This window comes from Vairimorpha necatrix, chromosome 9 (genome assembly GCF_036630325.1).
Source record: "Vairimorpha necatrix chromosome 9, complete sequence".
NCBI classification, from domain to species: Eukaryota; Fungi; Microsporidia; family Nosematidae; genus Vairimorpha; species Vairimorpha necatrix.
Genome location: NC_088824.1, coordinates 775,349 through 919,527, shown reverse-complemented (window position 1 = coordinate 919,527; position 144,179 = coordinate 775,349). Strand labels below are relative to the sequence as shown.

The following is a 144,179-nucleotide window of genomic DNA, read 5'->3' as shown; positions in this document are numbered from 1 at the left end:
AAATCTACTTTCATAATAAACCAACAATTAAAAAAAATTGAAAAAATAAGAAGGGTGAAAAAAGACACAATACTTAAAATGATTATTATAACTAAATCTAAAATTAATTTTTGTATAAAAGCATATATTTATTTAGTATTTTTAATATCATAAGTGCCTAGTAATTTTCGTCTCTTCTTTGCTCCTCCTTTTTTTACACTTCATTTTTGGGGTTCGGAAAAAAAAATCGTAGCGCCCCAAATGCGGGGGCTGTAAGTATCCCAGCTCCGAATCTTCTTTTTTTTTTAAGAAATCAATTTTTATCAATTATTTGGAATGGATTTGGGATATATATATATATATATATAGAAAATAAAACGAAGATAAAAACTTATTGTTATAATATTTCAAAAAAAAAACTCTTTTTTTAGATGTTTATCGTATATGATATTTATAAAATATGGTTGAATAAAATAATGTTCGTTTTATTTGTTCTTTTATTATGTTTTTTTGTTCGTATAATTATTTTTGTTTTAATGTTACTAAATATAAGAATATCATGTATAACGGCCAATTTCCACTTTGCCTCCCCTTGTATTATAATGCAAATTTTTTTAGCCTTGTTTTTGAAAGTCAAAGCATTTAGAGCGGAAAGGAACAGACAAAAATATACCATGTAAAAATGTCATTTTTAAGATTTAATTTGAGCCTTATTCCTCTACGGCATTAAAATAAATACTTTTGAATAATGTATCTGCATAAAGTGATTGTTTATATAACTTCAATTTGTAAAAATATGTCTTAAATTTCTTATTCTTTTGTCGTTACAATCATTTTCTTTTTCTTCTACATGTTTTCAAACGGATTTTGTTGTTATAAACAGATTTTAAGTTTGGCTATTATATTTTTTTGCATATATCAATTTGGTCTTATTTTACTATTTCATTGGTTTTTATAGTAAAGCTATGCCGTAAATTTTAAAATTTTTGGTCTTTAAATATCCTTTAATCATTAATAACATCAAATTTATAAGGATATAATATTTAATATACGAAAATAAAAAATCATATAATTATATAATTATGTTAGGACACGATTATATGAGAAGGCATAATGAAATTTAAAGTGCATTCACCTACTACTGTGTAAAAAATATAAAGTGCAGCCCAAGAAGAGATTAAGAAACCACTCAGTACAACAGATAGTTGCCAACAAAGATGTGGAAATAAGAATAGACACGACGGTAAAAACAGACATAAAGATCAAATATAAACCGGACATTGTCGTAGTAGATAAAAAGAACAAATTGATTAGAATGATCGAAATAGGAGTCACATCAAAAGAGAATCTACAGCAAGTAGAAAACGATAAATTAAGAAAGTATGATGTTCTTGCGAACGAACCGAGCTAAATATATGGTTTTAAAACATAAATAATTTTATACGTAATCACTTGGGACGGTATAGTTACTAAGTCATACAAATCTTATGCCACAAAACTTGAAATCACTAAGAAGGTAGAAGCGTTTTTTCCGATTATCACGCTAAGAAAACGCTAGAAAGCATTTCTCTAGACTACCTAAGGATAGGAGACGAAGCCGATGAGGATAAAGCTATGAGCAAAAGCTTATTACATGTAGGAGACGCCAAATCGAAACCTATCCTTTTTAAATTAGAAGTAAAACAACACTAAGCTTACCCAAATTACATTTATTCATATCTTATAAGATTCAGTTGTTAATGTTTATTGATAACATTTTTTCAAAATAATTGCGATGATATTTGTTTCATGCAACGTAATAATTTTTATAATTTCTAGACTTTTATTGCTATTTTTATAATTGCAGAAAGTTTTATTCTCTTAAATTGATTTCACTATAAATTTAATTTTTAAAGCAATGATTTCGCATTTGTAAAAGTATATAATATGTCTTTATTTATCATAATAGGGGTTAGAAATTATACAAATATATCACACACACACCCTCAAGACGGTTAGTCTCATCCAATTTTCACATCTATACCAAGCATACTTTTCAGATCATAATGTCTCTTTTTCACAAGCCTACTATTACTAAGTTTTACAATATAAGAATTTTTTTCACACTTTTCGACAATTTTCCCTGTATCCAAAAATCTCCTTTCTCATACTTATTAACTCCTGCGAAAAAAAACGTTTAGATATTCTTATCAATTGTTCTTTACTAAATTTTTCAATCTTTCCTTTTCTAAACGTATTGCAATATTTCCCTATAGGGCTATTTACAAGCATTACGTCTCCAGTTTTATCTTCGGTCGCATCTATTGGTGTACATTTTATTCCTGTATGATAGCTCTGATTATATTTGTCGCACTTTTTACCTTCAAAAGTTTCCGCATCCGACTTTATAATATTTTCTCTCTGAGTATCTATAACACGCTCTACTTTTTCGTTACTTATATGCGCTTCTATACTTACTTGTCGTGTATTATGTCCAGATCTCTGCATAATTTTCTAAATTCCAAGTTAATAAACTCTTTTTTGTTATTTGTAATGCTTTCTTCCGGGTTCTTCCCTTGCTCACATAATTTTTTTTAATATCCAACAACATTATTACTTGACTTGTTATTTATAACTACTCCCCATACTCTACGTGTAAAATAAATTATAGCAACTAAGGCATATTTCTTCTCATTTCTGAAGTCTATCAAATCTAATGCAACCTTCTCTAGGTATCTCGACGTATCTACAAATTCACGACCACCCATATTTTTTCTGTTATATATCTGGCATTTCTGACACTGTTTTTAACCTCGTTTATTTCTTTTTTTACTCCTGGCCAATAGTATTCTTCTCTCATTCCATAATAAACACTTGTCATGCATCTGTGGCCTACTTTTTCATGATATTCTTGGATTAATTGTCTCCTTATATTCTCAGGTGGTATTTCAACTTTACGTCCTGAGTCAAATTGCCAATATTGCTTTCCATTTACCTTCTATTTGCTTGATTGTTCGCTCTTTATTTTTCATTTGATTAATATCCTTTTCCATGTTTATTCGACTCAACGCATCTGCTGCCACCATATCATCATGTTTTTTATATTCAATACTAAAAACATATTCATGTATATTTTCGATTGTAAATTTATTCTGTTATTATTGAAGAACGGTTTGTTTCTTATCTCCACCAGTGTTTTGTGATCCGTTTCTATCTTGAATTTTCTACCTCTTAACTCGTATTTAAATTTATCAATGACCCAATATATCGCAAGCATTTCCTTTTCTGATATTCCATATCTTATTTCGGTAGGTGTTAGCTTTTTAGATACCTATTGTATAGCAACAATTCTCCACTCTCATTCTTCTGAAGTAACACCGCATCCAATCTCAAATTGCTAGCGTCTGTTCTTAGTATGAACTCCTTATTATAGTCCGACAATCTTAGTCTTCCCATATTTCTTAACACATTTTTGTATTCCAGTAAATTCCTTTTTCATCTCTTCCGTTAATTTCCATGAATTGCCATTTTTCTTCAAACTATCCGTCATTTTCAACGTCAACCCGTCATAATCTTTTATAATGGTATGAACCACCCAGTAAATCCTAGAAATCTTCTTAATTCCGTCAAAGTTTATGGATCTGGATACTCCAAGGCTCCATTTTTCTTTATTTCGTCGGCCTTCATGTCTGTTCCATTCGGCGTCACACCTAATAGTTTTACTTCCGCTTGTCTAACCCGTATTTTAATATTTTATTTCTCTGAATTCTTTCTAAAACCTCTCTTACTAGTTCATCGTGTATACGTAATTTGTTGGCATGTATAACTATATCGTCCATGTATACCTCAACGCCTTTTTCTGTGCAATCCTCAAAAATCGTTTTCATCGTTCGCTGTAGTATCTGTGGGGAATTTTTGTATCCCATCACCATACTATTCCATTCGTAAACTTTTTATTAAATTCAACGCCATATTATGTTTATCTTTTTCTTCGATTTCAAAATGGCAAAATGCTTCTTTGCAATCAGCCACAGTAAATATTATCGACTTTTGGGTAGCTCTTATTATTTTCCTGATATTCGTTAGCTCATACGAGTCTTTCTCGACTAAAGCATTTAACCCTATAAAGTTACTAACTACTCTTACTATACCGTGGGGTAAGTATCGCTCTTATTGAGTTTTGTAAATTAAGATGACAATCTTCTTATAATTTTTCTATTTTCTAAATCATTAATATATTCCTCAGTCTGTTTGATCAAAGCCTGTGGGATCGTCTGTCCCTTTCTGACTATCTTCTTACCCTCTGGAGTATCTATCTTACACTTCTCTAATGTACAATAACTTATAACCTCATCTCCTTGTTTAAAAACTTCTTCATATTCCGCTTTGAGATCTTCCAACGTAAATTCCCTCTTCAGTAATCTTCTTTTCGTCTCTTTATTGCTCGCATATATTCTTTCTTTATGTCTTCTATCACTATTATTATATTGCTTTAACTTAATTCGTTTTGTATTTGCACTTGGTTTATATTTTTTTCTATCATTACTGCTACTACGACTGCAACTTTCGTCTAACTTTAAGTACGGATTATACTTTTATTATTTTCCCGTTATTTTTCCTTCCTACATTGCAGATCTAGCCATATGGCCAAATTTGTTACAATTAAAACAATTCCTATTCCTTCATAAATCTTTACTGGATTCCTAAAACTAAATCTTTCTGTTGCATTTCTTTCTCACGCTTTCTATAACATTCTCACTTATAGCCTCCATAAGTTCTCTCCTATTTTCTTCTTCTTTCTTTTCTAAACATTTCCTCCTCCAATTTCTCGATTATTTTATAATATTCGTCCTCTTTACTAATTCTTTCTACCATAGAATTTTTTATTTCTTCACGTCCTTCGATAAATATTCTCTGCTTCCACATACTGAATTCTAATTCCTCCATCTCTAACCTATAGATAATTCTTCTAACTTCCTTTAATAGCTTTTTGGCCTCTAGACCACAGTCCACACTTTTAAACTTTCGATTCGGTATCGCCCTTATGTCTTTATTTGTCTTAATAGGGAATAGAAATTATACAAATATATCACATAATATTTCATTCGAAAGCTTTTATTTTCTGCTGACGACACGTATTATATTATAGATATATATATATATATCGTCTTCATTCTAGTCATTTTTTGGCTTAATAATTACATTAACTATAAATATAAGCATCTGAATATCTTGATTTCTTCTTCGTAGGTTTGTAATCCCAAAAGATATTTTTTTGTTATGTTTTTTATATTAATTTATCCGGATTTTTAGTGATTTTTTGATAAATATAAATGCATGAACGAAGATTTAACAGGATTCATAGTTTTGACTTATTAAAATACAGCTCCAAAAAATTATCAAGAATCGTATCATGTCAATTTCTCCTTCCATATTTTATAGCCCATTTATTTATCTAAAAGCGAAAAAAGTGACATTGTATATTTACAACTATCTTATTAAACGTTATAGTTGTTCTATAATCTTTTGTAATATTAATATATGAAACGCATATTTGATCGAAAAAATATAACTTTATATGTTAATTCTTCGTTTCAAAAAATTAAAAAAAAATGAAATAAAAACAAACAACATCTTCCTTTTTAGCGAGCAAAATAGTACAAGTAAAAAAAAAAGAATATTATTTTTTTTTGGAATTATATAACAGTCATTGCAAATTTACATCTGAAACGTAGATCTTAGTCGTATTTTCAAACTCAGACTTTTGAATGTACAATATTTTCCCAAATAATATAACACTAAAGTTATTTATGTAATATATGTTTTTGTGTGGCTAATGTCTTCAATTAAAAAAAAAAATTTATAAATTTTTTAGAGTTAAGTCTACATTCGGATTCTTTTTTCATTAACCTCATATATAGGTATACAAATAAAACGTTATTAAAAAAAATTAATTAAAGATTTCATTGTTACTAAAAATATTATCAAAAAATTCTCTTTCCTTGTGTTGTGTATAAGATAAGTATGCTTAGATCATTTATGTATGTAGGATCCAGCGTTGACACGCATAAAAATACGTAAAAAATAAGATATAAAGGAAGCACACACAATCTTCAAGTAGATTGTTTAATTAAAATGTTTTTTGATATAAGATATGAGAGATTTGTTTATCTCTTAAATTTTACATTTTACTTCGTTTTTAAAAAAATTTTAAAATTACTACTTATTTAAAGAAAATAGATGATATTTCGAGTTTTTTATAATAAAATTTTATTTAAAGTCTTAGCTACAATAGTAGGGGTTTCCGGGCCAAGAGATCACCTCAAAAGTCAAATTTACGGTTTTAAAGAAAAGAAATTTCTATACTAGTAGAAGATATCTACCCCATAGCCAAATGGTAAAAAATTCATTTTAAAAAAAATTGAAACCTAAAAAAAACCTTTAATTTTTACTAGTAATATGCAACTCAAGATCAGTCATACTTTTTTCTCATTGTTTTACGTAATTTTTCTTTTAGAGTGTAAAATTTTTTTTATATGGGTAAATTTTCAGTAAAATTTAAAAAAAATTTCATATATTTTTGTGAAATAAAAGATCCACGCATAAAAAATCCATGGTCTTTTCTATGGGTGGATCTCTTAACCCGAAAATCTGTACTTTCACTAATTTTAAAAGTATATTTGAAGGTATGCTTAATGGATGACAATCTATTATTGCGATGTGATAAGGAACAACATAATTAGTTACTTTTTTTCTAAGAACACAAATAGACCATTTCTCATATTATCTATCTCAAATTTGAATAATATTTCTCACATACTATCATTTGAAATCGAGTTTTTTTTCTATGTACAAGAAAATTAATATCTTGGTAATTATAATGTTACAAGTAACTAACCCTCATTGGTCGCATCATGTTTGAGTAATTTTTAGTGACAAACTAATTCGTCTGGAATTTTTCACTACTATATATTCAATCCTAAAATTTCTAACGAATATCAAACTTCTTCGAATGCATGTTTGGGGAATAGTCCTAGTTGATGTTTTGTTAAAACCTTTTTTCTGCTCATTCCAATATATGTATTATAAATACGATGTTTTTGAACAATTACAAAGTCTATGCAAAGCTGTTTATATTGTATCCTTCAATAACTGTTATTATCGCTTTAAGGCTCTTAGTGGTCAGTCAGACTATAAAATTAAAATTCCAAGTTTTTTCGAACGCTTTTTTCCTTTTTACTTTTAAATAAAAAGACCAGTCAAATTATAAATATTTTTTATTAGTTAAAATCCAACACCACCACAATAAAATTTTTATTTCGCTCAAATCAATTATGTCAATCATGGTTCGTTCCATCGAACTCGAGGCCTACATATAGGCTTAGCGCTTTTTATTATTTAACGAATGCAGTGGTCCAAATGTGATGCATACATAGACAACTTTACTTATATGTCCCTAGGAATTGTTGAAAAAACCTTTTTGAATGATGCTCTAAATCTGTTAAATCCCTAATGATGAAGCTTATAAAAAGTTTTACATGTTATTTTACAACTTAAAAAGCTTCAATATGGTTTCTCTTTGGCTGTATCCTTTAGACTCGTCCCTTAAATATAACATTATCTGCAAAGAGATTTTAATGCTTTTTAACAAACTTTTGTATGTTTCGTATATAAAACAACCTCATATTTTTGCCTTATAAAATTCACTAATAAATTATTGTAATGAACAACTTTTGGAGGAAAATTCAATTTATATTAGTTCTGGTTTTTTACAATTATCAAATGTCTATGACATTAATTGTTTTCAAACATTTTTTTTATAGTGGACAAAAGTTATGTGGTGTACTTAAAGTTCTCGGCGCGCTAGTCAGAATCCATATTTCGTCCAGAGCGATTTATTTATATTGTTTATGATCTTGACGGGTCTATGTAGGAAAACACAAGATCCAACGATGGTATGACAATGAATTAACTTTTGTTAATATTTTCATACAAAATAATACAAACTACGATTTTTTTGTTCATCAAAGAAAAAAGTTAAACAATATAACGCTCAAAATTACAATAAAATAATATTTAGAACATCTTTTTGCGATCAATAATATAGACAGAAAAATATAAAAAAACTTAAATATTATATGAATTGGTTATGATGTACTTTTAGTTTTAATTATATGTTCATTACTTTAAATCTTTAAGTTTAATTTGTAGATAATCACGTTTAATATATTTTTTTTGATAAAAGAATAAAAATGTTGGGTAATACTTATTAATTTTTTTTCCTTACAAGTACGATGTGTGGAACCTCTTAGATAGGGGCAGAGAATTTGGGGTGATCTTTTACATCTAGTTCTATAGCCTTCTTACTCACTTTAACTCCCACTATAATTTTCACTGGCGTAACAATCTCCGCCAAATCCATTGGACATTGGCACCAGGAGAATATTTTCTATATATACCACCAATCACGCCCAAAGTGACAGTGAGCCCAAAACAAATATACTTAAGTGGCATGAGTTAAATAACCCGAATATCAAATTATCGTACTGCCTCAAAGGTTTATCAATCGATGAAACTTGCACACGTTTTTATAAACATATCTTAAAGTGCATTATAGGCTTGGCCGATAATTAGTTTTAAACTAGTTTCGAGCAGAGTGCTAAATTATAGGCAAGGCTTAAACCAATTACCGCCCTTCTTTACATATTATAGTCCCTTGTATGTGCTACTAACGGCTTGATAACCAACAATATCTCTTATGACAATGCAATAAGTTCAATTCATAATTAATTCTAGTATTAAGATTCATTTTGCACCTAAGTTAATTCTTCGGTGTCTTTAATTTAACTACCTCGATGAATAACTTATCGACTACATATAATGCTTAGATATTTAAGGTGTTACAGAATATTTTTTTTAGTGCATGTCGTGAACGAATATAGTCCTGAATTTATCAATACAATGATTTGAACAGACAAACCACGAACACCCAAATAAAATTTCTATACCACAATCGTAACCGCTTCTTTAGGTATTTGCCAAATATGTGAAATAACATGCAGGTTGAAAACCAGAACAGATATAATTCTCAATGATGCTTCTTATTGAGCCCATATAAATAAAATGTTTAAATATATGTTCTTTATTACTATTTCGACAAGACTACGATGAGTGTAGTTAAGAGTTGCTTTGGAACTTCTCATGTAATATGTAATACCATTTCCTTATTTCTTGTTATGTATTCATAATTTTGGACTTAGGAGTTCTTGCTTACTTTGAGTTTCAGATCATTATCAATTGTATTATTAATCAGTTTTGATCTTATGATTAACAAGAAGACAATAGATATGCTTATAATACGGGGAGTATACACACAACGTTTTAGACAAGAAAACAAGAACACCTAAATAAAGTTTATACGTCTGGATATACAACCCAGGTTCTTTAAATTATATATTGCTTCATCTTTCAAGGCACGATGCCCAAAATAAAATTTGGATGTTTGGGATTTGAACTAAAGACCCTTTGTAAAAGACCGAAATCCTAACCACTTTACTTTAAACCTCGAATTTTATTTTTGCTACAACAAAGCCAAGAAAAATCAACAATGAAAATCATCATCTTGCTCTAGCTCGCGGCCTGAATAATATAAGCCTTAATAGGATCATAAAATAATTGTTTATATGTTGATTAAATATGTTTTATTTGTGCTAAAATATAATGCATTTACACACTTCGAAAATCTTTTATATATGATTAAAATAAATGCCAGATTGTAATTATAAGTTTAATATTACCAATATAAAAGTTTATAGTCGTATTACCTTATTGTTTGATTACCTTAAATATTTTGTTGCCCTTCTGTTGTACAAAAATACCTTGTTCATCATATTAAGAACATTAAAAAATAAACTTGTCCATATTGACATACATTTAATCTGACTTTGTTCGTTTTTTACAATAAAGTTAACCTTATTTTATTTTTAGCCAACAAACTCTTTTGTTTATGCAAAAAAACTATAAATTCGCTTAGTTTTTTTCATGCAATGTTAGAAACCGACTCTTCCCACATGCAGAAATCTGCAGACGAAGAACAAGGGAATTTAGATATTCTTGTCAATTCAGGAATATCTCTCCAAGACATAAACAAATTAAGGGCATCAGGTATTTGCACATTAAAAGGGATTCTCATGACACCAAGGAAATCTTTAGTAAAAATTAAAGGCCTTAGTGATATCAAAATTGAGAAGATGAAAGATGTGGTGAATAAACTTCTCAATGTTGATTTTATGACTGCGTCAGCTTACGCAGTAAAAAGAGCTCAATTGTACAGAATAAGTACAGGTAGTTCAGATTTCGATGCTTTATTAGGAGGAGGTATACAAACAATGAGTATTACTGAAGTATTTGGTGAGTTCCGTACCGGTAAGACGCAGTTGGCTACTACAATGTGTATTACAGTACAACTTTCTGAAGAATTAGGGGGTGCCAATGGTAAGGCTGCTTTTATAGACACTGAGGGCACATTTAGACCAGAAAGGTTAAGAGAAATAGCAGTTAGGTTTAATTTGGACCCAGATGAAGCCTTAGATAATGTTATTTATGCTAGGGCATACAATAGTGAGCACCAGAATGAGTTAGTCCAAAATCTTACAGTTAAATTTGCAGAAGATCCCAAGTATAAAATATTAGTAGTAGATTCAATAATTTCATTATTTAGAGTAGATTTTAGTGGAAGAGGTGAATTAGGAGAAAGACAACAAAAACTCAATCAATTCTTGTCTAAATTGATAAATATTTCTGAGGAGTTTAACATAGCAGTGTTTATAACGAATCAGATGATGGCCGATCCATCAGGGGCGATGACCTTTGTGGCTGACCCTAAGAAGCCCATAGGTGGGCATGTCTTGGCCCATGCGTCTACAACAAGGATTTCTTTAAGGAAAGGTCGAGGGGAGACAAGGGTGGCAAAGATTTATGATTCTCCAGATTATGCAGAATCAGAGGCGACATATGCGATCACAGAAGGAGGAATAAGCAATGCGACAGATTCATAAATAAATATTATTATATTATTATACTAGGCATATTTATATTATGCACAAGTACTATAAATAACATAAATTTGTAAGTTTTTATTTTCTTTACTTTTTTGCCCTTATTCTGAAATGAGTTCAAATAAACTATCAGCTGCAGCTTTAAAAAGACTCGTCAACGAAGAGAAACTTCTCAAAAAAGAGACTGATCATATTTTCATGGCATTCCCTAGGACCATAAATGGAAAAACAATTTACAAGACATGGGATGTCTATTTCCGTCTCTATGATGAAAATTCGCTCTACAAAGGCAAAATAATAGAAGCAGAGATCACTTTTCCTGAAGATTACCCCCATCACCCACCTAAGTTTGTTTTTAAGACTAAAATGTTCCACCCGAATATTTACGAGGATGGTAAAGTCTGTATTAGTATTTTAGAGGAGGACTCGCCCGGCCCACTGGGCTGCGGGGCGCCTGAAGACAGGTGGTCTCCTGTTCAGAATATTAGAGTCGTGTGTTTGTCTATGGTCATTTTACTTGATAATCCCAATCCCGATTCTCCTGCCAATGTTGATGCCGCAAAGATGTTTAGAGAAGTGCCTAATGACAATTATAAGAAACAAGTTAAAGAATTAATAGAGACAGAGGATAAAAAGAGTAGAAAGAAACAGAATGTATTCAAGATAATAAGTAAATTGTAAAATAAATGCGTTTACTACATTTTTAACTTATATTTATATAATATCTTAACATTTTATATTTAATTTTTATCAAATTTATAATTATAATATTCGTATTGAATTTATAATTTTCTAATTATATTTTTAATATAGAATTTGTAATTTAAGTAGCTATATTGAATTTATTTGCTTTATCTTTTTTTCATAATTGATTTATAAATAATAAATAGTAAATTAATACCGTTGTAATTAACCTACTACTAATATTTTTTATATTAGAATAATCACAGAATAAACTCACAACAAGACTCAGTATCTTAAAATCTAATATGTAAAGAAATAAGAAAAAGAAACATAAAAAATCTAACCTAAATACAGGAAAAAGCCTGAGAATTAATAATAATAAAGAGTATAAATCCTTATTAAGTAGAACAAGAGGTGTAAATAAATCTAAACTAAGCCTCTTATTAAATTGCTTATTTTTTAAATCTTTACTTTGATATTTTGGAGCTTCTACAATATTATAATCTTCATTAATAGAATGTTCTATCTCTTGACTTTTTTTATCTTTCTTTATCGCACTATTCTTAACTTCTTTACTTTTTTCATTTCTCTCATCAAAAACTGATAAAATTGTATACTCACTTAATACTGAGCGATATTCCTTCTTTCTTAATAAAATATCATCTGTCACATACTTAATTCTACTTATTATAACTTTATACTTTCTAGACTCATATGGTGGAGACATCTTAAAATAAATTAAAATGACGTCACAAAAAAACAACAAACAAATCACTGAATGATCTACACTAACCAGAAAAGACATAATAATACTACTTACCTCTACATAATAAACATATACAGACAAATCAGTAGACTTAATTAATAATGACATACTGTAATATGTATTAGTAAGTATATAAGAAAAAGATAAGAAATATAAGAAAGGATACCACAAATAAAGTAGAATTAGAAGACTGCCTAGTGCAAATCTGAATCTTGTAGATAAAAATAAAGTAGAAGTTTTGTGTAAAAGTAAACCAAAGAGAAGCATGTAGATATGTCTGGAAGAAGAATAGAAATGGAGAGAGATGATGAAGAGCTGAAGGTTATAAAAGAAGAATAAAGAAGGTCTAATCATTTATAAACAAAACAGAATGAAATTTATTATTATTTTGAAACATAAACAAACAAAAAATCTTTTAAGAAGAGTCTTGTTATTTACATGCGCTGTTGGTAAATAATGTATTAGATTTGAGTCTGGAATTTTTTTATGATTTGGTAAATATTTGTCAGTAAATTAGCTTATACTATTTAAAGAAAAAATGCAGACTAAATAATATTTGGTAGATGTGTTATAAGTTATAGTTTTAAGTCTCGGTGTATATTCACAAATTTAGCTCGCCACAAGTTTATTGTTTGCTAAGTTTATGTATAAGATGAAGGGGAACCACATGATTTGTATTAAAATGTAATATGAGATGCTCCTCATGTTATCCATCTTTCCACATATCACAAAAAGATTTTTATTTAATTTTTGCCCCTCTTTTTTTTTGTTTTTTTAAAATGGCTAATCTACTTATTTTATGCTTATCTACTCAAAGCGATGTAAAATATAGATTTAATACTGAAATTTGACTATTATACATGCGTATATCATTTGTAAAAACATGTTTATCTTGGTTTTTAATTTTAGTTACCAAATACCGTCAGAACGTTTTTTAAGTTTATTTAGCCCTCGCCTGTAAATAACAAAAAAAACAACCATCTAAAATTATAAAGTAGTGCTATAAATTGAGTTTTCAAATACCTATAACATTTAATCTTTACATTTGACTTTGAAACTATTTCTTTCTTAAAATGATTATTTTTTCCTATAAAATTCTTTATTTTCATAATGGAAACTCAAAAAGATTAAGATTAAACAAGGTACATACTCCAAAAGTCTTGTTCTCAAACGGGAAAACATACGCTAGTATTTAAAAATTCTCAAATAATATAGAAATTCTAATTTCCTAATATTTTATTACCCCAATGGATATTTTTACAGATCTAATGAAGAAATTACAAAAAAATGATAAAATAACTCTCAACGTCTTAGTTATGATCTCCGAAAGTCAATCTGACTACGAGTCTATTGGTAAATCTATTTTATTATACTACAAAACTTGTACCAATCCTGAAAGCATAAGATGGTTCTTAACTGTCTTATGTGAGAAAGATGAAAATTATTTAGAATATTTTTCAAGATATTCAAAACTCTTTGACTCAAAAAATGATAATTTGACCAACCTATTTTCAAAATATAAAAACACAAAAAAAATAAAACTCTCTCCGCCGCCCAAAGAGAATGTAAAAACAGATGATTTAATGTACAACATTTTATTTGAGAAAGTTCAGTGTAAATTATGCGGCTTACGGTATAAAGAAAATGATCCTTCGTATGATGTCCATATAGAAGACCATATGAGAAAAACGAGAGCACTAGATGAAAAGAGTACGCTTAGTAGGGAATATTTCTCAACATTTGACGGGTGGATAAAAAATATGGAGAAAATAACATTAAATCTTAAAATTGATAAAATTGAGAAAGTGATTTATAGTGGGGGAACATGTTTATGTAAAATATGTGGACATAAAATAGAGACAGTTTGGGATGAAGAAGAAGATGAATTTGTGCTTAGTACAGGAGTTAAATTAGATGAGGAAGAATATTGCCATAAGTCATGTGTCATATAAAAAAACAAATATACAAAATATCACTATTTCTGTTAGATAAATAAATTTATTTGTAAAAATATGATCAATCGGCAACTATATTTATTAGATTAATTAATTTAAAAAAATTTACTTTTTGATTTCTTCCTAGTTTTTTCTTAATAAAAAAAATTTTAAAAAACTTCGTCAAGGTTGTAATTAGATGTAAACGTGCATTAAAATTTGACATTTTTTTTTTTATTCCTTTTGTGCCACAATAAGTTTCCCCATAAAATATATTTAGCGAATTACAGAAAAGTCATCTTTTCTATGTGTATCAAATTGAAAGAATAATTTTCAAAATATTTGAAATTTATTTTAGAAGCTTTTTATTCAATTTTTTGCCCTTTTTTTGTTTTTTAGAGTCTGTATACACATATTTTAATCTTTTGTGTTAAAAAACAACAAATTTAGATTCTATGGTCTAATTTGATAATTACAAGTGCCACACTTAAAGTATTAACTTTTTATTATAATTTCTATTTTTGTAAAACTCATTATCAAAACATCGTCAGAATCGTTTTAAGAATTTATTTAAGGCTTCCTCAAAAAATTGTATAATTGTTAATTATTCAATAAATGTAAATATTGGGTGTCAAAATCATATTTAAAGACATTAGAAAGTCATTACATTGAATTATATATTTTTTATGAATTAAATTCTATATTAGGTTTTACTTAAAATACAATTTCTACTGTGCTGAAAAAATTATAATTTATACATTTTTAATTCCAACCTGAAAAAGTGGATTAAATAGATATGGAGGGTAAATAACTTTAGTTTTTAAAACGAAAAAGCGAATGCAGATATTTTGTAAAACTTTAATAAATTTTAGAGGGTAAAATTTCATATTGTTTTGAAAATTTATGATCTTTAATTTGTTTAGCAGCCTACACACTACTACGTACAAGACTCCTATTTTGTAGGGTTTCGTGAGAGTGCGTTAATTTTATAGCGCCGACATTATAAAATTGCGCTGGGGCTGAAAAGTCGTTTTATTGACTAGGTAAATAAAAACTTATGTTGACTCTAAAAATTAAGTTATTGAAAGTTGCAAAGGGGGCGTGGGAATAGATGCAAATCGGGTTAAACGTTAGCACAAATATAAACATAAAAATATTGTTAGATAATTCGCAATTAGCTAAAGCATATACATACACCAAAAAACTTATGCAAAGACTAAGTTTGATTAACACGTATTGAAATTGAATAAAACATATTAAAACGTGTTTACCGTGTTTACGAATTTTTTTTTGTTATATAAATAAAAATAATACTAATGTTTTACAAAGTACATTAAATAAACAATATTTAAAAAAATTTAATCGCGTGTATGTTCTCTTAGTTTCTTTTTAACCAAGTTTGACATCTTTTGACGTGTCTATTTTTTAAGTCTTAGCTATTCTTCACAAAATCCTCCCTCTGACAAATTTGTTCGTCTTACAAATTCAAAGATCGCACTCATTGTTATTTTATCGTGAAATTCTTTTGGTATTTTTTTCATTTCACTTTCATCCAATGATATCTTATCTGGGGGCATATCTTTAAGATATGGGCTAAACCTTTGTATTAGTTCTTTTTCAAGTTCACAAATCAATTCCCATTGTCTGTATACAGGGGTACCCGTAAATTCGCCTACAGGCGAATTTACGGTTTTTCGCCAAAAGTTCAAAATGGTTGTTTTTCGCCAAAAATTTTGCCCATAAAATTTTTCCTTTTTTTTCGCCGAAAATCTACCCTTAAAAAAATGAACGACAACTTTGAAATTTTTAAAGGTCAACGTGGAGGGCAAAATCTTATCTATGAAGATCAGATATACACTTTAGACTACAATAAGGACGGCACTATGCGATGGAGGTGCAGTAATAGGTCTTGTAGAGGTGCCATTATAATGAATGAACAAAACGAAATCGTTAAAAAAGTTATTCATTCACATGAACCAGTACCTGAGAAATGCATGTTTAAAAACAATCAAAAAAATAAAAGAACAAGTTGCTACAAGTAATGAAAACTCATTAGAAATAATAAAAAAACAACTCCCAGCATTGTCAACCAGCTTAGATATTACTAAAATGCCTTCCATAGAATATTTAAGAGATACAATCAAACGAACAAGAAATTCAAGACTCGGATTTATAACTGGTTGCATTATGGATATACCCGAAGTCCTGCAAGTAGATTCTAAAAAAATCGTTTTCTTAGATTTGATAGTGGTATGCAGGATAATGATAGATTTATAATATTTTTTTTCAGAATTCAAAAAAAGTATGATTGAAAAAATAGATACGTTCGTTGTCGATGGAACGTTTAAATCTTCTCCTCAAGGATTTTACCAAATTGTCGTCTTTCATGGACATATATTTGGCAAAAGTTTTCCATACATTTATATTTTACTCAAGGGAAAAAGTGAAAGGTCATATTCTAGAGCCTTCGATAAATGCAAGGAATTAGTTACATGAATGTTAAGAACTTTGTGACTGATTTTGAGAGAGGATTGGTCAATGCATTACGAATATCTTTCCCTGGAGCAAACTGTAATGGATGCTTGTTTCATCTTGGGCAGGCAGCCTATAAAAGAGTCGGGGCAATGGGGGACATAGAAAAGTTTAAAAACGATTCTAACTATAATCTAGTATTCAAAAAGATTCTTAGATTAGCTTTTGTGCCAATACGAGATGTTCTGGTTTTTTATGAAGATATTAAGAAATTTATAAAAGATAATTCAATTACAACCACAGCTAACTTTCAGTTATACTTTGAAAATAATTATTTAGTTTCCCATGTAACTAGAGAAGATAACGGCGGGAGAGCTGTCGCCAATATAAATTTTTGGAATGTACTTGATAGGGTAAAAAATGAAATTCCTCGGACTTCTAACAATGCAGAAAGCTGGAATAGAACCATAAACAAGAGGATGGAGACAAGAAATCCAAATATCGCTCTTTTTATTTCAAGAATACTCGATTGTGAAGAAATGGATATATATAATCTAAAACGTTATAAAAAAGGATTATTTGAAGCTAAAAAAAACCCAAAAAGCGGAGGAAAAAATTAGAATAATCGTTAAAAATTATAAACATTATTCTCGTGAAGAGTACATGAATGCTTTACTGCAACACGTGAATTTCAAATGCGAATAAGTTAATTCAATAAACCTATTTTTATTATAAATGCTTTTTTTATAACCAATAAATTTTAATTAAAATTATAATAAAGCTTTTCAAATCTTTTATTTTTTTCTTAATACCAATAAATTTTTTTTTATATTTTTTTGGCGAAAAACGAGCAAATTTTAATTTTTGGCGAAAAACCGTAAATTCGCCTACAGGCGAATTTACGGTTACCGTGTATACAGAGGTAAAATCCAATTCTTCTAGTGATAAAGAACGTCGTTTGATCTTTTTTTCCCGTTCTTCGGTCGAATCTTCTGTAATATCACTAAATTTTCGTTTGGAACCAGGCGGTCTTTCTTTTGTTAATTCAATTGTTGCAATCCAAAGACCAAGTGAGAACAAAACATTCATTAAAGGGTTGTCTCAAAAACATATTTATACTTTAAAAAATAAATAAAGGGGTGAATACTAATTAGCAGTTTGAGTATTGATTTTTTTCAAAAAAAAGAAACAAGCATGGTGCATAAATTTCGACCACTTTGAACGAAAAATTAGAAGAATAGCTAAAAAAAACTAACTATATCAAATTATGGTATTACTATAAGGCTTTAAACACTAAGTTCATGTTCCTTATAATTCTTGTTGTAGCCAATCAAATACTGACCAATCATCTGCTTACAGATGAACAGATTCGATTAGCTATAAAAAAAATTTTAAAACTTTTTAGTATAGAAATGAAAAATACAAATAAATTATTGAACAACATTATCTATCAAAAAATGTTATTTGTCTTAAAGGGGCCTTTTATGCATCTCCTTTTAGAAGTAGGTAAATTTGAAAAAAATTCTATGATTGTAGTACAATTTAACACAACCTTATGCTCTAGAATTGTTTATATTTATAACAATTAATTTGGTGTTATTATAAAAAAGTTTAGTATAAGTGCATGATAAAAATTTAAATTTTTGATGCAAAATTATATTTTTAATATGAGGAATGATCAGTAAGTATTATCCTTTTTTGCTCTAAATCTTTACTTTCGTTTTTTATGGTGCATCCCGAAATAATGAACGAGTCTTTAAATTAGAGAGCCTTTGACACCCTTCTTCATCTTTTCGCATATATTTAGTAAGAGTTTTTCTTCAACAAATAAAATACGATCATCTAAAAAATTAAACGGGATTCTTTTATTATGAATATATTGTAAATAAATTTTTCTAATAAACAAACTCTTATATCAATATCAAAAAAAAACTATAATATTATTATCGTTTGATCGTAAATTTTATCATGAAAAATAATTAAACTAAAATGTTTTGAACGTAATTAATTACATTTTTTTCGAAATGTGAAGCATCTTTACTTTTTTCAATTTTACTTTGGTAGTTATGAATTTAAAATGAAAAAAAAAATTTTAAAAGAAGAAAATCCTTTTTAAGTAACATAAAAAAGTGAAATTCATAAATAACAGATATCAAATCAATGATAATATTTTATATTTTTTCAGTTTCCTTTTATTTGTTTTAATGATACTTTATTCAGAAAATTGCATTTGCAATATAAAAAAGGAAGTTTCAGAAAACCCCTTAAAACAATTCTGAAGATATTTTGAACCTCTTATTAAAAATTAATAGCACATATATTTTTTATCGTATTTTTTACGCAATAATAATGTGCAAAGTGCTTTATTAAGTTTGTTTTGATGTTACATCAACACAATAATAAAAAAATAATTAGTTTATAAATTTAAAATCACAAAAAATATAAAAACGATTAATTATTTTCAAATGATAACATTTTAGAATATACCGAGAGTTATAATATATATATATATATATATATATATATGAAAAATGGGGGTTCATGATTGTTTTTGTGTGACGACGACGAAACTGTTTTTCTGCAAAGGATTTTATAATATGATTGAATTTTAATAATTAAACTATCAGTAAAGTTTTTTTCCGCGGTTGGATTGTTTTATTTATTTCGACGAAACAAATTCAAACTAATTCAGTAGATGCTATTTTTGAAAATAAAGTATTTATCGTTTACACATATTAGACTTGTTTTAATATTGAACAACGGATCTTACTTATAATTTAACAATCTTAACCAAAATTTCTGTAATTGCATAATATCCTAAATGTCGCAAATTATAATGGATGTATAATTCGAAAAATCAATGCCCATATCGTTTTTTCAAAGTAGTTTGCAAAAGAATCTTTTAATTTGTCCATATGCGTACTACAATCTTGTCTTCAAAAAAAAAGTGCGTAAATTTTATCCTTATGTGATATAGTATCTCAAAATAAGTAAAAATGTATTTTTAAAATATGATTAGACGAGCTTAAATTTTAATGAGAATGAATTTTTATACATATCTGCTTTTAATTATATAATACATCGTAATGATTTACATTTTTCAATTCAGTAAAGTTTTTCTAATGTATTAATGAGGTTTTTTTTAATTTATTAAATGGTGATTTTTATGAGGTTAATAAAGCCAAAAAACAATATCTTGTACAACTTTTTTATGAAAACGCGTGTAGTTATAATTTATTTCTACATTGTTTTGTTCATTAAAAAAGCTCGAATATCAATATATTAATTAAGTTTTGCAATTATATGAAAAGTAAATAATAGAACTTAACTATAATTCATTGAGATTTTCTAAAAGATTTGACGATTTTTTCTGCATTAAAATGAAATAAAAATCCTTTGAGCGGCAATTCAAATCCATATTGTTTATTAAATGACTCTCAATGACGATTGTCAAATATCTATGATTTAATTGGAGCATATAATCATACTTTTATGATTTATCATAAATCCATTGTCTTATATGTATCGTATTGTGATATAATAAACTTGTTTAACAATTTGATAGGTTCAAAAATCGTTTATAAATCTGAACCAATTTTTATTTATTTGGATTTTGCAAAATGAATTTTATTTAACATAGAGGAATTGTATTAAAAAACATTGTTTAAATACTTTATTCATCAGGTAACTCATAAATAGTTGCATAATTCGTTGTCATTTTCGTGTATAAAGAAGTAATAATACAGTCTCTTTCTAGTTCTATCATTTTTTTAGTAATAAAATAATCCTTCCACAACGGAGCAGTTTTCTTAATATAATCACCAAGTGCATCATTTCTAGTCTTTTCGTATAGTTTTTCTGGTATTTTTGCTATTTCACTTTTTTTTATATATGTCCTATTTATGACAACATCTTCTAGATATGGTTCCAAAAATTTAATTCTTTTTTCATTAAGTTCATCAAGAATCAAATGACGTCTTTTTTCAAAATCTCTTTTCAGTTCTTCTATTTTACTTTCAGCAAGTTTTTTCTCATTTTCAATTTCTAATTTAATTTCTTCCAGTTTGTGCATCTCTCTTTCCTGATTACTAGTAGAAATTATACTCGATGATATAAATGTTGTCACACAAATACCAAAAGAAAATAATAAATTCATTGTGGGGCTATTTTTTATTTTTTAACAAATATATTATTTTATAATTTAAAAAAAAAAGTCTAGGACGTACAATTAAATAATAATTTATGGTTTATTTTATTTAAATTGTTTTAAAATATTTATTTAATAATAAAAATCAATCAAGGATGATCGAATTAATGCATATAAAAATGCATTACAATGAGTTGTGAATATACCGTTCAATTTTTTTATTGTTTTAAATTTATGAGGCAATGTATAGAAAATGTTTAGATATATTTTTAACTTCATAACTTTTTTTTGTGGCGTACATAAAATAATAAAGTTTAGTGTGGACGATATTTTGACTGTTAATATTCATATACAAAGCAAAATAGATGCAGATTGTATATTATGGTCATTGATAATAAATTATAGCAAATAAAACGCAATAAAATACTTTATAAAAACAGTATATACCTAATATATGAGAGTAATTTGTATAGTCTTACACAACGATAAAAGATCATCAGTATTTATATGCTAATTTTATGATCTTGATCATTTGATTTAAAAAATCTATTATTTGTGAAATTGTGTACTTGTTGCGATTTTCTATTATGATCTAAGATATATTTAAAATTCATAACAACTTAATACATTATTTTAATATTTTGGAGTTTAAATAAATCAAATTAAAATTAAAATATCATATTTTTTGAATTAAACATTCTAATTTTTTTTTCTTTACAATAAGAGGTGGAAAGAAGCCTTACATAGGGACCAGATGGTTTGGGGTGCGATATTTATCCTACTGGTACTGTAATATTTTAATCACTAAAACTATCATTATATAACTTACCGGTGCAGCAAGCTAATCCTTTATCATTGGATTTTGGCACCAGGAAACCCTACCATTTATACTCAAATCGCGCTTAGAGGGACCTCACAGAGGATGTATTTTTTTGACGTGTGATTCTATGGCTCGAGATAACAAAATCGTACTATCTATAAGGACCCACGACCATTAGTATCGTACACACGGCTCAATACACCGCCACATCACCAGCCCGGCATTTTATTGGACTGCGTCGACCACTAGTCACCCAGAAGTTTCGGCCATTATATTACAGAATCTTGTAACATAGTGTCTACGTGACTTTGTATTGCCCCACATCGTCTAGTCTAAAAATTTGCTCTATGATCCCACTGTAGAGTGCTCCAGTTATGTGCTCCAACTAGGCCGTATTGATTGATATCTGTAGTCATCTTCAATTAATCACAGGAATGATGCAGTTTTATCATTTTGTTGCGTTTCTACACCAGATGCCAGACTCCTTGTGGCTGATTGCACACAAGTTATTGAATCAACTTAATAATTATTGTTGATATTTTTTATCATCTGAGTTGTTCCAACAATATCAGAGAAAGTAAAAACAAAATTGGTGCCCCCAGGGTTTGAGCCCAGGCATTGCTCAACTGAATCATCGGCTTCAACCAATGGGCGTCGTTGTACTATGAAAATCCTAAGAAAGCATACCGAAATTATTTTTAGAAAGATGAAAGCTTTTTTAGAAAAAAAATTATCCGACATATATTTGTGCCAAATGATACAAAAAAAATTGGAAATATTCTTAGAATATAATTAAACCGCATTAACACCGAAAAGTGATATTCAATTCTGAAATTTTACATAAAATAAGTGTTTTTTAATTGTCTGTATTGTAAAAATCCTCATCGAATTCTTCTAAATCATCATATAAATCTCCAATTTTTTCATCTCGTGTCTTTTCTAACGCCTTTCTTCTTTTTTCATATATTTTCCACAATGGGGACATTTTTTTTAATATAGTTTCCAAGTGTCTCACTATTGGCATTTTCATATTCAAATTTAGGAATTTTTGGTATTTCTTCTTTTTTTATAAATGTCCTATCTGGGGAGATTTGTCCAAGAAATGGTCGTAATTTGTTCACTCTCTTTTTGTTAAGTTTGGAAAGAATATTTTTTCGTTGTTTTTCAAAATCATTTTTTAATTTCGCGTTTTTAATTTCAGAATTTTTTTTTGTTTGTTCAATCTCCTGTTTTAATTCAGCTATCTTGGTTTTTATTTTTTCTTTATTGCTAGGAGTATTATTTTTTAAAAATTCAATTGTCGCCATACATAGACTGAAGAAAAATAAATAATTCATTATGGGGTTGCTTTATATTTTTTTTTTAAGAGTTACACTTTTTTATTAACCAATAATTATATTATTGTGGAAGTGTATTAGATGTCAAATCACGTTACCACAACAAAAAAAATTCGTCGCAAAAAAACATGTAATAAAAATTATACCTAAAAGAGCTTAAAGTAAAAATCGAAACATATTATGGCTAAAGTGCACTATAGGAATGTTTTTTGAACTAGGTTTTTTTATTTTTTTTTGCCCCTTTTTTTGAAAAATGGAGGAAGAAAGATAGAGAGGAAGAAGAAAATTAACAAGTAGAATAAAAGATTTAATAAAGCAGCAAAGACTAAAGTAGAAGAAATTCTATTGAGCACGTACCTAAACAGATATAGTTTTGCGCTATTGGCTGATCTGTTTCTATTAGGTATAAAATTTTTTAGAGAACGCCAATTATCTTCTATGGTATTGGTATGAACTCCCGTGATTGGGTCTCTAAAGTGTAATGTATGGATAACCATATGGTGTTGGCTAAATAAAGTACCTAAAGAATGATAGGATTTCCACATGTCGCTATGTATAATATTTTTTCTATTACAAATTTTAATAAAAGTTCTGTTAGAGTTTTTTTATCTCTTTTTTTGATTGTACTAGTATTGTTTTACGTTTCATTGTACGTTCGGTCATTCCAAAATCCTTTCACTATCTTGCCTCGTTAGTTTTTATTTTTTCCTATCTTTGTCTCATCAAATTCTACTATTGTGTCCTCTCCGCCTATAATGGCCATTGATGACAAATACTTATCGTAAATATTCTTTTCTTTTAGTTTTTTTAATACTGTAGATATAGTTTTTTCAAATAACGTAAAATTTGATAAAAAACTTACGGGGATACCCAAGAATCTACAGATAAAGTATTTGTAATTTTAGTAAATGACAAAGTTAGTAATTACTAAAGAAAGAATCATGCCAAAAAGAAATTGTCTTTCGACATCCCTTCCAAGTCCAGGTTAGTAAATACTCCTTCTTACTTACTTTACGTATTTTACCTCCACATTGATCACAAATATTAGATGTTTTTTCTCTTATCAGTTCATTATATGTAATTTCTAATTCTTCTTTTGTTTTGATTTCTTCCTCCATTTTTCAAAAACGGGCAAAAAAAATAAAAAAACCCTAGTTCAAAAAATATTCCCATAGTGCACTTTAGCCCATATTATAACAAAAAATTGCGCGTTTCCTTAAATTTTTTAGCATTAATAAAATTTTTAGATCAAAAGAGGTATAAATTTTTCATAAATCATTTGACATTGACAGCAACTCGAATATAATCATATGTTTGGATATATATAAGCTTTTTAATAGATAGAAACAAAACTTGAGAACTTAATTCCCATTATTTTATTCAGGGGACGTTCCCAATAGTATCAGAGAACTGACTTTTTAAGGAATGAGTTATATGATGAAGGGGTTCTTGAGAGGCTAGAAAATAATTGACTTTTGACAGGGCATATTTTAGCCTATTTATGTACTTGCCCACGTAAGACAATTATTTAACAATGCTTCTTAAGACAAATATCTATAAAGTCACTCATTATTACATAAAAAAGCCACTAATGAGGGGAGGAAACTGGGAAGATGAAAACTCGAAAGGAACAGAAAATAAAAAACTGTGTAAAGTAAGCAATAATTTTACTTCGACAGGATTAAAACCCACTATTCAGGCATATTCCAGTTCCATGTGAACAGCAAAAATAAAGCTTTTGGAGATGAAAATTAATTCGAGAAAGACGGAAAATGCCCTCTTTTTAAATAAGAAAATTTAATAATTTGTTGTACTTAAAGAGGACATTTGAGGTATTTTTTCTAAGTGTAACTATTATTTTAAATGCTCTCCAATCAAAATCCTTATTACTAACATTATTTTAATATATGAGTATATTGAAAACAAAAATGTTTATTAACGAAAGACAAACAGAAATGTTTTCATAACGACTTCGATTAGTCATGAATCTTGTGAACAATTGATTGGTATTAAAAACATAAAAAATTTGTGTTGTAATTTGAAACTTTGAATGAGATCGAAAAACACAGAAAATTGATTTGATTTAAAGATGACTTAATTTTTTTGATTTTATCAGCAAACAATATGATTTTTTTATATTAAAACACGTCTTTAATGATCATCGAGGTTGAGATAAATTAAAACTGATATTCTTAAAATGATCTATGGATGACAAAGTCAGGATCTATGAATTGTTGATAGTTGTTAAATTAATAAACAAGCAAAAATCTAGTGACTAGTCCGTATTTAGATCAGCCGTGTTAAACTTTCCTCGTAAAATATAACATGAGAATGTAATTTTTCTTCAATATAGCTTTGCTTCAGTGAATGTCAATAGAAAATACAAATTATATTATTATTATTATAAACAAAAGTTAAATTTCAAGAAATCATATTTTTATCAGGGATTATTGTGGCGTGTTTTTGAAAGATTTAATATAGAATTTTGAGGTTGTTTCGTTTTTTATATTAAAAACAACAAAAATTTAAAGATCAATCTTGACGGCTTACGTCAGAAAAATCACGTAAGGCGGGCATGAGGAAGAGCTAGATGTATTGAATATAAAGACAGAAATAATGTTGAAATCATTCATTAAAATATAATAAACACTCTTTCTAGTGTCTAACAGAATCCCGGGCCAATAGAATTTTGAGCATGAAGAATTTATTTGTTCATAAGCTAACTTTAGCAATAAACGGTAATACAATCTCATAGTTTTTTGTCAAAGCGTTTTATATTAAAATTATTATTATGTCGAAGGATAACGGCAATTCTTCAATGTTTTTAATAAGAATTTTAAAAATAATTGTAAAATTAATAAACGAGTTTTGCCATGCAGATATAATGAAATTCTAATTATAAAAGTAATTTCTGTTTTGTATAAAAAACAAAAATATTAAAAAAATTGATTTTTGGCCAAAAAAAGAAGTAGCTCAGCTCACACACGAACTGCTGAGAATAAAATAATAGTAAAAAACGAAGAAAATCAAAAAACAAACTATATAACAAGCAAAGATGTTTCATAATCTCGTATTTATTTTATAATCGTAATCTTTCAAGCTAATCTCTAAGAAACATTTAAATACAGATCTTATGTTGTAACGGGCATTTTCTTTTTCCAAAAATGCAAAGATATTTGAAATTAGTTTTTGTAAAGAAAATATCCCTATTGTAAAATATTGTTTAATGATGATTATAATTATAAAAATGAGACAGTTAATTATTTTTTTTCTTTGATTTTTTAAATCAAAAATTATACAATAAATCAAAATTTTACACTTATAAATTTTGCAAAATTGGTTGTGGTAAAGCACTTTTTATGAATTATTATATCAGATTAATTTAAGTTTTCTTTTGGTAATAAACTATCTTATATTTTTCCGCCTGTGTTTAGTAACTCAAGAAATTATCTCAAGAACAGTAACAAAGCATTTTTATAATTATAAACATTGCCAATAATAATATGCATAAGATTAATTTCAAAAATCATTAGTAGCGAGAAACGATTGACACTGTTATTTTTCATACAGTGTATAACAAATCAATACAATAGTTCAAAGCAAATTTGACATTCGTTTGAACATATCAGTCGTTGGATGAGATTAATGACACATAAGAAAATAAATGGCTACTGTTTAGTCTAGTTGCTTGGCTTATTTATAAAGTATTTATGTTCTTGAATGTAATTTCATCAATAGACTATATAATCAACATGTCGTTATTTAATAATAATTTCCGATCATATACTTTTATTACTGTTTATTGAACATAAAGTATAATTTATTTTTGAAAACAATATAATGTTGATAATTCGACTTCAAATCAAACTAATAAAGATTATTAACATAAACAAAGTTAAAATTGTAGTTATGTTTATTTTAATTCAAAGTTTGACGTTTAAAAAAGGAAATGTAAAATAAGGAATATCAATGATTACCCCATGTACATTTCAATTTATATTATATATGTATACACAATTTTTATAACTGAGTTAAATTTGAATAATGAAATATTAGTAAGTGATATAAATAGAAGCAAAGATATCATGAGACGTTTAGACAAATTAATAATAAAAATTAAAAATGAATACGAAGAATGTCAGAAATGTATTTTATTAAAGAAAACATATTACAGCGAAGAAATAAAAAATGAGAAAAAAAAAATATATAAAAAAATGAAAATCATAACAGACGAATATATTAAGTATAAAAATGAAGTTTGGTTACCTGTTATTAATGCAAGGGAAGCATTTTCAAAGATTAGATCCGAGAATGAATCAGAAATAAAAGAATTAAAGAAAATTATCGACACGGAGAAAAAAAATAGCAGTAAAAAGCAGTACGTTAAAGAAAAGGAATATGTGTTGGAATACAACAGAAAAAAAGAATCTTACGAACCAATAAAGCAAGCATTAATAAAAGCTAGAAATGAAGAAATTGAAATGATAAAACAAAATAGGAGAAAACGAATAATAGAACTAAAGAGAGAATTTTCAGAGTTTGTTGATACAATTCTAATAAAGGAATAAATATTTTATATCGGGTGAAGGATACTTTAGACCCCCCCCCCCTTTGAAGCGCTTCAATTTTTTTTTCGAACCCCAAAATTGAAGTGCAAAAAAAAAGAGGAGCAAGAAAGGGACAAAAATTTCTTATCACTTTAAACATTAAAAATACAAAATTTTATATGCTTTTATACAAAAATTAATTTTAGATTTAGTTATAATAATCATTTGAAGTATTGTGTCTTTTTTCGCCCTTCTTATTTTTTCAATTTTTTTTAATTGTTGGTTTATTATGAAAGTAGATTTTTGAAGAAAATCTACTTTAATAATAAACCAACAATTGAAATTATAAATATTATTTATAAAAGAAAATTTAAATAAATGTTCAACGATCTACACATATTGTTAAATCAAAAAATTTAATTTAAATATGTTAAGTTATAAAGAATTATATAGTTTTATGGTTATAATCTTTTTTTAAATTAAATTTCGTATACAAATATATATTTATTTGGTATTTTTACTGTTTGAAGATGCAAGTAATTTGAGTACTAATGATTGCTTCTCCTTTATTTTGCACTTCGTTTTTGGGTTCAAAATTATAAAGTGAACACTCTCAGAGGGGAGCGTTTTTGTCCCCAATTCTAAAAAATCAGAAGGGCAAAATTAGCTTATTGGTTTATATTATTGTAAAAACTTGTATTAAAATATAATTGTGTACATAAATATATATTTATTTTGTATTTTTAATGTTTAAAGTGATAAGAAATTTTTGTCCCTTTCTTGCTCCTCTTTTTTTTTGCACTTCAATTTTGGGGTTCGAAAAAAAAATTGAAGCGCTTCAAAGGGGGGGGGGTCTAAAGTACCCCACCTCCTTTTATATCTACGCTAGCTTGATTTGTGTTAAAAAGCTGCCATAGATTCGGGGTTGTGTAAAATATAAAGCATTAAAACCAACATCGTTTTTGAACAAATTATATCTAAAAACAGTAAAGAAAATTAACCTAAAAAATCATTTACATCTATGTTCGACATAAATATGTTGTTATAAAGCCCGGATATATTATTGTTCTAATGAGTTGCTTTTGACACTTATCAACTTTAAAAATGCTCTATCTCCAACTATTTTTTTTTGTTTTAGGTTCCAGACATTTTTTGGTAGTTTCTTGCATCTTTTGAAGTTATACAGTTCCTTGAATTTAATATTTCTTTTGTAATTTAAACTATGGCGATTGTTGCTAACTTATGTCAATTATATGCGTAAGTGCATCCCATTTTTGATCTGGACATTATATTTATACATTTGCGATATGAATATCAGATAAAATATAATGAGTAAGTTTATTTTATCATATATATTGCTATATTATTCTTGGTATCTTTAATAGGTTTACCTAACATTTTGTATCTAATGTGATGTATTTAAACAAGATACAATTTATATTCGCAGCTTATTTTAAGCAGTAGGCTTTCATCAGTTAACTGAGATCTTGACCAGCTCTCCCTCTCATAATTTCACCAGTTGTTTCCTCAAAACCTCTTACTACATAATATACTGACCTTTTACTTCAGTACGTGTGTTAATTTCTACTGATGTAATTACAATGTTATTAAATCTCAGTTTCTTCCCATGCACCGCATATATAAATATTCTTTTCCGTGATTCAATTATTAAACCTAGTTTATATGTACAAAGATTTATTTTCATTAAAAATTTTCTACAATGCTGAGTGAAACTTGTTAATATGTTCTCTTTACCTTTATAATTAATTTTTTCTTCTTATCAATAACAAGGTAATAGGGCTTAATGTATAATTTGTTACTTTCAATTCTTTCATATTACAATTTTTTTCAAACATTTTCCAAGATTTGTTGTGTTAAGTGTCAACGTATCTTTTTTGTATTTATAAAACACAAAAAAATGTGTCGGGTAACTAAAAAGTCAAACCACTTCGTCGTATCTTTCAATTTAAAATTACAATATTCAAACGCATTTGGATGCTAAAAAAGTAACACTCTTTCTACGTGCTCCTAATGGTAATATTTTTCCTCTTGCTCACAAAATATTTTTCTTTCTAACAGAAAACAATACAGTGCAACATATAAGTTAATTGTTTACTCTGATCAACGGCATAAAAAATTCCAATGAATACATATATATTTATCTTGTCTATATACAGCTGACCTTTGGTTGTTTGGTTTATATTTTAGGGTAGAGCGCTAGTTTTTTAATTATACAATTATCTCATGTAGTGCATCCCCATAAAAATATATATCTAATACTATGATATTCATGTAATGCCAAAATGTGTTATTTGTTTTCGCTTCTGTTACGGTTTTCTGTTCGTCTAATTAAAATTTTATAAGATATCATTATTCTGAAGACAGATCTACAATATTCATACCTTTATATTCAAACTTATGAGACCTCTAAATTCAGAACTTGCGTAGAATATTTATTTTTTATAGGACATGGTATTTTATTAAAATAGAATTATTGAGTTAATCTATCATTAATCTTAAATTGTTATAGCACAGCTTTCCCTAGTATTGTTCATAAGATATAGCTCTTCATAGACTTTGATTTCTGTGAAATTTTTATGTTTTTTAACATCAACTTTTCAGCTTATTTTCCTTTACCGACTCCAACTCTTTAACAGCGCAATATTCGCTAGTGCGCCTACAGCTCTAGCCACTTCTTAATCTCCTGCATCCTCCTGATCGTATCCTCGTCATCGTTTTAAAGAGGTGGACTATAAAGTCTTATTAGCACAATAGACTAGATGCATGATTCAAAGTAGAGTTTGACTTCTAGTTCCCTAATGAACTTTCTGTGATATTTAAACATCACTCGATCACACTTCATTACATAAGGGACTATTCTTGTCCGGAATATAAGTATTAGTCCAAGTTCATTTGCAAGAAGGATAAATTTTCTTAGTTTTTCATTCTCGACTATGTTAAGTTGATCCTGGTTTGTTATATCAACTTCAACTATGATTTCTAAATCTAATCTATCAGAACAAAAAAATAAAATTTCTTTTTTACTAACCAGTCTTTATTTTATTTAAAAACTCAATTAATACTAATCATAATGTGTTATTTAATATTATATTGTGTTAATTTTAAAATTTGTCCTATGCATATAAACAAATAGACATTTAAAAATATGTAAATAAACATCGAGATAGTCTTTTTAAAAGTTTTTATCATCTATTAACTCATTTAAATTCGACAATGCAAATCTTAAAAAGATCGAATATATAAACCAAATAAAACTTCTATTATTACACTGGCAATTAAAATTGTATTTGTATCGATTGTTAGGTATAACGCCACAATACAAACTATTTTTAAGTAAACTTTTGTGGTTTCTTACAGAAAGTAATTCATTTTCACGTAATTAGCTATATTCTCTCTAAAAAATCAGGCTACCTCAAATGTCGTATTGTCTATAATTTCGCCTATATAGAACGCCATCGACATACTCTCAATAATCTATTTGAGAGCATGTTTATATGTTCACTACAAGTGATCGATTTTTTTGTAATTTTTCTTAAGTAAAATACACTTAAACAGTACACTATCGCATAATAAAGCAATATAAGTTATTAATCTGTAATTTTTATGATTAAATTTTATGACTGTTCTAGTTTTCAGAATTTGAACGCAAGCTTCCATATCTTTGTTCTAAAATCTCTCTATCATCTTTTCAGTCGTCAATGTTTCTCTTCTTCGGGTTAAATCAAAGTTTTCTTTAGCTTTTACTAAGAGCGATTTATGATATTCTCTTTTGTCATTTATACCATTTCGTTTATGTATTATACGTTGAATTGTACAAAACAAGTAAATCATTGATAAGAAAAAGGTACGTTGTATAGCTTTAGTTAAGTCTGAATCATTACTACGTTTTTAAAACGATGTTAGTCAATTGATTTGTTTATATTTTGCATTTCTAAAAAAAATCGAAAAATAGTATATAATTCAATGAAAACGATTTATTAAGGGGTTTATACGTTGAAATATTATCAAGATGTATAAATATAGGAATAATTAAGATAATCTGTACATTTTTCGCTATCGTTCTTCAATGGTTTAGGGAAAATTCAATCAAAATCAATTCACCGAACCTTAAATTCGTCGAAAAATTAAAGTATATATTTTTTATAGCGATATTCATTCTATAAATATTCAACTGCTATATCATAGAATATGTTATATATGCTTATATTTTTGATTTCCAATTATGATAAATAAATACATGGGGCGATACCGAATCGTGAGCTAACAAGTGTTGGCTGTGGTCAAGAGGCCAGAAGGTTATTAGAAGAGTTTAAGAGGATTGTTTATGGACTAGTATTGTCTGATTATGATTTTGAGAAGAATGTAAAGAAGGAGATTTTTGATCTTGGAACTGATGAGTTGAAAGAATTTATGGTTAAGAATATTTAGATTGGAGATCATTGGAAAGTTATGGAAACCAAATTAGAGGAATTGGTTAAAGTACAGGAGAAAGGGATATGAGATTACGGATGATTGAGTAGGTCACAAAGATGGTGGCAGAGGAGATTAGAAATATTAGTAGAGCGGAAAGAATATTTGAAAAGAGAGGAACAATGAGATGTTATAATTGTTGAAGAATGGGACATAAGAGTCTGATGTGTTATTATAGATATAGAAATCTTAAGAATAAAGACGAATGTGAGAAGATTAAAAAAGAAGGTAGCAGTAGCTGTGATGAAAGAACTTATAGGAACACATGGGATGCTAAAAGACAAAAGAAACAAGAATGGAAGACAAGAAATAAAAGATGTTATGATGAGGTAGAAAAGAACGGTCTAACATTAGAAGACATGAGAAAGAGGTTTAGGAACGTTATAGACAACGAAGAAGAGAAAATAAGATATTGTAAAATTGAAAAATGCAGAATAATAACTGAAGAAGGCAAGAAAGTTGTAAGGAAAGGTCAGCAGGTGCCACAAGCGCATAAAGAAGAGCTGAGAAAATATATTCAGAGGTTAGTTACAAGGAATGTCATAAGAAGATCGACGTCGGAATGGAGAAATCCGATTAAAGCTTTAGTTAAGCCAGATGGAAGTATAAGACTGGTTAGCAATCTCATGGCATTAAATGATTTAGTGGAGAAAGACCCTTATGAATTATGAACATTAGGGATATCATAAGGAACACGCAAGGGTCAGTATTTTTCAGTGTTATAGATCTTAAGGAGGCCTTTTAAGGAATCAAATAGAAGAGCAAGATAAGCATAAAACCGCGTTTGAGTTTGATAAGATAGTATATGAGTGGAATAGTGTGGTCATGGGGTTTAAAAACTCGCCTCAGATCATGCAGAGAATTATGAATAAGATTTTTGAAAAACGATTTGGGTGGTAAAATAGAAGTATACATGGATGATATAGTGATTCATGCGAAGACTAGAAAAGAACATGATAAATTATTTGTAGAAGCGATGAAATTGTTAGAACGGAATAATATGCGGATAAATTCAAGGAGAATTCAGTATTGCCAAAAGGAAGTCAAGTTATTGGGAGTTACATTAAACGGAGATGATATGATGCCGTCTGAAATCAAGAAAAACGAAGCACTAGAGTTTCCAACGCCGCAGAATGTGTCGGACATAAGAAGATTTTTAGGACTGAGTGGATGGTTTCAAGGATTTATTAATAATTATGCGGAGAAGACATTATATATGACTGAAAGTTTGAAAGGTAAAAGTAAAGTATTGAATTGGACTGATGACCCGAATAAAGAGTTCGAAAATATGAAGGAAACGTTAAGAAGTATGAGTAAGTTGAAAATTGTAAACTATGACAAGGAATTTTTATTAAGAACTGACGCGAGCAATATAGGAATGGGTGCAGTACTCATGCAGAAGAATGATAAAGAAGAGTGGGTGCCAGTACAATGGGCATCGAAGAAATTCACCCCGACGGAAACTAGATATGGTATAAGTGAAAAGGAAATGTATGCCATATATTGGGGAATAAAGAAATTTGAGTATGAGTTAAGAGGACGAAAATTTAAAGTAGAAACGGATCACAAAGCATTGGCGGAAATAATAAGAAAGCCGTGTTTTAATAATAATAGAATTAATCGATGGATTGAAAAGATCCAAGAATTTGACTTTGAAATAGATTACAGGAAACCAGAACATATGGTCGTGGCGGATGCTTTGAGTAGGATACACGAGGAGGTTGATCCAAGAAACGAAATGATAAAAAAAGAAGTGAGCGTCAAATTGAAGGTAAATGGTTGAAGCACGTCGAGACAATAGACGGTAAAGAATACTGGAATTTTGATTCGGGGAGGAAAGCATTGATTCCTAAAATAAAAGAAAGAGATGAGCTTATGAGACGTTATCATGAAGAGCATGGACACAGAGGACTATGAAGCATGTATTATGCCATGAAGTTTGATTATTATTGGCCAGGAATAAAAGAAGATATAGGGAAAATGATAAAAAGGTGCGAGGAGTGTCAAATTTACAATAGGAAAAGGTCTGGAGGATGTGATTTTGTTGCTACAAGCAGGTATTTAGAAAAAGTAGCGTTAGATTTAATTGATTTTAGAGATAAGGGCAAATATGTATTAGTTGCGATAGATTACCATACGAGGATAGCGTGGGGATGTGTATTATACGATAAGAAGAGATCCTCTGTGGCCCAATTTATTGAGAACTTATGTATAAATGGCAGGAGGCCGGAGGAAATAATAACGGATAATGGGAGGGAATTTGATAATGTTGACTTGAAGGATTTGTGTAGAAAATTGGATATTACCCATAATAAGGTGAGTGTCGAGTCTCATAGAAGCAATGGTAGAGTTGAAAGAGTTTTAGGAACGCTTAGAGAGCTAATATTGAAAATGAGTAAAGAGACGGCGAGTTTTGAAGACATAGTGATGGAAAGCTTTAAAATTTATAATAATAGTTACCACGAAGGTATAAGAAGTACTTTCAATGAAGCGGTAAAAGACAATACGAGGAAAGTGATGATATTAAATGGACCAGAAGGAGACTACAGTAAAAGATTTGTTAGAAGATATAGAGAGCGGTTTATTGAAGGACAACGAGTAAGGATAGCTAAGAAAGAAAACATCAAAGGATGAAATAAATATTAAAAGTGAAGGTTTTTAGACGAAGGTATTATAGTGGTGGTATGCCCTGGGGACTCGTATGTTGTGAAGCTACTAATGGGCGATATGTTAAAAAGAGACATTATGACTTGAAAAATCTGCTTAGGGTTAATGGTGATGTAGGAGACTAACCTTCTTGGAGGGGGATGTTATATATTCTGATATTTTTGATCCCCAATTATGATAAATAGATACAGAATATAAATAATCCGTACATATTAAAATTTTGGCGCTACTAGGAAAATGGCTCCCTACTAAAACACGCATAGAAAAAAATTATCATTTCTTTAAAATTAAAAAAATCTCTCGATTTTGTACTTTCTTGCATATTTTTTTCTGGGGGGGGGCGATTTTCAAAGCAATGGTCTTTTTTTCACATTTTTCATACCCTTCATGTTAGGAAGAATACTGGAAAAGGTAGGAGAACTTGATCTTTGGAATCCTATTTCCAAAATAATGATCTCGCAATTGCCCTTTTGGTAGAATTGGGAATAATAAAGTCTACCATTCCATGTGTCTCAAAATCATGTCATGGAAACATGTCAATTGCTAGTGTTTCTTCATTTATTATGGAAGGGGTACAGATGTACAATAAAAAAGTGCAAAAGAAAATGTAGTTTGAAAAAAAGCACAAAATTTAATGAATTGACTATCGAATTCAAAAAGATTCTGAGGTGTTTATATTGTTGGATCTTTTCTTACTCAAATTATCAAGCTATCAATTTTTGTAAAATAGCCGAGTCGACGTACATTGAATTTAAAAACATTCTAATTGACATTATAAGCGAGACTCCTTCCGATATAGAACAGATAGGGGGAGAAAACACAAGGGTACAGGTCGATGAAACTGCAATATGCAATGGCTTAGTGATTGAAATTCCGTCATCTCTACACGACGATACTCCTAATATACAGTGGATACTTGGAGGAGTTGTAGAAGGTGATGAAACTATTTTTTTTGTTTCATTAATTTCTAACAGAAAGCATGAAACTTTACTAGAAGCGTTTAAACCCCATTTACTTCCTGGAACTATTCTTGTTACTGATGAATACCCATCATACCCTAAAGCAGTGGCCAATTTTGGATCTGAGCATGAGATAGTAAATCATAGCAAATGATTTGTAAACAGCAAGGGAGGACATACAAATCAGATTGAAAATTTAAAGTCCCACTTAAAACAGGATTATAGAAAAAGAAGTGGATTAAATCATGACCGTATCGCTAAAGTTTTAGAAATTTTTTCTTGGCGTAAGAGACATTGCCAATGTAAAAAATGTTCAATTCTTCGTGCTTTTCTCTACAATAACAAAAATGCATAGTTATCTGATAAAAATTCCATAAATTTTCAATTATTTTTTTTTAGTGGGGGGGGGGGGCGATTTTCCTAGTAGCGCCAAAATTTTTATTAAATATATAAATTTCCCTATGAAAAATATATATTTTAATTTTTCGGTGAATTTTTCTGGCACTGTTCTACAATATATCATCGAAAAGTACTGACATTTTTGATACAAAGTCACGTTTTATTAGAGAAACAGCAATAATTAACTTTAAAGTAATACTTTAAATACATTAAAAACAAAGCCATTTTAAAAAATAAAACATGGAATAAGAATCTTTTATAGCTAAAAAAGTCAGATATTTGTTGTATTTACATATAATGTTTATTCAATTATGGACAGCTTTCCAAAAATTATCAATTGTAAGTACTAAATGAAAACTTGCAAAGTCGTAATCAACAATATTTTGTACTTATTAATCTATACAGATAATTTAATAATTTCTATAGATTATTAATTGTATTGAAGTTAATCAAGATCCTTGTTGTGAAAACATTACTAATCTTAAACATGTATACACATAAAACAAAATAATAAGTTGGTGTCTTTATAATATTTAATAAATAAACCCCCTATGCTTGTTAACTCCTTCAACATATTATATGTAGGGTTTAGAACCCTTAATAAATAAATGGTTAACATGGCGAACACAAGGATGAACAGGGAAACAAGAGAGTCCCGTAGTCAAGAGACTAGAACATTAGAGAAAGAGGCAATTAGGATAGATAAGAGACTAAAGTTAATATTGAAAGTTGAGAAAGTTGAGTGGAAAGATGTTATGGATTTGGCATCTGCGAACTTGCAGGATTATATTTTTGAAAATTTTTGTGACGGAAGGAGCAGTTGGGAGGAAATTTATAAAGGCTTACAAAAAGGAGCAGAATTTGAGAGAGAGTCAGAAGAAAGACAAGAAATGATTAAAGAGATTATGGATAAAGTGTTGAAAGAGTTTAGGGGCGAAAGAAAAGAAAATCTTAGGATGTATAGGAAAAGAAGAGAAATCAGAGAAACTACAAAATGTTTTATATGTAAGAAAGAAGGGCATTACGCTAGAGAATGTCATGAAAGTGTAGCTGGTAGGGAAAAATATAAAATTAAAAAGGAACAAGTTTTACAGAAAGAACCAATTATCAACAATGAAGGGAAAAGATGTAAAACAGTAAATAAGTTAGAAAATTTAATTGAAAAGTATCCGGAAGTTTTTAAAGAATCAGAAGAAAAGATAAAATATCTCACAGGAGAGAAGTGTCCAATAAATACTAAGCAAGGTGAAAAGGTTGTGAAAAGAGGGCAGAATGTGCCATACTACCTTAGGGTGAAATTTGAGGAGTACTTGAATAAGTTGGAAAATAGAGGGGTTATAAGACGTTCCAAAAGTGAGTGGAGGAGTCCAATAAGAGCACTTGAAAAACCAAATGGGGACGTAAGATTGGTAAGCAATTTGATGGCGTTAAACGATTTGGTTGACAAGGACCCGTACTCACTACCGTTAATTAAGGATATTATGAGAGCCACACAGGGGTCAAAAGTATTTACGGTTATCGACTTAAAAGAAGGGTTTTATCATATTGAGATTGAGGAGCACCATAAGCACAAAACAGCATTTGAAGTGAATGGTCGAGTATACGAATGGAATAGTATGGTTATGGGGTTTAAGAATTCGCCTCATATAATGCAGAGAGTAATGAACAGAGTTTTAGATGAATTCAGAGGTAAAGGCGTGGAAGTATATATGGATGATATAGTTATTCATGGTAAAGACGTAAGAGTGCATGACGAGTTACTAGAGAGGGTAATTAAAAAGTTTAAAGAGTGTGGGTTGAGAATAAACCAAACAAAGATACAATACAAAAAAGATGAGGTGATGTTGCTGGGAGTAACAATTAATGGGGAGGTCATGGGACCGAATGAGATTAAAAAGCAGGAGACATTGGAATATAGAAAACCTGAGAATGTTAGAGAGTTAAGAAGATTTTTAGGACTAACTGGTTGGTTTAGAGACTTTATTCCCAACTATGCGTATAGAACAGTAAGGCTTACTGAGGCTTTAAAGAAAGATGTTAAGTGGAATTGGACGGAGGATATGGAAAGAGCTTTTGAGGATATGAAGCAAGGCTTGAGAGATATGAAAAAGTTGAAGATTCCGGACGGAAAAAAGCTATTTAGAGTAAGAACTGATGCGTGTGATACGGGGATCGGAGCAATTCTATTACAAGAAAATAAAGAGGGTGAGTGGATTCCGATACAATGGGCATCGAAAATGTTGACTCCTACCGAGCGAAGATATACGATAAGTGAGAAGGAGATGTTGGCGGTGTTTTTTGGAATAAAGAAGTTTGAAAGTGATTTGAGAGGAAGGAAATTTCATTTGATGACGGATCATAAAGCATTAGTAGAGATCAGAAATAAGCCATACTTCAATAATAACAGAATAAACAGATGGGTAGAACAGATACAAGAGTTTGACTTTACAATAGAGTATGTGAAAGGGGAGTTGATGACAGATGCAGATGCGTTAAGCAGGCAGTATGATCAGGTAGAAGTTTCGGATGAACAAAAAGAAAAGGACAACAGGAGAAAAGAAGTGATCGAAAAACAAATTTTAGGAAAAAAGCAGAAACATATTAAAGAAAAGGACGGTAAACAGTATTGGGAATTTTCCACAGGTGAGGTGAAAGAGATATTGAGCCTAGATAGTAGAGAACATGAAATAACAAGAGTACATGAGGAGTTAAACCATAGAGGTGTCAAAGGCACTTATTATAACATTAAACAAAGATGGTATTGGCCTGGTATGAAAGATCATATTAATAAGGTAATTAAGAATTGTGAAATATGTGGGATTAACAATAGGAAAAACACAGGAGGATGTGATTTCGTAGTAACTAGAAAGAAATTGGAGAAAGTGGCGTTGGATTTAATGGACATAGGTGGAGAGAATAGGTATGTGTTACTGGGTATTGATTACTTTACTAGAAGGTTGTGGGGTTCGAATTTGAGATGTAAAGAGAGTAGTGAAGTTATAGAGGTATTACAAAAGTGGATAAGGGAAGATGGATTTCCAGAGGAATATGTGACAGACAACGGAAAAGAGTTTGTAAGTAATAGATTTAAAGAATGGTGTAGTATTAATGATATTAAACATAGGAAAGTGGGCTTAGAAGCTCATAGGAGTAATGGTAGAATCGAGAGATGCATCAGAACTATAAGAGAGACATTGATAAAGCAAAATGATGGGAATATTTCTGAAAAGATAGAAAGAGCAATCAAAGGATATAATAATACACTACATACAGCAATAAAATGTACGCCGATGGAAGCGTGGAGAGATCAAACTGCTGAAGTTATAATTGAAAATGATGAAAATGGAAAATATGCTGGTCGGTTCAAGAGAAGACACAGAGAGACATTTACAGTAGGCCAAGAGGTAAGAATCGCTAGGAGAGAAAATTTAGGTACACGTGCGAAAACAGACAAGGGAAGATTCACGGGTCGCGGAAGGATCGTAGCTATAAGTGAAAATGATTCATATATTGTGAGACTACTGGATGGTAAAATTGTTAAAAAGAGGCATTATGATTTGAAAGAGATAAGGAAGAGTTGTTTAGAAGATGGAGAGACTACCCGTCTGGAGGGGGGATGTAGGGTTTAGAACCCTTAATAAATAAATGGTTAACATTATATGCTTGAGTTAGATATCAAAATAAAAACGCAAAATATATCTTTATTTACAAACAATTTTTATGTTTAAATTGGGGCTTTGTCAAAAATCCTTTTTGAAAACATGAGCATGACACCATATTTTTCTACTATAAGAGAAACTATATAACTTTTCCCCTTTATTCAGCTCTTGTACAGCTGAGAAGATTTGAAGAAAACAAATATTAAAAAAATCAGTTGATAAAAAATAGGGTGTTTTTTACGTTTATTATATGGTATTTTGATTTATTTGTGGTATTTCGGCTGCTGAATAGTAGCAAATACACTTTTACTATTTTTTTCTTCATTATCTGTCCTATCATTTATATTTTCATACAAATTGCTTTTCTTCTCATTATTGTTGTACATTTGTACATATTGAGATTGCATTTCAACATACTGTTTAGGATTCTCAATTGTAAACACATCAAATGTTTCTTTATAATCTCTTGGTACGGTATGAAAAGGGGCATAATAAAACTTTTCGACATTTTTTGAGGACTCTTTAGAATTATTTACAACTGGACCTTTTTCTTTACAATTTTCAACCCGATAATAATCTGAAACAGAACACGCTCGATTTGCATAACACAAAGAGTTCCCTAAGTCTTCAGAAGCTTTACAATCTTTATCTACATGTTGATTTTTATAATCGCTTGTTCTTTGTCTGCAATCATCGTGGGATTTATGATATTCTGTGTTCTCTTCTAAAATTTCAATATTATTAAAGAAATTTAGATTCAAAGAATATTTTATGCTATAAAATTTATTTTCATATTTTAAATTGAATATTTCTGAAGAAATACGTGATCTTTCGAGAGTCGTGGAATTGTTTAGTACTATTTTATAAAAACTGTTTTCTTTCAGACATATTGATGTCCTTAAAATACCAAAGCAATCAAAAAATTTTCTTTTATTATTTTCGCAAGAAATTTCATCTGAAACATATTTAAGATATTCTTGATTTATATTTTCAAGATCAAAATCATTATATGAAGTAAAATTTTGTATATTTATTAATCTTTTTGTTAATTTCTCATTTTGATCAATAGACGCATATTCAAGTATTTCGAAATAATAAAATGAACTTTCCATCATATCTTGGTTTATTCCCAAATATATAATTATTTCATTTTTTGATATTGTACGAGTAAACAAAGAAAATGTATTTTGACACATATAAGCCAGAAAATATAAAAAATAACAACTCATTAAAGGGGTAAAAAAATATAGTACTTAAAATTTTTAAGATAAAAATATGAAAATAATTTTTGTATATAGAATAAAAGCACAGATAGTTTAGTATGCAATCGAGGCTTTACAAGAAAGTATTAGATTTAAAATGATTGATTCAAACATATAAAAAAATAATTAAAAACTGTTCTTTTTCATATTGTAATTTCAATTAAAGTATAAAATAATAGTCAATTGTTAAAAAATTTCTACATTACAGCATAAATATGACTTAAAACCAAAACATACGTGAAAATATATAAATGCAGAAAATTTGTTGATTAATAAAAATTAAAACTAAAGATCCATTTACTATATTTGGAAATTATTTTTAACGATTTTATAAATTATGCGTAAAATTCACAAACAGTTTGTCAGTGCATCCCAGATGCATACTAAGATTTCCTCCGCAAGGAAGAAAGTTATTTGATGTCGAGTCTATAAAAAGAGTAAGAAAAAAGTTGAATGTTGACAGAACTTTGGTCAATGTATTTATGTAATAAGAGCCCATTAAAACATTTATTTGACAAATGCTATACAGAAGTCAATTCTCTTTAGTGTCTTCAGCAATTATATAAACAAATACGTCCCCGTGAAGAAAATACTATGAAAGAAGATCATACATCGGAGCTTTGAATAAGGAACAAAAACATAAAATACTTCAAGGGAACACAAATATTACAAAGTAAGATAGAATCAAGCTTTTAAGTTTCACATAATACCGCCATTTCACATTTGGTGCTATCGATCAATGATTAAATTTTTACAAAAAATGCTCTCATTGTGGTATTATACAATTTATTGTGTTTCGGACAATATATTTTCTGAATCCAAAGCAATGAACGCAAATGTTTATACTAAAAAAACACATAACTTGAGATAAGATTTAAAAATTGATATGTTGCATAAGTTTATTAAAATTATGTAAATTGTTCAGTTATGCAGGATTTATTTATTATGAGTTTAAGTACGAGTAAAAATAGGAATAAAATATTACATTTTTCGTCAAGGTTCTTGGCCTGTTTAATTATCGAATTTCATATTAGGTATAAATCGCGTCGAGACTATTAGTCGCTGATCATATTCGTAATACACTTTTTTGCTGTATAAATATAATGTTATTCTAAAGATAAATTCAAATCAGTCAATTTTCAATCTAAAATTAGCGTCGTAATTTTTTGTATAACAATTTTTTATGATGCAAATAAACCTACTTTAAAAAATAAAATTTTATTTTTGTAGAAATCTCCATGCAGTAGAAACAGAAAAAAAACATAAATACGACTTGCTCGCAAATCTTGTGGCTTCTCTCTACAAATACAAGCCGAAAATTATTCCTTATGTGATGACGTGGGATGGAATAGTAACTAATTTTCACCGTACGCATATCAAAGTGCTTAGACTAGAACCCAGAACGGAAGCATATATACAGTCAAGAGTCCTTAAAATGACTTTAGAAAGCCTAACTATGTCAGCCAGACATGGGCTTGATACAGATCAGGAAGGGGCCTTCGAGAGCCCAATGAGTGAATCTCAGAAGGAAGTCCTGAAACTGCCAGATGAGACTGTAAGCGTATCTTGTGAAAAGTAATTAATAAGCCGAATATTATACCAGAAAAATTATATATATTTTTGTAGAATATCTTTTTTCTCCTGTATTTTAATGATGATGTTTGTACAACTGTGCCCAGAATAATTTACAAAAAGTAGAACAGTTAAAATTCAGAAAGTTGTTATCTTAGCAAATGAATTGGGCCTAACGTACAAATGCAAAATTAGATAATACCATACTTCATGGCGTGGGACGAAGTGCGACAAAATACCACAGCAAATATATTAATGCCATCAACTAGTACCGAGGCTTACATCCAAATGAAAACATAAAGAAGACACTGAGAGCATCTCCTTTGAACACCGTCGGGGCCTTGCCGAAATAGGGTCTGGAACCAAGAACATAGTAGAGGTAACTATAAGGTGGTGTGACCAAATAGAGTGCGCGGCAGTGGAGGTAAATTGAAGAATAATATAAACCCAATAATAGCCTCATAAAATAATTTTTCAAGATGTCCGCAGTAAATATAAACATCTAATAAACAAATACATACACATATTTATAACTTATTTATATATAGTCAAGACTTAAACCCAGATAAGGTTTGTGTTTAAACAAAAAATTTAACTTCTGACACAACGCCCACAATATGCATATACGGTGTAAAGACATTACGTACTGCAAAGAACTAACGCTTGCCCAAAGGTTTCTAATTACTGAGGCTAGAGGTCTACTATTAAATCTATAATTATTAAAATACTGTCAAAGAAACGAAGCACGAGAACTATGGACGAGAATAGATCTGATATACAAGAAAAGAAATTTACATGTAATCTATTATAAGCGACTATTAAATTTCTAATTATCATTACAGTAAAAAGGGAAAACAGAACAAAAAATCGTTAGAAAATCTCCTGAAAAGGATTTAACTAGTGTAAAAAATGAAAATCAACGAAAATGGATTTTAAATCTTGGCTTGTTTACCGGGGAGCTTGCTAGTGGAAAGCAAGCATTCAATAATGCTACGGGTTGGGGTACCGTGAAATCCGGAAATAAGATAGATGGAAGAAATAGATTGTTTATTGTTATAAATAGAGTTTGACTTATCTGAGTTACAGAAGGATGAATGTTTCTGAGTGTGAAAGCGATATACCATGTTGTTCATGGAATTTCTTTATTTTTATTGCATAGTAACTAATTAAGGCAAATAATATAGGTCTGACCAATAATAACTGACCATAACTGATCGTTACGAAAAAAGCATCGCCGTTTTAGTTTTTATTGGTTATTCATAAAGTATGTTGTATGTTTCCTATTTATCACAAATATGTTTATTTTTTTACCTAATATTTGTTTTTCAATTACTTTTTTTTTCTCTTATTGTCCTTTTCTTTCTGTCTATCCAAAACTTCTACCTGATCATATTGTCTACTCAACGCATCTGCGTCTGCCATCAACTCTCTTTTACATATTCTATTGTTTTGACAAATACTTGTATCTGTTTTATTCATCTGTTTATTCTGTTATTGTTGAAGTACGGGTTATTCCTGATCATTGCCAACGCTTTATGTTCCGTATTCAAATGGAATTTTTTCCTCTCAAATCACTTCAAAACTTCTTTATTCCACACCTTCAACATATTCTTCTAACTTATCGTATATCGTCTCTATGTAGGAGTCAACATTTTCGATCCCCCTAGGATAGGAATCCATCCCTTCTATATTTTCTTGTAGTAGAATTGCTTCTATCCCCTTATCATACGCATCAATTCTTACTCTAAATAGCTTTTTTCATTAAGAATCTTAAACTTTTCATTATCCCTCAAGCCTTGCTTCATATACTTGAAGCGCCTTCCATATCCTCCGTCCAATTCCGTTTAACATCTTTCTTAAAAGTCTCAGCAAGCCTTGCTGTTCTATACACATAGATAGCAATAAAGTTTCTAAACCAACAGTAAGTACTAAAAATCTTCTTAACTATCTAAAATTCTCAGGTTTTCTATACTCTAGTGTCTCCTGTTTTTTCGTATCATTCAGTCCCATGGCCCCACCATGATTATTACTCCCAACAACATCACCTTATCTTTTTTGTATTGTATTTTTGTTGATTTACTTACAACCCAAACTCTTCAAACTTTCTATTTATCCTCTTAGTAACTCGCCATGCACTCTTACGTCTTTACTATGAACAACTATATCATCCATCTTTACCTTATGCCTTTACCACTGATTTCGTCTAAAATTTTGTTCATAACTCTCTACATTATTTAAGGCGAATTCTCAAGCCCCATGATCATATATTCCATTTGTATACTCGTACATTCACTTCAAATGCTGTCTTGTGCTTATGATGCTCCTCAATATGATAGAGCCTTACCTTAAGTCGATAACTGTAAATACCTTCGAAACCTGCGAGGCTTCATAATATGTCTAATTGACGACAAGCGTACGGGTCCTTTTTAACCAAATCGTCAAACGCTTTCAAAATACTTACTAATCTTACATTCTTGTTTGGGGTTTAAAGTGCTTTTATAGGACACCCCCACGCACTTCTGTTCGTCTTGTAATCCCTCTTTTTTCAACTTTATCAAGTAATTTTAAATTACTCCCTAAGGTAGAATAACACGTTCTGCCCCCTTTTCACCTTGTTTAGTATTTATTTACACTTCCCCTATGTGAGATATTTTATCTTTTCTTCTGATTCTTTAAAAACTGTAGGATACTAGTCAATTAATTGTTCTAACTTATTTAATTTTTATAATCCTTTCCCTCCATCTTTGACAACAGGTTCTTTCTCTAAAACAAGTTCCTTTTCGATTTTCTCCTTTTCTCGACCAGCTGCACTTTCATGACATTCTCTAGCGTAGTGACTGCTTTCTTAAATATAAAACATTTTGTGATTTTTCTTCTTTTCTTATACAATTTAAGATTCTCTTTTCTTTCATCCCTAATCTCGTTAAAGACTTCATCCCTAATCCCTTTATACACTCCATCTCCAATCTCTTTATACATTACTTGTCTTTCTTCTACCTCTCTCTAAAATCTTGCAGTTCTTTGTAAGACTCCATAAATTTCTTCCCAGCTCTCCTTTCGTCACAAAAATATAATCCTGTAAATAGAAGAAGGCAAAATCCATAACATTTTTCCACTCAATTTTTTAAAACCTTAGATACCAACATTAATCTCTTTTTTATTCTAATTGCCTCTTTCTCTAATGTTCTAGCCTCTTGACTACGGAACTCTCTTGCTTCCCCGTTCATCCATGTGTTCGCTATGTTAACCATTTATTTACAAGGGGTTCTAACCCCTACAAGTCATAAAAAATCAAAAAAAACAATTATATTGTATGTTTATTTTGTTTTGCCATTTGAACTAACTTATGTTTTATAAAATATAAAACTATATGTTATTAGATGAATTAAGACCGATTTTAATTGTCATAAATCTTTTTCAATTGTTGCCAAAATTATACCATGTTTTTTTTCAAGTTGTTACGAGTTAAACCTTTATTATTACCTTTAAGGTATAGGAAGAATAAAAATATCGGGTGTTTACACCATAATTACAAATTGATTAATTAATATGACTTTTTTTTTGTTTTTATTTGCATCAAGTAATTAATAAAATAAGGAGTTTAAAACTAATAACACTAAAAAATTTTTTGTCTAAATGTACAATATGAGAAAAAGAAATCAGAATAAAGTAAGATTTGTTTTTTAGAGAAAATAAAAATACTTATAATGCTTGAGATTGTGTAGAAAATACATTTACACAAGAAATTATTTGTTTAATGAAATATAATATTAGACAAAACAGACTAAATTTGATTAAATAGATGAGAAACGAATAAAAATATTGATAAAAAATTGTGACATCGTTGAATAACTCAAAAAGTGGAAATATAGAAGTTTAGCAGCAAAGGTTCAGCGCAAAAAAACCAAACAAACGTATGAGATATAGCAGTAAATTTAAAAATGTAAATAAGTGAGATATAAGTAAATTTTTAAAACACGCACAATTGAAAATTATAATTTAATGGCATGATTTGACTTTATTGAATTTATAATCTTAATAAAGATGTCGAAATTATTTCGTAAAATAAAAAATTCAAGACGTTATAATATTTAGATGAATAAAGTTTATACTTCGTATATTCCCTACTTAGTCTGTCATTACAAGGACAGACACTAAACTATGAATAATAAATGTAATTGTTCGGAGCGATATCCAAGGTTAAAAAATCAATAAAACTCTTCGATGAGAGGCGGACCAGAAAAAAAAAGAACAAATAAATAATCGTCTTTGATGGATGTCGAAATTATATCTAGATTTTGGTGGTATGTTTGCATTTTATTTTTATAATTTTAGGGAAAATAAAAAGGAAGAAAATAAATTATAAAAAAAAATTAGTACTTTTTTTTATCACCAAGCAAACTTAATCTTTTTTGTTCTTATTTCTTCTATAATAATTTCATTATCATCTTCTGTATGTTTTCACTTTATTAAATTTTGTATTATGTCTATTACAACATAGACTTCTTCATCTAAATGTTCAAGAAGATAATGTCTTTAGTATTAACGTTAATGACCAAATAAGCTCTTATAAGAACTCTATTTTCTATCTATACTCTAAGAAATCATTTCTCAACATACTTCATATATCATTCTATCTGTAGCAGTTTGTGTATGAATTCTAGCTGTTCCATGATAATCTTCATTAAAAATAAGGTTTGTGCTATTCATTGCATGCATATAGGAGCAATTTCTTTATTAGTATTACAATCTAGAACATCTGATAAACTTTCTTCAGCTCGTTCCTCGTCCTTATATTCTTATTAGAGATTTTCGCTATTAATCAAATATAGAATACCGTGGTCGAGACTTGTCTATTATGTCCCGTTGAGTCTACCAAACATTAACGAAAATGGTGTTTGTCTGGTAGTAGAGTGTGTTTAATTATAATATGACTAGGTAACTTCTTTTAATACCCTGGTCCATTGATTCAAAATATTTTTTGTTCTAAGAGTACATGAAACATCCACTTTTTGTTCGATTGCATCATTCTATCATTTCTTGTATCCATGGACATCTAACTCTCCCCTTACACATCATATTTCATATTTCTAAAATAAAACGACGAGTTCTTAATTTACAAATTCTCTGCCGTTATCAGTATGAAGTATTAAACAAGAGCCAAACGTTCTAAATAATGTTTAAAAAGCATTCCATACACTAATACTTGTTTTATCAAAGCGGTGTTACCGTGCGAAAAATTTTGCGCAAGAATCTACAATACTAAATAACCATTCATATGCTTCATTTGTTCGAGATATATTCGGAATATAATCAAGTCAGCAACAAATATTTTTTTGGATATTTTGTAACAATGGTCTAATAACTAATATAGTTACCAACTTTCTTTTTGCTCGGCATATATCACAGCTATTCAAAACTCTCTGAATATCTTTTTGGGTTGCGCCAAAGACTTTTGTTTGCAAAAATGAAAACAATCTATCACGTCCCGCATGCCTATTTTAGACGTGGATCAATTTTGAAGCGTCTCTCGTTGGTGGAAAGAATCTTAATGATCTATATAGACTTACTTTAAATCCCACCCTGAGATCCGTGATACCATTAATTACATCCACAAAATGAATAAATTTTCTTGATTTTGCTCTAAAACATTCTTATTATTGTTTAATACTAACTTCACCCCAAACAATACCATTCTGTAAAAAGACAAAAACTTCTTGTCTTTTGTTGTTATTAAATTTTATTTTTATGCCCTTAAAATTAAAAAAATTTAAACATACAACTTTTAAATTAATACCAACGATCTTTTTCTGCAATATTTTTTAATCATATAAAGTAAGCATTTTTAAGGAAACATCACTCCGTAAAATTTTTTTTCTATTCTAAAGTAAGCATTTTCCTTGATATCGCTCCGAACAGCGACAATAAATAGGTGGCTTGATTCTTGACCAGTTTAAGAAGAAACACACAATAAATACGATATTTCAAAACACTAAATCAAATGAAATTTACTGTGTTAATCAAGATCAAATTATGATCATACCATTTCTATATTTAAATTTAGATATATTTTTTTTTGTTCTATAAGAAATGTAATTGAATCATTATATTACATACACTTATCAACTAAACTGCCTTGGCAAAATAAAAGACACCCATATAACTAAAAAATATATGGTATATAATTTTTTTTGATCAATTACTAAATATAGATTATAAAATTATGTTTTTTATTAAGAGAATTTTAATCTTTCAGGAGATGATAAAACTTTTTGGGAACGTTTTTTCATTGTTTCTCTTATAATTACATCTTAATCATTCAATTTTTTTATAAACGCCATCATAATCTAAAATAGCTTTCTTATTACTAAATAGTTTCTTCCCTCCAAAACAACCACTTAAAGAACAAGATTTTTTAGCCCCGTCTTCATAAAAATTTTCAGAGGGTTGAACGTACTTATGCATATAAGTTTCCTGTTCCGACGTTGTTTTTTGCTCATTATATGCTTCATTTTTTATTTCATTACCTATATTATTTTTGTTCTTTTCCATTTTATAATAATTATGTTCATTTGTGTTTCTGTTATTTTTCTCATTAATGTTTTGGTCTGTTTCGCAATAAATTAATTTCGCTTGATTTCGATTACTTTCCACGTTAATGTTTTCGTAGATTGGTTCTGTATTTTTGTTTCCGGGATAGAGTTGAGTCATATATTGATGTTTAATAGTTATTTGATCGATGTCTTTAGGTCTTTTCTGGTGTTCTTCAGTATTTATTGTTTGATTTTTGTATCGCGGTAGATCGTATATTTGCCCATTTATAATTATTTTATTCTTCCATGATACTTTTTTTTTAAATTCATTATTATTGTTTTGTTTACTACAAGTACAAATTTTTTTTTCAACTCCTCCAAATTTTTTTTTTGCAGTATATTCGTCCGATAATATGTTTACATTGTATGCGTAACCTTCTGTGAGATATTGATCTTGTTGTTTTGTAAAGTTTAATTCTTTTAGATGATTTTCAAAAATGATCATTTTTTTTTGTACATCAAAAATACAATCGTCGAACTGTTCATTGATTACCGATTGGGCAAAGAAATTAATTATATGAAATTTTTTATCATCGTTCATAAGAAAATAATCTGAACAATAACTATCATTGTCAATCGCATTCTTTTTTATTATCCTATATATATTATGTGTATTTATATTAAATGATGTTTTTATGAATTTCCTTACATCAACGACTATATTTATTGAGTCCAAGGGTACTTCTTTTGCTTTGTTTTTATAGTATTCAGAATTGATGTATTCATTATCAGTTTCATCACATGATATGAACTTGTAACAGTTAGAATTTTCTGTATCTTTCAATGTTTCATATTCCAATAACAAAAAAGAACAAGAAGGCGTCTTTATTACATCCTCGTCCGTTTCCAAGTACAAGATATTCTCATCCTTTTTACTATTAATGCATATGGAAACTGTATTTATACATGTGTTGATGAATAAAAATAAAAAAAATTGATTCATTAATGGGGGATAATAGAATTTTTTTTTATACAAAACAAATTAAAAAAATAAATTTTGAACAATGCGTGACAAAAAGAATCGATTTTAATATGATGTACTATGTAACTAATAATAGAGAGTTGTCAAACTGCAAATTAAACTTAAAAAAAAAATTAAATTAATCTTATCTAATTTTTGTAATCATTATATCTAAATTAATTTTCGAAATTTGAAGTATGTCAATTTTTATTAAAAATTTGATTAATAACAAACAAAATTTTGATTTGAATAAATTTTTATGTCAAAATGAGTGGGGAAATTACAAATATTTATATTGCCGCAAAACCAAAAGCTAGACAAAATTTTTCCATGTTTGTTTTTAAATGTTTATTTGTTTTTTATGCTAATTTAGCTGATTTTTTAACTTTAAACAAAGATGTGTTTAATATGATGTCAAATATTTTGTATGGGCTGTCAAGTTCTCAATATTCTGATTTTTTAATAAAACCAATATATGTAAAAAAAGAATAATCTTAAAAAGTAATATTTTACACATGTAAAAAAAACTGAAAATATTTTTAGATATTAAAAACAATAAAAAATCTTAAAATATAGTTTATTTAATATTTAATGTATGATATTAATCGCCAACTTTTTCTTGCTAAATAACATTTTAATTTTTCCAAAATTTAATATCATTGTTTTTACCCCTCAAGCAAGACACCATGAGAAAAGCAAAATTTAAAATAATTCTGACTACAACAACGCAGAAAAAAAGCCAAGTAACATATTTTAATGCAATAAAATATAACGCTAAGAAAAATCATGAATTTAGTAGCAGACAAATCCTTCATTTAATAAAAAGGTACTCAGAAATTAAAATATAATATTGACACTAAAATTGTGATGCACAAAAAACAAACAAAATAAGCATAATGAAAAAAACAATAATAGATATGTGGACTATTTTATGTTTAACAGTCCTCGAAGAATCTTTACTATAAAAGGTTTATTAGATTTCTTCATGCTTTTCTAGAGATGATTAAAAAAAAGAAGAGAATATCTATAAACTATTATTTCTGGCCTCCAGGGTAGGCGTAGGATTACTGGAGAGCTGTCCCATGACAAGATATAATGATAAAAAATTCAAAACGCGAAAGCAAGTCGCTGTATAAAAATAGGTCGTTTTTATCTGAATCGTCTATGTATTTATACTCACATAACAATATTATTATAATGTTTTACGTAAAATTTTTTTTTTGTTATCTTAATTATTTAAGTAACTAAAAATTGCATATAGAAAGCAATACTTTAAACTGCTACAACGACAAGATATTTGCCCAGGGGAATAGTGCTTAACGTTGCCAAAACGAAATTGGTCATTTCTTTTAATTTTGTACTAAGATATCGGTTAGTTTCATTTTTTAGCGTTCAAAGGATTTCTAAAATTGAATTATCATGAACGGGTTGAATAGCCTGGATGAAGCACATTTGTACTAGATCATTTTTATTTGCCTTAGTATACATTATGCAGTCGTATTTGATTACTACACAAATTCTCCTTGTTTTATATTGTATAATTAACTTCTGTTTTTCAGATGTTGATGGATAGCGTGCCATGGAAATAATAATATAGGTTCCAGGACTCATAGCTCCTTATTATATATTATTAAGAAGGATCAACCAGAAATTAATTATTTTCTTTAATTGTTCTATCAGTATTTAACACTTACTAATTCAAAATGGCGCAATAGCATTTTTGATGGAAAACACTTTTTTTTCAGATATAAGGTATGTTTTAAAAAACTTGTCGGTTACAGTCATGAACAATATATTGTATTCGTCCCAAACACATGTAAGGTGAGCCTATATGGTTCTGTCAAAATTCGTTTTGTTTTTACTAACATAATGCTCTACTACGCTACTTGGCTCTGGATTATAAAAAACAAAGAAACAATTACAACTATGTATACAAGAGATAATGGAAACTGATATTTAAAAATAGAAAACAAGATTCATTTATATCTACAAAAATGGAATTGAAATGATGCAAGCCCGTATTCTATATTTCATATTGTTAAAATTTAATTATGTATTGTGCGATTTTAACTTATAACTGCTTTATGATGTAATATTGCAATTATTAAATATATGTTACCCTGTTTAATTACTTGTTTTTGTTACATAATATAAAACATAATATTTGTGTCCAAAAACATAAATCTTGGACAAGAATAGTTCCTTATGTAATGACATAGAATGAAGAGGTGACCAAATATCATAGAAAGTACAACGGGGAGCTGAAAATTCAACCCTACCTGGAAGCATACATTCGGTCTATTGTGATTAAGAGGACTCTAGAGTCTATCTCTTTGAACGACGACGAGGATACGTTTAATGGGTTCAGGAGATTAAGAAGTGGCTAAAGCTGTAAGCACACTAGCGAATACTGCGACTGCTAAAGAGGTGGTGACGGCAGAGGGGAATGAAGATGATCAATTTGGAGTTGAAAAACATAAATAAATCACCAGAAACCAAAGTCTGCGAATAGCCAAATTCAATGAGCGATACTGGGGAAGCTGTGCTATAACTATTTAAGACTAATGATAAATTAACTTAATAAAACTTTTTATATTCTTTGTGTCCATATGGTAACTTTTACTGATTGATGTTTAAAGATTAAATAATTTGAATCATCACAGCGCTAGAATTCAAAAACAAAATATTGCCAGAATTGGCGCAGTAATTAGCAAGTAAATAATTTTTTTAATGTCGTATAGAAGCCAATAAATGCCAAACATGATTTTATGTAATATCGAATTATATAAAACATTGTAACTGTATGTTTCAAACGATATGTTGTCTTATCTATTAAAATATTTGTAATTTCATCAAAAACCATACATAGTAAAAATATATCTAAAGTGTCACTTGAAAAGATGTATTAATCTGGAGAAACTCCTTATTTATCTTATGTTATAAAGCATACCATAGTCACTAGATTCACGCCTATCATGATATCAAAAAATAGTGAATTCCTTGGCTGCAGCGAGACGAGTCATTGGGCCATATGGAAAATGTCTTTACATATATTAGCTTAGTACCAAGACAAGCCTAATGTTATATTGTATTGATAATACGCGAAGAATGAGACTGAGGAAAATGGATGAGATGTTAATATAAGAAAATATAATACTAGAGTAATATAGAGATTGGCTGGGCCTCTTTCTAATAATGATGTAGGTGTCACTTGATATATTATAAATATATCTTAATATCTATGGCTTATATATAAGTTTTATACAATAGTATTAGACCAATAATCATTATAATATTACAGATAAGTATAGTATAATGCCAAATAATTTGCTTGAATTACATAAAATAAGAAATGAAATTTTAAAGTATTTAAAAATATATTTTTAAGATACATCTTATATATTTACAAAAAATAAAATCTTTCTTTTACCCATTCTGGGTATGTTAAAAAATACCTTAGTAAATGAAATCTTAAAACTTTTTTACGGTTAAAAAAAATTCAAATTTGGTTTAGATAACGAGCCTTACATAACTAAAAAAACTAAAGCACTGAAATTAAATTTCGTGAGCCGTATATTTCTAAATTATTTTGGAAAAAAAAATTAATGTGCTGAAGAAATTAAAGTCAAGAATAACTTCCGATTATTTCTGTCATGCGGCAAACCATAATTAACTAATTCCGACATTTGTCTAATACAATTGAAATGTTTGACACTCTTCATGTGCAAAGAATTCTGATGTAAAAATATGATCTATGCATATTTTCTCCACTTTTGTTCCACTTATGTCCCATCAAATTATAATTTTTGTAGATTAACATTTACTATATAGAAAAAACAAATTAACCTAAATAGGATTTTTTAAGCAATAAAATATTTTCAATCGTTCGCATAATCTAAAAAATATGTTTAAGGTCAAAAAAACGAGGCGTGAACCATTTTCGTCAAGGAACAAGCCCGGGTTCTTACTGAGATATGCCTTTCCTGAGGAAAGAGTAATATGGGTTAAAGTTTATTCAAAGGCCATAAAAGTAGATGATTTCTTAAAGAACATTGTCAATATTAATTGATGTAATAAGGTCCTGCAAAAATATTTCATGATACTGCTCAGATAACAAATATCTGAAATGTGTTTTTATCAATTTTATAAACAAATGCCCATTTTCTAACAACGAAAATAGGGAAGAATATTAAAGTTTTCGTTTTGGAAGGTGTAAAAAATAATAATTCAATATGGTTTTTTTACAGTCTTAAGTCGCAGGCGAAACCTTCGTCCTATTCTAAAAATTTATATAATAAAAAAATATATTTAAATCACTTTAATTATCAGTATCACATAAAAAACCTAAAATAGCAAAAATCTAGACTTTCAAAGATCATGTTTTAATTAATTAATGGTGAAAATGATTTAAAAGCATAACTGTTAATGTCGAAGACAGGAATTTATTTGTTGAAATTTTGGCTTTAATATATAACTAGCTATAAATACAACTAGCAAAGAAGAGGGACACTCGAAACGATAGCTTTATAATTTAAATTCATACGTGCATAAAAGTATCCAAAAATATCTACCATAGTCGTAAATACGGCAATAGAAATCATATTAAATCTTGTTTTAGCTCTAAATCTCTGATATTTCTATGGTAGAGTTAAGTGTAACCACATTTGAAAGCTTATGGGCCTTCTTTTTTTAAAGTTTCTAGATTGTTTCCTGTTTAAATGCTTGGTTTTCTTACACTTCTAGACATTTGGTTTGTAGTCTAAGTTGATAAATTCTATATGGCAAGTCGACCTTCACCTTTTACTCTATAGCATTTTTTTAATTTTTTCCAAATCTTTAACACAAAGAGTAAGACAGCAAAGTCTCTTTATTTATAAAATATTGCATTTTTTCTAGACAATTATTAATTCCTTTTTTCTTTGATTTTAAATTTGGTGTATGTTGCACTTTTCCCTTTGTAATTAAACCAGGACGATTCAGCATTGCAGACAATTAATTAATTCTTATGCTAAAATCCTTATGTTGCGTTGTACAAATTTGATATCTAAGTTTTAATTGTTGATTATACAACTTCGCTATATATTTTTGCTTCTGTTTACATCAATCTCACAATATAGTTGTTGTTTTTTCAAAAAGTTAACTCATTTTTTAATTTGGTACTTTTATTACCATTTAGCATATTTATCTCACTTAATAATTTATCTTGACTAGACTATCAAGTCTGTTTACTTTTCATCGTTGCAATCATTATCAATGTAATCCTGCAATTTAACTTTTATAAGAATTTTCACATCTTCTAAGAAATATTGATTAGACGGTGGACTTAAATGAATCTTTTACTATAAATTTTTTTGTTTAGGCTGAATTCTTAAATAAAATACTTTATTTGGGCATAAATAATATCTTACTTACGATATACCTTTCACAAGATACGCTTATAGTCTCTTCTGACAGTTCCTGAAGTTCCTTCTTGAATCCACGCAATAGACTCTTAAATTCTCCTTCCTGATCAATATCAAGCCATGTAAGACTGACATAGTTAGGCTTTCTAAAGTCATTTTAAGGACTCAACAATGATCTTGATAACTATGATTATCCTTTACTACCAAATTTGGTAAAAACTCTTGAGAATTTTTCGATTAATTTTAAACAGAAAAAAAAACTTTACCTGTGAATAATAAGAATAATTCGATCGAAGTTAACCAATAGACATTACATTCTGGCAAAATAAAATACCAAATTAACAAAAACCTTTAAATAAATGTGTATCTTGTAGATTTTTTTTGAGTATGTTTGTGCGTTTTATAAAAACATCAATATTGTCAAAAAAAATGATAAAGGTAGTAAAGTATTTGTTATCGTATACAATATTATTTACACGCGCAAAAAAAATAAAAATATATTAAAACAAAAAAATATATATTAAAAAATTAACTTAACTATAATATTTTTTTTACATTTTAGTTTTAAAGCTTGAAAAAATAGTATATTGAAAATAATATCAGTTGCCATAATTTTAGTTTAGATGAAAAATTATTATAATATACTATTGAATTTACTTTCTTCAACAAAAAGCAAATAAATGTTTGCTTGGCTTTATAATATAAGTAAAAAAGATCCGTTATAAAAACTGAAAATATCAAAAACCAAATAAAATATTCACTCAAAGATATATATTAAATCAATTGAAATAATATCATATCAAGTAGTTTATTTGAAATAAAAAAATTTTATTGTTTAATTTTTTTATACTTTTTTTTTGAAGAATTTCCTTTATCGAAGCTAAGATAGTTTTTCAATTGTTTTTTTTTCAATGTTGCTTCTATTGTAATTATAAGCATTCTTACATTTTTTTCTTTTCATCATCATCAGAGATTTTGTTGTTTTTAATACAACAACATAACAAACTTATTTTTTTAACCTTGGAAGAGTAATTTTTGTCATTAATATGCCTATCTTTATTTTCCACCGATATATTTTTACCACTATGTGATTTACTTATAGATTCGTATTTACTATTATTATTATTTTTATCATCTATTTCGCAATAAATAGGGTCTATTTTGATCTTATCGGTTCTCTCATTGTTATTCTCGTCTATCTCATCATAAATTGGTTCGCTGTTTGTATTGTTTTCACCATTGCTGTTCTCTACAATTTCATTTGTTGCTGGTTCACTGCTATTTGATGGAAAGTAACGTCTTACTTTACTTGGAGGTCTTTTGTATGTCTCTTCGATGTTTTTTGGCTTTTTATAAGTTTGTTCGATGTTTTTTGGCTTTTTATAAGTTTGTTCGATGTTTTTGGGACTTTTATAAGTTTGTTCGATGTTTTGGGGACTTTTATAAGTTTGTTCGATGTTTTTTGGACTTTTATAAGTTTGTTCAGATTTTTTAGGTGCTTTATAAATTTTTTCATTTTTTTTAATTTTATTAGAATTTTGATGTGCATTTTTTAGACTTTTAGAATGTTCTTCGTTTTTTATTCTTTGTTCATTATGTTGAAAGCTATCATATACTTGACCATCTATAGTTTCTTGTTTAGGATTTGTAATATATTTCTGTGTTTTATCATTGTTTTTTTTCATGTGGAAATTTTGTTCCTTGTAAATTTCATGGGGTTGTTTTATATTGGGACTAGTTTCGGGCAATATTTTTGGATTATGTACTTGTTCCATTATTGTTTTTTTGTCTTGTTGATTTTCGATTTTCATCTCATTTAATTGATTGTCAAAAAATAATATATCTTTGAGATTATCAAATACAATAACATCTAAATCTTTAGTTATTTTAGATCGCTCTGACAATTCTAAGGTATAAAATTTTTTTTCAAAATTGAATAAAAAATATTCCGAGCACATAACAGTATTATTAAGCTTACTCTTTTTAAATATTCTATATATATTATTAGTTTGTATATCAAATGATGTCTTTAGAATCCTTTTAACGTCGAAAATTCGTTTGTTTGAATTTTCATAAGTAGATTGCCCTTCATGCTTATTATATTCAGTATATATATTTTTAAGATCTGATTCATCACATGGATTAAGATTATAAATTTTTACTACTTCCTTGTCTTTAAGAATTGCATATTCTTGAATTTCAAAGAAACATGAAGCTGTTTCTGACAAATCTTCATCCATTCCTAGATAGATGTTCGTCTCATTCATTCTTTCGCTAAAAACGAATAAAGAGACTGTATTAATACACGTGCCGTTTAATAAATATAAAAGAAAGAAATTCATTGTTAAGGGGATGTTTTTTTCCTTTTTTATATTAAAATAAATTAAATAAAAATATCAGATAATTTTTTTTATATTAAAATAAATTAAATAAAAATATCAGATAATTTTTTTTATATTAAAATAAATTAAATAAAAATATCAGATAATTTTTTTTTATATTAAAATAAATTAAATAAAAATATCAGATAATTTTTTTTTATATTAAAATAAATTAAATAAAAATATCAGATAATTTTTTTATATTAAAATAAATTAAATAAAAATATCAGATAATTTTTTTTTATTATTTTGTTATTTAAATATATTTTGTAATTTTTATTACTATTTTGTTATTTAATTATTTTTTAATTTTTTTTGATAAATTGTATCTGTCAAATTTAATAAATGTGACGAAAGAACAAATCAAAAAAATTAAAATATGTTACATTAATAATGCATGATTTGTAAAATAAAACTTAAACAAATTGCTTAAAAAAGATGTTAATGCAATGAAATAAGAATAAAATAGAAAATTTAAAATTATGTATTTAACTAACGAAAATTAGAAAACAAATAAAACTAATATCAAACAACAATTGGTATATTTAAAGACATACATTTATTGTTAAAGTATAAAAACATATAGAACACTACTTGTTATATTTTTGTTTCATCAGATCAAATTTTAAAATTTCTATGAAATATATCATTTCAAATCATTTATTGTAAATAGCAGTATATTTTTATAGTGTCGTGAATTGAATATCTTAGATATATTGTATAAATAAATACAACTTATCTTAGATATATCTAACATATAGAAAGTACATCAATTTAAATTGTTTGTTTTTGCATTTATTTTATTTTTTTTTTGTTATTTAAAGACCAAATGTGATGAGAAAATAGTAAATCATAGATGTGTTATTCAACATTTAATTTAAATATTTAAATTGTAATTCATTTCCCAGTGTGCTATAATATATTAAAATTTTTGAATATATTACATTATTGTAGAATAAGTATTTTATAAATATTTTCAAATAAGTTGAAATAAATTGTCTAAGCACATAAAACTATTTCTAAGCGATTTTCAAGTAAAATGCAAAATAAATAGAAAAGAATACAGAAAAATTAAAGAATATAGATTAAAATTGCAACAAGGAAAAATATGTATTATGGTGTAAATTTTGGTTTGTTTTGTGTACGGATTTGTTTGAAAACTAGTACTCTAACATTAATTTTTTTTTTCGTAACTTTGATTATACATTACACGGAAATAGTTTGAATTATCTTTTACACAAAATCGATATTTCATGAGCTAATTTTTAACAATAATATCTAGTTATTAAGATAATTTAGAATTAATAGAATAGTTACTATTATATAATTCCTAAAAAAATTAAAAATCATATATACACTATAAGCTATTTTTATATCAATTATATGATAAAATCGGGTTTATTTTTTTTTTTTTGAGTGTAAAAAATATAATTATTTACATGAAAAATTTACTTACACGATAAATCGTGAATGACTAGTTCATATTACAAATAAAAAACGATAAAAAGACTTAGGACTATTAAAAAAGGGGGGAAACATTTTAATTTGTTAAATTAAAATCAAGGATTCTATTTATTAATCTGTGATAAAACAAAGCATTACAGTTTTATCAGTAACTAAACATTTATTAAATTCACAAAAAAATATTTATTGATTGTTACAATAATTTAAAAATTACAATTATTTTATGATTCAAAATTAAGTAACCAAATTTTTCAGATATAATGTTTTAAAACTGAAATAATTACAGATTTATTGGTTTGTATATCAAACAAAAACTTGAATCTAAAAATAATGTATCTTTGAAAAACTAATCTATAAATGCGTAAAAATTTTGTATTTGATACTGAAAACAATTATAACAAGAGAAATCTGAATACATAAAAATAGAAGTAATACTGCAGATTCAAAAATATCCCAGGAAATAAGAATAACAGATAAAATGCTTTGAGAAGAAGTTGCAGTGTTTTGTTGTTGTTATTTTACTTCAATTTTTTTTTAAAATGCAAAAAATATGAAGAAAAGCTGCAAATTAACAGAACGTAAGAATTTGCATTATAATTTGATTGAAAAATAGTATAAACTTATAAAGTGAGTTAAGTATCATATTTGCAAATGCGAAATCTAATTATAAAAGCTATACATGATTATATTGCCCAATATTACATGATTTTTCTGTAATTAGACAATTGTATGGATTTTAATATCTTATGGAATAAATAGTTAAAAAAAATATAAACTACCATAAATATCAACTTATATGTTTAATATAAAAATTAGAAATTACTTTGCGAGATTCATACAATTAATTTTTTAAATATATTATTGTAAATTAGATAATTTCGCTAATTTATTTATAATTATAGTTTAAAGTATAAATTAAATTTATTTAATATTTTATCCTATGCTAAAAGAAAAAAACCAATCTGCCCAGATGTGGAGCTAATGAGTATATTGAGATAATAATTGACACTAGGATACATTTAAGTATCAAAATAAAGTATAACAAGCATGATATACTAATTGTGGACAAGTTGAGAAAAGCAGTGGCTGTTGTTGAAATTGATCAATTGCTTTAGCAATTCATGCGGTAGAAACAGAAAAGGAACATAAATACGACTTGCATAGAAATCAAGTGGCTTCCTCTATTTATAAAAGCCAGAAAATGTTCCTTATGTGATGACTTGAGTTGGAATAGTAACTAATTTCACCGCGTGCATACCAAAGAGCTTAAAATAGAACTCAGAACAGAAGCATATATACAAACAAGAGTCCTTAAAATGGCTTAGAAAGCTTAACTATCTCAATCAGACAAAGCTTTATACTGATCACGAAGAGGGCTTTAAGAGTTCAATATGTGGATTTCAGAAGGAACTCCGGAAACTATCAGAAGAGATTGTAAGCTATCTTGTGAAAAGTAATTAGTAAATAAGATATTAAATATAGCTTAATAATGTATTTATTTTTAAATAAATTTGACGCACGAGAGTAAATCAAAGCCAAAAAGTAAGCTTATATTCTAGACCTGGAGAAGCAATGTGTACTTCTTAAAAAACATTAGCTGTTATGAACGCAAAGGGAAGCATTACAAAAACAAATCTCCGAAGCTTTTAAAGAAAAAATTTGGATTACAGCAATTATAATATAATTGAGCTGTCTTCTCACGTGTAAAAGACATCACTTTGACACTTTTCGATTTCTTTACCTCGTAAACAAACAATAAAAATTTTAATAGATACTTCTTACTTGGTGGTATGAAAGAACAACAGAATAAATCTTTAAAATATAACTTTTCTATAATAGAGTTGCATCTCAGAAGAGAATACGACTTTATCCAAAATAAAAACAAGATTAACGAAGTATTACTTTTTATTTTTGATTTTCTTTTTCAAAGAAAAAGAGCGAATTAATTTTTTAACCCCCTTTTCTACAAAAAATACATATGGTATTTCTCTATATGCAAGTAAAGAAATTTCATATGTTTTTTCAAATTTAGAAATGATTTTTTGTTTAATTATATTGTATAGTTTCTCCTTTTCTTTTGTTTTTTTCTCTATATTTTTATTATGTAAAATTGGCAGCAGCAAAAATTTATTATATTCTGATGTGGATTGGAGAGCATCTAAATTAAATACACTAGTATCACTTGTTTCATCTGTATTTTTATCTAGTTCAAATATATATGTATCGCATGTTTTTTCAAGATCATTAAAAAACTCAGTGTTATCTTTAAAATGATATGGTAGTAAAGATTTAGTACTTCTTGATTCTTTATGTAATCTTATATGTTTATTTGTGTTTTCTAAGGTACTTTCATATAAACTTGTATGGTTTGTTCTATTATGTATGGACATTCCCCACCATTTGATAGTTTTAAATTTAGTATCAACATTTAAATTAAAAAAGTCCGAATATTCAATGGTATTTTTTCTTATAATTTTATATAAACTATCCTTATTCGATTTGAAAGTTGCCTTCAAAATTCTCTTACTATAAAAAAATTTATTTTTTGGAACATCGATAGATATATCAGTAAATCTGATATATTCCGACTCTAAATTTTCCTGATCTTTGTCTTCGAATAAACTGAAGTTATAAGAACTTACTAAATTTTTTAATGAACCATCATTTTCCTCCACATACGCATATTCTATTATTGAAAAAGAGAATAATGGATCTACTTTTATGTCCTCTTCTAATCCCATATATAAAATTACTTCTGTGTCTGTTTGCCAAAAACTAAATAAAGATATTGTATTAAAACATGTATTAAACAATAAAAGAAAGAGTGGACAATCCATTATATGGGGTTTTTTTTTCAACATAAATAAAATAAATTCTCCTTTAATGTAAAAAAATAAAATCTATGAAATATTTTTATCAAAATTTTATAATGTTTATTTCGTGTGGTTTTTAATAAACAAATTCAAAATATAGATATATTTTATAATCAATAATATATGGAGTGTAGTATTAAAAACAATATGCGAAAAAATACATGCATGGAGTTGTTTTGATAAATTTGACATGTCATTTAAAAAATTAAAAAAGAAAAAACGTTAACCACATTATCCAATTGATCAGTTTTTAACTAAGTTCAAGTTTGAAATTATTAAACATATGGAAAAGATTTTTTAATTATCTGCTTTTCTTAGTCAGAAATCCATTGAAATTTTGCATATATTTAGTAATCATACTAACTATAATTGTTGAACAGTAAAATCACATATTCAAAAATAAACCGATCGTTTTTCGATTACCATTACATCTATTTGATTGACAGCCATCAAAAAACAAGGATATCTATAATGAAAAAAATGAAATTTATTTTATCAATAAAATTGTTAAATCACAGGAGATTAAAGTCCACTTTAGCACGCAAAATTTGATATAGGGTTTTTTGTGTTTTTTTTTTGCCCCTTTTTTAAAAAAATGGAGGAGAGAAAATGTGGAGGTAGGAACAAAAATTAAAATTAGAACAATAAATTTATTAATGCATCAAAAACAGAATTAGAATTATTTCTCTGGAGCATATACCTAAATAAATAAAGTTTTGCACTATTAACTGATCTATTTGATTAGGTATAGAATTTTTAAGGGAACGACAATTACCTTCTATGGTATTGGTATGAACTCCCGTATTTGGTTCTTGTAATATAATGAATGATTAACCATATGATGTTTAAATATAGTACCCAAAGAATTGTAGGCTCTCCACATATTGCTATATATAATACTATCTCTATTTACATATTTCACCAAAGTTCAGTAAGTGTTTCTTTATCTTTTTTTTTTTTAATATAAAGCATTATGATTCTACGTTCTATGGTTCGTTCGACCATGCCAAAACACCAGAAGCCTTTCACTAATTTACCTCTATTGTATTTATTTTTTCCAATTTTTTATTCGTCGATTTCTACTATTATCCCTTCTCCACCCAGCATATTCAGAGTAGATAAATATTTATCGTAAATACATATTTCCTTTAGTTTTTTCAATAATGAAGATATTGATTTTTTCGTACAACCCAAAATTTGACAAATATGCTTCCGAGAATAACCGATAACCCACATGATAAGTATCTGTAAACATGTTATATGATTGAGTTTACAATTATTAAAGAACGTATCATGCCAAATGGAAATTGACTTTTTACAATCTTTCCAAGTACACTTAAAGATACTACTGTATTTTCTTTCTTTCCTCATTCTACCATAACATATATCACAAGTTTTATTTTAAAATTTCACTATTAAATCATTATATATGATTTCTAATTCTTCTCTCGTCAAAATTCTCTCCTCCATTTTTTAAAAAAAAGAGGCAAAAAAACACAAAAAACCCTATATCGAATTTTGCGTGCTAAAGTGGACTTTGGCCAAGCCTTCAAATACTGTTTTTTTTTGTGTTTTATGTTTCGGTTTTGCACTTTAGTTTCTTTTAATTTTTTATTTTAAAACATATGCCAAACACCCTCCTTTTCGTCTGTAGCCCCTTGACATGTTATTTGAGAATTGTCGACATTTGACGTACACATTGACAAATTTTTTTACATTTCAAATCTCAATCAAATTATATTTAATATCATACACTTTTGATATTATAGCTCATTAAAAAATTATTTTTGAACTTGAACACAAGTTTTACTTTATTCATACATGATGTATAACTATTTACTATGTAAAAATATAAAACGGCTTAGTGTCTAAATCAATCTAACAAATACAAAAGCGGACTCGTAGAAAGTGACGAAATCGAGACGTAAATCTAATAAAGTATCAATAAAAAAATATTAAGGGTATTATACAAATCTAAAGACAGATAAAGGTCTGCTATTTAAAGGATGAAATATTTTATATGATTTTTGCAACGTTTGTATACATAAAAGGTATTAAAACGGAATATAGAATAAATTGTAAGATATTATTTAAATCCGTCACATCGACTAATTTCCGAGGTTTTTTTTGACTTTGAAAAAAAAATCAGTCATAAAAAACATGCCAAAAAATATTGAATGTATCTGTCTACAATATTATAAAAAACATTTTATTTGTTTTTTGCCCTTATCTTTTCGTGTTTTGAAATCATTAAACTGCTTAATTTTTTCTTATTATGCTAAAAATCAAATATATATTTTTTACTTCGGGTTATTTTTATTGAACAACGTCTATAATATATGTTAGACGTTTTTATTTAATTATTATTTATATATAACTTGGTTTAAAACTCGTCAGAATCGTTTTTTAAAATTTATTTAACCTTAACCCTATGCAAAAAAATTTTAAGAACATAAAACTATCAAGATTCTGCTTGATAAGTATCAGAAATTGAATTAAAAAAATTCAAAATCTCAAAACTTTTGTATTATAATTTAATGCAATTTTTTTCTATAAATTTTGCTTATATACTATACTATTTGTTTTTAAAAATTATCATTCTTTTCTTTTAAAGTCTTTCTTCAAAGTAGAAGTTCATATTTTAAATATAAAAGCAGTAAATAACGTTTAAAACGGAAAGGATTTAACTAGAAATAACATAATAGAATATGTCGCCATCAAAATTTTCTTAATCGTTTTTATATTCGAATAAATATGTTTCAGCATACTTAATAAAATATTTATATTCTCAGATAAAATTTTTGCTTTATATTTGATTCTAAATTAATCATGATGATATAAAATACCTAGTCTATGATAAATATTCGTTAATATTTAATATTATATATATATATATATATTTATAATTCTATTTAGTACATTTTCCCAAAATACATCTGAAATATAACATGTTTGTCGACCCCAGACTAATATGCTACCATCATCTTGCTCAGCATCTCTTATAAAGTTAACACAAATCAGAAATTAATATCTCAAATGGAACTATTTAAGAATTGTAACTTTAAATAAATGCAATTTCCTTCAGACTCTTTGGTTAAATCCAATAACGTTATTTATGTTCATTAAAGTTGACTTCCACTACTGCTCCCTCGATACATAAATATAAAATTAGTTTATATCAGCGCGGCACAAGGCGTTTATCATGTTATACAACGTTTTTCTCATAAATAGGAAGAATTCAAATGAAAATATACGCATAATGACTGTTACGAAATTTCATCGCCAATCTAAAAAATTATCAATGTTATTTAAAACAAAACATTGTATTCAATAGCAATTATAAATGTGCCTAAAAAAATTAATGCTGAAAGAAAGGTTTAAAATTATATGCAAAAGATTTTGTAAGTCTTTGAGGTTTTTATAGATTAGTTTACTAGCTATGGTTTTTGTAGGATAATTTATAGTTATCGTTGCGATGTCAGAAAAATATTTTTTACTTATCTATAAAAGTTCATTTTTTTGAATAAAAATTTTCTTATATGCATTTACTGACATTATTATAATTTATTTTTAAAAATACTTTCATAACACTTGTTTTTTTTTCTCATATTCGAGAATTTATTTATTATGATGACATGACAGATTCTTGTTCTGTGAGGATCGATTTGGATTTAATGTTATATGTATTATGTGACTAATATAATTATTCAATTTCTTTTACTCTATCATACATAAAATTATTTAATACTAATAGATTTTTTTTCCTGAGGAAACACAAATATATAAAAAAGTTGCGAGACCTCTAAACCATTTGAGTCTACATCCGATCATAGCAAAAAACAAGCAGTATTGAGATTTTTTTAAGATACAACCCCTACTACGATAGCGTACAACCAAAGAAGTACAAGGTCCTAGATACTTTTAGCCCAGTGTTCGACCCCGATACTTTCGTTGAGCAATGGCTGAGTATAAATCCAAAAGTTAATAAAAATGTTTCTACTTTTTATGATGCAGTCGGAACATTATAGATAATATAAAATGTCATCGATAAATATTAAGTTTATCGATGAAACTTTGTCCGTCCAGCCACAAGAGAATTAGAATCTAATTTAGAAACGCACATCAAGGCCGAAAACAGTATCCCTCTGGGGCCCATAATGATACATAAAAGTATCTGATTATTACGGCCTGTTCAGACTTAAGCTGGTGATCTCTGAGTGGGATCCCAGGGCTAACAAGAAACAAGACTAGTATGGAATAAAAGGTCTCGTGTACCTTATCCTATAAGATTCTGTAACACGGTGACTATAACTGGTGGGAGACTGGTGGCCAACGCAGTCCTATAAAAAAACTGCCGGCTAGTTATGTTGTGGTGCAAGGATCCGCGTGTGCAATTCGGATGATTGTGGGGACCTTTGAGTAAGTACGTTAGTGTCTCTTCTCAGGTTCTTAATAACCATGCAATTATAGTATACTCGCTGTGCGGTTGCTCTTTACGCGTTTTGTGTATAATGAGAATGTTATCTTAAGCAAAATCCAACGGACAAGGGGATCTTGCTGCACCGGCATGTTATATGGTGGGAGTTTTAGTAAATACGAAATTCACACTACCAGTTATATAAGATCACGCCCAGATTCCTCTGGTACCTTTGTAAGTTCTTTTTATCTCATACTTGCAAATAAAAAAAAGGCCCTAGCTTTAGCCATCGAAACATATACAAAGTCATAACATATAAATTTTTTTGATTAATTACACATTAATTTTTACAAAAAATTATAGTCTTACTAAAAGAGATGAAATAACAATGCTCAAATCGATAAAACAACTATTTATTTCTTTTTTATCTTCTTATATTTATTTCTTTCCTATTGCAATATCTTCAATATTCCAATACTTCTAAGTGATTATTTACTAAACCATTTTCAGACATTTTTATATTATAAAATTCTTCACTAAAATTCATTGTAAACGTATCAGTATACACACCCAATTCATCATTATTTACATATCTCCTAATTCTATAAATTTTATCTCTCTCTACATTTATCACTGTTTTTAATATTCGCTTACTATCAAAAAACTTCTTCTTCAATATGTCGCCTATACATGTTTGATTATATTTTATATACTCGTCGTTTATAATTTCTGTGTCAGTATCGTCAAACGATTGAAATTTGTAGATATTTAAGAGTTTCATTGATGTTTCAGTACTATTTTCATGTAGATCGAATTTGTAGTGTCTGATTTTTCTTACGTTGCCTATTATACCCAAGTATAAAAGTGTTTCCGTTGATGATTTTTTGACTGTTAATAGAGTTACAGTATTTATACATGAGAAAGTTAATATTTGAAATAAAAATATAAATTTCATTTTTTGAGGGGAAATGTTTATTTTTTCTTGATATTGATGATGTCATAATATTACACTTTTAAATGGGAATATAGTTATATGTAATAGATTTATTTTGTAGACAATAAATCTACATGTTGAAGATTTCAAATTTTCTTGTTATATGAATCTTTGTTTTCGATATAATCAATAATGTCAACTATATCTGTTGTAGTACAAGTTTTTTGTAGTAAAAAATTCTTATGTTTAAAATTGGCATTTACATGCATTGCATTATATAGACAAAGATGATTCTAAAAATTTTGAATATTTAATTATATAAATGCCACATAAATTAAAATTAAAATGTTTAAACTATTTCTTAGTTTAGAACAAGTAAGCCTACAAAAGCGCGAAATAAAAATAAGATATCCTCAAAACCCCCCTCTTGGTTTTTTCTTATTTTTTATTATTTTCGTCACTTTTTCTTCTTTTTTATCATTTTTCTTTTTAATCATTCCTTCCAAGTCTTCTTTTATCATTCCCGAGACTCCATTTTCAACACCTTCGATTCTTTCATCTTTGTGTTCTTTCTTCGTCATTTTATATTTTTTAAACAGAATATTAAAAAATTTTCTTACATCCCATACAATATTAATTTTTACAAAATTCACTTCACGATTTTCACAGAATGTATATATTCCTGATCTTGTTAATACATAGATCCTCTCGTCTTTTACATCTATATCTCCACATATTTCGTCATACAAGACTGTTTTATTGTTTTCTAAATTATCAATAGTATAATATTTGTATGCTCCACGTTTGTAGTTTAAGATAATTAAATTATTGCATATTTGGTATTTTGAAGTTGTTATGCTTTTTATCTTTTGTGTTTTATTATTTATAAAATCTTTTACTATGAGAAATGTTTTGGTTTTAATAACAATATAATTCTTGTAAATTTCTACGTTTTTCATAGGTTCGTCATTATATATCATTATTCCATTTATACTATCATTTATGATAGTTGCAGAATTGGTTGTATTATAATTTGTTTTTTTACTGCCATCTAAATCATTGTTAGTTGCATTATCAAGTTCATTTTGACTATTTATATTTGTAATTGAATTGTTGTAAACAATATCATTATTTATTATTTTATTAATTGTCAGATCATGTACATTAAGCAATACTACTTTATGATCTTGTGTCACTATTATAATTTTTTCTTCATATCCTCTTATAATTCTAAGCTTCTTCTCATACTCTATTCTCCTCACACACTCATATTCGTCATACACTCCAATTTTATTGTCTTCTTCTATTGTATAAAGTATCTCATTTACCACACAAAAGTCTTTTACTTTTAAGTTCCAGATTCTGAATTCCTTATAATCATAACTTAGGAAATATTTTCTAGTTTTTATATAGATTAGTTTTAGAGTTGAATCTATTTTTAATATATTGCTTGTTAAATATACTTCAATGTTATGGTCACCTACTATGGTCAAGTTTGACTTATTTGCTATGTACAAAGCGTATGTATTTGATCCTATTGTTTTAAGACGACCGTGAAAGTCTGTTTTTGTGGATGTTTTGTTAAAAGTGGATTTTTTTAATGAAATGGGATCAGAGATGACAAGTTTAGGTTTGAATTTGTATTTTGTGTGGAAGATTGGAAAAGGAATTCCAAATTCAAAGCAAAATTCATCACTCATGTTTAAAAGGGGTTGGTTTTAAATATTAATTAGATGTAAAGGGATTATATAAAGGAGTATTTGTGATATAATGTAAAAAAATATATTTTGTTGTAGAATCAGTTTTTTAATGAAAACAGATGGGCTTTATAAGGGGTATAATGTAAAACTAGTTTTATGCTCATGATTCCTTTTATTAGGGGTAATTTTTATGTTTCTGATTTAAAGAGAAGCAAATGAACCCCCCAGTAAATAATCATTTTTTTTTCAAACCACCCTAACAAGTGCAAAAAAGGAGAAGTAAATAGAAACAAAAATCATTGACCCTTTTAAAATAGTAAAAATTCAAAAAACATATAATTTTACCAAAAACAAATTCTAAACCATTTTATACTACTAAACTATAGCTTTATAATTAACTCGTCAAAATTTTTATGCAATATTTGTTTTATATAATCGATTTCGTAATGTAAATGTTACCAGAAGGAGAGCTGGTTATTGAAGAAGGCTTTTTATTAGAAGAAGAACTATATTTATTTGGCATGTTCGTTCTATTTAAGATTTCTTAAATAGTTTTAGTTTCAGATCATTATGATTTGTTTCATCTTTCAGTTTTAGTCTGATTATTGGCGTGTGCAACACAGCCGGTAACAGTAAATATTGAAGCATTTTCACATTGGTCTTACTTTTTACTAAATATCAAATTTGATTTTCAGCCTAATTTTAGAAATTTGAAGCTTAAAAAATTGGAAGGATTTCTAATTCCCCAAAAAGTTACAATAAAATCGCATAATAACTAAAAATAAACAAAATTTTTTCTAAAATTATTAAATCTATATTTTAATTACTTATTTGTTTGTGACCTATATTTATTGTGCATTTTAGTGCTTGCAGATAACGCTTGGTAAAATATTAAATAATAAATGTCACCGTTCGGAGCGGACGTTAGGGAAAATGCTTACTTCGAAAGGGTAAAAAATTAAAAAAAAATTGGTGTTTATTTGTAATTTGCATTTAAAATTTCTTTATTTTAAGGGCATGAAAATAAAATTGAATAACAATGAAAGACAAGAAGTTTTTGTCTTTTTACAGACTGGTATTGTTCCAACAAGGTTGGTAGAAAAACAAGAACGAGATGCTTTCAGGAAAAAGGCACAAAATTTTATCCTTTTGAGGATATAATTGACTCTATCACAGAGCTCACGGTGAGATTTAAAGTAGGTCTATATAGATCATTAAGATTCTTTACCACCAACGACCAACGATTCAAAATCGATTATATAAAATTGATTCATGTCTCAAATGGGCATGTGGGACGGGACAGATTGTTTCCATTATTGCAAACAAAAGTCTACGACGCAACACAAAAAGATATCCAGAGGGTCTTGAATAGTTGTGATATATGTCAATCAAAGAGAAATCTAGTAACTAGACCAGTTATCAGACCAATTGTAGCAAAGTATCCAAGGGAAAGATATGTTGCAGACTTGATTGATCTCCGGCCATATCACGAACTCAATGAAGGATATAAATGGTTATTGAATATTGTAGATTCTTTTATCAAATTTTGCTGGACGGTACCACTATATGACAAATCAAGTATTAGTGTTTGGAATGCTTTTGAAACATTGTTTAGGACGTTTGGTTCTTGTTATATACTTCATACTGATAACGGCAGAGAATTTGTAAATCAAACACTCGTCGATTTATGTCATAAATATGAAATAAGACATGTAAGGGGGAGAGCTAGATGTGTATGGATACAAGGACAGATAGAACGATGCAATCAAACAATAAAGTGGATGTTTGCATCTACTCTCAGGACAAAAAATATTTTGGGTCAATGGACCAAAGTACATGAAGAAGTTACCTGGTCATATAATAATTTAAGACACTCTACTACGAGACAAACACCATTCTCTTTAATGTTTAATAGACCCATTAGGGACATAATGGACGAGTCTAGAATCACGGGTATTCTAGAATCGATTAATAGCGAAAATCACGAACAAATGGGTGATGACGAAGAATGCACTGGAGAAAGTTTATCAGATGTTCTAAATTGCAATACTAATGAGGAAATCCAGCAACTATATGCTCTTAATAACACAAACCTTTTTTTAAATAAAATTTATCATGATGCAGCAAGAATTCATACACAAACTGCTGCAGATAGAATGGTACAAAGAAGTATGTGGAGAAATGATTTTTTAGAATTTAAAATAGGAGATAGAGTCCTTATAAGACCTTACTTGGACAACAACGTCAATACCAGAAGACATTCTCTTTATGAACATTTAGATGCTGAGGTCTATATTGTAACAGACATAATACAATTTAATAAAGTAAAATTATGCAAAGAAGATGATAATGATATTATAATAGAAGAAATAAGTACTAGAGATCTAAGGTTGCTTGGTAATGAATAAAGTACTAAAAATTTTGTTTATTTTATTTTTCTCCTTCTTTTCAATATTCCCTCCCATTATTATAAAAAAATAGCAAAAATTTACCCCTCAAAAAATCGAGACAAAACTTTGGTTATCATTTAAGACGAACATTTATTTGTTCTTATTTTTTGGTTCGATCCTCACTGAAGAGTTTTTTTTAATTTTTTACCCCTGGCGTCCGCTCCGAACGGGCGTTCGCTCCGAACTGTGACAGTTAATAATAAAGAAAAATCATCACAAGTCTGATTAATTTTATAATAATGTCATGCCTAAGGGGATAATACCCATCTTTAAAGTATTTTTCGACGTTTACTTATAATATTTTTATTATTAAAATTGTTTATTTCTTAATATCTTTGCCTTTGTCCTGGTCTAGGCCTATCTTGATATATTTCTCCTCTTCTCATTTTTTCTTAACCTTCTTTTAAAACTTTTATTTAAATATTTTTTGTAAAATATTATGGATGGAATTTTTGATAAAAATTAAATATCAAAAATTCTTGACATAGCATCAGGCTATGACAAATAAATTCTAAATTATATCTTTAAAATATCATTCGAAGTATAAATTTAAATCAAGAAACAAAAAAGTAGAATTTTACAAATATTTTGATCTTTATCTTATACGTATGGTTGGTTCTCTTTTTTTGCATATTTTGAATTAATATACGATTATTATCAAAATTGATTGATCGTAATGTTGAATTTTTGTAATTTTTGAAAAGTATCGTGGGCTCATAAATTAAAAATATCAATTTTTTTTAATTATAAGAAACAATATGTTATATGACAAATAATGCAACAATAACCTATTATTGTGATCCATAACATATAAATGTATTGCAATTTTAAGAAAGTTTCTTTTGCCTATAAGGTTTCTATAGACAGAAAAAAATTAAATAAATCAGACTTGTTGATAATTTTAAATATTTTATATGTAACCCCTAATTTTTTATGGAGAATAACAATAAACATATTAACATGGTGGAGAATGAGATAGAACCCATGAATACAGAGATTAGTAGAGATAACATTATAAATGAGATACGAAGGTTTGAGTTAATGTCCTTTTTTAAGAATATGGAGGACGAGAGAAAGATTGAGTGGATTATGAGTAGAGCCAGTTACGATTTAATCGACTGGCACTACGAGATTATTGTGGGTCATAAAAAAATGACCTTTGTGAAATGGAGACAGTTGGCTTTAGAAGCATTCGGAAATAAAACATTGTCTTTAGCAAAACTGTACCGAATAAAGCAGGACAAAGATGAAAGCATTAAACGATATATCATGAATGTAAAGTCTTCTTCTTGGATATTTAAACTTAAAGAAGAAGAAGTAATTGAAATTATTACAGGTGGGATAAGAGATGAACTTGGAAGAGTAAAAAATTTTTGGAAATTAGTGGATCTTTGGATGAAAAAATTATTGATAAGTTGACAATCATAGAAGAAGAATGTTTAGAAGAAAATAAGAGAAAACAAGAAATGCAAGATTTACTGAAGAAACTTGAAAGTTTAAAAATCGAAACTACTAAACAAACCATTAAATGTTACAACTGTCAAAAATTAGGACATATTGCAAGAAACTGTCGTATGGGAACCAATTATAATCAACAGGGAAGTAAGAAAGTGAATGAAATAAGCACCGAATTATCAGACATTATTAAAAATAAAGAAAATTCAGTTTATTTTTATGGACAAGAGGTTCCTGTTACTTTTGACACTGGACCAACGTACAACTTTATCAGTAACGCGGTAGCTGAAAAGTTTAATCTACCATTTCAATGGAATTCTAAAGAAATGATATTTAGGACCTGCCTTGAAGAGCCTTTTATTGTAAACAAACATACATTTATTGATTTGACGTATAAAGACCAAGTTTATCGTTTTAAATTTTTTATTTTACCCAAAGTGAGAATCGAGAAAGTATTGATCGGGAAAAATGGGATGAGGGAGATGATGAAAATAGAAGATGAAGGATATGTGTGTAAAATCAAAACGGAACCAGGCAAAAAATTTGTAGAACCCGTATATACATTGTCGAAGAACATGGAAGAAGGCGTTGGAATGGCGATTCAGAAGCTTTTAAGCAAGGGATACATTCAGGAGTCTAAGTCTACGTGGCTTAATAATATTCGGCCGGTAATAAAACCAGATGGTTCCATTCGAGTGACTACAAATTTAGTGGCGTTAAATAAACTAGTTGAACTTGACAGATATTCCCTCCCCAGAATAGACGAGATTTTATGTAATTTGCGTGGAATGAATTTTTTTTCAAATTAAATTTTTGGAAAGAGATAGATTTAAAACAGCATTTAGATTTAAACATAGACTATACGAGTGGAAGGTAATGCCTCAAGGATATAAAAATTCTCCCGCAATATTCCAAAGGTTCATGGATTTTGCACTTAAAGAAGAAATAGGAAAGAGTTGTTTCTGTTACGTGGATGATATTTTAATTTTTGGCAGAAATGAAAAGGAACACGTTGAGGCATATAAAAGAATTAGAGAAGCTTTGGATAGAAACAAGCTTAAAATAAATGAAGAAAAATCTAGTTTTAAACAGCGTGAAATCGACTTTTTAGGACATCATATAGAAGAAAATAGGATACTCCCATTAGTTGATAAGTTACAAGGAATAGAAGATTTAAAATCACCAAAGGATAAGCAACAGCTACAGGAATTTTTAGGAACAATTAACTACTATAGAAGATTTATTAAAGACTGCTCCGGTATATTTAGTCCACTGTATGAATTATTAAAAGACAAGAAACAGTTCATTTGGACAGAGGAAGAAGAGAAACTTTTTAGGAAGACCAAAGAGATTCTCAAAATGAACACAGGATTATTCCAGCCAGATTATACTAAAGATTTTATTTTGACAACGGACGCTTCTAAGTATGGAATCGCGGCAGTACTTAGTCAAATTATTGATAAAGAGGAGATACCCATTGCGTTTGCTTCTAGGAAACAAAAAGACCATGAAATTAATTACGGTATTAGTGAAAAAGAGTGTTTGGCTATGTTATGGGGCATGGAAAATTTTAATTACTTTTTATATGGAGCGAACTTTGAGGTAATAACAGATCATAAAGCATTAGAAGTGCTTAATAAAGGTGAAATTAACTCCCCGAGAATTCAAAGATGGTTAGATAGAATGTCTAGATATTGCTTTAAAGTTACACACAGGCAGGGCAAAGACATACCTCACGTAGATTGTTTAAGCAGAAATTTTGATTTCGTTGAAAATGAGGAAATAAAGGATGATAATAAACAAATAGAGGAAGACAAAGAAGACAGGAAGAATATTGAAAATAAAAATAACGAAGAAGAAGAAATTGAATTCAAGAAGATTAGGGTCGAAGAAAAAGAAATTGTGCGAGCTATTCATTTAGAACTATTACATAGAGGAAAACAATCATTAGAGTATGAAATTAGAAAAAGAGGACTCAAAATTAAAAATGTAGAAAAGCTAGTTAAAGAAGTAGTAAATGAATGTGAAATATGTTGTCAATACAATTCAAAAAAGAAAAAAAAGTTTATTTTTGTTACGGCATTCGAAAGAGGAGAAAAGGTTGCGGTGGATATAATAGGCCCAATAGGAAAGCAATATATCATATCAGCAATTGATTATTTTACTAGAGAAGGTTTTGCAAAAGTTCTTAGTTCAAGAAACGATGAAAAGGTAGTAAGTTTTATAGAAGATGTCAACGAAAAGGTCAAGATAAAAACACTTATATTAGATCAGTCAAAAGAAAATTTAAGTTCAAAGGTCGTCAACTTTTGTAAGCATCATAATATTGAGTTACATTATACATCTCCCTACCATCACCAATCCAATGGTAGAGTAGAGAGATTTAATAGGACACTACAAGATCTAATATTTAAGAATAAGGAAGACAGTTTTTTAAAAACGAAGTTAAAAAGAGCTATAGAGATTTACAACAACACGTTTCATACTGGAATCTTAATGACACCCCAAGAAGCAACCTTGTTAAATGTACAAGACAAACTAAGACAGATTCAAATGGAAAATATAATAAAATACAATAAAAAGAATGGAAAAGGTGAGCAAGAACATTTTTTTAGACCAGGGGAGGTTGTGCTAATCAGACAAGAAGGAAATAGAGGAAAAGGTAGCCCTAAGTTTAAGGTTCGAGGATGTGTTTATAAAGCTTTAAAAAATAATGCGTTTATAATCAAGATAGGAAAAAAGAAAATAAAAAGACACGCTTCTCAGTTAAAGCTTTTAGTTGATGAGCCAATTTTGTAGAGGGGGATGTTGATAATTTTAAATATTTTATATGTAACCCCTAATTTTTTATGGAGAATAACAATAAACATATTAACAAGACTAAAATAGCAAATATATTTTAGCTAGTATTTCATCCTATTAGCATTATATTTATCAAAATTGTAGAGTACAAGTAGATCTATATCAAAATAAGATGTTTTATTTTCAAGCAAAAGAAATCAATGATCACACAAAAACAAAATAAAATATATTTTGATAATTCGGCATGAAATCAAATGCTTTTACAATCGCGATCGAAAAAAAATGAAGTTTTTTTTACGATAAATCTTTGTATAAAATTAAATTTAATGCTACCCTCACTATGTATCTGTGTAAAATGTTTTTAAGGCTAAAGTAACCTTTAGCACACAATTTTCGATATAGGGTTTTTTTGTTTTTTTTGCCCCTTTTTTTCAAAAATGGAAGAAAGAAAATGTGGAGGAAGAAACAAAAATAAAAATTAAAACAATAAATTTATTAATGCTTCAAACACAGAACTAGAAGAATTTCTTTGAATCATGTACCTAAATAAATAAAGCTTGGCACTGCATGATGACCTATTTCTATTAGGTATAGCATTTTTGAGGAACGCCAATTACCTTTGATGGTATTGGTATGAACACCAGTATTGGGATCTCGAAAGTGCAACGAGTGGTTAACCATATTTTTTTTTTTTTTTTCTTGCAAGTAAGAGGTAGGGAGAAACCTTACATAGGGACCAGAGGGATTTGGGAGTGATCCTCATCCAACTGGTACTGTGAGATTCTTACTCACTAAAACTCCCTCCATACACTTGCCGGTGCAGCAAGCTCCGCCGTATCCATTGGACTTTGGCTCCAGGAGAACACTTTCCATTTATACCTCAAATCGCGTCCAGAGTGACCTCACAGCGGATATACTTAACGGGCATGGTTATCTATAACCCGAGGAGAGACATCATAGTACTGACTCAAAGGTCCCTACAATCATCTGTATTGCACACACGGCTCCTTACACGACCACATCCCCAGCCCGGCGTTTTTATTGGGCTGCGTTGACCACCAGTCTCCCACTAGTTTCGGCCACCGTGTTACAGAATCTTGTAGGATAGGGTCCACGAGACCTTCTATTGCCCTACTTCGTCTAGTCTCTTAGTTAGCTCTAGGATCCCACTCTAGAGTGCACCAGCCATAGGCTCCAACTAGGCCGTACCCATTAGATACTTTTATTTATCATTAAGTCACCAAAGGGCGATACTGCTTTTGGCCTTGAGGTGCGTTTCTACACTAGATGCTAATCCCCTTGTGGCTGGACACACACAAGTTTCATTGAATCAACTTAATGATTACCGTGGACATTTTCATCATCTGAGTTGTTCCAACTGCATCATAGAAAGTAGAAACAATTTTGGTGCCCCTGGGAATCGAACCCAGCCAGTGGTTAACCATATGGTGTTCTTTAAATATGGTCATCAAAGAACGATAAGCCTTCCACATATCACTATGTATAGTACTTTTTGTACTTACAAATTTTAATAAATTACCCGTAAGAGTTTCTTATCTCTTTTTTTAATATATAACACTAAAATTCTACGTTCGATGGTACGTTCTATCATACCGAAACACCAAAATCCCTTCACTAATTTTCCTTTGTTATGTTTATTCTTTCCTATTTTAGTTTCATCAATTTCTACAACAACATCTTCCCCGACTATCTTACTAAAAGAAGATAAATATTTGTCATAAATGTTTATTTCTTTTAATTTTGTTAATATAAAGTACACAGACTTTTTGGTACAACCTAACATTTGACAAATATATTTACGTGGATAACCAAGAATCCACAGATTAAGTATTTGTAATATTGTTATATGATTAAGGTGAGAACATTCAAAGAAAGAATCTTTCCATATAGAAAATGACTTTTTGCAATCCTTCCAAGTACATATAAATAAGCCTTTCCCTTTACGTTGTACTCGAATCCTAGATGTACAATTATCACAAACAGTAGGTTGTCTTTTTATTGATAATTCATTATACATCGCTTCCAGTTCATCTCTTGTCCAAATTCTTTCTTCCATTTTTGAAAAAAGGGGCAAAAAAAACAAAAAAAAAACCCTATATCGAAAATTGTGTGCTAAAGGTTACTTTAGCCGTTTTTAACAATTTTATTCATAAAACCAAACATAGAACCTTACAAAACGATTCAAACTAAACTTCACGCAAGAATTACGACTAAGGATTATCTGTCTAGCGATAGGGGAAAGGGGAAAAATTACATAAATATATATACATATTATAATTGTAAAAATCGAGAATTTCTCTTTATTTATCAAAAGTTCACACCTAATGACAATAAATATAATGGTAAATTAACTATACTAAAAGAAAACAAATCTTTTGTTCAAATTATTGAGGAAATCGAGGATATCATAATAACAACATCATATGATCCATATAAATACGCATATGTGTTTATATACGAAAAAAATGATTATGAGAAATTTTCTGACATTAAAGAGTTAGTAGAAGAACTCAAAAAAACAAACGCTTTGAGAAGATTAAATAGGGAAGGTGCTGAAATTAACTATGAAAATATTTGTTGTAATTGTGATCTTTTGCAAGAAATAATAACTGTTTTTAGAAGTTTTAGAAACGTGTCATATCTAGAACCCCAATCTTCGATATGTTTTTATAAAAATTTCCAGACCAAAAAGGAGTTTATTTTAATAATTATTGACGTGGGAAGCACCCGTAATTTTTTTGAGTTTGATATTAGTGAATTATAGTACAAGATTGACGTGAAAATTAATAAAGTTTGTCAAGGCGACGAGACAATCTTGCGGAAACTTCTTGATATTTACAAGTTATCTGATAAAAATTATCATCTTCCAACATTTAGAAATCAAAAATTACGCAATGAATATAAAACTAGTGGGATTTACATAAAAGATAAGGATTCTCTAATTACAATTGATATAAAAAATACAAAGATTTTGTTTAAAACTCGTGAAAAAAGAGCTTATTTTCATTTAAAAAAAGCATCAAGCAAAAATGAAAATCTATTTTACATTAGTAGCAATTGCTATAATGAATTTCAAAAAATATTTTCTAGACTATCGAGCTTAGAATTCACTGAAAGAATCGAATTATTTTTTAATTTATTAAAAAATCACAACAAGATGATATTTTTTGTCGAAAGAATTGTGAACAAACCAGAAACAGCGCTAAATATGATATTTGTTTATCTAATGTATAATAATTATATAGTAAATGAAAATACATTTTATTTTATGATTGAAAATAAAAATGATAGTGAATTTGATATGAGCCAACTAACAAAAAAATAACAGAATATTTAGAAGAGGATATATTCGGAAAAGATCTATATTTAATAATATTTTGTTTGATAATTGAGGCAGAAACTTACATCCAAGAAAATAATTTTAGTGAAGATAAATTATTTGTAACATTAACGGAAATTGGAGATATTATTAACGAAAAAAATAACGAGGCGTCATCTGCAACAAAAACCACAAAAAAAAATATAAATTTGTTGAAAATTTTTAAAGAAATCGTAATTTTACATAATAATACTATACATAAATACAGAGATGAATATATAGCCCTAGTATGTAAAACAGCTGCATTATTTACTGGTTTGAGCTCTATAAGCATTTATGAATATAAACATCAACTGATTGAAAATAATAAGATTGAGAAGCAAACAGCTGTTACAGATTTAAATCTCAACGCAAGTGAGATAGAACAAAATGTGGAAGAGTTAATAAAAAAATTAAAAGAAAAAAACGGAGACTTGTAGTTGAATATGAATATAGTAATTGCAATAAATCATAACACTTTGTATACAGACAAAGTATAATATAAGTAAATGTTTAACAAGTTATTTACTAGGTTTATTTAATATACGAATAAAGAAATTACAGTTAAGTTAGTCGACGAATGTAAAAAATTGTCATGACTACGATTAGAAATTATTCAATATAAGCGGAAATAAGATTTAAAAAATAATACTGCATTAATTTTGAAATGAACCACATAACCTTGATTAAAGAAATTATTTCTGTATTATTATTATGGTATAATATTAAAAAAAAATTATAAAATTACTAGCGTATGCTTTTCCATTTTTAAAACGAAATTTATGTGCTACACATTCTTTTATTTTAATTTACCATTTTTGGTTGGAATAAGAACAGAATTGATATGATTTTCAAAAATCAAAAAGCAGTTTTCAAATTTACGAATGAAAAGAAAATAAATGCAATCGCTCAATAAAATTAAATGTGATAATTTATAGAAGTTCTTAAGTTAATTTACTGACTTCATTTATAAATTTTCGATGTTTAAACATTTTTGTAATTTTTCATAGAAGGTTCTAATAAATTCTAAAAAACAATTCGGACGATATTTTGAAACTGAGTTTTACATAAATATTAATTAGAATAAAAAGGCAGAAATATATAGTATACGTACTTACAATTGTCAAATTATAACGTTAAATTCATATTTGATATCATAATGTATAACAAGTATAAAAAGGCAGTTTATAGATTTTGAAAACACAAAAAAGGGAAAAAATTAAATAAATTTTTTTTATATATATGAGGTAAACACTTATAAAGAAGTAAATTATTCTAAAACTAAGAATTTACTTATAAAAATACTAGCGTATGCTTTCCCGTTTTGAAAACGGGATCTATTTTTTTGTTTTATAATATGTCCTTCCTCGGTAAATTTTATTAAGTTTCCATTTTGGGTTGAATTTATTTGAAAATAAGAAAACATGATTTTTAAAAATACTGTTTAGTAACATATAAGGAGTATTGTTGTTTAAAAAGATTTAATAATCTCAATGAGATAATTTTGGGAACTTCTAAGCTGACTTTTTGACACTTATATTCAAAATCTTTATTGGTTAAATATTTTTGCAATTTTCCGTGGAAGGGTCAAATAAATTCTAAAAAACGATTCTGACGATATGTTGGAACTGAGTTTTACAAAAATAATAAAAGAATAAAAATGCAAAAGTATAAACTAATATTCTTCGAACCCCCCCCCATCAGTGATACCATCATAATTGATTTTTAAGATAAAAACGATTAAAGTGTGTGAGTCCCATGATACATATGTTATTTATTATTAAATTGATCTTAACAGACAAAATGATCTTTAATGCCTAGTACACGAAATTTACGGATTTTCATACTAAAATAAAAAATCATTTAGAACATTTTCTACAATCTAGGGAAAATTTTAAGTTGTCTTTGTTTATTTACAAATAATATTTTTATTGTGCACGGACCATAAAGGTGCACATTTGATTCGTCTTACTAATGAATATAGGAAAATACTTTATATAGATTTATATTAATCATATATATAAAAGAATTTTATTTAATTTTTTACCCCTCTTTTTTGTGACTTTGGAATTTCTAAACGGTACATCTTGAGCCTTTTACGTTAAAATAATATCATTTTTAGTTTAGATGTTTCAATTTGATAATTGTGAGTGCGTATATTATATATTATTGCATTTTAATTCATATTATTATTTTTGTAAAACTCAGTTCCAAAATATCGTCAGAATCGTTTTTTAGAATTTATTTAACCCTTCTAGAAAAATTACAAAAAAGTTTAACAATAAAAATTTGTTGACAATAAGTGTCAACAATTTAGCTTAGAAGTTTCCAAAATTATCTCATTGAGATTATTAAATGTTTTAAAACAACATAACTTCTTATATGTTGCTAAAAAGTATTATTAAAAATCATGTTTTCTCCTTTTTAAATTCATTATCCTTAAATGGAAACTTAACGAAAATTACCAATTAGGGACATATTAAAAAACTAAACATTTAGATCCCGTTTTCAAAAACGGGAAAGCATACGCTAGTCATATATATAAAAGAATTTTATTTAATTTTTTACCCCTCTTTTTTGTGGGTTTAAAAATTCTAAACTTCTTATTATAGCTTATTGTGTCATTGTAATATCAAATTTAAACTCAGTGCTTAAATTTGATAATTGTAAGTGCGTATACTATATATTAATGCATTTTTATTAGATTTATTATTTTTAGAAAACTCGGTTCCAAAATATCGTCAGAATCGTTTTTTAGAATTTATTTAACCCTTCTAGAAAAATTCACAAAAATATTAACCAAAGAAAAAGTTGAATATAAGTGTCAAAAATTGAGCTTAGAAGTATTCAAAATTATCTAATTATGATTTTTAAGTGTTTTACAACAACATTACTCCTTATATGTCACTAAAAAGTATTTTTAAAAATCATGTCTAAACTCTGTCAAATTTAATCAGCCAAAAATGGAAACTTTACAAAATTTACCGAGACGGGACATATTATAAAACAAACACATTTATCCCGTTTTCAAAACGGGAAAGCATACGCTAGTTGAATCTATAAAAGAATAATCATTATTAATGCTAGATTCTATTGTTTGAAAAATTTTAGGTAAGCTAAGAAAACTAGGGATTTAATTATTTTTTTACTCAATATTCTCTAGTTAAATGCCATTATAGATTTTTTTTTTTCTTCATAGAATTAAAGTTAACTATGTGAAACTCTTATAACAGTAATGATTTAAAACTAGTTCTTGACATTGATTTTTCCTTCCCGTGTCATGAGTTTTAAACTAAAATGTTCTATGGATGGAACCGCCAATGTAAAAAGTAACTTCATCTTATTAAAAGATGTTATTATCTTTTATACTTATTTTGTTCATGCTTCAAGCGTGCCGCACTGGGATTAATCCTATTTTAAAATAAAAGCTATAGAATTATTGGCTTTGCAGTTTGTCCCTGGCAGGCCTTTATAAGTTTGAGAGTTGATTTGTTAATTGTCATACTCCTTCATGCATGTCATTGGGGTATAAAATAAAATATTTTAAAATATGAGGGAGGGAAAACATTAAAATCATTTAACACATCCTATAAAGAAAAAAACGTATTTGCACCTGTAAACCACAGCTTCATTGTATATTATTTTTTATGTTCTGATTTTTTTTTTAAAAATGGAGAATAGAAATGCAACCCCTACAATTAACAATTAGTTTAAAACTTCTGCCAAATTAGCACCTCATTTTATGAAATATTTATTTTGATTTATTTTTGGAAGATAATATGGTTTTGATACGAGTAGCTACCTTCTCAAATATATCTGATTTCTTTTGTTTTGCTTCGGATACTTTAATGTTTTTATGAATTCGTTCTTCTTCGCCGCATTTCACATCATTATATATTTTATCTTTCAGATTAAAAGCTCTTTCATTTTTATTTTCCGAGTTTTTTAGACTCTCAAAAATCGAATTTGCAACAAAATATCCTTCATTAACAACAGAAGTACATGTATTCAGAAGCGAGTCTTCATATAACTTTTTTTTCCTTTCTTCGTTCATTCTTTCGTTACTTTCCGTACTGAAAATTATAGTACTATAAATCGTTTCATTGTTTGTTTTCTTTTTATGTTCAACTTTATCATATATTTGCTTATCAAAAATAATTTCACCGTATATTATTTCATTATTATCAGTTTGTCTATTAATTGTTGAAATGCTGTAGTTGCTTTGATTGTATATTTGTTTATTGTAATATACATTTGCGTATTCAACAATTTCATAACTTTCCCGATTATTTTTTATAGCATCAATGCTTTTTTCTTTATATATTGGATTTTTATGAACCTCTGGAATATCATAAGCTTGTTCATTATTTAATGATAGTATGTTTAAACTAGTGATATCATGACCTTGTATATTGTCTAATGTCAGTGGTTTGTTTTCTGTGAGATCGTAAATTTGTTTATCATATATTGTTTGTTTGCTATTTTGAGGAGTAAGATTGATTGGACTATTATTTTTTGGAACATCGTAAATTTGTTCACTGAGTATTGATTGAATATTATTTTTTGAGAAAACACTAATTTGTTCGTTGGTATTTGTTTGCAAATTTTTTTCTAATACATCATATATTTGACTATTATTTTTTGGAAATTCGCTTATTTGGTCAGTGATAATCGATCGTCGATGCACACTTCTAAGGTTGTAGGTTTGTTCGTCTGTAATTGGTAGGTTATAATTTTTTTTGATATCGTAAATATGACTATTATTTTCTAATTTTATGTAATGCTCGTTCCAGTTATTATTTCTTGTATAAATTGTTGGCAATTTATAAATTGGTTTATAATTGGGAAAAGCTTCTTCTGTTGTTTTTTCATTGTCCCTAAAATTCTTAACACCTGTTGTGTTGGTTATATTTAAACCGGAAGTTTCATTAATATTATTAACAGGATCTTGAATGATATTAGTACAATCAGATGTCAAACGCCCCTTTTCTTCTTGATGTTCAAAATCTAGTTCATTTTGATTCATAGTCAGTTTTTTAAAATTTATGTCTTTTTCTATTTGCTTCATACCATTGGTATTATTAGTTAATAAAGATAAATCAGATAATTTTACACTAAAAAATTCGTCGGTATGATTTAAAATAAGTTGACATGAATATGAATTGTAGTAACTTCGATTTTCATATTTCATTAAATTATATGTATACCCAAGTTTCACATTTAATGTCGTCTTTAAAAATATTTTGCTTTCAAAAAAATTTTTTTTTGCGTCATTGAGCACTGATTGTTCAATGCTTTTAAAACCTTCGAAATTAGTAAAAATATCTCTATAATGACATGAAATAAACTTGTAACATTTCAAATTTTCTAAATTCTTCAATGATTTATATTCCAATATTTCAAATGAGCAAGAAAGAGCATTCTTTGTACTATCGTTTATTCCCATGTATAAAATAATCTCGTCGTCTGCTTTGTTACGGACAAATAGAGAAACAGTATTTATGCATGTACTAGTCAATGTATATAAAAAACAGCAATTCATTTTTGAGGGGGGTATTAATTTTTTTATGACAAATATTTATTGAAATTTCAAGATTTTTTATTTTGTTATATTGTATTTAAATGGTATTGTTTAGTTTAAAGTACTAGTTTCGATTGTTTTTTTTACATTTGATTAAGGTTTATACTTTGTAATATGTGTCAGGCGGCTTATTTCTTGTGAAACTTCTTGACATGTTATTTGAATTTTTCCGATCTTGACAGCCGCAATGATAAATTTTTTTGTGTCAAATCTCGATTAAATTATTTGAAATGAACATAACGCTTTTGCCATAGCAAATTCACACCTATCATTTACCATTAAATTCAGATACAAGTATCTAATATTCATCGACTAGTCTAATAAATACGAGAGATGGGGGTTACTAATTTATTAATAATCAGGAAAGGGGTACTTACGCCCGCATTTGAGAATGTGCGAATTTTTTTCGACTTCTTAAAATGAAGTGTAAAAAAAAGGAGCAAGCAAGGGACAAAAATGCATAGGCACTTTTGTTATAAAAATACTAGATAAATATTTCTTAGATACAAAAATTGATTTTGAATTAAAAAGGTAATATCATTTTTTATTATGCATTTTTTACCCTTCTCTTTTTTGGATTTGGGTCCAAATGCTCTCTCTTAGAGGGTGTTCACTTTGTTTTTCTACCCCTAAAATGCATTGTAAAAAAATGAGAAGTAAACATTAGCACTCAGAATACTTGCATTTTTAAACATTAAAATACACAATATATAAATTGATTTATTGTGTTAATTTGTCATTGGTCTTAAATAGTTATAGTACAGCTTTCATAGTATCGCTCATGGGATTTGGCTCTTCGCAGACTTTAATTTCTGTGGAGTTATTTATGTTTTTCAACTTCAAACTTTCAGATTCTTTTCCTTTGACAGCACCACTTCTTGCAGTCGACAAATTCGCTAGTGCGCTTACAGCTCTGGCCACTTCTTCCTCTCCTGCATCTTCCTGATAATATCCTCGTCGTCGTTCCAAAGAGATGGACACTAGAGTCTTCTTCATCACAGTAAACTGGATATATGCTTCAAAAAGGGTTAAGTTTACATCTCCCCGATGTACTTTCTGTGATATTTGATCACCCCTTCATCTCATGTCGTTACATAAGGAACTATTCTTGTTCGGGATTTATGTATATGTCCCAGTTCATTTGCAAAAATATTATATTTGTTAATTTTTATTCTCGACTATAGTAAGTAGATCCTGGTTGGCTATACCAACTTCAACTATTAAAATCTCTTTCTTTTTATGTCAGACACAAAAATATCGAGCTCTTCATGGATTTCCTATATATTTAAATTATTCTCGTACTTACTCTTATTTCTGCACGATCATTTTCCATGATATCTTGTACTAGGTTCTCGAATTTTCTTTGTCTTCTTAAACCCAAATATATTACATAGTAAGACGTATGCATAAAACTACCTCGTTGTGTCTTTTCATATAATCAACCCTCAACATTCGATCACACTTGGTGCTAAATGATCCACGGTCCTCCTATGTGATCCGCAATGAGGACACTGTCCCCTTGTCCACAAAAAATATTTCTATCCTGTAGAAAGCAGAAAATTGCTTCGGATCTAGCCTGATTGTTTTCTTTAACCAGCCAGGTAGAAGAGTTCCTAGTGCTTACTAAATAGTATCCCCTAGCTTTAAACAACTTTCCATGGGTTGTCCTTATTTCAATTTTGTTGTAAAGCGCTTCTTTTTGGGATTATATTAGCATCTTCTGGGTTATCTCTCCTACAAAGCTATACCTAATCCTTAGATTCTCGTTAATTGTAAACAAGTGGGATTTGCTCTCTGCCTCTACTTTAAGTATCGCTGCCCGTCTTAGTGAGCTATTTATAGACCCATCTAATATTTTTATATATTCAGAAGCATAATTTCGCTTCTATCTTTGATACTTATGAGGCCTCTACTCATTATGGATCTAGGTAGGTATAGTTTTTCCTAAAATCCCTCATAAATATATAGTTAAAGTAAAATTTAATCTTAAAAAAGAATGTCTTTCTTGAACTATAAATTCGAATTAGATTAACGATTTTATATACAATTTTCGATTTAAAAAGTCTGTTTAGATTTTTGAGTCTGTTTTAATTTTTTCTATATCTAAACCGTATTTCTTTTTTTGACTGTTTGTTAAAAACAGAAGATTAGAGAAAATCTTATTATATTGATGCCATCGGCCTATCGACTAGTACCCAAACTAACATCTAAATGAGAATTATAAAGAAGAACTATAGAGCATCTATCTTGAACACCGTCAAGGACTTAGCGAAGGAGGATCTGGAACCAAGAACATAGTAGAGGTAGCTAGAAGATGAAGTGACTAGATATAGTGCGCGGCAGTGGAAGTAAATTATAAAACCTCAACAATAGCTTCATCGAACAAATTTATCTAGAAAACTTTTTTGAAATGAACCAACAAATAAAAAAAATTTTAAGTTTAGCAGATCCATTTTATTAAATATAATCTTATGTCGAAATCAATTTCTGTATCCTAAATATATTTAATTAATTTTATCATATCGTAAGTGCTTAGTAATTTTTTTCCCTTGCTTGCCCCTCCTTTTTTGCATTTTATTTTTTAGGTGCAAAAAAAATTGTTCCCCTCATATGCGCGGGGCTGTTATTTATTTTTAGCCAATTAATTATATATTAAGTTAAATTATTATTAAATTTTATTTTTTTTTGAAGCTTTCTTCTCCTTTTATTTTTTTAAAATTTTGACACAATTTAATTTTTTACAAAGGGTGCATATAGCTGTATTTTCATATAATCGGGGTTTCCAGTAAAGGAATTCCTCCCAAAAGTCAAATTTTACGACTTTTAAAAACGAAATTTTTAACTAGTAAATAAAACTACTCCTCAGCCAAATGGTAAAAAATCTAATTTAAAAAAAAATAAAACCTAAAAAACCTTTTATTTTTTCAATTAATCTGCAACTCAGGATCAGTCATACTTATGTTTCCATTGTTTCAAACGAAATTTCAATTCTTTATTTTTTTAGAGTGTAAAATTTTTTTTTCATAGGGATAAATTTTCAACAAAAATTAAAAAGGAATTTCAAATATTTTATACTAGTGTATGCTTTCCCGTTTTGAAAACGGGATCGAAATGTTTAGTTTTTTTTTATGTCTTTGATCCTTGAATTTTTTTGAGTTTCCATTTTTGGGATAACTGAATTTCAAAAGGAGAAAACACAATTTTTAAAATTCTTTTTAGTAACATATAAGGAATAAAGTCGAGCTAAAACATCTAATAATTATAATGAAATAATTTTGAGAACTCCTAAAGCTCAATTTTGACACTTATTATTCGAAATTTCTATAGTTAAAGATTTTTAGAATTTTTCGTAGAAGGGTTAAATAAATTCTAAAAAACGATTCTGACGATATTTTGGAACCAAGTTTTAGAAGAATGATAATTAAAATTAAAATTGTATTAATATATAATATACACGTGTATAATAGTCGGAATCTTTTATGAAAATCATATTTGATATTACAATGACACAATAAGCATAAAATAAGAAGTTTAGATTTTACAAACCCACAAAAAAGATGGGTAAAAAATTAAATAAAATTCTTTTATATATATGATCAATCGAAAAGATCCACCCATAGAAGAGATGCATTGTCTTTCTAGGGGGATCTCTGTATGACGAAAACCCAGCAGGAAGTGTACTAGTGCTTTTTGAATTTTTACGAAGTACTGTGGCAAAATAATTTGCATTTTATAAGTATGGAAGTTGCATCTAAATTCTATCTGTTGCTTAAAAACTAGATAAAATTTATTATTGAACAGTTTAAATTTTTATAACTTTGATATTTTTTTCATCCTTATGGAATTCGCCAAGAAAATTTTTGTTCGATTATGTGTATCTTTTGTTAAATCTAAGCATCAAAAAGATCAGAAAAACGAGTGTTTAAGCCTAGAATCTATAAAGCTAATAGATTATCATCAAGATCCACAAGAAGAGGGTTCTAGTAGTGTTACGTCTATAACCATAGAGCCGCATGTGATTGAAGAAGATGAAACAACTCCATTGATTTCAAGACCACTTCAAGAATTACAAAATTATGATGAAAACATAATTACTATAATTTTTTTAATACCCTTTATTATTGTTATCTATTTATTCATTGGTTTTATTTTTATGATAAAAAGGTAAAGAGTTTATTCGTAAGTCTATTATCTTATAAATACTATAAAAAATATTTTTAAGTTTTACATATGGTTGTAGAAGTTTTCATTTATAATTTATAATTTTCTTAATTTAAAGTCACTTAAATATATTTTTAAGTAGGAAATATATAATTGTTTTTTATATGTAATGGTTTTGAAAAAAAATTCAAACTTCGTTTACAAATTCTTTATCTCGCTTTTAATACATATTTGCAAAATTAATTTACTTAACGTAGGCTATTTATTTATTTTCTCGAAAGACGTTTAATCTATTGCAAAATTTATAAAGAAATTAAAAAAGATTATTAAAAATACTCTAAGTACATATCAAGTATCATATTATATTTTAATTGTTAGAAAAAATGTAGTTATTGATTTTTCTCTATTTAGGACGTTAACAACTGACCTGAAGAGGACTTAACGATCGCATCATATAAAGACGTCCAATTATAAAGTTTTTCCTTTAAAATGAATGCTCAAAAAAGTGATTATACGGATAAAAAGTTCAACTTAGCATTTTTTTATAAATACAAAACCGATATAGATCTAAATACAAAATTTTATTTTAATTTATGCTATTATTACTAGCTATTATCTTAAGACATTTTGTAGTTTTCGATAAATTTTTATTTCATATGATCAATTATATGCATTTTTTTAACTGTTTTATCATTAACCGAAGTCTTTTTATTTAGGAATTACTTTGGTTCGAAGGTATATATTTTATAATTATTTTCTTTAATCTCCAAAAACATACCATACAAGAAACACAATTGTGTGTAGTGATATTATATTGGTTTTAGAAAAACTGCAATATATTAGTTAAATTTATTATTGTATAATCTAAAATTATTTGGTTTTCTGTTATTACAAAGTACCGCAGGTTTCCGGGTTAAAAGATTCACCCTAAAGTCGAATTTTACGATTTTCAAAAAAATGAAATTTATATGCCAGTAAAAGAGATCCAGATCCATCCCTCAGCCAACAGGTGGAAAAAATTAATTTAAAAAAATAAAACCAAAAAAACCGAGTATTTTTCTCAGTAAACTCACACTCGAGATCAGTAATACTTATGTTTTCATTGTTTAAAGCAATTTCCCTAACCCTTTTAATTTTTCTTTTAGAGTGAAAGTTTTTTTATTCATAAGGGAAAAGTTTCAAAAAAAAATAAAAAGAAATTTCGAACATTTTATATCAATGGAAAAGATCAAACCAAAGAAGAGATCATGATCTTTTCTATGGGGCTTCTTAACCCAACTCCTGTGAGGTAAAATTGTCTTCTTGGTGCTACTCCCGCTTGGCATCACTTATTGCAGTTGGAATTGAGAGTGAAAGATCTGAAAAGTCATAAAATAAATCTCCTTGTTTAAAGCATCATATATAAGTTTACTAGTTAATAATAACGAATATTTTTATCTTTTACATATCACATTTCTATGAAGTAATAAAAAAATAAAAATGCAATATTGAATAACGAAATAAAATCTACATTAACAAAAAATAATTTTAAGGTTTTTTCCTGTAGAAATAGTACGAAAATCATATTAAAAATGAAAATTGGAATCAATAAAAAAATAGCACATGTTAAAGGCAAAGTAACAACTGCTATATTATGTTATCGCTAATAACCGGAATATGATGCTTATTAATGCAAGAATTAGTACTATACATATAATGAAATGAAAAATAAGTTTCCAACAAAAATAAAATTAATAGCTTACCGCAAAAGTCTATAAATGGATCCCTAGCCAAAAATTTGTAGCTTTTTAAAAAAATGTACTGAAACATGAAATACAATATACTATGCAAGCGACGAATTGCTACATTCGTGGATCGTTATTTCATAAGAGGCTATGTAAAAAATGGTTTTCCGATTAGTAGTGTTTCATATAAAAATATTTAATTCATAATACTATATTAGTTTATTTAAGTAAAATATATATGATGGTCCAATAAATTTTGAACATCTTGTGTTCTGAACATTCTTATCATTTTCAAATGAAAAGTACAATTATAAATAAAACAAATTAAACTTAATCATAATAAGAATTAACAATAAAACAGAACTAAAAAGGAAAGAAAAGAATAAAATATGAAAAACATATATTAGCTAATCTAAAGCAAACCTATCGTAAACAGTTATTTTTAAATTAAAATTAAAGTATAAGCATAAATTTTTGGTAAAAACTTTCAAACACTTAATTAAAAAACAATAAAATTATAACTTTTTTTTAGGTCGTATGATACCAAATATGTTGGAATTTTGAATATAAAAAAAAGTGTAAAAAGCATTTATGGTCGAAAAATTTTGAAATTAAAAAAATAAGCTATAATATTATATTGATTATAAAATTTAAAATTTAAAAAATTCGCTGATATACACAAAATTAATAATACAAAAATAAATCATTACATTAAATATACAATCAACCCCCGTATTCAATATGCCAAAAATTATGAATTGGCTTTTAACGACTATTCGGATATTTCAATAGTATGTTGTGATGATCTTATCAAACAAAACATAGCTCATCACATTATTTGTTTACTACTCTTAACAAATAATCCATATCCATGTATTGATACAATATACTCCTTTCCAGAAAGGGCTTTTACAACTTCTTGTTGTTTGTTTGTAAACAACAACATGTAAAAGTATAAATAGTGAAAAACGCCCACAGGGCATGGTGAGCAAGAAAGTTAATACGAACGCTAAAATAAAAAAAGCTTTACTTCTGAAAATGCCGATAACCTCATCAAGAGATATCTCCGCCTAGGATATGTCATATGTACATCATATTTTACATATAATTTCAGGAATTATCAATAATAAAAAATCTCAATTCAAAGCACTTAATTTTTTTTATTTTTGAAAATAATACTGGTCCTCTTAATACATTTAGCAATCCTCTTTAATGAATTAAATTTGTTTTTTTGAGAAGGTTCAGATACTATTTCTTGATAAATATGTTCTTGTTCGTCGCATTTGAGTTTGTAATCATCGAAGACATTATCTTTCAGATTATAAACTGATCTATCTTCCATTTCTACGTTCGTTAGAGTTCTAAAGCTCGATTTTGGAATAATATATCCTTCATCATATTCAGAAGTACATATATCTTGTTTTAAGTCCCTATGTAATTTTTTTTCTGTCGCCTCAATTAATTTTTCTTTTTCTTTCTGACTATATATTATATTTTCATATATAGGTTCAATGTTTGATAATTCTCCATGATCTAATTTATCATAGAGTTGCTCACTAGAAACTATTTCATAATATATTGGCTGCTTATTAGAAGATTCTCTATCGATGTTCGAGATTTTATAATGATTTTGATAATCTACTTGTTCATTGTTCTCTATATTTCTATAATTTATGGGGACATAACTTTCCCTATTCATTCTTTTATTTTCAAATATTTTTTCTTGAATAGTTGAAATTTTATGACATCTTGGAATGTCTAAGATATGTCCATGATTTAATGATAGTTTATGACCTCGGGGAATATCATATATCTGTCCATTAATTATTACTTGTTTTCTATTTTTAGGGATGTCGTATATTTGTTCGTCAGCTTTTAGTTGTATGTTATTTTGAGGAATACAGGAGTTAAGGCCACAATTTTTTTTAAATTTGCATGTTTGTTCATTCATAATTGATCGTTGATGCACACTTGAAAAGTCGTAATTTTGTTCGTTAGCAATTAGTAGCATATCATTTTCTTCGATATCGTAAAAATGACTATTATTTTGAAAATCCACAATATTACCCCCATAACTTACTGGGTTTGGATAAATTGTTGGCATATTAAAAACTGGTTTATTATCAAAAGAAACTTCCTCTGTTGTTTTATCGTTTTTTCTCATACTATTTACCCCAGTTGTGTTAGATTTATTAAAATCATAATATTTTTTTGTAGGTTTAAATGAATCATGAATGACATCAAAAGAATCCATTTTCATGTGGGCTTTTTCTTGTTGATGTTCTATAACAGATTTATTTTCAATAGAAATAAAATTATTCATATTATTATCTTTTTCTGTTTGTTTCAACCCATTAATATTGTTACTTAATACAGATTCTTCCGTTAATCTTACACTAAAAAACTTTTCCATACTATTCCTAATTAGTGCATCTAAATGTATCTTATTATTTTTTGTGCTTTCCTTTACTAATAAAAAATATGTATGATCTGATTTTACATCAAAACACGACTTTAAAAGAATTCTACTTTCAAAAAAGTTTTTTCTTATGTCATCAAATATAAAATGTTCTTTATATTGGACATATTCGAATTCTATATTTTTAAGATCTGCTTCGTCGCAAGGAATAAACTCGTAAAAATTGTACCTTCTTTGAAATTCTAATAATTCATATTCTAAAATTTCAAATGAACAAAAATCAGTCTTTGTCGGATACTCGTCTATCCCCATGTATAAAATCGTCTCGTTATTTGTATCTCTAAAGACAAATAGAGAAATCGTATTCATACATGTGCTAAATAATAAGTAAAAAAACCAGATATTCATTTTGAGGGTGTAAATTTATTTATTTTTTTAACGAAAATTAATTAAAATACTCGATTTTTTATTCAATTATAAAATCTTAATTTTTTTTAGTTCTGTTTTTTGTGTAAAATTTTTGTTAAGTGTTTTTTTTAATGATTCATCTTTTTAATTTATGTCAAAGACCTACTTTGTTAGTAGTTCTTTGATTGACATGTTATTTGATATTTTCCGATTATTGACAACTGTATTGATAATTTTTCCCTGTCAAATCTCATTCGAATTATTGGAAAAAATACATTTTGCCATTAATCTCAAACAAAAGAAACATCATTCAGACCAGATTAAGTTTTAATTTATCAAATTGCCTCAATAATTGCATTTTTTGTGATAGTATAGAACAGTTATGAAATTAAATATATATGCGAACACAGAAAGGAATATGTATAGCTGACAAAATAAAATGTATATACGATAATAATCATTATACAGATCAAAAAAGTAATTTAACGTAGGATTCGACAGATGAAATATTAACGAATTTAAAAAGAAGTATTTATTGTACTCAAAACTACTTTAAGAAAACAATAGTTTATTCATTGACTTAATTTAAATTTTTTAAACTACTGTGTTAAAAAGGATATTTAAGCAAAGTGTCATTTTTACTCAAAACTGATAAGTCAAGAGGAGGAGCTCATGGACAATTTTTCAACAGCAATCAAAAATAAAACTATAAACTGTTAATAATGCGATCTTTATTGTAAAACAACTACTGTAAACAAATTTGTAGCTATATGTGTTGAAATTTTGTTAAATCAAGATGTAATTTATAAAAGATCTTCCCCTTTATTACAAAGAGACATGTACTTGAGCTCTTTGCTATGTATAAAAAATTTGTTCTCGTATAATTAAACGAACTGCATTTGTGAATTTCTGGAAATTGTCTAAAGTATGTAAGACATATAATAAAAAACCAATTTCCTCAGTGAAAACAAGGTATACAATCTAACTGGTAACAAAATTGGCCAAGAAATAATGGTGGACCGTGATGAAAACAAATTTGGTAAGGTTAAACACCACATAAAACACGTTGTTAATGATGTCTGGATTTGGGGATGGTTAAAAGAACCGCTTAAAGAATGATAATAATATTTTAGCAAGAATAGAAAAGCTAACACCATAGAAGAACTGTTTTAAAATCATGCATGCTGTAAATTAGTAGTACACAGTGATTGCTTTAAGTATTACAATGAAAAAGACCATTTTGCTGAAATAAAACTGTATCTAATACTAAAGTTGTAAACACTTCTAATGGCTGCCATACATACATTTTTTGGAGGAAATTAAATGGAGTAAAAAATGAGATTTTAGCAAAGCCCAAAACAAGAACATGATTACAATTAATGAATAAGATTTATGCTAAAAATATACTTTGTAAGTTATTTATTACTAAGATAATTTAATTATTTTATACCGTATTTGCCGTTTTGGCTTTTCAAAAGGGTGGTTTTTTATAAAAAATATTTTTAGTCTAAAACGCTTCAAGTGGTCTATTTAACCCTCGAATTTGTAGTTTAAATGCCATTAAATAGATATTTGGTTGATATTTGGCTCGTTATTCCTTCAACAGTAATTATAATGATTTAAAGCCCATGCATAGAATAAGATAATAAAAAGAAAAGGCTAAAAATTTTAGTAATCGTCTGATTTTGATATTGATATTTATGCAATTTTCAAAAAAATTCGATGTAAAAAATACTAAATAAAATACATAAAGATGTCGAAGGGGCTAAAGGATTCTATAACATTCCTCGCCTCAATGGGGTTTGTTTATTTTTTCAAAACCAAAAAATGAACTGTAAAAAATGAAGAAACAGACACTAGTACTCAGATTACCGTGCTCTTTTAATTTAAAAATAAAATAAATTTATTTATATTCTCAAATGTTTTTTTTGAAAATGTAAACACTATAAACCATATCCTTATATTGATTCGTCTTATTATATATCCATATTTTAATATATAATTAATTTTAGGATGTAGAAAATGTGTTCGAGTTTCCATGTCTGAAGTTATTCCTTTTTTAACAGTTAATTTACTAAAAACAAGATTAAAAGATAAAAAATCTTAATGATTAATATGATAGTAATACAACAATTAACATTTCGATTTCGTGTATAAGGTAACACTTAATTTACATTTTTAATGATATAAGTTGTGGTGCGAGCTGCCTTCCTGGCAGCTCGGCTTGTTTAAATAATTGTAATTCTTAAAATGTTTATTAATTCTTAAATCTTTCATGCCAACGTGTAGGGCTTAAATTCATCCTTTTATATTTTATTTTTAATAAGTGTCAAACTTATCATATATTGGAGGGAAAGCTGGTCCCTTGTACAGCTTTCCATATTCTGGCATTATTCACCAGATTAGACATTTTCTTATTCGTCATTGTTTGTTGACGAAGAAATTTTGTGTACGTCCATGACTCGGCCGTAATTGAGATGTGACGGCCGAGGGGTTCAAGTCTTAGAGTCCTACTTGACCTTACTAGGTACAGGAAGGATGTGTGTGACATAAGTGCTTACGATTATTCTCCTTCTTGCTTTTACTTTCGAAATTCCTCTTTGAAAGTATAAAAAAATAAACAACTTCCAAGAAGCGTTTTGGATATCGCTTCAGTAGTTATATTATCTTCTCCTTATCTTAGTTGTTATTACATATTGCCTACGCTGCTATTAGTTGCATCAGAGGTTTTTTTAACTTTGAAATTAAGAGATAGAGAGAACCCTTAGATAGGGACCAGAGGAATTTAAAAGTGATCCTTATCTACTGGTATTGTTAGATTCTAACTCACTTAAATTTCTTTCATTAACTTGCCATTGCAGCAAGTTCGGTCGAATTCTAGGTTGGTTCCAGGAGAATACTTTTCTCTTATACCTCAAATCGGATCTAGAGTGATCTCACAGCGGATATACTTAACGGGCATGGCTGTCTATAGCCTTAAGATTAACATCATCATACAAACTCAACGGTTCTCACAATCATTTTTATTTTACACCCGGCTCCTTACACCGCCACATCACCAGCCCGGCATTTTTAATTGCACTACTGATGACTAACTAAAGCATTCTATTATAAAGAGTCAATATAGACATTTTTAAAAACTATATTGATTTTAGGCTTTTGTTACACAGTTGTCCATGAAGTATCGCGGCAATACGTATATAAATAATGTAGAATTAATTACTATAAACTACAATATTCTATATAAACGTTGTTCAAGTGGTTCAATCTTTCAAGAAAAGCAAACATATATTTTGAATAAGAAACATAAAACGTGTTAAATATGAAATATATCAAATAAAATTTTTAAATTATATCAAATATGAAAAAAAGAATACTTTTTTAAGTTTCACATTTTTTATTTAATTAATTGAAAATATTTTTTTTCTTACTGTCGTACTTTTACCTTGTTCATAATTAGTCAAATTTTTACTATTTCTAAAGGCTTACTTCGAAAAGGACTTTATCATAGTTTTTTGTTTTAGTTAAAGTGTCAAAATCTTAGACAAACCAAGCAAATTTTAAATAGAAAATCATCGATAGAATTATGAACTAATTTATTGTCTATTCTAGCTAGGTCTTCTCAAATTTTATTATATGATGTTCCATATCGCTTACGAAATCATTTCCTTCTTTATCAGTATGTTCATTGTAATATTACCCGTACGTATATTGTATCCAGGTTTCGTACAAAGTGTAGGGGAAATATCTTATAACAGAGTTTATAGCGGCGTTATAATAGAAAAACAACTTTAATTTTAACATTTGGACAGTTTTAATATTATATTCTCTTCCATATTAATGATTCTGCAGACCGAGTAAGGGGTTGATTAGCTCTACTGATGTCCTTGACTCATAAATTACGATATCTGTTACCAATAAGCAAAAAAATTTCTGTCTACTAAATTAAAAATCAAATGAAGTATCTTTTCTCTCTTATGTTTCTATTTCAGTCTTCATATGTCTCTCTTTGTGAATATTTTGTTACAAAATGTGATTAAAATAATATATCTAAACTTTTTATTTTTCACAATGAATTATGGCTGGAAAAGCTAGCGTTTAAGATTTATATTCTAACTTTGATACGAATTCAAGAATCGTTGATTTATGAACATAAATGAAATTATACTTTAAAATCTATTTTCACCTGTATCATCAACCAACCACAACAATTGTAGATCCAAAAGTCTTCAAACGAAAGAATCAATAATAAATATTAGATAGAGTCTTTTTGTTCCATGCTTTAAAACATTTCTTTTGTTTTTGAGGGTTGTGCTTGCACACAACCATTGCATTCACTGCAGATCTCATTATATAAAACTAGATATGTTGAGAAATAGTTCTTTACATTTCTCGTACATGCGGGTTGGATAAAACGATTCGCTGATGAGGAGCTTGGACCTCTACTTGTTTTTGCTGAGATATATCATTTATAAGTATCTGGCGGTCTAAAAATTTTCCTTTTTATGAAGCAACATTGCCCTCTAAAATATAGTTTTTTTCGATATACAAATAAATCAGGGCAAGGACATTAGTTGAGGGAAAAACTACAAAACAAATCTCCGAAACGGAATTGGAAACAGTAGACACATAGAGAAATACAATTGAGAACACACTAGTGTGTTCACTCAATTCACCTTTAAATCTTGCAGCAGTACTTGTGAGTAGCGAAGCGAATGAAGAAGAATTGCCTTAGAAAGTTTTCCATCAGTCATAAATAGATTTGGTAGAATGCCATGATGAGTGGTAATGAGCAACTTAATTCTTCTGTAAATATTTACGTCTAACATGATCTCATCAGAATTAAAGGGCAAAGCGAAAAAGCACTCAGTAATAGTGGTAAAAAATGACAGCTTGTGAATTCATAGTGACCCCTAACAAATGAAAACCGAAACTGTCACGAAAGAATTGACTAGTCTCTTCGAAACCGAGCAATACCTAAAAGCACAAAAATTATTCTTGGAGAAACTTAGCTCGATCAGAACATGCGTGGACTAGGTAGAAAGAACAATGAAGATTTTTTGCTTAAGTTTGATCTGTTGATACTTAAAGCTAAGTAAAGACGGTAGATAGCTCACGTTAGATCCCCACCACATAACATGACATGACATATATGGCAAGGACTCTGCAAATTGAACAGATCTGCTATCAGAAATGGCCAGTAAGAAGCACTACCCTTCGTATTGAAAGGCTGGTATCTTGAAAAAGAATGCTGAGATTAAAGACAAGATTTACCTGATCAAAAAGGCCAGGGCTTTTGGTAAACTTTTAAATGAGGAAAAAAATGAAACCAAGAAGGTAATGCGAGAACTTAACATGCTTGCATGTTTACACCAAGATACTTCTTAAGCTATTGCTATACTCAACGGAAGAAAGTCATATACTCAAGGAAGCTAGAGGGCGAAGACCGACGCAGAGAGTATAGGCGTAAAAATCCCGACTTTGGGCCATATAAAAGCATTTTCTCTTAAAAACTCAAGTGTGCTAACGAGGTTAATCATAATGTAAGCAAAGAAAATATTAGATTATTCTAGTCTAACATGTGGAATAAGAAAAGAGCAGTCCGAAGACTGCAATAGTCTCGAGGAGTATCTTCTAGAACACATTCTTGATAGCCAAGATCAGATCACTTTCCCAACCTTGCAAGAATTTGTAGATATTATTAAATATTTACCAAATTGGAAGGCTGCAGGCTGTGATTGAATCTAAAATTTCTTTATTAAGAAGTGTGAAGCTCTAAACATATTCCTTTACAAGATTGTTAAGGAAGTATGCCTGTATGGGAAAGAACTCGAAGATTGGTTCTACAAGAGGATTACTTATTTAATACCCAAAGATACCCCCCCACTAGTGGTAACGACTTCAGGCCTATTACCTGTATGTCGAACCTCTACAAGCTTACAACAAAATGCACTACAAAAGTAATGCAGCTAATTGTAGTCAGTAGAGGGCTACTTAGAGAACTAATTATGGACGGTTAGAAAGTCCAAAGAGCAAAAGAGCAAGCTATGATTAATATAGCAGTAAATAGGGAGCATGGAAACAAGCTGAATACTATGTGGATAGATGTAAAGAAAGTTAACGTTTTGTAGTCCATTCTTATCTATTAACGTGTATTAGCAAGTGTAATCGACATCAATGGATAAGTAAATTCTTAGAAGTCCCCATTAAAAGGTGGCACATTAAGATAAAATCAGGATCGGAAACTATACTGAATTAGAAGATTGAATAAGGCATATTACAAGGGGATTCCTTGTTGCCGCTTTTGTTTGTACTATGTATGGACCCGTTGAGCAGGAAACTGAATTCAACTTACCCAAAAGTAGGAATACAGATACAGACCCACGAAAGTGTTTATGTAACAAACCATCTTCTATTTATTGAAAATCTTAAGCTCCTCGCAGAGAACGATGTCGTTTTAAAACTGATGAATGGGAAAACAAAAAATTTATCCCAGCTGTAGGTTAAGAAATGAACAGGAGTAAGTCTGCAACTAAATGAAGTGATTGTAGCAAAGATGCAGTAGTACTAGAAGGGCATCGAGGATACAAAAACCTTGGAATAACAGAAGATGCCTCTAGTGCTATCAAAAGAGAGACTTTTGAAAAAGTAAGAAGTGAGATCCTTAAGAGGGTTAAAAAACTGTGCAAGACTCAATTAAATCGTAAGAATATGATTCGAGCTATAAACGAGCATGCAATATCAGTAATAAACTATCATGTAGGATTATTAAAATCAGAACGAATAGATTTTAAAAGTCTCGATTTAGATATCCGACAGGTACTTTTCAAGTACCAGGTCCATCTACAGCCAGCCTGCAAGTAAAGACTATACCTACCTAGATCTAAAATGGGTAGAGGCCTCATAAGTATCGAAGATAGAAGTGAAAGTATGCTTCTGAATATTTATAAAACATTAGATGGATCTAGAAATAGCCATTAAGACGGGCAGCGATACTTAAAGTAGAAACATAGAGCAAATTGTACTTGTTTACAATTAACGAGTATCTAAGGATTAGGTATAGCTTTGTAGGAGAGATAACCCAGAAGATGCTAATAGAATCATAAAAATAAGCGCTTAACAATAAAATCAACATAAGGACTAATCGTGGAGAGTTGTTTAAAGCTAGAGTAAATGATATAGTATGCATTTAAGACTATTCTGCCTGGCTTGTCAAAGAAAACAACCAGGCTAGATTTACTCAATTTACTGCTTTCTACGGGATAGAAATATTCCCTATGGGCAAGATGGACAATGTTTCCATTGTAGATCTCATATGAAGACTTTGGATCTTTTAGCTGCCAAGTGTGATGAATGTTGGGTTTTGATTTTATAAAAAGATGTATTGAGGTGGTTAGATGCATTCATCAATTACCATGTATTAAATATGTGTTTAAGAAGACTTTAGAGTCCATAAATCCGGAACGACGACGAGGATACAATCAGGAGGATGCAGAAAAGGAAGAGAGGCTAGAGCTGTAAGCGTACTAGCGATTATGTCTACTGTTAAAGAGGCGGCGTCGGAAATGAGAATGAAGCCGAAAATTCGGAAATGAAAAACCTAAATAATTTTACAGAAACCGAAGTCTGTTAAGAGCCGACCCCATGAGCGATACCGGGGAAAGCTGTGCTATAACTATTTAAAATATATGATAAATTGCCTCAATAAATCTTTTTATATACAATATACAATGTTTGTTGCGATTATGGCCATCACGTATCTTTTGAGTAGCCTTACAAGCAGTTCATCTCTATTTTTTTCTTAATGATATCATTGAGGCAACAAAATAAAAATTTATATAATGGTAAATTGGTATGAAAAATTAATTAGTAAATTCAGATTCTATTTGGAACAGCGATTTCAAAAGCTTTTAGTCCAAATATAGGGTATGACTTTAGTTATTAGTGTAAGCTCCAATATTTAAAAATTTAATAGATAAAACATGCTACTTATAATTGGTTTAATATGTCTTTATTATGATAACTTTAGGGGGTTCGTATAGTGGTATGAAATTTAAAAAAAAAAAAAACTTAGGTCGCACGACATTTAATTATATTATCAGATAGATTTGCATGTATATGTGTCTATAAATATAGAAAATGATACAATTACTTTTTTCTTATTAATCATGATAAAAAAAAAATTTGGTATGAAAATGCTATAATAAAATTTCTCGTTACTCCGTGTTTACATAATAAAAATATTTTTTCCCCTCTAATGAATAGTTTAATAAAAATTATTGCTTATTTATGTGTATCTATATGCGAGGCTATACATGATTCTGATTTTGAAGATGAGAGCATGAGCTCTGAATCAATGGATTCAAGCGAATATTATTTAAATACATTAGAAGAAGCACTTAGTAGGAATACAGCTGAAATTTTAGCTACCCTTATCAATGAAGAATATATGGTAGCACAAATAAGTTTATGGATAAGGCAAAAATTTCATGATTTTTTTGTTATACTAATTTTTACAGGTATATTGTCAGCATGGGCTCTGGTTTATTATTCTAATTGTTATTATGGAATAATTAAATAAGTTATTATTTTAGAAACCAAAAAGCTTATAAACATTGTATAATTTATCAATTAATACATTTTTATAATTTCTTTCGTTTTTAAAAGCCAATAGACTATATTTTTACAACATGTCAAATTTATCTTTTTATTTAAAGCTTAATTTTTTGAATGGTTTGTAGTAACTAGATTGATAAAAAGAAAACAACGAAAGAGAAACTATTTAAGAGTAAAAATAACGGCTAAAGAGAACTTACAGCCCCCGCATTTGAGGCGCTACGATTTTTTTTTCCGAACCCCAAAAATGAAGTGTAAAAAAAGGAGGAGCAAAGAAGAGACAAAAATTACTAAGCACTTATGACATTAAAAACAATAAATAAATATATATTTATGTACACAATTATATTTTAATACAAGTTTTTACAATAATATAAACCAATAAGCATTTTTTGCCCTTCTGATTTTTTAGAATTGGGGACAAAACCGCTCTCTCTGAGGGTGTTCACTTTATTATTTTGAACCCCAAAAACGAAGTGCAAAATAAAGGAGAAGCAATCATTAGTACTCAAATTACTTGCATCTTAAAACAGTAAAAATACCAAATAAATATATATTCTTATACGAAATTTAATTTAAAAAAAGAATATAACCATAAAACTATATAATTCTAAATAACTTAACATATTTTAAATTAAATTTTTTGATTTAACAATCTGTATAGATCGATGAACATTTATTAAAATTTTCTTATATAAGTAATATTTATAATTTTAATTGTTGTTTTATTATTAAAGTAGATTTTTGAAGAAAATCTACTTTCATAATAAAACAACAATTAAAAAAAATTGAAAAAATAAGAAAGGCGAAAAAGACACAATACTTCAAATGATTATTATAACTAAATTTAAAATTAATTTTTGTATAAAATTAAATATTTATTTGCTATTTTTAATGTAATAAGTGCTTAGTAATTTTTGTCTCTTCTTTGCTCCTCCTTTTTTTACACTTCATTTTTGGGGTTCGAAAAAAAAAATCGTAGCGCCTCAAATGCGGGGGCTGTAAGTATCCCAGCTCCAAAATAACTATCTTTATAAAAAATCTAGAATAAGAAAATTCACTCATTGGTAAGTCTTAATTGGTGTTCCATGCAAATACAAAAAAAAGTATATAAACAAACAACGCTGTGAGGCTCAAATTTATAAGGTTTCTGCATATATGTAAAATTATTCTTACTATCGTGTTTAACAGTTGCGTCTTATATTAAAGAATGAACATTCCACCAATAATCATTCTAATTATAACTTATTTTATTATGTTATAATTTGATTGACAACAATCGAATATATACGGCATATATATATATGAAAAAGGGAAACTTACTAAAAAAATATAATGTTTAGATCTAAAAAACTTCTTAAAAAATCAATAGCACATTTATAAAGGTCTACTTCTTATATTTACAAATGTTTATTGAAACTAAATATCATAAAATGTAATATACAAGCGAAATAAGCCTTAAATAATATAATTCTTCTAAAATCAAAATAATATTAGGGTTCTATTTATTTTTGTATTAATTAAAACACATTAAAATTGCTTTTTGAAACTTCCTCTCTAGAGTCGCTATTATCCTTGTTTCTTCCTATTCGCAGGGTTCATGTGCTTTCAAGATCTTCCGCGAAAAAATTTATGTATAGTGCTTAGGTATAATCAGTAACTTGAGTTTTTTTTTAGGATCCATGTACTAACCAGTTCTAATCACATTTTTCGCACATATGTCATTTTTTTCTGATTATACTTACAGCAGGTCGTCAATCTAAGTGACCCCCATTTTTGCATTAAGCTTTTTTATCTTCATATGTGGAACTAATACATCTAATTTAAAATATTAGATTTTTATGTCTGTTTATATTTTTGCACAATTATAATCGTATCAGATATGAAATCAAGCAAGACATTATCACTAGAGATAAACTTGCTATATTTCAAACACTCATATAGAACTTGCAACAAATTCTAAGAAGGATAATTTTAAAGACATAATTATAAAAAAATTTTGTAAAATCTGAATTACAAGCATCGTGCTCATTTGATTCGATTAACATTTGAAAATAAAAAAAATTGTTTATCATAAAAAAAACATTTGTTTTCAGTTTATTTTTAATTTTTTGCAAAATATACTAAATGAAATCTTTATTGTTTTAATTTAAATAGTAAATATAGATTCAGAGATTGTTAAAATTTTACGTTTATAGACAGCGAATTTCAAATCATTTTTTGATTTTTTTTTTTCTTACTATCATTTTTTTGTTTTACTTAGTTAACCATTGTATTATATATAGAATTTTACAATTTGTATCATCAAAATTTATTACAGATGTTTTTAGATTTTTTCATGTTTTACTTTTATTTGTTATTTTTTCTGAAAATAGACATATTGCAAAAAATATTAATTGAAACTAGCTTTACATCTACAAAAATAGATATTTACAGAGGAAAATGAAGTTTACATGTGATGTATAGTGCATGTACTCTTGTTTTGTGTGTTTTAGACAAATGGTTGCTTATGTTATAACATATGATGGTAAAGTATTACAAGTATACAAACTATATAAATGTTAACTAATATTACAAGTCTGCCCATAAATGCTCAAAATAAAAAAAAACGAAATTATAGTGAGTTTTAAAACCTCAGATAAATCGAAATATCTGCATACACGCTTTTTAGGCAAATATAGTGCATAAAATATATATAAACTGATACTAATATCTCATATAGAAGTCTCTATAATTTAAATTTTGCGATAAAACTGTCCCAATAAATTTTTTACTAATCAAAGATAGCATTCTATGCGAACTGAGTTTTTGTGCATACCATATTTTTGGTGTTTCCTAAAAATTTATTTTGATCATATGTGCCAAATTTTATAGGATAAAAAAATAATTCAAAGAATACATTAATGTTATAATATTAGATAGAATAATTTATAAGTTTAATTGAAAATAGGGTTCTTAAGACTATTAACTGTCTTTTTTAATTATGAAGGGAATATAAAAATTTATATGCTGAAAAAAAAACTTAATAACACTACATTTTTTATCAAACAGTTATATATATTGTTTTATATACTATTTTACCTAAATTAAATGCAATCAAATTTTTTTTTATATGTGTACCATTTTTCGGATATAGAGCAACTCGATCAACAAGAGAAGTGCATAAGCTTAGGATCAATAAATTTAAAGGATAAATATGCGAATATACTAGGGCAGTTATGTTAGATTGCACCTCTCTTTAGAGCGCGTACATCTAAAAGAATTTAACAACTCCAAGATTTAAACATATATAAAAAAATAAATATATTAAACACACAATATTTGAATTAGTTAAGTACCCAGGATTATTTTTTTTTGTAAAACTTTGTCGGCCCAGGAGTAATCTAAATCATTAGTAAATAAATATGTTCCTTGCACTCTCCCGACGAAAACTATAGATCATTTATTGTAAGTTTGAAAGGATTTTTATTTTAGACTCAAACATGAAGACCTTGTTTTTGTAATATCAAATACATAGATGATCATATTTTATGCAATTGGGGTTCACTTAAATATATGATGGGGCTTTTTTGTTTAGTCATAGATTTATGCATTGTAAAAGTTTTCAAAGATTATAATATTGAACAGCTGTCTGATAATTGTTTGCTCTTTAGGTTTGATATAAAATTTTTTATTTTTTTTTTTAGTTAAAACTTTTTTTTTTTATTTTATTATATTTGCTCTCTTTATCCGGCTGTTGACTCTGGATGGAGTTAAGAAATTTAAATTAAATTAGTTAATTTCGATTAAAAAATGCATTGAAAATTTTAAAAATAGACGGAAAAATCTTTTTTTTAGTTGATGAATATAATTTCGACATATAAAAATAATTATAACATGCAATAGGTTAACTCATAAATTTATTGCAGAAACAATAAAAGACAATAATAGGTTCAATTGTTTTAAAAAGTTTAATTAATTCTTCCAAATTCTATACGTTAAAAGAAAATTTAATGCAGTTTATGAGGTTGTTTTGTAATTATTGAGAGATTTAATCTATTATACCATCTGATACACAGAATATGAAGGTATCAAAGAGATATCGCGTTGTGGTATATTGAATTTGATATGTATTGTACACTCTATTTTATAAAGTATGGCGATAATACTTTCATATATTTGTATTTTAAGAATGGATTGCTACAAAAATATTCCAATAAACGTTTTTAATAGATTTATTTAAATTATAAAAATCAATTACTTACATTTTATAATTCTCTAATGTATAACTTTTCGAGATAGGTTATAAAAACATTAAAAGTAAAAAAAGAGCAAAACACAATTAAAAACTTGTTTTTAGTATTATTTATCAAATTCGATTACAATCTTAGTTTTCTTACTATCAAAACTTATTCTAAAATGTTATCTAATAAATTTCTTACTATTTATAAAAAATAACTATATCAATAACTGCCTTATAGCTTTTAAATTGAGTCAAATGTTTTTTACGACTACTAAAGCTCAATGAAACCCACATTGATATGATTATAAACAATGTTGTCGGTTTTATCTATGTACTTTTAAAAAAAAAAAGTTATACCATTTCCAAACATTATATACAAGTCATTTCATTTTATAAGTAAATTCATAGTCGCCATTTTAATTTATATATTGTATTCGAGGCTTACGTAAATAAAAATTAGTGCAGCTTTTAATGTGGAAGAATATATGACGATTTAGTAATAATTAATGGTTAAATATAACCATTAACCAGATTTTATTGTTCGCATATTTTAATTTCTAGCTCTGAAGAAAATGAGAAGTTTGATTTAACTTTTTGACTTTTCCTTGTTTAATCGAATGACAAATTTGTTATGAACAAGTAAAATAAAATTTTGTCGATTGATTTTTATTGATGAAATATATTCGGCTCATTGTAATTGTCTCTTTAGGGTATATTAGTGGCCCATAGCGTTTGATATTGGTATTCTTGCTGTAATACAATTTTAACGACGAGACGTTTTCTTAACAGAATAAAATATTTTTAAAAATACAATTACTGCTGTGTTCATAGAACTTTAACTTCCAAATTCAGATTCATAGCCTTCATTTTGACAGAATCAATGATTTATCTTTTGAAGGGTCTTTCGGCTAAGATATGTTTGGTTTTTTTTTGTTATAGGAGGTTGTGTCTACGCACATGCATTGCATTCACTGCAAACCATCCTTATAATATATCTTGGCAATTTAAAGTATAGTTTTTTGCATTTCTCGTAGATGCGGTACTAGATGAAACTATTTACTGAATGAAGAGCTTGGGTCTCTATCACCAAAAATTATAAGATATTATTTTAAATACATGTTTTTTCAACCTTTCACATCTCATGATGAGAATATATTTTTTCTATAATATATGTTAGGCATGTTATTTTTGCGATACGTCGGTTTCTCACATCTTCGCTAAAATCGTCTCCTTTGAGTATCCGTACAAGCAAAGCATACTCATTTTATTTTATTTTGTTTTTATAGCGACAATTTTCCATTAAATTATAAACCTTGACACTTTGCGAGGAGTCGAATGCAATGCCCTTTCATGATTAAAGCTTTTGGTTTATATTTAAAAAGTATAACTTTTTATTAGTGCTAGCCTCAATTTTTTAGTAATTTGATAAATACACTAGTTGCTTATAATTGGTGTGGTATGTGTTTATTTGTTATAAATTTTAAAAAACTTATAATAAAAGTGCGGAATTGAATTAAAACATTAAAAAATATTGAGGCACAACATCATTTGCTATTTTTCAGATAATTATGCATTAGTGCAATTTGTCCACTAATCTATATTTACTATGGCAATTTTATCTTTTTTTGAATTTAAATTATTAAGTCTAAGTTATACTAAAAAATTTAATCATACTACTCGAACTCAATTTTATGATTATTCAAATATTTTACATCCCCTCTAATGAATAGCTTACTAAAATTTTATGCTTTCTTATGTGTATCTTTTTGCGAGGCTATACATGACTTAGATTTTGAAAATTCTTGTCTTAGATCAGAATTGATGGCTGAAAGAGGAAGAAATTTTGATATACTAGATGATGTAGATGATATAATTACACCTACCGCGGTATTGCCGTCTGCTAATCTAGAAGTTGAAGTAAAAATTAATACAATATATAATGATATTCCCGTTTTATCTAAAATAATGTACATATGTATACCGTGTACAGTGCTTTTAATTGGAATACTTTTAATGATAGAATAAAAGGATATATTTTTTCAGAAGTTTGCAAGTTAATTATTTAATTTTTTTGCATTTTTATAGTAATTTAATGTGTATAATTAGACATATTAATTATTATTTTTTATAATAAAAAGGATAATTCTTTTACGATTTATCTAATTACTATTTTTGGAAAAGGCGTTGTTTTATTTTTTACACTTAGTTTTTGTGCGTGTTAAACGTTTCAATTACCGCTTGTTTAGTTGATGTGATACTAATTTCATGCTTCATTTTTATGATTGTAAGTACGTACACTATATGTTAATACATTTAATGTTATTATTTTCGTAAAAGTAGCGTTGAAATAGAGTTTTTAACAAAATTATTATTCATTTACCAAAAAAAAATTGTAAAAATGTTTAATCATCGGAAAAAAAATTGATTTTTTTTATTTGCTTAAAGTTTGTCATTAAAAAAGTTCATAGAACATTTAAAAGCACAATAATCATTCAAGTTTTGCTCGAATTTATATGTACTGCTTAAAAATACACTCCCTTCTTTTCTTCTCTTTTTTCCAAAAACGGCAAATGAAAATGCAATGCGTCAATTTATTAAACCCGTTTTTTAACGGAAAAGCTTTAGCTAGTCAATTCAAAGAATTTTCCTTTTTTTTGCAGTTTTGTGACATTTAAAATGCTTATTTTCTTAGTACAAGATCAAATATGATTTTAACTAACTAATTCGATAATTATAGATGTTAAATTAGCATTGATCAATCATTAAATGAATGCATAACATGGCGAACGCATAAAATGAGGTATTAAGTGAGACCATACTCATGAGATCAACAATCTATATAAAAAGGCTCGAAAAATAATAGCCATAACAATAATCATTAGTAGGTGAAAATTAATACACAAAAACAGGAGGTAAGACATCCCTGAAATGAATTAAAGATCTTGTTATTGATAAACATTTGATACATATAGATAACTCTACAAATATATTGTTTTTTTTTAAAAAAGAAGAGAAAAAAATTGTATAAAAATTAAATTAAGTTTATTTTAAAAGATAATTATTGTTTTTAAGTGTCAGTAGTAGATATATAGTATAAAAATTACCCAGTGAAAACAAAAAAGTATATTGAAAATAACACTACTTCGTCTTTTGGTATTTGTAATAGTGTTGTATCAAATACAAAATACATTTATTAGTTGTTTTCCTAAAACTGTCATAAGACTATAAATGAAACAATTTGATATAGGTCTATAAAAGTATCAAAAAAAATTTTACACAACGATACATAGGAAAATAATCTATAAATGAAATTTGATACAAATTGATATAGGTCTATAAAAGTATCAAAAAAAAATTTTACACAACGATACATAGGAAAATAATAAATATCAACACATACTCTACAAGACTTCCACGTCAATTTTACCATCTTCATGTATTTAAACAACCTATTATTTAGAATCAGAATAAATCAATTCCAACCTGGCTCTCTTTTTTTACATTTAATACCACGTGTTGTCAATTTAACTAAAAGTATGTTTTTTTAAGAAGTAATAAATTAGAAATAAAATATCTAGAAAAACATACAACAAATACTTATAGGGCGATAGTATCAATTAAATAATTAAAAATTTAAATCAAATGATCTTTATACTTTACGATGAATTTACAGATCTTATTGATCTATAGGACAAAGAGTGAGTATTATGTCTATCTAGTAAAAAATAATAGTTTGTGATTTATGAACTATTACTAATTAAGATATTATTAGTCCAGTTATTGTATTTACAAGTATAATCTAAAGAGAGGCTTTTATCTTTAGATATCGATGAACATAAGATGACTAAAATTGACTTTATTATGCAATGAGTGATAAATATGTTGTTGATGTTAATAATCTATGTTAGTGATTGTTTTTCGCACGATAGAAGTATTTATAATAAAATAATAGTTTATTAGAAGAATTATATGAAATTAAGAATATAATAGATTTTTTAACATATAAGATCCCAGAGTAATAATATTATTTACTACGCGTATAAGCCAGTAGCACCAAGAAGATGTTTATTTAAGTCAAATAAAATTAGTAGACAATGATATCAGACGTATATAAATTTATTGTTGTCAATTATTTCACCAAGTCTAAAACTTAGTTATGTTTAAAACTTAGTTATGTTTAAAACAAGGTGTTATAATCAATTTTGAGATGTTATGATTAATATTAAGATGTTGTGTCTAAAACTTAATTATGTTTAAAACAAGGTGTTATAATCAATTTTAAGATGTTGTGTTATAAATTTGAGATGTTATAATATTTAAGGTGTTTTATTTTTGGTAGTAAATTATTCTGTAATAGATGTTCCCATTTTTTTATTATATACGTTATACTCTTATCTTTTTTTTTTGTATTAATTAAATGTTATTTTCTTATATTAGTTTTAAAGTTGACTCTATTTTCAATACATTAAGTCTTAGTGTTTTTTTAGTATAAATTGATTTAATGTATTATAAGAATTACAAATTAATCAACTGAATTAAATATATATATTATTATTTTATTATAAGGGGATACAGTTGATCCCGTTGTCACTGTATGATACAATAATACACTCCACTTCTTCCCCTGTCTTCATATTCTTATCATATTTGAGTATGCCCTTGTAAGGGACCAGTGACTTATTTCCTTCTATTTGATTTATATTTATGAGAATATTTGAGAAGCAGACTTTTACGATTTTCCCTTTACATTTCAAACCGAGAGCAGGACAAATCATAAATTAGGGATAAAATAAGCGAAGAATGTAATTTAATAATAATATTAGATATAATTTTAGATATAATATTGGACTGTATTAGTACAGTAGAATATTAGATATAATATTGGACTGTATTAGTACAGTAGAATATTAGATATAATATTGGACTGTATTAGTACAGTAGAATATTATAATACTATAATATTATATAACTTTATATTATAGTACTATATTATTAATATTAGATTATATAACTTTATATCATTATTTATATAATTTTTTTATTTTTCTCTTGTTTATTTTTGTTTATTTTTTCCCCATCTCAAATATAAAAATGATCTCCCGCATGAACTGCATAAATGGCAGAAATTTCAAGGAGAAATTCTCAAGTCTTGATTATTCAAATACTCTCCACATATTGTGGATATACAAGAATATACCAGAGATAGAAGCACAATATGATTTAGTAGAAGTTATTAGTAGATTAAAAGAAGTAGTTATAAAAGATTACACATATGGAATATTAATCTACGAGGATATATCTAATTTAGTACTAAAGCACTACGAAGATAATATATTAAGTAAGTGTATTAGTGATTACTTCTTTGATTTTTGTACTCCCATCATGGATGTCTGCCTTAAACAAGTAGTGGATGTTTTTACATATATTTATAAGAAGATTAAGGATTTTACAAATATAGACAAATTAATAGAGAAATATCAAGAAAGAAAGGACATATTTATAGAACTCAACATATTAAAAATAAGGCTCAACCACAAATATGTTACTAATACTGCAAGTGATAGTATTTTAAATAAATTTAATCTTACAAGTGGTAGTACTTTAAGTGGTATTAATGAATTAATAGAAAATATGCATATTAAAGAAGATAAGAATAAAGATATCAAAGATATTAAAGATATTAATAATGAAGAAGATAAATCTTCTTCTTCTTTATTAATTAGATCACTCCTGGATTATGAAAATTTAAATCTCAATTTCTTTATAGAAAATGCTTGCATTTTCCTCACTTACAAAGACGACTCCACACTCCTCACAAAATTGATCAAATATTCCAAGAGTGGCTACAAACATCTCATTATAAAGAACATATCCCCTTCTTTATACATTAAACTTAAAGATCATCTAGAAATGAATGAAGAGATACTCAAGAAGGGAATATATGATTATAAATATTTCTTAAAGTGGTGTAATACATCATTCACTACACTGAGTATATTAAAGATTAATGATTTTATAGATATAAGTGACTTATTAGTAGATTATTATGAAGAAGATAAAAGAGAAATGAATATAATAATTAAGAGATTATTAGATTTAAATATACAGAGTATAAAAGAGAAGATAAGAATTAATATATTAAAGAATATAGAGAGATATATTATAGATGATGATACAATACGACATTTAGTACTAGATTGTAGTAAATATAAAGTGTATAAAAAGATATTAGTAAAGAAGATGGGAATAATAAAGTATTTTAAGGAAGTAGAAAGAGAAGAGTTTATTAAGAATTTGTTTACTGAGTTTGATTTAGACTGGAGATACAGGAGGACACTAATGGAGGAGTGTATGAAGAATAAGGTAGGAGAGAAGTATCTCGAGATATTCAAAGATGACAAAGTGTACGCCATAAGGGAGTTCTACCAACAAAAACTATGTGATAAAGATGTAATATTAATAGAAGGAATGAAGGATAAAGAAGATATAGTTAAAGATTATACAATAGATACTAAAGAAGTTAATAAAGATTATACAATAGATACTAAAGAAGTTATAGATAAAGAAGACATAATAAAAGAAGACAGTATAAAAGAAGACATAGTAAAATTAGAAGATAATAATAAAGAAGACAGTATAAAAGAAGAAGATACAATGTATAATAAAGAAGATAATAAAGAAGATAATAATAAAGATAATAATAAAGAAGATTATACAATTGATAATAATAATAAAGAAGATATATTGGAGAAGAGACCTCTGGTCTCTTCCAAAGAAGACATCTTTAAGAACTTAAAGAATAATGTAAAGAATAAGATCAAGAATATAGAAGAGAAGATAATATTTATAAATGAGAACAATTTATAAGCAAGCTCTCTAATATTATAATATAAAATATATTATAATATAATATAATACATACTTAATAAATCCAATATAATATAAATCCAATATAAATAAATCCAATATTTTATATAATATAAATAAATCCAATATAATATAAATCCAATATAATATATTTTATATATTTTATATATTTTATATATTTTAAATCTATTATAATATTGCATATCTCCTTAAATCCCCAAGGGGCCCCTCAAGTATAAGTCCTTTCTTATCATAATATTCTAATAAATTCTTCCATATTTCATGTTTCATCATTGTATTAGGATTCCCTATTATAATAAGCCCATGCTTCGCCCTTGTAAGTGTCACATTCATCCTCCTTTTATCTCCTACAAATCCTATCCCTTGGTACTGATTAGATCTCACTAGACTTACTATTATAAAATCCTTCTCTCTCCCTTGAAACCCGTCTACATTACTTATCTCTAGATTCCCTGGTTCAGACCCGAAGACTCTATTTAGAATATGAGATCTCTGTCCCTCATAAGGAGTAATTACTCCTATTTGATTCTCAGTTATACCAGATTTAAAGAGATGTCTTATAATACTCTCACAATATAAAGCCTCCATAGGATTTATGAAACTAGTACCACTTGCACTGACTTCTTCTTTACCAAAACAAGCATAGAAGAAGTTATGAGGAATATTTATATTATATTTATAAGTAAGTCTATTACCACTTAATAATTCCCCATTATAAAATGTCTCAGAAGGCCACTCACATAAGTCAGGGTGCATTCTATATTGTAAATTTAAGATATAAGGAGAGACACCTATAGAAATTAATCTCTCAAACATACTCTGTTTAAATCCAGCCTGGGCTACTTTCTTACTTAAGATAGTAGGGCCTAATTGTTTATGATCTCCTACAAGAATAAGTTTCTTACACCCGTAGACTAAAGGAATAAGATTTAGAGGCTCAGTACTCTGGACTGCTTCATCTACTAAAACACAAGTAAATTTCATTTTATTAAACATTTTCTGACCAGCAGTAACACAAGTACAAGAAATGACATCAGCCTTCATTAATAATTTCCTCTTTGCATTATCTACCAAATTAGTTGTATTTGATTTATCTACTAAGTTTGTCTTAGTCGTATTTGATTTATCTAAATTAGATTTGTCTACACTATATTTATCAAGAAGAATGTCATCTAAATTAGATAGGTACTCCCGTACATTCTCATGGAGACTTAAGAAATTCACATCTGATTGTGTGTACTCCCTTCTTCTACTCATCACTCGGATTATCTTAAGTCCTGTCTTATGAATCTTAAGAGTTAATTGATCTACTGCTGTATTAGAAGGGGCTACTACTAAGACTGGGCCTTTATTCTTCTTAATATAATTATATACTATAGCAGCAGAGACTAGTGTCTTCCCCGTACCAGGGGGGCCTTGTATTAGTGTCACTTTTCTACTTAGAGCAGCCTTGACTGCTAATTCTTGATATTTATTCAGAATGGGGAGATTGGGAGGATTATCTATTTCTAAATTTAATTTAATATTTTCTTTACCCCCTCTTACTAAATATTCAAATAAATTTATGTCTTCACTATTACTATTACTACTTAATTGATTATATGTATTAGTATTACTAGTATTAGTAGTATTAGTATTACTAGTATTATTTATATTATCATTAACTACTACATTATCATTCTTACATACTTTATCATTCTCATTCTTACATACTTTATCATTATCATCTTTAAATACATTCTCATCTTTAAATACTTTGTAATTTTGTTGACGTAGATATTGATTGTATAATTTATTCAGTGCCCATTTCATCCTTTCATAACATACTCCTCTCCATATATATTCTATTATATACCCACTTCGCGGATAATCTCCACTTTGATCTACTTCAAATCTTAATTCTTCACTAAAATTATCATTATTTATATACCCTGTTAAACATAATCCACTTTTATGTGTCAATTTTATCTCATCTCCTATATTAATCTTTAAATCTGTATTAGATCTATAAAAATAAAAATATCCATATTTCATAGTCTCCCATCTTATCACTACATTCTCTTGTCTCATTTGTTCTTTAATTTCTCTTTCTTTTTGACATTCTGCATCTATTAAAGTAGTAAATATATTAACATATTCTAAAGGATCAAGTCTAGATTTAACAGATGGTAATAAATAAGAAGACTTTTCTTCTATTTCTATCATTTGAGATTTAGATAATTGTATATTTGTAGTATTTGATGGTAAAATAGTAAGACATCTTTCTTCTACTAGTAAAGAAAGATTACTAGTAGAAAGATTAGTTGAAGAATGATTAGTACTAGAAGAAGAAGAAAGATTAGTATGATTACTACTAGTAGAAGAAGAAAGATTAGTATGATTAGTACTAGTAGTATGAGTAGTAGAACACTCTTTACAATATATTATATTATCATATTTTACTAATTTGAAAATATTATCTTCATTACATTTAGTACAGAGAATATCTTCATTATTAATAATAATAGATTTGTGCTTTGTTTTTACTAAGTGGAAGATAATGTGAGAGATAGAAGATGAGGATCTGGAATTACAGAAGAATTTGTTACATGTGGAGCATTCTACTAAATTTGAAGGTAACTCGCAGTAAGTGCATTTCATAATGAGGGGTAAAGAAAAAGCAGAAAAGTGAAATGGGAAGTGAAGTGAAATGTGAGTAAGTGTATGTAATGAGTGAAGTAAAATACAATATAAGATGTATATGTATATAAGGTATTTAACTCTTCATATATAATATTATAAATGTCCTTAATGTTTGAATATTTCATTTGATAAAATATTAATGTTTACACTTCTAAGAATAACTAGATCAATGTTTTTTAGTCCTGGTGTATTTTTATAATAATTTAACCCTTTGTATAGCTCTACTTTGTAATTAATATGTCTTTCTGATCTTGTAATCTTCTTTCATTGCTTTTTTAAAGAAAATTCAAAAATCCATACAGTCTTTTAATGTCATTAAACTGTAAATGAAGAGTAAACATATTTGTATTATTGTATTTATAATATTGTATTTATAATATTGTATTTATAAGATTAAAATAATATCTATTTAGGGTTTATGGTGTTTCTTCCTGATTCTGTTTGTTCGCTTCAAAATTCATTTTAAAGGACTATTTTTTTATATAAAGGCACTTTTGAATCAATCAATTGGATTTTATAAATCTCATAGAATATGTGTGCTAATAATATCAGGAGTGATAATTTGTGCTAATTAAGATCAAGAGTGAAAATTTGTGCCAATTAAGATCTGTCAATTTTGTTTTTTTCATGCTAAATTCTTTTTTATTTAAGCTTTTTTGCATAAACTACAAAATACATAAAATAATTTATTAAAAACATATTTATGTGATTTCTTGATTCATTCTTAATGCGACACAATATTTTAAAAACTTCTTGTCCTATAAAATACTAATATCTAAGACATAATCTCTGTACTAATCATTTTTTTTATTAATAACACCCATGGTCAAATTTAAATCTGCTTCAACAATATCAAAATTAAATCACATGTTTAAAATGGCTTTACTCTTACACAATACTGATCTACATTGCAATATCATCAAGAGGATATTACTAATATCAAAAAAGTTTCTTATAAAAATCCCTATAAGTATTAAGAGATCTATATGTTATAAATGTCATAGAGTCATAATAAACAATAGAAAGACGAAGATAATAAAAATAAAAAAGGAGTACTGGTTTATTAGTGAGTGTCAGTGTGGAGATATAAAGAAGTATAAAATTAAAAAAGAAGAATTGAATAGTGAATGTCAGTGTGGAAATATAAAGAAGTATAAAATTAATAACAAAAAAGAAGAATTGAATAATAAAATAAATAAACTAAAATTATAAGATAATAATAAAAAGTATAAAATAAGTAAACTAAAATTATATTTAGATGTAGTAGACTTTATTTACTCAAGTAAATAAATTTTAAAAATTTTCAATTTGTTTCAAATTTGTTTGTTTAATTTGAAATCTCTTTTTTCTTCATAAATCTGTAGAAATAATAAACAATTAAACTAAACAATGGTCCTACTGCACATAAAAACCAAAAATAAAACACTGTCTCTTCATTCTGCCATGGTACTTTAACATTCATTCCCCAAAGTCCTGCTATAGTCTGACATGGTAAAAATACAAAAGCTATCTCTGTAAACCTATTCATAGTTTTATTCATTTCATTGGCTTCTCTACTTTGTTCCATATCAACTAAAGCTAAAAATAAATCTTGTGATCTTTCTAATATTTCATTATATTCCATAGCTAACTTCTGCTGTCTCTTGAAATCTTTATAACAATCATTTAATAAATGTAAAACTGTATGATGAGTCTTAGACTTGATTTTCCTTATCTTTTCTAAGATAATAATCTTAGGTCTAATAAATTGTCGGAAATTGTATAACTGGTAAACCATCTCGAAATTCTTCTTAAGATTGTCTCCTGTCTCATAATTTATAGATTTAGAACAGGCTTTTTTGGCTGTGCTTTCTGGTCTAACATTTTCTAAAACATATTTAACATCTTGTAAAAACTCAATAATAATTGAATAAAAAACCCAATCTGGGTATAAAGTAGTATGTGTAGAAATAGTACTAAGAAAATTCAGTATATCTCTTATACCACTCCATTGTTTATCATGTGTCGTAATAATAAAATCTTTAAAAATTAAAATATTAAAATCTATATCTTCTGTATCAAGATTACAAGTACTTAAAAGCTTAAGACTTATAAAAAGATAATTTTTAAAATGTTCAATCTTTTCTTCCGTATTCTTTTCTCTAATATCTATCAGAGTGACGTCATGTACTCCAAGATAATTCCCCAATATTTCTAAATCTTTTTCACTTGGATTGAATATGTTTAACCAGTAATATTTATTATTTAATATCTCCATATTAGCAAAAATATCTTCTGATTCTATCAAGGTAGTCTCTTTAGAATAAAACATATATTTCATATTATCAAGATATCTATATTTACAAAAATCTATTATTTTACAACTTGAACCAATAATACCTTCTTGTAAACTGCCTTCTATATCTAAATCGGGGAAATCTGGTTTATAATGATCAACATTTAATTGCATTCTATATAAATTTTGATTGTTTTTTCCTCTTTTCATTTTTCTATAAATTGTAATGATTTCATGGATAATATCTAAATTCTTAGAATTCTTATTAGTTTTTATTTGATTGTTCATTTATAAAGGGGAATAAAAAAAAAAGCAGATTTTTGATCAAAAAATTTTATAAAAAAAATTGAATTAATTTTTTAAGATTTGTCAGTTGAGCGATATTAATTTAGTAAATAAATTAAAATTTTTGATATTTACGAATTTGGATCAATAAAGATAAAATAATGTAAAGAAAAGATAATGTCTTTATTTATCATAAAACGCAATATAAAAATTATTGAGTAGTATTCTGTAATAGATTTACAAAATTAATAGCAACTTTTATATATTTTAAATCGATATAAAATATTGTAATTTTAAGTTCCCTACCCCTTATTTATATTTAATAGAATTAAATAAAAAGACTTAGAGTTTTATTGGATTTTTTAAATGTATATATTTGGGTTTATATTTGAATGATCAAAAATTATATAGCGAATTTGAGAACAAGAATTCAAAAAAATGAACTAAAAGGTGGGCCAAGAAAATAAAAAAATAGTATTTAATGACAGCCCGAATTTTGTTTCGATTTTAAAAAGAAAATAATAAATGTGGCGCGCGAGCATTGGCCTCCTAGGATTTCCAACCTGTGCATGCGTCGATCCCATGATGTTCCAACATGTGCAAGCATTGACTTCGAGTTTCCCTTAAAGAAAGCCACGTCTAAATCTAAATTATATCTTAATTAGATAAATAAATGTTTTAAATTGGATTCGAACCCACGGCCTATACACGGGAAATCAAAGCATGCCACTAGACTATGGCATACTCAAAAAACATAAAGTTTTACTATAAAGCAACACTTGCATTATTCAATTTGATAAATAAAATAATCTTTTTATCCCCCCAAAATGATTCTAACTCTCAGAAATGCTGTTGATTTTGATAATTTGACATTAATCTTACAAGGCAGGGATAATGAAGTTGTTTTAGAGAAGCAACAAAAAGTTGTCAGGGGCCTTCTTATAGATGGGGTACTATATTTAAGGGATGAGGTTAATGGAACCATCTAAAGGAATCCATTGTGAACAGCTTGAAGTCATGGAAACTGAATGTAGAGCTTTTCACCAGCTTCATCACAGGGGCGTTAACAGATTTGAAGCATCATGCAATAGGTTTTTCTAAATCCCTGGGGACATTAATAGAAAAGTCGTCTTCGAATGCATCGTATGTGGATAATAGCAGCCGGTAAAAAATAAAGAGCGCCAAATTCATATTACAGCCTCTAAACCAATAAAACAAATTATGATCGATTTAATCATATGACGCGCAATAAAAAGTTTAACGATGGGTATTTTTGGATTTTAACAATAATTGATGTGTATTCTAAATTTGTTTGGGCCTTTCCATCAAAGAGTAAAACGAGGGGTAGAGGTTACAAAAAAACATAAAATTTATATTTTACAATATTACTGGTCCTTTCAAGATCCTTCAAAGCGAAAATGGAAAGGATTTATGCAATTCCCATTAAATATACTTTGTGCAGACTTTATTATTGTATAAAAACATAGTAGGCCGCGTCACCTACAATCAAACGGGCAATTAGAAAGGTTCAATCAAACTTTAACTCGCACTATTTAAAAACACGTTTTTGAATAAGGTTTGGTTGCTGTTAGGAATTCTAGAGCCGAAGAAGAGTATGAATGGCTTAAACATCTTAATAAAGTCGTATATAACTATAATTTAGCCAAACATAATGCGACAAAGCAGGTTCCATTTAACCTATTCTTAAAAATACCGGATTTAATTCTGTTTTTGTCCAGAATGGTAACGAGTCTTTAATGATAGCACGGAAAGGTTGAATTGATGGGTGATGCAGAAAATAAAAATGATGTTAGATTGGTGTTCTTGAAGAAAAAGCAGAAACTGGTTCTGTTAATCCAAATTACCTTGCAAGAATGGATCGTTTGCATTTACCATATCTCATAATATACTTTTAAAATTTTGGACAAGGTAATTGTAGCTAGAGACTTTGATAATAATACCAAAACAAAAAATTAAATTATTTTCCTTTTTTCTAAAGACGTTACGATTACAGAAATTCTCTTAAACAACAGAGTAATATGTAAAAATGAAGAAGGTAAACAAATTCTATCTATTTCTAGGCCAAAAAAAAAACTTTAATATTAAACAATCGATCTTACAATTTATTTGTTTTCTTTTCATTTCTTATTTTTTTACTTTCTGTTGGGTGGGAATAACGCTCGCGCGCCACAATAAATATTGGGAGGACTTAAATCAGAGGAGCATCTCTGTATAAATATGTATTTAGTAGACTTGTTACATTTTATTTGTAGGCAAGTTGGACATCTTGTTCGGAGCATTATTTTTGACTGTAAACCCCTTCCTTAGTCTTAATTGCTAAGAGTATTTTGTGCATGGTCAAAATAAAAGTTTGGGAAGAAATAAATAGCCAATTTTTTGTAATAATTGTCGCTCGGTCGGAGATTTTTAAGTTTTGATCCTAATTACAATATTTAACATTTGTAATTTTACAAGCTATATATATGTATGTTAACTGTTACTGATTTATTCAACTAATTTTTTTTACTTACTGACCCCTAAATAAATTTTAAAACCGTTGGGATTCAAACCTAAGAACTTTAAAGTATTGGCCGCCATAACAACCTCTGTGCCAAGCTGGTTGACAATAATGCTCTCATTTATTTATAGTATGAACTATCATTTAAAGTTTGATTTACTTTTTTGCCTCAACGAAAGAAGTAAAAGACCAAGTTGAGTATGATCTGCTTGTCCCAATGCTCAAAGAAGAAGAGGGTAGCCTTAGATGTGTCAAATATTTAAAATACCGACAAAAAAGATGTCCCAAAGTTTTATTCTTGTAGAAAAATTCTTTTATAGAAGATGTGGGAGGTAGCCACAAACGATTATTTGTAAGTACCATGGTTAAGCCATGAAAATAAAGGTTCAAGGACTTAATCGACAGCATCATTTTGGCGCGATTCGCCTCTATGATATGTACAGAGAACAATACTTTAGAATACTCATGTGTATTGTAATAGAGGTTTGCAGTATATGCAATATGCGCATGCAAGCACAACCTCTTAAAACAAATGAAAAGTTTAAGCACATTGTCGCTAAAAACCTTTTGAAAGATTTATCAGTGATCTTGTTGATATGAGGGCTTATATCTGCGAAAATGAAGCTTTTAGTTTGAAACTGTCAAACAATAGACGTAATGTAAAATATGATTTACCTCTGCTTTAAAATTAAAACTGCCGCCGAAGTCGTTTTACAGTTAGTATACAAATTTCAAACGTGGGTTTTCAGGCATACTTCAATGTGACAACTACAAAAGGTTTAGAAATTAAACATTCCTTGAATTTTTTTAAAAAAAAAAGAAAATTTTAATTATTCTTGGCAGTCTCGTCATCTTTAGAGTCAAGGACAAGTCAAGTTGTTTAATCAAACACTTACTCAATACATACAAAAACATCTTTACAAAAACATTATAACAGTAAGAACTGGCTAGGTTTATCATTAAAGTTGTTTATGATTATAGCACCAACGATTACTCCACTACAAAGAAGTCTACCTAATTTTAGGTATGGAAGCATCGATTACGATACATGTCTGAAAGATAATGATAATGATGATTCTACTGATAAGGATTAAACAATTTCAAACACGATATCGGCAAGAAATGGATTGAGTTTTATAAAATATCTGTCTAGAATGGCCAGTAAATGTGTTCATAATTCTATCAATGATTTCTCTATTGGAGATTATGTGGTCGTAAAAAATGACTTCGACACTAATATTAAAACTAAAAAATTTTAAATTAAGTTATTTTTATAGTTTGCCAAGATAAATGGAAAGAAATTTTATCAAACCCCCGATTGGGGTTAATATACCACGGCAATGAAGAAGTGTATTCAATGAATTTAAATTAAAAATTGTAAAAATAGACCCTATATTTTGTTTTACTTTTGTTATACTATAAATTTGAGTTTTTTATAATCTTTATTGATATACTTTATACATTGAAAACTGCATTTGATATTTTTACTTATAAGTAATTGTTTGTTTTGAACAAGATATATTATCTACTAAAAACCGATAAGACAAATGCGGTTTATTATAGTAATATATTTTAATAAACTATATTTATTTGTGCGATTCTTTTAGAATAAAATGTAAAAATGTTGTATACTTACGTGCTAGCAATATATAATATCTCGATTGACACCGCTTATATTCTTGTTGAACGTGCCACGAAAATTGAATCTTAATACAAATATGGTCACCTACTTAAATTAAAACGAAATTTTGTGAACACAATTTTATGCGATTACTCTTTTAAATTTTGTTTATGAATACAACATCATATTTTCAATTTTTAATTTTTTTAATTTATTTCTTAAGATAATCAATGCTCGATGTTAGCTATTGAATGAGAAACAGGTGTTGGTATCTTTTATAATCCTTTTTTTAGTGTTTATATAAAATTCTGGCGCAACGGTCTGAGCCCGGACATTTTTTCTCTCTAAGGGAGACCCTAATAGAGAAACGAAAAAAAAAAATACCGGGGTTCCGGGTTTAGAGATCCACCCATAGAAGAGACCATGGATCTCATATATGGGTGAATCTCTTCTATTGATATAAAATATTTGAAAATTTACCCCCATGAAAAAAAAGCGTACACTCCAAAAGAAAAATTAGAAGGTTACAAAGATTGCGTATTAAAACAATGGAGATAGTAGTATAACTCCATTAGAGTTGCAGATTACTAGGAAAATGCTTCGTTGATTGGAAAAGGGCCGAAGTTTAATTTGTTATGCCAAAGCAACATTAAAAAGACTAAAAGAATGCGTGCCGGTACTTCTGCTAAATGGCTTACTCTTAAAAATGTTGGTGGATTGGGTGAAGGGAGGACGAGGTGAGAATAAGTGAATTATCTAAACTTATAATATTGGAGATAAGGCTTTTTAAATAGCAGAGAAGTTGTTCATTACTGATTTTAAGGCAAGTATGAGTTGGTTGATGAGGTTCAAAAGAAGAAATCATTTTTAATTTAGAAAAATGACATCTTTTGTTCAGGAAGACAACAGAAGGCCTCAGGAGGTTAAAGAAACCGTGTTGAATTATTTTAAAGCCTTTAATCATAAATTTCTTGTATGGGCGGCCAAACAGTGGTGTATAATAAGGATGAAACTCCTATTTACATTGATATGATGCAATCGCGGACATTATCATTTACCGGCGAAAAAACTCTGAGGCATATACAACTGGAAATTTGAAGACTAAAACTTCCGTCGTTATTACTTTTTCCTCAGAAGGTAATGTTTTAAGGGGAATGGTCATTTTAAAAGGGCTTAAAAACCGCAAAATAATCTTTTTGTAGCTAAATCTGAATCAGAAGACATGGATCATAATCTGATGTGTTTATGGATTCAGCATGTTTAAACAAATACGGGCCATTTGAAAATAGAAAAAAAACTTCTTATTCTTGACACCTATAAATCTCATTATACTGAAAAAGTTATGGAAAATTTTGCTAATAATTACATTGAAACTGTTTTAATTCCTTTAAAACTACGTCTTATTTACAACCATTAGATGTTTTGATAAATTCTTTTAGGCTAAATTAAAAGAAAATGGTAGGAATGGTTTGCAAACGGGCCAAAGGAATATACAAATTAAGGTTATAGGCTTGGACTGAGCTGGGAATATATTTTGAATTCAATAGCGGATGCATTAAAAAAATAATCCCTAAAATGGCTTCTAAGGCTTTTAGATTGTGTGGAACAGATTCACTTTTTCTTAAAAACAATACTTTAAATTTAAACAATAATCTATAAGATGTTCCTAATTATCTGAAATTGAAGACGAAGGCCTAGAGCGAAAATTTATCTGAAGATTTTATATAAATTATAAGGGTTATTATAATAAAGGGTTTATATTTTATAATTAAGTTTTTACCATATGGCTGAGGGGTGGATCTCTTATACTAGTATAATAATTTCTTTTTAAAAATTCGCAAAATTCGACTTTTATGGTGGATCTCTTAAACTGTGAACCCCGGTAATTATAATAAAAGCATTTAATTCTAAGAAAACTTTGATAATTTTAATGAAAAAATCTCCGCAACTCTTAATATTTTTATTTATTGCACATTTTCTTTCCATTTAAATTTCTCCGAAAAAATTGGGATCGCTCTTTCTTTGATCCATTTTCTAGCTATTATATCACATTTATGATGCGATCAGACTCCCTATGTTGGTTTTATGGTCTCAACTGCTTCGTTTTTAAAGCGGACATCGTGGACAAAACGCGGTGATTAGAGTTGATTGATTCTACTGCTGCGGTGTAGAATTTGTGCCCGTTAGTTATACAAATAGTTTCGTTTTTTGTGTAAAATTTAAAACCTTAAATCATCATCTGAATATTAGGGCAAGACATTATCTCGATTTTCTATTCTAACGCTCGCTCAACAATTGTACCAATCAACCGTGTGCTGTTTTTGACTGTGCCATATCTTTCCGATGGTGGATTGACAAATGGCTCATTTACTAAAACCTTTTCATCGTTTTGTGTCACTTCTTCAACGTTTTTATTTTTTTTAGTGCTTGATGTTTTCCTTTTCAGTGCTTCGTATATTTTTTTTTGATCCTGAAGACAGTGGAAGCTGACACACGGGAACTTTTGTTTAAGTTTAGTGTAGACTGCTTTTCAGTGAATGAATACAGAATGTACAAATAATTATGTATAGGTATTCGGAGACTAAAAATGAAGTTTAATCAAAAACTTCTATTGCGTTCCACATTCTTTATTTCCTCTACACTTAAATCGGTGGCAGTCTATGTACGAATCATCCGGAGTTAATACCAACATCCCAGGAAATTTCGTATATTCTATTGCTTTTTTTAGATGATTTTCATACAGCCAACATATTGCCGCATGTGAACCTTGGAAGATTTTTATACTACTATCAAGCAATTCCAAACATACCATAAGGGTAAATAATTTTGAAAAAAATCATCTAAAAGACAAAAAGGTTTATAGCTCAATAAATGTTAATCAAAATGAAATTTAAACAAATTTGTAAATATTCGAGTCTTGGGATATAGTTCTTAAAAAAAATTTCCTCGCTTTACGGTCTGTGCCCGGATTCGGTACGTAAAAAAAAGGTGAAGTCCGGGCTCGGACCGTTACGCCAAATTCTTACAAATTGATGTTTAATTAAAATCTAAGAATTTCTAGAGCATATCTAAAAAATTAAACGAGAAAGAGGGCTAAGTGTCGGATTTTTGAAGAAATAATCGTACTCAATATACTCATAAATTTGTAAAAATAATATTTATATATGCTTATATAACTTAGTAGCTTAAGAAATTATCAGACAGCAGCTATTTGTTATAGTCTTAATGCGGTTATTAAAAACACAATGAACATGACTTAATTTTGCAAAAACCTATTTTTAATTTAAAAATCTAATTTCATGTTTTATATGTTCATAATGTAAGTGGGCAAGATTTTTTCGTATAAATTCTTATTTATAATACATTTAAAAACTCAAATAAAAAATTATATTGAACAAGATTTATCCTTAGGAACATTTTTTTAGGCGCTTCTCCGTTTTGCAGGCCCAGAAAAATGGAGCAGCAAAAATAAAAATAAAATTAAAAATAAATTTAATAAAATCAATTAAAACATCCATTTACTCTCTTCTTATTGTGGTATCCACTACTGAGGAAAAAATGTAAAATGTTTTTATTATTAATTTTATCTCTTCTTTCCATTCCTCCGTACGCCTCTCCGGGTAAAATAATTAAATAAATTTTTTTTCTTGCAAGTAAGAGAAAGGGAGAAACCTTACATAGAGACCAGAGGGATTTGGGTGTGATCCTCATCCAACTGGTACTGTGAGATTCTTACTCACTAAAACTCCCTCCATATAACTTGCCGGAGCAGCAAGCTCCGCCGTATCCATTGGACTTTGGCTCCGGGAGAACACTTTCCATTTTTACCTCAAATCGCGTCCAGAGTGACCTCACAGCGGATATACTTAAAGAGCATGGTTATCTATAATCCGAGGAGAGACATCATTGTACTGACCCAAAGGTCCCTTCAATCATCTGTATTGCACACACACAACTCCTTACACGACCACTTCACAGCCCAACATTTTTATTGGGCCGTTGACCACCAGTCTCCCACTAGTTTCGGCCACCGTGTTACAGAATCATGTAGGATAGGGTCCACGAGACCTTCTATTGCCCTACTTCGTCTAGTCTCTTAGTTAGCTCTAGGATCCCACTCTAGAGTGCACCAGCCATGGGCTTCAACTAGGCCGTACCCATTAGATACTTTTATGTATCATTAAGTCACCAAAGGGCGATACTGTTTTTTGACCTTGAAGTGCGTTTCTACACTAGATGCTAATCCCCTTGTGGCTGGACACACACAAGTTTCATTGAATCAACTTAATGATTATTGTGGACATTTTCATCATCTGAGTTGTTCCAACTGCATCATAGAAAGTAGAAACAATTTTGGTGCCCCTGGGAATCGAACCTTTTTTTTTTTTTTTTTTTTTTTTCTTTGCAAGTAAGAGGTAGGGAGAAACCTTACATAGGGACCAGAGGGATTTGGGTGTGATCCTTTTCCAACTGGTACTGTGAGATTCTTACTCACTAAAACTCCCTCCGTATAACTTGCCGGTGCAGCAAGCTCAGCCGTATCCATTGGACTTTGGCTCCAGGAGAACACTTTCCATTTTTACCTCAAATCGCGTCCAGAGTGACCTCACAGCGGATATACTTAACGGGCATGGTTATCTATAACCCGAGGAGAGACATCATCGTACTGACTCAAAGGTCCCTACAATCATCTGTATCGCACACACGGCTCCTTACACGACCACATCCCCAGCCCGGCATTTTTATTGGACTGCGTTGACCACCAGTCTCCCACTAGTTTCGGCCACCGTGTTACAGAGTCATGTAGGATAGGGTCCACGAGACCTTCTATTGCCCTACTTCGTCTAGTCTCTTAGTTAGCTCTAGGATCCCACTCTAGAGTGCACCAGCCATGGGCTCCAACTAGGCCGTACCCATTAGATACTTTTATGTATCATTAAGTCACCAAAGGGCGATACTGCTTTTTGGCCTTGAGGTGCGTTTCTACACTAGATGCTAATCCCCTTGTGGCTGGACACACACAAGTTTCATTGAATCAACTTAATGATTACCGTGGACATTTTCATCATCTGAGTTGTTCCAACTGCATCATAGAAAGTAGAAACAATTTGGTGCCCCTGGGACTCGAACCCAGCCCATTGGTCAATGAGAACATCCCTTCGACCACTCGGCCAAGGGCACCTGGGGAATCGAACCCAGCCACTGCTCAATTGAATCATTGCCTTCTACCACTGAGCCAAGGGCACCTAATACTTAAATAAATGTTGGAGGGAAACTGGGCGGATATTAAGATAAAGATTTTAGAAATATATTTTATGATATTTGGTATATCATACTTCTTTACATAATTTCAAATTTTTTTTCTAAAAGTAAATTCCCCGAGCCAAGATTCGATATTCACACGTTTTACTTCGTGCTGTTTAGTCATCTCTGATTTCATACCAGACCAAAAATTTTCAATATTATTAGTATGGAATCCTTCTTCATTTGTTAATTTTATTGAATGTTTAAAATTATGTGTTCAAGTTTTAGATTTGCTGCTGCCCTGGGATAACTATAATGGCCATCAGAAATAAGAACTGATCCTGGTAAAACTCTATTTCCTCCTATCCTTGTTAAAGTTGTGGTATCCCACATGTCAAACATGTCATTTTTGACATTTTTTGATTTGTTTACCCTGTAAACAAACAATAAAAAATTATAAAAGAAAATTCCATACTTAGGGGTATGGAAGATATAAGAAATAAACATTATAGGTTTAACTTATCTTTATTGGAGTTGTACTTCCGCACGAGGTACGACAAAAGTATTTATCTTTCGATCTAGGAACTTGTACTATACAATTTTTTTTATTTACATCTTCTATCAACCCCCAAATCCATACAGTATCTTTTGTTCCATCATCAGCTTTAAATAAAAATCTAATAGTTCCTCTTCTACACAGATAAGTTTAATCAATATATACTTGAACTCCCGATCCTTTGATTTTGCAAAGGTATCCAATTTCTTTCTAATATATTCCCTCAATTTTAGCTTTACTTTTAAAATAGTGTCATTTGATACACCCGTTAAATTTATAATTAACTATAATTGTTGTTACAAAGGACTAAGATTACAACAAAAAGATAAACTTCAAATGATAACTTAAGGCCATGTAAAAAGCTGTTCTTTGCCCTGCATTCTCGTCTCGAAGACCTATGAACTAATCTTTCCTTTCCTTTTCCCAAAAATATTACGTGCTTTGCTACGACATGATCACAAGAACTACATGGCCTAGTCAAATCAATGATATCAGTCTCTATCATGTAGTCTTTACACGAGGCAAGGCTGGAAAACAAAGGATGTCTAAAATTATAAAATTTTCCGGTTGTAATTTGGGGGGGGGGCATTTTTTAAGAAAATAAAAATTATAAATTTTTGCTTTTCTCTGTTTTGTTGCTTCAGTTATATTTTTTTTTTTTTTTGGGGGGGGGGGGGCAACGGTTAAAGGGCAGTCTGGTGGCCAAAAATCCCTTAAAAGGAATTTTTAAAAAAATCACCCCAAAACTAAAAGTTCAAGGGAAAAAAATAAATACTTAACCCTTCTTTGCATGATTTTTGCTATTTTTTTTAAAATAAATCAGACCTATGTAATTAATGCTCTAGATTAAAGGAAAAATATTAAAAAAAATCCTTATGTAAATAAAAATATGTAATATGTAAAAAACAATATGATGGAAATTTACATTATCATGCATTGTCACATATTTAGCTCAGTACTAAATAAATAAAAAAATATTGTTTACTCAATCTTCTTTATTCTTTATGATAATTTAAAAAACAATTATTATTTTTATTTAGGCACAAATTGACGCCACATTTACTACACGAAATTGTGGAATAGCCTTTACAGTTGGGAAATTTGCACCGGAGTGACCCCCCTACTGTTGGCCAATGTTCAGCATCATCTTTTCTTATGTCTTTTGGAGGTGGTGGTGCTGGAGAACCTTTTCTTTTTTTTGTTAGTAATTTCTCTTCTAGTAAAATGGTACTGGGACGACCTCTTTTAGCGTCTTTGGTGGGTCCTCTGTTGCATAGCACAAAAGCCAATTCATTTCTGAATTGGCCCATTGTAAGTAGACTCTTTTTGGGTTCACCTCTTTCTTGAGCATTTTTTTTATATATAATCCAAGAGTTTATAATAGCTAGATCAAATAAATGATAAAATATACGTAAGTACCACCTTTTAGACCTTATTGTTATATGATTTCTGCCCAAAAAGCTATCCATAAGATCTACTCCTCCCATATGTTTATTGTACTCTTGGACAATAAACGGGCAAGTAATATCAATTTTTCCTTTTATTGACCTGTCATATCTATTGACTTTAGTTACAGGCAATGCCCCAGCATAAGAAGATAGCAAAGTTACTATTTTATTATCTTTCCAGGCCACACAACTCAAAGCTATACCATCATGCACAGACACTCTTTCCTCAAAACCACCTCTGGGCACAGATTTTTTCATTAAGTTTTTCTTCTCGGGAAGTTTATTATTTGGGATCCTGTTTTGTTGCACAGTTCCCACTGTGTAAATGCCTGATTTAGCTAAAAAACTACCAATGGCAAAGATGTATAAAAAGTATCAAAGTATATGATATGGTTTTGCTTTCTTGGCACTCCTCGAAGTAAACGAACTACAAAATTTCCTGTTGCACCAAGATCTGGTTCATCTGTGAGCTTTTCTGTATTCTCTTGTCCAGAATATACCTCAAACTTGTGGGCATATCCCTTCAAATCACAGAGAACATATAATTTGAAGCCTTATTTATGTCGCTTATTAGGCAGATATTGTTTTAAAAAATGCCCTATTTTCGTAGAACACATCTGTTCATCCACAGAAAGTCTTTGATCCATTGGCACTGTGGCAAACCTCTCATTGAAATGCTTGATAACAGGGCGGATTTTATAAAGCCTGTCATGTTCTGGATGACCTATAGGTTTGTGAAGATCGTTGTTATTAAAATGTAACGATAAATTTATTTTCTCAAACTTGTTCAGTGGCATTGTTGAAGAAATCGGCTCATATCCAAACTTTGGCGCCCAGTATGATCTTGTGCTAGGAAATTTGATTACTGACATGTACAATAATATACCTAAGAACTTATACAAATCACATTCTGTAACTGTTATAGATGAACTGGGATTACTCTGTATTATGTATAAATTTGTCTCCGCTACTAATGTTTTGATAAAATCTTCAGTGATAAAATAGTTAAAACATTGATATGGAGTTTCTAGGTGTGATAGACCGCCTGAAGCAGTAGAACTCCCTAAGAAAGTAATTTTATCTTCGTCATACACCAGATTCCTTTTTTTTAAATCAAGCTTCTTTTGTCAAATAGAAAACTGGATGAAGACTGCAAATTGGATGAAGTTGATGGGTGAGAAGGTTCTTGATCTTCTGTTTCTACAAGAGGAGGATCAATGTCACAAGTTTCATCCACATCATCCCCATCATCATCATCGTCGTTCTCCTCCTGCAACACTCTTATAACTTCAACAGTATCGCGGTTTTCATCATCGGAATCTTGGTCATCGAGGTCATCTTCTGAGAGCCAACCGCCTTGTAACTTATTAAGATAATCTTCAATATCTCTTTCATTCAAGTTTCCCTAAAAAACAACATAAAATGTAGGGTTTAGAACCCTTAATAAATAAATGGTTAACATGGCGAACACAAGGATGAACAGGGAAACAAGAGAGTCCCGTAGTCAAGAGGCTAGAACATTAGAGAAAGAGGCAATTAGGATAGATAAGAGACTAAAGTTAATATTGAAAGTTGAGTGGAAAGATGTTATGGATTTGGCATCTGCGAACTTGCAGGATTATATTTTTGAAAATTTTTGTGACGGAAGGAGCAGTTGGGAGGAAATTTATAAAGGCTTACAAAAAGGAGCAGAATTTGAGAGAGAGTCAGAAGAAAGACAAGAAATGATTAAAGAGATTATGGATAAAGTGTTGAAAGAGTTTAGGGAAGAAAGAAAAGAAAATCTTAGGATGTATAGGAAAAGAAGAGAAATCAGAGAAACTACAAAATGTTTTATATGTAAGAAAGAAGGGCATTACGCTAGAGAATGTCATGAAAGTGTAGCTGGTAGGGAAAAATATAAAATTAAAAAGGAACAAGTTTTACAGAAAGAACCAATTATCAACAATGAAGGGAAAAGATGTAAAACAGTAAATAAGTTAGAAAATTTAATTGAAAAGTATCCGGAAGTTTTTAAAGAATCAGAAGAAAAGATAAAATATCTCACAGGAGAGAAGTGTCCAATAAATACTAAGCAAGGTGAAAAGGTTGTGAAAAGAGGGCAGAATGTGCCATACTACCTTAGGGTGAAATTTGAGGAGTACTTGAATAAGTTGGAAAATAGAGGGGTTATAAGACGTTCCAAAAGTGAGTGGAGGAGTCCAATAAGAGCACTTGAAAAACCAAATGGGGACGTAAGATTGGTAAGCAATTTGATGGCGTTAAACGATTTGGTTGACAAGGACCCGTACTCACTACCGTTAATTAAGGATATTATGAGAGCCACACAGGGGTCAAAAGTATTTACGGTTATCGACTTAAAAGAAGGGTTTTATCATATTGAGATTGAGGAGCACCATAAGCACAAAACAGCATTTGAAGTGAATGGTCGAGTATACGAATGGAATAGTATGGTTATGGGGTTTAAGAATTCGCCTCATATAATGCAGAGAGTAATGAACAGAGTTTTAGATGAATTCAGAGGTAAAGGCGTGGAAGTATATATGGATGATATAGTTATTCATGGTAAAGACGTAAGAGTGCATGACGAGTTACTAGAGAGGGTAATTAAAAAGTTTAAAGAGTGTGGGTTGAGAATAAACCAAACAAAGATACAATACAAAAAAGATGAGGTGATGTTGCTGGGAGTAACAATTAATGGGGAGGTCATGGGACCGAATGAGATTAAAAAGCAGGAGACATTGGAATATAGAAAACCTGAGAATGTTAGAGAGTTAAGAAGATTTTTAGGACTAACTGGTTGGTTTAGAGACTTATTTCCAACTATGCGTATAGAACAGTAAGGCTTACTGAGGCTTTAAAGAAAGATGTTAAGTGGAATTGGACGGAGGATATGGAAAGAGCTTTTGAGGATATGAAGCAAGGCTTGAGAGATATGAAAAAGTTGAAGATTCCGGACGGAAAAAAGCTATTTAGAGTAAGAACTGATGCGTGTGATACGGGAATCGGAGCAATTCTATTACAAGAAAATAAAGAGGGTGAGTGGATTCCGATACAATGGGCATCGAAAATGTTGACTCCTACCGAGCGAAGATATACGATAAGTGAGAAGGAGATGTTGGCGGTGTTTTTTGGAATAAAGAAGTTTGAAAGTGATTTGAGAGGAAGGAAATTTCATTTGATGACGGATCATAAAGCATTAGCAGAGATCAGAAATAAGCCATACTTCAATAATAACAGAATAAACAGATGGGTAGAACAGATACAAGAGTTTGACTTTACAATAGAGTATGTGAAAGGGGAGTTGATGACAGATGCAGATGCGTTAAGCAGGCAGTATGATCAGGTAGAAGTTTCGGATGAACAAAAAGAAAAGGACAACAAGAGAAAAGAAGTGATCGAAAAACAAATTTTGGGAAAAAAGCAGAAACATATTAAAGAAAAGGACGGTAAACAGTATTGGGAATTTTCCACAGGTGAGGTGAAAGAGATATTGAGCCTAGATAGTAGAGAACATGAAATAACAAGAGTACATGAGGAGTTAAACCATAGAGGTGTCAAAGGCACTTATTATAACATTAAACAAAGATGGTATTGGCCTGGTATGAAAGATCATATTAATAAGGTAATTAAGAATTGTGAAATATGTGGGATTAACAATAGGAAAAACACAGGAGGATGTGATTTCGTAGTAACTAGAAAGAAATTGGAGAAAGTGGCGTTGGATTTAATGGACATAGGTGGAGAGAATAGGTATGTGTTACTGGGTATTGATTACTTTACTAGAAGGTTGTGGGGTTCGAATTTGAGATGTAAAGAGAGTAGTGAAGTTATAGAGGTATTACAAAAGTGGATAAGGGAAGATGGATTTCCAGAGGAATATGTGACAGACAACGGAAAAGAGTTTGTAAGTAATAGATTTAAAGAATGGTGTAGTATTAATGATATTAAACAAAGGAAAGTGGGCTTAGAAGCTCATAGGAGTAATGGTAGAATCGAGAGATGCATCAGAACTATAAGAGAGACATTGATAAAGCAAAATGATGGGAATATTTCTGAAAAGATAGAAAGAGCAATCAAAGGATATAATAATACACTACATACAGCAATAAAATGTACGCCGATGGAAGCGTGGAGAGATCAAACTGCTGAAGTTATAATTGAAAATGATGAAAATGGAAAATATGCTGGTCGGTTCAAGAGAAGACACAGAGAGACATTTACAGTAGGCCAAGAGGTAAGAATCGCTAGGAGAGAAAATTTAAGTACACGTGCGAAAACAGACAAGGGAAGATTCACGGGTCGCGGAAGGATCGTAGCTATAAGTGAAAATGATTCATATATTGTGAGACTACTGGATGGTAAAATTGTTAAAAAGAGGCATTATGATTTGAAAGAGATAAGGAAGAGTTGTTTAGAAGATGGAGAGACTACCCGTCTGGAGGGGGGATGTAGGGTTTAGAACCCTTAATAAATAAATGGTTAACATAAAATAAACATTTACAAAAAAGTCTTTGCCATACATTACAAGTGAAATTCCTGCAAAAAGAGATGTAAATTTCCATCACATAGTTTTGAGAAATTAATTACAGTGTTTTGATATAAATTGTACATAAAACAACAAAAACATGAAAACAAACCTTATTTCCGCTTTTACTGTATTTTATATATCCGTTTATTTCCATAAAACAAACTAAAATCTCGACCTTTTTTTCCAGTCACAACAAACAGCGGAATGACAAGTTCTAGGCCTGGTAATTGACAGTGACGTTTGTTTTTTTTTGACAAATGCGTTTTGTTGTACGCAATAGTCGCCTAAAATGTTGCCAGAAACAACAAATTTACAGTACAAGGGGGTTGAGTACCTTTTTTTGTTGACTAAATATTATGATGGAAATTTCCATCACCATGCAAAAAAGGGTTAATCATACATTACATTTTAGAGATCCTGATACAGGAGTACATACCAATACCATAGAAGGTAATTGGAGATCCCTAAAACATTCTATACCAAATAGAAACAGATCATCGAATAGCGCCAAACCTTTTATATTTAAATATATTATCCAAAGAAACTCCACGAACTCCAGTGTTTGAAGGTTTATTAAAATTTTTTTCTAGTTTATATTTTTGCTCCTCCATTTTTAATAAAAATTGGGCAAACACCCCCCCCCCTATATCGATTTTTTGTAGCTAATGCATACTTTAGCCATTTTTTATGCTTTTTTTTAGTTTTGACGTCAAAAAATATAGTCAAATTTTTATGAAATTTTGTTTTTTATAACTTACTAGCGTATGCCTTCCCGTTTTGAAAACGGGATAAATGTGTTTGTTTTATAATATGTCTTGTCTCGGTAAATTTTGTAAAGTTTCCATTTTTGGCTGATTAAATTTGACAGAGTTTAGACATGATTTTTAAAAATACTTTTTAGTGACATATAAGGAGTAATGTTGTTGTAAAACACTTAAAAATCATAATTAGATAATTTTGAATACTTCTAAGCTCAATTTTTTTACTTATATTCAACTTTTTCTTTGATTAGTATTATTGTGAATTTTTTCTAGAAGGGTTAAATAAATTCTAAAAAACGATTCTGACGATATTTTGGAACTGAGTTTTCTAAAAATAATAAATAGAATAAAAATGCATTAATATATAGTATACGCACTAATAATTATCAAATTTAAGCATTGAGTTTAAATTTGATATTTTAATAACATAATAAGCTGTAATAAGAAGTATAGATTTTACAAAATCAAAAAAAGAGGGGTAAAAAATTAAATAAAATTCTTTTATATATATGACTAGCGTATGCACACCCGTTCTGAGAACGGGTTGTTTGTGTTTGCATGGGTACATGTTTTAATTTTATCACATTATGTTTATTCTGTAAAAAAATGGCATAGTTTCTGTACGCTCACGGCGCATTTTACCATCTTTTATCTTGTTTTTGTTGAAAAAAAAATGGCATAGTTCTTGTACGCTCACGGCGCATTTCTCCATCTATTGCTCTTATGAGCCAATTAGTTCATGTAGAACTACATTTTTGACATTGCCCCTGTTTCCCCCCAACTTGACTCTCAAGTTTTCACTCTTCTTCACTCTAGATAAAGCTACGTATAATTGACCATGAGAAAATACATCCTCGGGCAAGTATACTCCTACTTTATCAAAAGACTGTCCCTGTGCTTTATGTATTGTCATCGCATATGACAATACCACAGGAAACTGTCTTCTTTTAAGTACAAACGGAAGAAGAGTGTCACTTGGCATCATGTCTATTTTTGGTATAACAGCAAGGGTGCCCCTTCCCCTTCCTGTTATTATTTCACCTAAGATGTAATTATCTTTAAGACCTTTTATCTTCAATCTGGTCCCATTTAATAATCCATTCTTAGGATCAATATTGCGTAACAACATCACTATTGCCCCTATCTTCAATACTAACTTATGTGGAGGTAGTCCTGATGGCTGTTGCATGTTCAAGAACTCAAGAGGAAATCTCAGTTGTTCTTCGATATCCTCTGATTCTATAGCATCAGAACTCACATATACCCTCGAAGATCCATTAAGTAGGTTTAACACTTTGGCATTCAATTCATTTGCATGTTCATTTTTGCTCGTTAAGATAATCTTATCAAACAAAGAATCATCACCTGCTTCAATTTTGATTGTTCCAAAAATGCTATCGACTATGTCCCCTTCTTCAAGATATTCTTTGGGTATCTCCACACATCCTTTACTATCTCTAGTACGCCCCTCACCTATATCTAACAACCACTTATTAAACTCCAATTGATTATAAGATCTCATATTCGTTTCAAGCTTTAGTACACAGACATGTACCCAAAGTCTTGAACTAATTAATGAGTTCTCGATGATATCATTTGGAGTACCCTTCATTACAATGGTTGTTGTCTGTCTAAAGTCACCACCCAATAATAAAGTCTTCCCTCCAAAGATATCATTATTATTACAGAGTCTTTTAAGCACCTCATCTATTGCGTTCAATGCATGTTTTGACATCATTGAAACTTCATCTATTAGCAATAAAGAGGCCTTTATTATTTTCTCTGCTTCAGGAGTATTTCTTTTTAATCTAGATACGCTGGTCTCTGTCAAAGGAACAGGAAGTTTCATACAGCTATGCATTGTTCTTCCATCCTTTAGCAGATTGCAGCAATACCTGTGGTTGCCATTTGAATTGAAGATTTCCCATTCTTACTTAGATACTCAATCAGGACATTGTATAAATACGTCTTCCCCGATCCAGCTGGTCCATCTAAAAAGAATAAATTGCCCTTTTTATCAATATTATCTGTTATTTTATCAAAAGCATCCCTCTGTTTTGCATTTAGAGAGGAGATCATCTGATCTAGATCTTTTCCATTATCAGAGATAGTTTTTGCCTTCACGATATAGTTAATCGGCTCATCTAAACCCAGAGCATTTAGACTCCATCCATGAGCATTGACAATATCTTTTAATCTACTTAATATTTCGTCTCTACTATTCTGATCTAGATCTTCGGACATATCTTCAAGATACTTCTCAAAGAGCTCTTTGGTATTTTTTGGCTTATTAAAAGCACAAATATATCCAAACAATGCTCTTATTATTGATGGGGACTCGGTTGCCACTGCCTCATCCAAAGCCCTTTCCCATTCTTTATCATCTTGAAGAAGTCCTCTCTCTTCCACTGCTTCTGCAAAAGAACTGTAAACTACACCATTTACAGTTCTCAAATCCTCATATGATTTAGCCCCCTTTACATTGATCAATAGGACTCTGAGGCTAAATCTTTCCTTTTCTGTTGGTGATACAGAATATAATCTAGTAATTATCTTACTATACTTATTCTTTCTCCTTATCCATTCCCCTTTTTTATATGTATAGTGATAGGGTATCTCACTATACGAAAATTGATGTGTCCCTTCATCGACTTCATTTAATTTGAAGTAAGCTAAAAGAGGAGTCTGTCTAAGATCAGATAATCTAACAGCTTCCTCTTCTTTCCCTTCTTCGAAAGTGATCAAGTGTTCTTGTGGAAGATGCACAGGAAGTCTATGGATCTTATGAGATCTCCCATGCATCTTGTATTCCATTAATCTCCAGGTAGCCTCTGGTGCTGAAACATATCTGGAATTCACAAAATGATCAATTTCGTTGTTGTCAGTTATTCTCATTTCTGCACAATCAAATCCCTTGTAAATATACTTGAAAATATACTTAACTGACTTGATAGAAGTACAAACTTCTACATTGATATGACAGTTGTATTTTTCAAGCAAATAAGCATTATAGGGGACCACGTTAGCATTAGTAACAATGTTTCCCCTTACATTGTACTCGGTCCCTCTTATTCTTCGGTATTCAGGATATCCGTCATTATTTATCTTTGTTTCAAAGTTATATTCTTTGGGATATTCTTTCGTGCAGACACCATTTTCCATGCATGGACTTGTCAAGTAACTTAATCCACATGGTCCATGAATCATATGTTTTGTTACACAGTTGTGTAACATCTCATTGTCCATGGGTGATGGTATTTCTGCACTCACATACTTATCTATTCTTTCTTCATCCCGAATCTTATCCTTTAACATTATCAATATGTGAGCATGAGGAAGTCCACGTTTTTGGAACTCAATGGAATAGACATGAGCCACAACTTCCCCAAATACTCTTCCTGACAAAATCTCCTCCATCATGCTTTTTAATTTCAAGTTAAAGACCTTTGCTACCAAATCAGGCCTATCAACTGCAGTTTGTCCCCCAAATAGATTCTCCTTTATCTCCTTCCAATTTGGATTGCAAGTCATAGTAATAAAAAGATCGGGCTTGCCGAAATTTCTTACGATAGACATTGCATCGTGGTATCTTTCCTTCATATTTCTTGGAGATCCCTGGAAGCTTGATGGTAAAATTACAGGCTTAGCATTACTTTCTATTCCATTATTTATATAATCTACTAAGCCTTTGTAAAGATCTACCCTCAACTTCTTCTGATTTAACTTTATGAAGTTCAAGTTGTTTGCTTCTACTTGTAGATATGAATCTACAATCCATTGTTGAAACAACTTCCCTCCATAGAGTAAAGGATTGAACTTATCTTTTCTTATAGATATTTGTGCTACTTTATATTGTAGTAAAGATATCTTCTGTGATTCCCCATGATAAGACTCAATCCTCAAATTTGCGTTCCATCCAGCTTCGCCATGTGGATAGAACAAAGTATATGTCATTGGATCTAAATGTGGACTTAAAATATCCAAATGTAAATTATCAGAACTAAGACCCTTGCTATATACTTTAATGTCCCTTTCAAATGGTGGTTCTCCATTTGGATCAGTAAAAATCATTGCGATTTCATTTGTTGAGGGAGCATTATACCTTCTCTGATCCCTTTCTAAATTCTTATTAAAGACCATAGAAATGTCTTTAACTTCTTTTCCCATCTCCTTTTGCTCCTTTATTACTTCAGACATATTCTTGTATGCATTGGAATATGGATTGGCAGATCTTATAAATCCATCTAATTTGCTCATGATATATATATCACAATTTCTATTAGATGGATTCGTCATTCTTTGGGCATTTGCCATATCACTATCTACTACATATAATTGAGCATACTTCTTTGGTGTATTAGAGTCCATATTATTTACATTATAAGTGTTATGATACACTTGACCATGTATTTTAAATACATATGGTCCATTGGATACAGTTTCTATTTGAGCACCAAGAGAAGCAAAAGAAAGAGCAGCATTGTAGGATCTAATATTGTCTCTGAAGTTTTTTGCATCTTTATTTTTTCCTATATATAAATTCTTAATCTCGTCTGGGAAGTCTCTTGTTCTTTGTAATTTAACTTTCCCAAAATGACAGCAGCTTTTGTATAATCCATTACTGCTTGCTTCTCCAGCAAAATGTAATGCACCACAAAAGCCACATTCTTCTTTGAGATCTCCACAATAATGTTCGGCATGGTTTCTAGTACTGATTCTGCAAGCTACATCTAGAATCTCCGTCAAAGCATCCATCTTAGTGTTATTAATTCTCATGATTGTTTCTTCTGTTTCTTGGGCCGTTTTGTTTTCGCTAGAGAAACTGAATATAGAATTCCTTTTTTTTGTTTCTCCAGCATTTGTTTTTTTATTTTTAGTGCTATTTACAGATGTCTTGGCTTCATAGAAAACAACATTGTTGTTTTCAGTATTACTACTTATCTCCTGAGAGATAGTGACGTTTGCTTTGGGTTGCTTACTACAATCATTTTTTGTTTGATTTTTCGTAAACATAATGGGGGTAAAGAAAAAAAAAAGTATTTATAGTTTTTGAAATTCCATTTTGGGAAGAAGAAAACAAAAATGAGAATATAATTTTTATAAATAGAATTGATATTAGTGTGAATCTTATTTAATTGAGTTTGTTAGTCAGTTGATAAATTTCTACTGTTTGTAAATCATCTTTCCAATGTTTGTTTCTTGTTTCTTGTTTTGATTTTTGATTTTCCATTTCTGGTAAGAATTAAAAAGGAGCAAATGTGATTTTTAGAAGTTAAGTATATTATTGAACCGACATTGCAGTTTTAGAGTTAATTCAGAAACAAATATAAATTCAATTAAGTTAATTTCACACATTAGCAACCAATTTTTTCTACATTTTGTTTCATATTGTTTTTGTTTTCTTTTTCTAAAAGGAAGAAATTAAAAAGGAGAAAATCATATTTCTAAGCATTTCGAAAATGATTTATATTTCAAGTTTTAAAGAATAGAAGTGGGTTAAAATTGTCTATAAAATACAATTCAAGTATTCAAAATCATTTTTAAGTCAAAATTAGCAATTTTATTTTTTTACCATTTTTTATATTTTAGGGGTAAAAAATTAAATAAAATTCTTTTATATATATGATTTTTAAAAGCATCATGATCCACACTATTCCTACTCTGTAAAAAAAAACAAATATTCTAGAACTAAATTCTATTTTTATTCTATATTGTAATATTTCTAATTGTCATGTCCTCAAAACCATGACATCTGTGTTTTACTGTATAAACTTTATTCAGTAAAACACTGCCCCGAATGAATAGTCTAAGGGGGTGATGTCTAGCGATCGGACATGAAACGTTATGTTTCATAAATAAATATAAATAGACGAAAAAGTTAGTAGACACCGAGCATGAAGAATAACTATAAAAACAAATCAAATAAAAATAAATATAATACAAATATTTTTGTCATGTATCCGGGGTACATGGCCATTTTTGTAATATTGTTCTAAATAATTGTTAATGTTAATAGTTTTATTATGTTTATTATGATATTTGTTCTGATTGTTTAATAAATCTTCTCTAATCATTTCCGCGTCCCCTTCTCAGCAATATTTCTTTTATAGTTTATTTTTAATTTAAAGATTGTTGTCAACACTAAACTACAAACATTGGCGTACTTACGAATGTAGTAACGACCATGCAACTTTCGTTTGTTTGTTTGTGTGACCCATCTTGACATGCAACTTGAATGCTTGACATGTCTTTGGACATCAATGACAGATGACATATTTGACATCTGCTCATGTGATGTAGCAATGTACATCACAATTTTAGAAAAGTATTTAAAAAACACAGATATTACTCCGGTTCATGTCACTTTTCCTCCTTTTTTAAATTAAAAAACGCAATAAATTTACAATTTGTTTTAATTGTTTGACACGTGCCAAATATCACTTATAATTTTATCAAAATTTCCAAAAAACATAATTAAATTTAGTTATATAATATTGGCAGCATTTATATCTACCAAGTTTTATCTTAATTCATTTAAATTTTACTTTATAATTGTCAAATACATGCAGTAATTTGTAGAATAATTTTTTTGTATATACACATTCGAGAATGATGATTTATCAATGAGTATTTTGACATCATGATAAAATGTAAAAATTTCGTTTGAAAGTGTTATGTGTGTATGTTTATATCATTAAATTTTTTTTTTCGGATTTTGACATTTATTCGTACTTTTTTTAATATAAATTGTAATTTTTTTTGTCCTTATGGATATTTACACAATCATAGCTTTTTTATGTATTGCACAAGGAAGTAGAAATGACTATGATAATTTGCATTCATTAATAAATCAGAAGATAGATAGTAGAGATTATAAGGAGATCAACACAGAACGAAAATATTTAAGAATTCAATTAGAATCCTGGAGTGATAATATTCTTTACATAAAAATGATTCAAAAAATAAATAATACAAAGGAAAAGGAGCTTTCAAAGCCCAAAATGATAGGTTGTGATCATAAGTCAATAGAAGTTATTGTTAGATTGCTGGAAAATGAAATAATGAAGTTCTGTAATATTAATTCACCAGATTATATAGTATTAACTTATGATGCAGAATATTGCGAACCAAATTCCACTTACAAAAAAATAGTTGCTCATATAAAAAAAATTAATTTGGAGAGAACTGAAAATAATTCTAATCATAAATTTCCTTATACTTACATATTAGAAAGAGAGGAAAACTGGAATATTATATTTGATTACCTGCCGCATAGCTCTGATGATTTAAGGAATAGATCTAGTTCGTTTCACGTACCTGGTTTTATCAAAAGAAATAATGAACTTTACATAACATTTTCCATATTTTTTGATGAAATCTATTATATATTTGAAGTAAATACCAAGGAACTTGGAATAGAAGAACAATTTGTAATAATGAAAAACAAAAGGAATTTGGATAATGAAACCGATAATGAAATACGTAAACAACTTTATGATCTATACAAATCAGATTGTATTGATGAATTCGATTTATATGACCAAACTTGCCTCGATTTATCATTAAATAAAATAAAAGTGTATGATATAATCATCAATATTGATTTTGAAAGTGATAAATTGTGGTTTGAACAAAAATCTGGCGAATTTTTTTATTTGTTAAATCCAAATAGAAGTCTCGATAAAAATGAATTTAATATTCAAGAAGACATATTTTTAGAATTTATTGAGTTTTTTAATAGAATTAATATGATTAAAAATGATAGAGATTGTCTTGTTGGTGTTGAAATGTTTTTTAGATTGTTAGCAAGTGACAACAAAGTCGATTTTCTTTTAGATAGAATTTTTAGTAATCCGGGTTTAGTTTTAAATATAATATTTGCACATCTGTTGTTGGATCAGGAAGCAATAGAAAAGGATGAAATGTTAAAAATAATAGAAAATAACGAAATAGAGGAGTCGAAAAAGAATAAACTCCGAGATATATTATTTGATAATTCATATAATAATAGATGTAATGAAACCACATTTATAATGAACATAGTTTTATTAATAGAAGCAGAGAAATATATGAATGAAAATAACATAAATGATGAATCAATATTCGGTACTTTGAAAAACATTGCCAAGCTAATTGAATCAAAAGAAAGATTTACAGAAGAAAATCATGAGGAAAGTGAAAATAGCGACGATAATTATTATGTTAGTGAAGATACTAATTATGGTAGTGAACTAGAGAGAGAAGATAGTGCTGATTCTTCTAATGGCAGTGTAGAAAGACCAGGCGATAATGAAGAAATACATAATGACAATGTAAGTGAAGGTGGTTCGCACTTATCATATGACTATTTATTAATAGATTTGATAAAAATATATAAAGAGTTAGCACATAATTATCTTAAAGATCTTGAAGAGTCTAAAAAATCTATTAGAGACTATTTCTATAATCTCACATTTATATTTGTTCTATCTGCAAATGAAATTTATATACCTATTCGTTGTTTTTTATCAACTAAAAAGGCTGATTTTATTAGATCTATAAATTTAACTGACGATGAAGTAAATAGTAATAATAAACTTATAAAAGAAAAATTATCAGAACTTTCTTATGAAGAAATAATAAGAGCCGAAATAAAATGTTTAAAAGACAAAATTATAAAGTTCCAAACAAATAATATATTGGGTGATCAAGATAAGA

The 144,179-nt window shown here is 28.5% G+C and overlaps 30 protein-coding genes across 30 annotated transcripts in view; 14 read left to right on the top strand and 16 right to left on the bottom strand.

Moving 5' to 3' along the window:
* Positions 1–1,092: 1,092 nt before the first annotated feature.
* VNE69_09154 (uncharacterized protein) lies at positions 1,093–1,671 on the top strand (the record flags this gene model as incomplete). Its single annotated transcript, XM_065474674.1, has 3 exons — positions 1,093–1,124; positions 1,162–1,336; positions 1,528–1,671. 3 exons carry the CDS (start codon positions 1,093–1,095, stop codon positions 1,669–1,671), a joined length of 351 nt encoding a protein of 116 aa, XP_065330746.1.
* Positions 1,672–10,004: 8,333 nt separating this feature from the next.
* VNE69_09153 (DNA repair RAD51-like protein 2) lies at positions 10,005–11,015 on the top strand (the record flags this gene model as incomplete). Its single annotated transcript, XM_065474673.1, has 1 exon — positions 10,005–11,015. One exon carries the CDS (start codon positions 10,005–10,007, stop codon positions 11,013–11,015), a length of 1,011 nt encoding a protein of 336 aa, XP_065330745.1.
* A 111-nt stretch (positions 11,016–11,126) lies between these two features.
* Positions 11,127–11,696, top strand: VNE69_09152 (putative ubiquitin-conjugating enzyme E2; the record flags this gene model as incomplete). Its single annotated transcript, XM_065474672.1, has 1 exon — positions 11,127–11,696. One exon carries the CDS (start codon positions 11,127–11,129, stop codon positions 11,694–11,696), a length of 570 nt encoding a protein of 189 aa, XP_065330744.1.
* A 181-nt stretch (positions 11,697–11,877) lies between these two features.
* Positions 11,878–12,426, bottom strand: VNE69_09151 (uncharacterized protein; the record flags this gene model as incomplete). Its single annotated transcript, XM_065474671.1, has 1 exon — positions 11,878–12,426. The coding sequence occupies one exon, from the start codon at positions 12,424–12,426 to the stop codon at positions 11,878–11,880; it is 549 nt and encodes a 182-aa protein (XP_065330743.1).
* A 1,286-nt stretch (positions 12,427–13,712) lies between these two features.
* On the top strand, positions 13,713–14,417 carry VNE69_09150 (cleavage and polyadenylation factor subunit (PCF11); the record flags this gene model as incomplete). Its single annotated transcript, XM_065474670.1, has 1 exon — positions 13,713–14,417. The coding sequence occupies one exon, from the start codon at positions 13,713–13,715 to the stop codon at positions 14,415–14,417; it is 705 nt and encodes a 234-aa protein (XP_065330742.1).
* Positions 14,418–15,835: 1,418 nt separating this feature from the next.
* Positions 15,836–16,108, bottom strand: VNE69_09149 (uncharacterized protein; the record flags this gene model as incomplete). The annotated part of the gene is made up of 1 exon (XM_065474669.1): positions 15,836–16,108. One exon carries the CDS (start codon positions 16,106–16,108, stop codon positions 15,836–15,838), a length of 273 nt encoding a protein of 90 aa, XP_065330741.1.
* Positions 16,109–16,370: 262 nt separating this feature from the next.
* VNE69_09148 (uncharacterized protein) lies at positions 16,371–16,676 on the top strand (the record flags this gene model as incomplete). The annotated part of the gene is made up of 1 exon (XM_065474668.1): positions 16,371–16,676. One exon carries the CDS (start codon positions 16,371–16,373, stop codon positions 16,674–16,676), a length of 306 nt encoding a protein of 101 aa, XP_065330740.1.
* Positions 16,677–16,873: 197 nt separating this feature from the next.
* On the top strand, positions 16,874–17,491 carry VNE69_09147 (MULE domain-containing protein; the record flags this gene model as incomplete). The annotated part of the gene is made up of 1 exon (XM_065474667.1): positions 16,874–17,491. One exon carries the CDS (start codon positions 16,874–16,876, stop codon positions 17,489–17,491), a length of 618 nt encoding a protein of 205 aa, XP_065330739.1.
* Positions 17,492–17,615: 124 nt separating this feature from the next.
* On the bottom strand, positions 17,616–17,960 carry VNE69_09146 (uncharacterized protein; the record flags this gene model as incomplete). Its single annotated transcript, XM_065474666.1, has 1 exon — positions 17,616–17,960. One exon carries the CDS (start codon positions 17,958–17,960, stop codon positions 17,616–17,618), a length of 345 nt encoding a protein of 114 aa, XP_065330738.1.
* Positions 17,961–20,544: 2,584 nt separating this feature from the next.
* On the bottom strand, positions 20,545–21,027 carry VNE69_09145 (uncharacterized protein; the record flags this gene model as incomplete). The annotated part of the gene is made up of 1 exon (XM_065474665.1): positions 20,545–21,027. One exon carries the CDS (start codon positions 21,025–21,027, stop codon positions 20,545–20,547), a length of 483 nt encoding a protein of 160 aa, XP_065330737.1.
* A 1,667-nt stretch (positions 21,028–22,694) lies between these two features.
* On the bottom strand, positions 22,695–23,175 carry VNE69_09144 (uncharacterized protein; the record flags this gene model as incomplete). Its single annotated transcript, XM_065474664.1, has 2 exons — positions 22,695–22,784; positions 22,822–23,175. The coding sequence occupies 2 exons, from the start codon at positions 23,173–23,175 to the stop codon at positions 22,695–22,697; spliced, it is 444 nt and encodes a 147-aa protein (XP_065330736.1).
* Positions 23,176–27,155: 3,980 nt separating this feature from the next.
* Positions 27,156–27,743, top strand: VNE69_09143 (uncharacterized protein; the record flags this gene model as incomplete). The annotated part of the gene is made up of 1 exon (XM_065474663.1): positions 27,156–27,743. The coding sequence occupies one exon, from the start codon at positions 27,156–27,158 to the stop codon at positions 27,741–27,743; it is 588 nt and encodes a 195-aa protein (XP_065330735.1).
* A 6,390-nt stretch (positions 27,744–34,133) lies between these two features.
* On the top strand, positions 34,134–34,847 carry VNE69_09142 (LTR Retrotransposon; the record flags this gene model as incomplete). Its single annotated transcript, XM_065474662.1, has 1 exon — positions 34,134–34,847. One exon carries the CDS (start codon positions 34,134–34,136, stop codon positions 34,845–34,847), a length of 714 nt encoding a protein of 237 aa, XP_065330734.1.
* A 5,313-nt stretch (positions 34,848–40,160) lies between these two features.
* Positions 40,161–41,126, bottom strand: VNE69_09141 (uncharacterized protein; the record flags this gene model as incomplete). Its single annotated transcript, XM_065474661.1, has 1 exon — positions 40,161–41,126. One exon carries the CDS (start codon positions 41,124–41,126, stop codon positions 40,161–40,163), a length of 966 nt encoding a protein of 321 aa, XP_065330733.1.
* A 7,920-nt stretch (positions 41,127–49,046) lies between these two features.
* On the bottom strand, positions 49,047–50,267 carry VNE69_09140 (uncharacterized protein; the record flags this gene model as incomplete). Its single annotated transcript, XM_065474660.1, has 1 exon — positions 49,047–50,267. The coding sequence occupies one exon, from the start codon at positions 50,265–50,267 to the stop codon at positions 49,047–49,049; it is 1,221 nt and encodes a 406-aa protein (XP_065330732.1).
* Positions 50,268–56,628: 6,361 nt separating this feature from the next.
* Positions 56,629–58,029, bottom strand: VNE69_09139 (uncharacterized protein; the record flags this gene model as incomplete). The annotated part of the gene is made up of 1 exon (XM_065474659.1): positions 56,629–58,029. One exon carries the CDS (start codon positions 58,027–58,029, stop codon positions 56,629–56,631), a length of 1,401 nt encoding a protein of 466 aa, XP_065330731.1.
* Positions 58,030–61,430: 3,401 nt separating this feature from the next.
* VNE69_09138 (putative SP-containing protein) lies at positions 61,431–62,369 on the bottom strand (the record flags this gene model as incomplete). Its single annotated transcript, XM_065474658.1, has 1 exon — positions 61,431–62,369. One exon carries the CDS (start codon positions 62,367–62,369, stop codon positions 61,431–61,433), a length of 939 nt encoding a protein of 312 aa, XP_065330730.1.
* Positions 62,370–67,285: 4,916 nt separating this feature from the next.
* Positions 67,286–67,777, bottom strand: VNE69_09137 (putative SP-containing protein; the record flags this gene model as incomplete). Its single annotated transcript, XM_065474657.1, has 1 exon — positions 67,286–67,777. The coding sequence occupies one exon, from the start codon at positions 67,775–67,777 to the stop codon at positions 67,286–67,288; it is 492 nt and encodes a 163-aa protein (XP_065330729.1).
* A 392-nt stretch (positions 67,778–68,169) lies between these two features.
* Positions 68,170–69,456, bottom strand: VNE69_09136 (WD40 repeat domain-containing protein; the record flags this gene model as incomplete). The annotated part of the gene is made up of 1 exon (XM_065474656.1): positions 68,170–69,456. The coding sequence occupies one exon, from the start codon at positions 69,454–69,456 to the stop codon at positions 68,170–68,172; it is 1,287 nt and encodes a 428-aa protein (XP_065330728.1).
* Positions 69,457–76,503: 7,047 nt separating this feature from the next.
* On the top strand, positions 76,504–79,982 carry VNE69_09135 (uncharacterized protein; the record flags this gene model as incomplete). Its single annotated transcript, XM_065474655.1, has 4 exons — positions 76,504–76,535; positions 78,387–78,900; positions 78,955–79,474; positions 79,513–79,982. The coding sequence occupies 4 exons, from the start codon at positions 76,504–76,506 to the stop codon at positions 79,980–79,982; spliced, it is 1,536 nt and encodes a 511-aa protein (XP_065330727.1).
* Positions 79,983–83,293: 3,311 nt separating this feature from the next.
* VNE69_09134 (uncharacterized protein) lies at positions 83,294–85,084 on the bottom strand (the record flags this gene model as incomplete). Its single annotated transcript, XM_065474654.1, has 1 exon — positions 83,294–85,084. The coding sequence occupies one exon, from the start codon at positions 85,082–85,084 to the stop codon at positions 83,294–83,296; it is 1,791 nt and encodes a 596-aa protein (XP_065330726.1).
* A 7,074-nt stretch (positions 85,085–92,158) lies between these two features.
* On the bottom strand, positions 92,159–93,835 carry VNE69_09133 (uncharacterized protein; the record flags this gene model as incomplete). The annotated part of the gene is made up of 1 exon (XM_065474653.1): positions 92,159–93,835. The coding sequence occupies one exon, from the start codon at positions 93,833–93,835 to the stop codon at positions 92,159–92,161; it is 1,677 nt and encodes a 558-aa protein (XP_065330725.1).
* An 8,257-nt stretch (positions 93,836–102,092) lies between these two features.
* On the top strand, positions 102,093–102,416 carry VNE69_09132 (putative SP-containing membrane protein; the record flags this gene model as incomplete). The annotated part of the gene is made up of 1 exon (XM_065474652.1): positions 102,093–102,416. One exon carries the CDS (start codon positions 102,093–102,095, stop codon positions 102,414–102,416), a length of 324 nt encoding a protein of 107 aa, XP_065330724.1.
* A 5,979-nt stretch (positions 102,417–108,395) lies between these two features.
* On the top strand, positions 108,396–108,698 carry VNE69_09131 (putative SP-containing membrane protein; the record flags this gene model as incomplete). Its single annotated transcript, XM_065474651.1, has 1 exon — positions 108,396–108,698. One exon carries the CDS (start codon positions 108,396–108,398, stop codon positions 108,696–108,698), a length of 303 nt encoding a protein of 100 aa, XP_065330723.1.
* A 2,534-nt stretch (positions 108,699–111,232) lies between these two features.
* On the bottom strand, positions 111,233–111,448 carry VNE69_09130 (putative exosome complex component (CSL4); the record flags this gene model as incomplete). The annotated part of the gene is made up of 1 exon (XM_065474650.1): positions 111,233–111,448. One exon carries the CDS (start codon positions 111,446–111,448, stop codon positions 111,233–111,235), a length of 216 nt encoding a protein of 71 aa, XP_065330722.1.
* Positions 111,449–111,776: 328 nt separating this feature from the next.
* Positions 111,777–113,540, top strand: VNE69_09129 (uncharacterized protein; the record flags this gene model as incomplete). The annotated part of the gene is made up of 1 exon (XM_065474649.1): positions 111,777–113,540. One exon carries the CDS (start codon positions 111,777–111,779, stop codon positions 113,538–113,540), a length of 1,764 nt encoding a protein of 587 aa, XP_065330721.1.
* A 189-nt stretch (positions 113,541–113,729) lies between these two features.
* VNE69_09128 (regulator of nonsense transcripts protein) lies at positions 113,730–116,201 on the bottom strand (the record flags this gene model as incomplete). The annotated part of the gene is made up of 2 exons (XM_065474648.1): positions 113,730–115,831; positions 115,949–116,201. The coding sequence occupies 2 exons, from the start codon at positions 116,199–116,201 to the stop codon at positions 113,730–113,732; spliced, it is 2,355 nt and encodes a 784-aa protein (XP_065330720.1).
* Positions 116,202–117,065: 864 nt separating this feature from the next.
* Positions 117,066–117,455, top strand: VNE69_09127 (ribonuclease P protein component 4 (RNP4); the record flags this gene model as incomplete). The annotated part of the gene is made up of 1 exon (XM_065474647.1): positions 117,066–117,455. The coding sequence occupies one exon, from the start codon at positions 117,066–117,068 to the stop codon at positions 117,453–117,455; it is 390 nt and encodes a 129-aa protein (XP_065330719.1).
* A 115-nt stretch (positions 117,456–117,570) lies between these two features.
* Positions 117,571–118,806, bottom strand: VNE69_09126 (magnesium transport protein; the record flags this gene model as incomplete). Its single annotated transcript, XM_065474646.1, has 1 exon — positions 117,571–118,806. The coding sequence occupies one exon, from the start codon at positions 118,804–118,806 to the stop codon at positions 117,571–117,573; it is 1,236 nt and encodes a 411-aa protein (XP_065330718.1).
* A 23,443-nt stretch (positions 118,807–142,249) lies between these two features.
* Positions 142,250–144,179, top strand: part of VNE69_09125 (uncharacterized protein) — a gene marked incomplete at both ends in the record, with an annotated part of 2,481 nt that continues 551 nt past the window's right edge. The window contains one exon of the mRNA XM_065474645.1: positions 142,250–144,179. This exon is cut by the window's right edge and continues 551 nt beyond it. Within this exon, the coding sequence (XP_065330717.1) occupies positions 142,250–144,179 (1,930 nt within the window).